At 39.4% G+C, this 137,098-nt stretch overlaps 3 protein-coding genes across 10 annotated transcripts in view; 2 read left to right on the top strand and 1 right to left on the bottom strand.

Annotated features, from left to right (window-relative positions):
* The window catches only part of SYNCRIP (synaptotagmin binding cytoplasmic RNA interacting protein), a 25,237-nt gene extending 23,678 nt beyond the window's left edge, over positions 1–1,559 (top strand). For all 4 annotated transcript variants that reach the window (XM_058834783.1, XM_058834782.1, XM_058834781.1 and 1 more), the window contains exon 12: positions 1–1,559. This exon is cut by the window's left edge. The gene's annotated coding sequence lies outside the window, so the exon portion shown is untranslated.
* A 15,918-nt stretch (positions 1,560–17,477) lies between these two features.
* On the top strand, positions 17,478–62,645 carry SNX14 (sorting nexin 14). 5 transcript variants are annotated; one of them, XM_058834453.1, is made up of 29 exons: positions 17,483–17,665; positions 17,765–17,885; positions 18,710–18,783; positions 18,896–18,974; positions 25,542–25,585; positions 30,064–30,151; positions 33,755–33,839; positions 36,107–36,263; positions 36,540–36,615; positions 37,463–37,507; positions 37,592–37,672; positions 37,817–37,931; positions 38,323–38,478; positions 38,760–38,884; positions 39,946–40,004; positions 43,541–43,567; positions 47,204–47,336; positions 47,911–48,112; positions 49,068–49,151; positions 49,283–49,383; positions 49,675–49,786; positions 51,561–51,601; positions 51,765–51,884; positions 56,074–56,197; positions 56,717–56,881; positions 57,934–58,029; positions 58,750–58,841; positions 58,997–59,053; positions 62,448–62,645. In XM_058834453.1, exons 1-29 carry the CDS (start codon positions 17,526–17,528, stop codon positions 62,484–62,486), a joined length of 2,838 nt encoding a protein of 945 aa, XP_058690436.1. In that variant the 5' UTR covers positions 17,483–17,525; the 3' UTR covers positions 62,487–62,645. The 5 variants fall into 5 exon arrangements, with proteins under 5 accessions (XP_058690438.1, XP_058690436.1, XP_058690437.1 ...); XM_058834454.1 differs by having other exon boundaries at positions 18,707–18,783; positions 43,544–43,567; XM_058834452.1 differs by having other exon boundaries at positions 18,707–18,783.
* A 142-nt stretch (positions 62,646–62,787) lies between these two features.
* Positions 62,788–89,883, bottom strand: NT5E (5'-nucleotidase ecto). The gene is made up of 9 exons (XM_058834458.1): positions 89,176–89,883; positions 84,508–84,730; positions 78,771–78,959; positions 74,363–74,560; positions 72,775–72,926; positions 69,470–69,578; positions 68,475–68,624; positions 66,759–66,959; positions 62,788–65,210 (listed from the first exon to the last, which is right to left on the bottom strand). The coding sequence occupies exons 1-9, from the start codon at positions 89,491–89,493 to the stop codon at positions 65,053–65,055; spliced, it is 1,698 nt and encodes a 565-aa protein (XP_058690441.1). The 5' UTR covers positions 89,494–89,883; the 3' UTR covers positions 62,788–65,052.
* Positions 89,884–137,098: the final 47,215 nt, after the last annotated feature.

Here is a 137,098-nt window from a genome sequence, read left to right as displayed (position 1 = left end):
AAAAATCTGCTTTAAGTAGATTTTTCCCCCAAGTTTTCTTAGTTAAGGATTCCAAAAGTGGTATTCACAAATTCTTGCATTTTAATTTTTATTGCAGTGCTATAGATGAATACCATCATTGGTATCCTTAAATTTTATTTCTGCTCATGAAGGTTAATCATGATTGTCTATTTAGTAATCACTTACGAATTGTGTTCAGATACAGCAGTTTCAGGTGTAATCATCAGAGCTGGTTAGTCAGGCATTCCAGATAGTGGTTCTTTTCAGAACCTTTTTTAAAGGGTTGGTTAACTACCTCAGTAGCAGAGGATTGAACTATACCCTGTCTGTACTGTACATAGAAAATCTTTGTAGATAAAAGCAAGGCTTGTTTAATATGATATGAGGGTAAGATTATAATATACCAAATGTAACATTCTTAGTTGCCTTTAGTTCCAGAGGCTTTGTAAGACTTCCTCATGACCATCATAACAGGCCTTGCTTTTGTCGTATTTTGTGGCTGAAAAAGCAGCCTTGCTTCTTCAGATATTGTAGTTATTTGGATGTATAATAGTTTAGCAAGATGTTACTTTTGTAAGACATCAGATGTTCAAAAAAAGTGCATCAGCAACTTGTACTAAATACTGCAGTGTCCCTTTATAAAAGGTCAGACTAAAACTGACAACTGTACAGTGAAGCCTGACATTTGGATATTTTGAAGTTTTTCATAAATCATAGAATAGTATATGGCTGTAGTTTAGCTTTTTAGGTAAAAGGTATGTTTTCATTAGTGCATTTCTTATTGCTGATCACTGTAAAAACATGTGGATCAGCTTTCCATTTCTCTTATGCAGATCATGATAACCTGTAGAGTAGAGTACAATCATTTGTGCTATGTTTTTAATTTTCTAAAGCACCTTGATGACAGTGAGTGTTCAGTGGTGAAGCATCCTCTATTGAACCACCCTTAAAAAAAGACAAAATAAAAACAGAACCGTGCCAAGTCCAGTTTCATATAGGTAAAAGATAGATAGATAAAATTATTACTTACTTTGGACTTGGCATAAAGAGTTCCCTTAACCCCCTTCACAAAGGGATACTGCAGTTATACTACATACCCATAGGCACCACAATGAAAATTGAAGCTTATACCTAATTAAGGTTTTATACACACCAGTTCCCCCAGTAAATGCAAATTTTAACAAAATTAGACATGTCATATGTTGAAAATGCTCATGGCAAACAATCATTTTGCATTCCTGCAAATAAAATTGTTTTATACTGTAAGCTGGAGGCGAGTGTAACTTATTTTTGTAATAAAGTTTTTATTTTTTTTATGTGTCATTAATATAAATGTGTGTTAGTACAGAGATCTTCTGGTTAAAAAACTTAGAATCGCACACATTTCAGTATGTTTACTTGTATTTACATAATTTTTAGAATAGTGGTTGCCAATAGCCTGTATGTTTTCACATTAATTGATTTTTTTTTTTTTTTGTTATCTTAATAAACCATTTTAGTATGTTGTATGTCAATTACTGGGATAGCTGGGACATAAAGTGTAATTAAAAATTGTCAAGTATTCATTGGAATATGTAAATGTGCCTTGCCAGTTTTGAACTTTAAGACAAAGTAAGTGAACGATGGTGAAATGAGTAGTCAATGCCTAAGAGACATTTGCTACCAGAGTTTCGTATACTGCCCTTGCTAAAGAAATTTCTTATTTCTTCCTCAAATTTGAGCGTAAAACTTAACATTGCATTAGCTTCTGAATTTTCAAATCTACTTAGAGAAATTAGGCTTATGGAAAGTGGGTTTTCTAATTGTAGCCTTAAGTATAACTTTGAATTTCAATGTAATCCTTGGTGCTGGCATTCCCAGTGCCAAGGAGTTTAAATGCTCCCTTCAAAGAGGTTGCCATGCCTACTGGCACTTTTACTGTCATACGGTTTTATAAGGAACACTGTCAAGATGTGGAAACCAATTTTGAATTTGCTATGAAATGAAACACTGGGGGCTGTAGGAGAGGGGAAGTCCTCAGATTTCTTAATCTTGAAATCTCCATTGCTGAAAACCTTAAAACACTTGTTGGATCACAAGTGCTAGTGACTAGTTCTTAGTCTGGAAACGTATTGCAGGGGATAATACGTTTATGGAATTGTAACAGTAGATGGAAGTGCATGAAAACATTGCAACTAAGGCACTGTGTGTGTTGAAATTGTGGATTAAATCCCTAATTTCGACTCTGATAAAAGCATGGGGGATGACTATTTTAAGAGAAAAAAAAAAAGAGCAAAATTGACAGGAAAGTCTTTAATGCAATGCAAGCAATGGTGAGTGAGCAAAATACCAATATCCTGACAGTGTTCCCTCTAATTATGAACTCAAGCCATTATAACTTTTACAATTAAATATGATTTGCACTGTTCTGATATTGGTGCAGTTTTTTAGAAAAATTACCAGAAAACTAAATTGCATGTGGTGATTAATATTGTGAAAAAAAAAAAAAAAAAGAAAAACCTAAAATCAAAAAATTGTTATTTTTCAAAGCTTTAAATTTGATTGTTTAAAGGAAAAACCATTAAGTGGAAATACTGGTGAGAATGGGCAAGTGCATATATACAACATCAGTTTGGTTGCACTTGGGTGTTGGTAAACTTGAAATGTTCTACAGCAATAATGCATCTCTTAGAGGGTGCTTTGGTGATAAATGAACATATGATGCAGTTCTTTATGGCATGTTGAAGGCAAGTTTTGACTTAATATAATGTGCTGCCTCTGTTTATTCTCATAGGAGGCTTTCTTTACTGAAACACCTGGAAAGGTGTGTAAGTAGTATAGCTCCACATTGGTTTATAATGTGTTTCTAAATTCCAAGTCTAGTTGAATTTAATAAGAATCCGGAAACTGCTGCTGCTTAACACTTCTGGTTTATAAACACTCCAATACACAGCTTTTAAAATTATACTCTTGTTTTAATACTCATTTTTGTTTGAAAGGTTTCATATAGGACATGCAACTGTACTTTTTTTTTTTCTTTCCAGTTTTTAAAGAGGAGATTTGTTATGATCCAGAACTTAAGTTTGTGTTTTTACTGTTGGAGGAAGGCTGTTACTACAATAAGATACTAAGACCAGTTTCTGAATTTCCGTGTTGTACAACTCTTATGTAAATACTGTCTTTAAAATCTAAAATAAGGAATACTAATTCTGTTCCTGTTGGGGGTGAGGGGTATGACCTAGTCTAAAATAAATGTAGTGTCCTCTAAAGGCAGGATTCCCAACTTCCGGATAGAAATATTATATATGGCTGCAACTTTTTATTCCCTGTGCCTTTGATTATTCTTCAGAGGCTTAACTTTCCTGTTCAGCCTAGCAATTATTTTAGTGCTTCCATACGCCAGTGAGGGGAGGCTTTTTCTTTTTTGAGAAATAAAACTGAAAGGCAACATCTGAAAAACAACATGGACATAAATAAACACACAGCATTTTCACAAAAGAGTGTGTTTAAATTGATACACTGCACAACATTAAGACTGTTATTCTCTCATGTTAGTGAGATATTAGTGGAAAATATTAATTGTTTAAGATGGAGTAGCAAGTTTTGAAGTAGGCAACAAGGCAGTGAAATTATCAATACAGTTTTCAGTAATGAAAATGGGTAAAGTGCAAGCTTGAGTCTGTGTTCATGCCCTGAAGCTTGATTCCTGGCTTTATGACTGTATGGACTTAATCGTCTGTCTTTATGGAGTGTGTTGCTGAATTAACTCCAGCACAAGCACATAACATCTCTTGTCTGGGGCTAAGTAGTTGAATTAGTTGTGAATAGGAAACACCAGTTTGTACTTTGCCATTTGCACTGTCAGATGAAAATGGGATGTGGTAACAGGAGAGTTGAGCTGAAGATTCCTTGATAATTAATACAGGTAGTGGGGGAAGAAGGAATAAGTTACTGTCACTTTACAGCCATCTAGTACAAATAAACAATGCTTCCTAGAAGCTCTGATGTTAAAATCTTTCCAGGAGCCTGATTTTCACAGTTATCTGATCACAGTTTGCAAGTGTGTTTTTTAACTTACGTTAAAAATCAATGGAATGAAAGAGTGACTGCTTTGATGCCCCTTTGTCTTGATTGTTACAAAAGGTATTTGTTGAAAGTGCCACTAGGACTAACTTGTTAGTTTACTGGAAATTTGGAGAGGGGTGATTGTCTCATGTAATTATACCTTTTTCTTGCCAATATATAACTGGTTACTAGTTTTTCCACAGAATACATATTTTTAAATGGCTGGCCAACTCCTGAGCAGATGCTGCACAGCTGAGCTCATCTGGATACACTGAGTTATGTGATTTATTTAAACCTATCTTCGTGAAAGTTTCTTTAGATGGTCAGACTTCCAGGTACCTGGTAGAAGCTTTTTTTAAAAAACAAAACTGTAGAAAAATGATCTGTGGAGTCTAGAAAACACAGTCATAACACTTAGGTAATGTAGTACTTAGATGCAGATCGAATATTTAAAGTTTGAATTGCAAAATACCTTTCAGTTCAGATAATTGTTCATGCAGTTTTTGGTGTCCACTCTAAAGCCAACACTTCAAATAGTCATTTAGGTAAAACTTAAGAGTGTCAAAAATCTAATTCCCCATAGTCTGAGAATGATTCATTTGGCTGATTATTGGTGACAGTTCCCTATGCCCAGTTAGTGTGACAGTGTACTTCCTTTGTTCACTAATGTGTAGAAAAGACATGGAATCTTAACTCCTCATTTTCTTTGCACTAAGGAAGTTAGGAAATGCACTCTTAGTTCTGCTGCACAGCCAGTAGAATAGTCTATGTCATTTGATTGCACAGAAGATAATGGTAAGTAAAAACAGACTTTCTTGTACTTAGATGACTTGCAGTACCTGAAATCCAACTTCAGTTGACTGATTCCTTATCTGCAGTGATTAAACCAGGTTGTGCATTTTAACTCTTAGTTTCAGTGTGTCCACTTCAATGCCAAGTGAATGTTGAGTGTAATCTGACACTGTTTAGTGTTAAATACTTCAGATCTAAAAATGTCGTAAATGCTTCATAGATAATTCAGTATCTATTTTTACACTAAAGGGTTAGTAATCATAGTAGTTTAAGGGATTTTACATGAACACAAGTCATTAACTGAAAGCCAGGAATGGAATGTATCAGATCTTGAGTTCTCGGTTCCAAGTGTGCTTTCAGTATTGTTCTGCCGTCTAAAGTAACAGGTTTCAGATTTTTTTTTTTTCTCTTTAGTGGGATGAGGAATGTACCTAATTCTGTCACTCATAATGGTTATTTAAAAATAACTAACTACTATTATTAAGTGAAATGAATTTGGGATTAAAAAACTTCCTCCTTGGGAATTCGACTAAGATACATTTATAGATGTCCCATCAGTAAATCAGTGCGTTTCTTAAGAAATAATGTCAGCATACTTTAGAAGAAAGCTGTGTTACAAAGCACTGGTGAGAGCTAGCATAAAAGAAATTATAAGTAATCTTTTCATTATGCAGATCTTTATTACAATTCAGAGGTGATTTTAACATTACAGTATTTGAGATGGCAGATGAAAATACCTAGTCCCTGCATCTGGAAAGCTGAAGTGGCTATTAAAGGACTGCTCCTGTTTCAGATTGTGGTCAAAGGCTTCCTGTGGATATTGCAATTAAATGTTTTTTCTTTTAGTACGAGTAGTTGTTTTGACAAGCTGACCAGTTTCCAATCCACAGTTTTCAACAGAATTTGAGTTTTGTACATGTGTTTTTAAGCAGTTGATACAGCAGAAGAAAAACATTCAGTGACAATCACTTGTGTCTTTCACCAGGAAATTACCAGTGCATAACTGCCTTAAACTAGTCTAGTGAAACTGTCCTGTATTTATGTTATCTACAGTTATAGAAGTGCGGTTATTTACATTTGCGTTTGAGTTAGTGAGGTGCTTAAAAGCGACTTTGAAGAAAACCTGCATATATGCTGTTAATATCTGTCAGAATTTGCAGATGACGAAATAATGATGTGAGTTTCATGCTAACAGAAGACTAGGCCTGAATATAAAGGGACAGTTGGTCGTAACTTGTCTCATTGGAAGACTTCATGGTATAACAAGGCTTCAAGCATTAGCAGTGCCTTGCTCCACTATTTTCTCGTAATATTAACACAGACTCTGATGGAAAAAACCCAACTCATAATGGTATTAACTCCAGAGAGATCGATCTTCAAGTTTAGAAGGATCTGTAAGGTCTTAAATCCATTGGATTTAGTATGGTGTTGGCAGCTTGGATTTGCATAGAAGTGACCTTACAATGGGAATGGTGTAATAAATGGCACTTCACATTTTTGCTTAATGTTAAACTAATCTGAAGTTTGGTTTGCTTTTGTTTTAAGCCATTCATATCTAAGAAAATGATCTTAATGTTCGTGTGTCCTGAGCTGATCAGTAGGTCTTGGACCCTAATAGTTAATTTGAGCTAGTTGATCTTTTCTTAGGTTAAGTGCTAAAATCAGTTCAGCTTTCTACTAGCAAGTAGAGTTTTGTTTTCTTAATGGCAGTATATAAACATTCACAGTTTATTGCCTCAAGTGCAACATTTCTAAATAGCACTACTTTCATTGAATAATGAGTGGAGTATACAGATGAATAGTGAAAAAACATAGCTAAGCTTTTTGGCAAATGAAGCCTGCCAGTCTGTAATGCAGCTGGAGGTGCACGAAGGTGTACCCGCCATGTGGGTACAGATGGCATTGAGATATAACAGGTAGTGGTCACATCTCAACAAGGTGTGCACAAACTACTTTCTGTGATGGCCTGTGCTAAAATGCTTCTGAAGTTTTACTGTGGTGCTAGTAAAGAACAGCTATGATAATTAGTACAGCTTCAGGTAGCTGATGAGCAACTCCAATTTTTGTAGTCTCTGGAAGAGACAGTCATGAATAGTGTGTATTGCAGATTTCTAAATCCTTGTGAAGCAACCTTTTTCTTCTTTAATAAGTGAAGATTAAAACATGTAAGATTCAAATGCTTCATGCAGTTAAAGATAGAATAATTTAGCAATTCTGGTTTTAAGTTCAGATGGCTGGGTGTAGTTGAGCCCAGTAAACGAGGCATGTATTTTAGAATCAAGATAATTTTTTGACTCTGTTGAGAAAGACTGAACCCATTTAACAGCAGGGCCAATCTTAGAATACTTGTAGTTAGCAAAAATGAGTATACGGGGGGGAGAGACACAACCAAACCGCAACCAAAACACAAACACTCCCCCCAGTGCCTCTATCCTCTGACCCTGAAGGATGTTTAGGAAGAGGACAATAAGTGATACAATATCACTTTCTAAGGGCAATGCAATCTAAATAGGTCACAGGTGCTGGAATTCTTAGATATGGGGCAGGTGAGATTAATGTGATAATCTTGGAACTTCAGCTTTCCCACCACATGGTAAAAATAATGCAGAGATCTCAGGTTTCACAATTTTAATTAAAATGAATTAAAATTGTGGTTAATGTTCACATTAAGAAAGAACAGACGTGTCTTAACTCAGACGTCTGGGGGAAAAAAAAAAAGTGTCTGAAGAGAAAAACTTGTAGGGTCTTTTTTAAATACCTCTGTTCTTTCTCAAGCAATGTTGACAACTGGGGAGTTCCTCCTCAGAGGAATACAGAGGGGTTTGTCTTGTATTTAACAGGTTGGTCTAGGACTGATCACATCACAAATACTCCCCATGTTGGAAAGCTCTTAACAAAGCATATTATTTGCTCCCTGAGAAAAGGAAAATAAATGAAACAGTTTGAAAAAGAAGTCATCTCCCTGTAGGCAAAAGACAGCCACCAAATCTGTCGGAAGTACACTACTGGCAAGTTTCTAATCTAGAATTAAAGAAAAAATAATGAAATAACCTGGCAAACCACAACATACAACTTCATTTAGCTACGTTACAGCTTTGTAGAATCTTCCCTGCCTCTAACTTGTCTGTCCTTTTCCTGTGAAAGGTAGGTACACTCTCTAGCCAGGCACCATCTAGTAGCCACAGCATGAGAGGGGGATGTCAGGTGGTGGATCTTGGCCAAATGGAAACACCAGGTCCAAAGCAGACAGGGCCCTTGGATTATATGTCAGAAGGTAAGAATATCCTGTCCTGGCTGTTAGAATCATCAGGGCCATTTCATCTTAATACATATTTCAGAAGAAAATTGTATCTCTGTAAAGGAGGAGGTTTTAAACACAGCAAAATACAAAATTTGTGGAAAAAAAGCCCCCCTGTTACTTTCCCGAGTGCTGCTATTTCAAATATCCTGTTCAGAGAAGTGATTGATGTCCTAGAGCTGGTATTTGTAAAATCACTGGATGTGATGAACTAACAGCCTTGTCTAGAGGCGGGATGTAAGAGACAGCCTTCAATATCTGATACACATACTCCAAAAGGCAGACCTTTCCCCATGTAGGTAAGGGGTTCTTCCATCTCCTTTTAGTGGTATAACATATTACATATTTACCACTCACTGGTCTTAATAATCCCTTAGAGGGTGGATAAAAGTAGGGTAGTTGAGAAAAACTTTTTAGTAAGGCCTGGTGATGCATCATAATTTAGTGATGCTTGAAGAAATGCCAAGTTCCTAGCAAAGTTCGAATTTAAAGTCTTGATTTGGATGTCTCAGTGCAGGGCACAAAGTGAGAATAGGTGTTATACTTGTAAGGCTAGGTGAATCAATGCCAGTTCAGCAGCTTCTGCAGTGTTCTAGTTCAGGATGGCCCAAAGAGCTCCCAGTATGCCAGTTTCTTGTACAGAGTCACATTTGTTCTTTAAAAGGTCAGTACAAGCTCAGCATCCTGCAAGGGAGATGTGGCTGATCATTTCTTGGGACTATGCCAGGACTTATTAATTCATTAAAGACCTGGTAGAGCAAGGAACCCAGATAGGTGTATTTTACATTGAAGGTGGTTGCTGCTCAGAAATCAAAGTGATGACAATTAACAGTATGTGCTTGGAAGCATATCTCTGGGACCTCAAGAGATGAAGATGTGAGAACCAGTACGGAGGTTGCTGAACTTCGTTTGAAGATGCTCTGTTTCCTTGAGTCTAGGCCACATGTCTTAGTTCAAGAAATTACACTTCCTTAATGAACAAAAAGAACTTTTTTCTAAAGCTAAGACCTGTATCAGATCAGAAGGTAGGCGGAGGCCAAAGAAGGAATGTTGTAATGTAGAATACACTTGGAAGCTGTTTGCCAGCACAGTCTCTACTTCCTGAGTTAAAGGAGGGTAACTCTTTGTATGATGTTCATTAGTGCTGAGAATATACAGGATTTGTTTTCATAGACAGCTTTTGGTCAGGAAAAGTCACTTTCTTTGCAGGCATGAGCATGGTGAGCAGCATCGCTGAAGACTGGGAAAAGGGAATGTACCTGAAGGTAGAAGTAATGTGAAATGAGAAACATAGGGAGATAGGTGCATGGTCTGAGTTCTTGGTGAAACTCAGTCTTGAACTCAGTCTTTTAACTAAGACACCTTGGACTAGATGTACTAAATTCATGTCTTCTCACTATCAAGGTTGCCCCTCCAGATAATACATTATTTGAGTTTGGTCCTTTCTCTGTTCTTTTTGCCCTTGGGCTTTGGGGAAGGAGTCATTACTGCATAGGTAGCTTGACTTCTCCAGACCTCAGAGCGGAAAGGGAAAATGGAGAGGGGAATACACAGCTGGGCAGTGGCCCAGGAACACACTAGATACATGGGCTTTTCAGAATTTGAGACTGGTTGATACTCAAAAGTTTCTTGGCCATAATCTATCCCAGAAGCACACTGGGTGTAGACAAAACACCACTCTACGGTTACAGCTTAGTACTTAAAATCTACAGTTTACCACATCTAAGCTGAATGGTGATAAGTGGAGAATTTTTACTCATCTTCAATATGTGGTCTGCTAGGAACCTGGATGATGTTAGAGACTCCTTTTTCTGTTTTGATTATCTTCTGAAGCAAAATCTACTTGCTTCAGGGAAAAAAGATCTTCCCTCTTGCATCTGAACTGCAGTGACCCCAACTTGAGGTCTATCTACAGCATCCAAGTTCTTTATGTTGCGTTAGGAGCTATGTTTAAGCATCTGTTGAAATCCCAAAGACCGGAGTCTTCACCTGCAATTTCTGGGGTTGTGGTGGTGAAAGTACTACAAACTCGACTTACAGAGAACATACAAATTTGAGACTGGACTGGAAGATTCACAGTGTCTTAAGGGGAAGAAAGTGTTCGTCCTTGAAGTTTGATAGAAAGGATAGTAAACTGATTTTCATATTAAAATGTCCCTTTATTAATATATACTTTAAAAGATGTGTCTGTGAAAGAAGAAAAACTTGCTTCCTGGTGTTTTAAGCAGTTTCTTTTGTGATTCTTTTGTACAAAGATAAGGCAAGTAGCTTATATAGTAGCCAGTAATTCAGTCACTAATTAATTTACTGAGTTTCAGAAAAATACTGAGTGGTGATAATAATTCTCTACATGGTATTGGACCATACTAGCTCCAATCCTTTCCTAGCGAGAATGCAAGTTACTTCAATAAAACAGAAAATAAAAAGCAAAGCAAAAGTTCAGTGGAGTTTTGCAGTACACACTTCCAAATGGGCCTTGCTTCTTGATTTCAGTTTGTGCCTTTTCCTTCTATGCTGGTAGGCCCATAGAGGGACCGTCTGCTTCTGCAGAAGCACTATTAATGCTAGTGCTAGAGGGGAAGTGCTACATAATAATACATTTATTTTTTTTTCTGTTAGGTATACCAGCAATTTGGATTGCAAAAAAAGTTTGGGATACCTCCAGGAACTTGGGCACCTGTTTGATAGGTAGCATTGATCGTCTGTGAGCTGTAAGGATTGATCAGTTTTGAGTGTAAGGAAACCTGGCCTTGCAGAGAGCATGGTACTGAGATCCACTTCTCAAACTCATTGAAACAATCTTACTCCTCTTTGAGTGGATGTCTGCCATCCATGTAGCTATATGCTCCAGTTAGACCACAAAATATGTAGGACATGGGCAAGCTGCCCATGTGCTCCAAAAAGCTGTTTTCAAAAAGCCTTAAGACTCATGCTTACATATGAGGAGGAACAGCCCTCTCTCCAGGTGCTCTCGTAGTATCACCTTGTGCATTCTGCCTGTTTGCACAGAATCAGACTTTTTTTGCTTTTGCTGTATATCCAATATTCTTGCTAGGGAAGTGTAACATTTATGTTCTCTTTAACCATTCTGTAAATACTTATGTTTTTAAAAGGAAGAAAACATCCTACTGATTCCATACATCCTCAGCCAACAAATTGTAAACAAAACAATATCCTGCTTATACAGTTGGTTCTATAACAGTTCCTATGAAGTGTCTGATGAAAGAAGTTAGCACAAATGATTCTGTAAGGTGACAATGTTGTTTAACTTCTTAACCTATGCTGCTTTTACATACTTCATGTCAGAGAAACTGGTTGCTTGAACTAAAAATATCCCTGTGGAATTCTGACCTGACAAAAACACTCCAGGCATTTACTGCTGTGTCCACAGAAGCTAAAAGCTATGGGTTCCAGGATACTAACTCACTAGTCATCAAAAAAAGCCTGATCTCGCAGATCTCATCATTAGGTCTGGGTTTACATGGTCTTGTTAAGTATCCACAGAAAGCTTTCTTCGATACAAGCTGCCTTACAACAGTAACCTGTAGTTACAGTTACTCTTTTTTTCCGCTTTTAATGACTTCTGCCTGTTCATTAGAATTTCCTGAGTACAGGAAGGCTTTAGGTTGGGAATTTTTTTCACTGTTTTTCTTTTAAGGTGGAAAAAATTAATCCATCAGAAATGAGACTTGTATCCAAATGAGAAAAATGGATCATAAATTTTCATTGGCAAAAATGTTAAAATATTCTTGAGGCAGGGCAAAAAAACCTGAACTAATTAAGAAGGCACTATATCTAATAAAAATAATTTTGAATGCTATTTTGTTAACAGTTTTGTTCCCCATGTTGCAGCCTGTCCATACTCACTGCTATACAACAGGAGATAATAAAATTTGAAAAAGAAAGGGAGAACAACAATGATGATAAAAGGTACAAATGTGCTCTTATGTGAAGGACAAGTCACTGGAACAGGAATCTGAATTTTGGAAAAGGTTGTTTTCTCAGGTGACCAAAGTATTTTGATAAAATGATAAGCAGCAATCATGCTGAGTACGGAACAATTTTTCACCATCTCTAGTGAACACAAACTCTAGTTCAGAGATGCTGTATCTTCACTCACACAAGTGCAAGTGGTGGAACTCCTTGCATGATTTTTATGAATGTTTCTTGTTCTTCAAAAGCAACTTGAAACTTAGGAAATAAATTCTTTCTCAGGATATCCCCAAAATTATGAGTCAGAGTAAAAGCATGTTCCAGGAACTTATTATTGTATTCTTGCCATGCTTTTACAACTTTTTCCTAGGTATGTATCCCCCTGATGGCCATCATCAACAGGATGCTCACCCAGCTGAACTTTTGCTGATCCAACACAGTTGTTCCATAAGTCCAGTGTGTATCTATGATGAAAAAACCTAACTAGCTTTAAATTCTTCAGGTCTCACCATAGTTCTGAGGTATAGATACTGCAACAGTTTGCAAAGATTTAACATAAACATGTCATCTAACAGGATTATCTTGACACTTTTTTAATTCAGCTGAGAACAAGGGATCTGGCTCAAGTTCATCCTTGAACTCCCGGCTTGAAAATTTTCCCCACTGATCAAGGCTGGTCAGCAGGAATTCCCTTCAGGACCCGACATTGTATTTTCACAGTTTTTATCCAGGGCAAGGCTTTCTTTATCCCACAGCAAGTCAACAGATTAATTTTCATTTCAACTGAGTTCTTACATATGTGCTCTGGCATTGTATAAACTGTTTGTGTGAGTACAGGTCCTTAGTGCTTTCACAAACTTTTTCTTACAAATTCTTAACATCCATCTTGATATTCCCTCATTGCCCCCTGATCAGCCTATGTTTATCAAAGGAATTAGGTTTTCCTGATCTTTCCTTTGCAAATAAAACAAATTAACCACCAGTCTCACTTAGTACTTAAGATGCATATCTAAAAACCTTGGTTTTTGCTCATGTGAATCAAGATAAAATTTGTGGAGTACAGCTTTGCCAAATGTTGCCACAAATCATAATACTAATTTATTGTAACATTTTTCCAGTGTCTCCTGTATACATTTGGTTCTCCTCTTTTTTGCACATATTCCTGCAGACCTTTATTTCTTACTGTGTGGCAGTCAACTTCTACACCTTGCAACTTACTGCTCTATTTTCTTTTTTTAAATATCCCATAAATGATAATTTATGACCAAACAATTTTTTCATCTCTAATATCTAAATTCTGTCCAGTGTCTTGCCTGTGAAAGAATTTCTTCAGAAATTTCCTTTTCATGTTAACAAGTTGAAGAAAAGCTCTATACACCAGTTTGTCTGTGAATCTTTTTACTTTCTCCTTGAGAGTTAAAAGTTTCTGAAGGCAAAACTGTCTCTAGTACATTGCCTGTTCTTTTTTCTTTTCTTTTTTCTTTTCTCTTTTCTTTTCTTTTCTTTTCTTTTCTTTTCTTTTCTTTTCTTTTCTTTTCTTTTCTTTTCTTTTCTTTTCTTTTCTTTTCTTTTCTTTTCTTTTCTTTTCTTTTCTTTTCTTTTCTTTTCTTTTCTTTTCTTTTCTTTTCTTTTCTTTTCTTTTCTCAAGCAGACCTTGTCCCAGTGAAATTGTAACACGTACTATGCTCCTTAGCACCCCTCCGGTTTGCAGAGCATTGTTCCTGTTGGGAACACTAAACTCACCCTCAGAAAACTCCACTTGAAGTGGGTCCTTTTACTTGAATTTCTGTCTTGGAACAGTCTCCTTGTCTTTATTTTTTTTGCCCTGCAGCCTGTTATTTTTAGTCTTAAACACAGCCTAGTAGGTATTTTCAGATTTTCTAACAGAACTGTATTTTACAGCCTCTTTAAAAAAAAAAAGGAAAGATGACTTGTGTGTTACAATTGAAACTTCCTAGCCTTTTCCTTTAATTTCAGTTGCTTACTAAATCTGCTTCTAAACAAATAGCACAGCTTGAAAGTCTGTCATTCCCTGCAAGTGTGGAGACCAATGATCTTTCACGAAGTGTTTCACATATCTTTCCTTAAACCATTTCTCCCTCCCACCTGCCATTTTGCTCCCTACTGCAGCAGCTGAATTCCCCCATTCTTCCAGAAGAAAACTTTTGAGGGATTTTATCCAGGAACCCAAAGCCCCTGTTGATGTATTGAGCAGGTCTTCTGGGCCCAGGTTTTCACTTTCTCATCCAGTTTGCTTTAATCTGGTCATACTGAGGGTCAGCATGTGATCCAGGAAGCAAATACAAGTCCCTACAACTACAGGCAGCACACGTTTCCATACAGCTGGCAAGCATGGGTTGGTGTGGGTGGCACAGGAATATGGCTCCCAAATGCAATTAAACCTAGACTATGAACAGTGTATTAACTCATTAACAGACAAATTAATAACTGTATTTATAACAGTAATGCTAATTTTTCTTATCAAAGTGCTAATAATTATTCTACCCAAACCAAAAATGTGCAGCAAATGGTCAGCTGTCACTCCCCTGGAGTTTCAGTGTTCCTTTAAAGGCGAAAAAGTACTACTAAAGGGCAGTTTTCACCTTACATTTGTTGCATACACCTGGATCACCCCAGGTGGAAACCAGTAACTGTTGGTGGATGCCCTTTAAGATTTGAATTTGAAAAAGTCAAATGCAAAGAGCCTACTAATGCTTGCCTTTCTTGGGATCTGACTGGCCAACTTCAGTTTCACTTCTTTACTTAAGCTTAGCTATTTTCTGAATATTGAGTGTTTTCTAGAGTTTTCTGCTAAATGGCTTTAGTTAAAGGTTAATATGAAGCCTTCTATTCAAGCTTATTGGAAAGGGCCCACAAAATGAACTTGTGAGGAATAATTATAAAGGAAAATTAATTCCTTGTCGAGTAAATATGAAGGATTAGTTATTGTAAATTAACCTTGACAACTGCATCCTTGAGAGAACTATGGAAGGCCTTGAAAAGAGCAAAAGCAGACTTGCAGAGTAAATTAAATGCAATTAATTGCACCAGATTCTCTGGTGAGAATCTGTTTATTGTAGTTCACTGTCTGGTTTATTTAAAAAAGACATTTTTTAAGGTTAAAAAAAAAAAACCATGTTGGTAAATACAATCTTGGTCTAATAACTGATGTTACTTAGCCAAGAACTGTAGTTTTATATTTCAAGTTGTTGAAAATCTGGTCTAATATACTTCTTAGATGCTAGAATAGGCAAGCTTCTCCTGCCATCAAAGAAAACATACCCTAAACCCCAAACCAGGGAGAACTGCCTGACTCCACAAGATGATTTGTATGCTCACTGAAAGACATTTTAAATACTAAAATAAAATCTGTCTTTCCAGAATAACCCAGTCCTGGCTATATTACTTCAGAGCCTATCTCCAGATGCATGCCCCTGTTACTTCTCCCTCCAGCACAGAATCTTCCTCCTCCCTGACCACAGAATCTTCCTAAGAATTTATGTAAAGGGAGAAAAACTTGCTGATTCCAGGGAATGGGTAAAGTTCTTGTGTCTCAAAGAATTTTGAAAAGCTTGACCTTGTCAGCAGTTCCCTTTTGCTCTTCTATAGTTTTATTTTCTTGAAAAACAGTTTGCTGAGTCTTTCAGTGTACCAGAACAATCTAGGGGTCATAGTGACAGAGGGTGATGGGCAATGCCAACATTGCTGTCTCCAGCAGAGCAGGATGGGGTAAAGCAGTTTGTTGTGTCTGCCCAGTAGATGTAACTTCAGTCTGTGAACTGAAGGAAATTGCACAGTTTCTAAGATAATGAGGTACAATTAGTGCCAGATGTGAATGTGGCAATTTTACAGTAAATAAACACAACTCTGAACAATGAGGCTATAAATTAAAGAAACTTTACCTGAAATAGAGAAAGCAAATGGAAACAGAAGTTTGGCTTAAGCTTCTGCTGGTTTGCTGTGCAAATCAGTTCCTGTGTTACAGATATGTGATCTTCATTAAATACTCATATCTTCATGAAATATTGTAAGAATTTCAGGTTTTTAGAAGTTATTGCTTATTAAATACATTGCAAGATAAGTGACCAAAAATCACCAACAGTAAAGCTGAGGATAAAGTAAGCTGATAACAAAAAAAAACCAAAACCAAACAAAAAATCCACCCCAAAACCAAAACCAACCAACCAAAGCATCTTAGGAAAACTGATTTCCTCTGAATAGGCTGTATGGAGATTTGCTGTGCGAATGTACCTTGTTTTTTTCTACAAGAAAACGTAGACTGACATGAAATAATCCTGTGCAGAGACTCTTGAAGAAATTCAAGCTGACCCTGGGCTTTTGCCAAGTGCTCTGAGAAAGGTCAACTTACTGAAGTCGAACTGCAGCGTTTCACTTACTTGAGAGGTCAAGGGAAGTGTTGCATAAACTGACAAAGCATCTGAGTAAAGATTCTGAATGCTGTTTTTGGATTTTGATTTCTAGATGCTGACTCACACTCTCAGTACCAGTATTTTCTTAACAGCATATTTGCGGGGGATCTCAGTGAAGATTTGTAAGCATGGCTCATCTGAACAGATGTATTTCAGTATTTCATGTGCCCTCACTCATTCAGTGTGCCCAATGTGCCTGCGTGGGGCTGGTGCAAATGAACATACAAGGCAACAGCAACTTCTCAAAACAACTATAAGCATGCATCTCTCCCTGAGGGGATCTCCTTCATACTTGCCAGTTAGAAGCCCCTTTACAGGTACGAACTCTCAGAAGTTGTTTAATTTTGCCTATTGAACTGATACGCCCACAACCAGCAGTGTCTTATTAACTGAGCCTTGAGTTTTGTGAGACTGACTAACTACAGAGCTGCTGAAAGCACTCCTGTGGTTTGAAAGCTTGTGGCTTACAGTGTAACTGAAGGTGTTATTCCTGTGAAGTTGGCTTTAAATTCTTCTCGCTAGCAATAAACTACATTCTAGAATTCCTCTCTTCTCAATGTCTTACTCTTGTATACTTACTGATGTTAAGGTGGGGTCTTATTACTTTTCCTACCCTCTTCCTTTTCTTTACAGCCAATTACGAAGCTTTGAGTGGTGTTTATAGGGTTTTAAGTGTCCCGGTCACTGAATGATTTAGTTCAGTCATCATCCAAATATAGAGCATTTAATCAGACGTAGCCCTTTCTGGCCGCTTGGCGCTGGGAACCCCTTGTTGTCCAGAACCCAAGTACTTATAACTAGGTAAGCCTGCTGTCACCAGAGACCTTCTATTTCCAGCGCTTAGCACACTAGGTGACGGGGCACAGCTGCCCGTGCCGCGGCGGGCCCTCAGGCCCCCGCCCGCTCCCGCCGCCCGTCCCCGCCCGCGGCCCGTGACGCGCGCCCGGCGCGGCAGCGCCGCCGCCATCAGCGGGCGCCGGCAGCGGAAGCGGCCCCGCCTCCGGCCCGGCCGGCGCGGAGCGGCCGCCATGGGGGGGGTGCGGGCGGCCGGGCGGCGGCTGCTGCGGCGGCTGCGGGGCGCCGAGGGGCTGCGGGAGACCTGCCGGCAGTACCCGCTCTCCTGCTGCCTCCTCCTGGGGCTGGGCACCGCCACCCTCCTCCTCAACCGGTAACCGAGCGGGCGGGCGGGCGGGCGGGCGGGGGAGCCGGGCGCGGGCGGCGCGGCGCCTTCTCACGCAGCGGCTTTTCCTTCCCCTCTGTCTGTAAGGTATCTTCATGTTTTGATGATCTTCTGGTCGTTCGTGGCTGGGGTCGTCACCTTCTACTGCTCATTGGGACCGGATTCCCTCCTGCCCAATATTCTGTTCACAATAAAATATAAGCCCAAGGTAAATATGTCTGTGAAGAGTCTTGTGCTTCCTTGAAATATGATAAGAATTTATACGGAGTAGCAATTCTTTTCTAATCCTAGCTGCTTTCAGAAACACTGTGCATCTGTACCGCTCGTACACTCCTGCTGACAGGTGTGGCAAATAAATGATGATTAAGAGTTTGAATTCTTACCGTGTTTCTGCATAGTCCCATCAGATCCACGTATGGCTGCAAGGCCGCTTGTTGGAGTGTCCATGGATGAATGATTCCTGCTTCCCTCATTGTACATTTTGAGCATTTGAGTAGCAGGCAGTGAAGAAACTATGCTGTTGTCTGCTTTAATGGGGCTTTTTATTTTCTAAAGATGCCCTCCTGACCAATGGTGAGTCTTCTGTGCTCACTGTAATCAAAATTCTCTAAGCAGTACTGCACTTGAAAGAGAAAACTGTTCCCAAAGTAAATTGCTCTTTTCTAACTTAAAACAGTTTAATGTAGAATTTCATAGGGCTAAAAAGGTATAGTTACAGTAGTTCAAGGCTGTGTGTAAGGGAGAGAAACCATCTGGTTGATTACTAGACTAGAATAATGTACAAGGAGATGAGTGGAGATGTGAGAGGATATATGTGTCCTCTCACTTTGTTTTAGCAGAAGCGATTTTTCTTTTTGGTCCAGCTGTTTTTCATACCATGCCTTGTTACCTTGTTTTCCTGTTGGAAGAACAAGTTTGTCTTTATTCAGATCTGTGTAATAGTATGCTCTAAAAGGAAATTTCACAAATGTGTTGGTATATTAATAGAGTCATCATTTTGGAGAATGTAAACTTGCCTAAATCTCTTAGCAGTTGGAATTGCCGGAGCTGTTTCCCCATGGTCACAGTTGTGCTGTATGTGGCAAGGTGAAATGCAAGAGGCACAGGTAATTTACATATGTGGCACTGGTAAGCTTAGTACTGTTGCCATTTTGCACATCACAGTAGGAAACTGTCAGTTGCACATTTTTACATAAACTTCTCCATGCTCTCCTCCAGACCTACTTTGCTTCTGGAAAACTATCAGCCATGGCTGGATCTGAAAGTGCCTTCCAAGGTTGATGCGTCGCTTTCGGAGGTAATTGGTGCATTGTGTCTTTAGTACATTAAAATTCTGTGGGTTTCTATTACGTGTCTTTGAAGCTTTTTGCTTCTGGTTCAGAGGTGGTTCAGATGTACCTCACAGGTATTTTAACTTTTTCAAGTGGAAATCAAATCAAAAGAAGGTTTGCTGGGAGCAGGGAGCCAAGGTGGCCTACTTTTAAAGACGGACTGCTTGTGTAGCAGTGCACCTAGAACATAGAAGAAATGTCTGTGTAAACTGGGAAAAATAGTGGAAAGAACAGTTACAATTGAATGTGTCTGAGTCTTTAAAAAAAAGTTGAAGATTTCAGCCTGCTTAGCTTCTTGGGGTTGAGGGTAAAAGATGATTTGCTCCAACTTCTGTTCTGTGATGAAGATGGTAATTTGGTGGTAGGGAGCCTACAAGAAAGGTGGAAAGAAGCTATTACAAGACCATGGGAGAAGACAAGGAGAAATGGATTCAAACTGATAGATTAGATATTAAGAAGAAATTCTTTACTATGAGAGTGGTGAGGCACTGGAACACGTTGCCCTATCCCTGCAAGTGTTTAAGGCCAGGTGGGATGAATCAGCCTGGCCAAGTGGAAGGTGTCCCTGCCCATGGCAGAGGGTTGGAACTAGATCATCTTTGAAGTCCCTTCTAACCCAAACCATTCTATGAATCTATTTAAAATCATGAGACAAAGCTGTAACAAAATCTGTCTAAAAAAAGAAATTGCTGAATTTACTCAGAGAAGAATAATATAGATATCTTTTTTAGTAAGACTGTAAAACAGGAATTTTGTTTTGTTATAATCTCTTTAAAAAGGAGCTGTTGGAAGAGCAATTTTTCTTTGGGCTTTTTTTTTTTATTTCCTTGATTAGTAATTGATGAAATATATTAGGAGCTAAACAGATAAACTTTGTGTTTTTTGAAGCTAGGAAAATACACAAGCACATACATAGATTGATACCCATTTATTTAGAATTCCAGCTTTGGAGTTCTATGGTAGGAGGTTGAACAACTGGTGTAGCAGAAGTGAGGGGATTTTTGTGTGTCAGTTCTTGTAATTAACAGCATAGGGCATGAAGTCAAAGCCATGTGTGTCTGTGGTATAAGCTAACACTTTAGTTCAGCTCTGTGAGATGTCCCAGGCATGGCCCACTGCAGGAGTGGGAGGAGATTGAAAACCTTAAGGAAGGCATGGACAGTTGAGTGTTTTTTAGAAAGAACAGATAATAACTTGTTGACTTCCTCTTGTTGAATAAAGTGACTTCTGTGATTTCAGAAGTAAACAGTTATTCTTTGAAAGTTACTTAATGTATTTTTAAAATAAGTTTAAGTGTATTTAAATGACAGTATTGCTGATTAGAATTTCTATAGACCCTTGCTTTAATAATAGAATGTAAAATAAATGTTTCTATGGATTTAATATTTTTAGGATTTAGGGTACCGAATAGCTGAGGCAGTCTACCAAAGGATGTTGTAAATGCCGAAGAATTGGAAATTTTTTTGTTTGGCTTAAATGGGAATTTGATGCTGTAAAGGTTCTTTGTAGTATCTTTTTGTAAGAGATATGAGTAGATACCGTAGTTATCTTCTTGGCATTTTGTATGTGATTGCTGTAGTTCTGCTTTTACCAAAATAGTGGCCTTTTCTTTGCTGTTACTTTTCACTTCAGTGGCATGTCCCAGGCCCTGCTTTGTTTAGCACTGCAGATGTGGGTTTTGTGTATCCATGCCCATGCTTCTCATTCCTTTACCTCCTTTGTGTGCTTAACTGCAGCAAGCTGGGGTCACCCTCCTCAACCCAACCTCCTCTGGGTTTGATGGACCCAAGCAACTAGTCTGAGCCACCTTTTTTACCTGTGTTGAACAGACACTGTTTGGGATGAGAAATCTCACTGCATGGTTCCTCATTGCAACTCTTCTCTACTGGTTAAAAGGGTAGCAGGGGGTTCTGCCCATACCATATTCCTCTTGACCATCTGCTTTGAGGATGCAGCATGTAATGCTGGCCTGGAATTGGATAGCCTGCTTCAGGTTGGAAGGAGAGACTGCTCTTACTTTCTTTTGTGGGTTAGTCATACATTAGAGAGAAGCTGATACCGTGTGAACTGAATTAAGGTTAATTAGATTCTAAAGGAGTGCAGAATGCAGTCTGCTTCTAAAAAGCAGTTTCTTCAAATACTTGGAAAAATTTGGGATTTTTTTTTATTATGTTTTAATTTTTCTAGTTCTTTCTTTGCAGCTTGAAGAATTTTGGCAACATTCTGATTTCCAAATGTTTCTAATTTGAACCAGGTGTATAGCCTTTAAGCTTGTGTTTTCAAGTGCTTTCAGAATAATTTAATACACAGTCAAATCAGAAATCCAAGTTTTCCTCACAAGTATGGATTTTTCTTTCTTGGATTGCAATGATAGTTTGTCTCACTTTGCAAATTCTTAGTCTTTTGCAGTCTTGTTTTAGTCTGTTCAGCTGCTGTGCGTGGTTTAGAAGAATAACAAAACCTGTGCCTGGACATTCCTCCCTGCATTTATGTTTGTTGATATAGTTGAATGCTAAACTGTCTCAACCATGCATCCATCAATATTTTAGAATTTGGGCTGTATCCTGCACAAAAGTAATGCAGTGACCTAAGTATAATTTTGTTTCCAGTTTCTAATCCATTTTGCATTATGTTTGTTTCTTCAGTATTTTCTTTCTTTTTGAATTAGGGCATGATATCAGTTGGTCTGTTTCACGTTGTGTATAATCCAGGTGCTACAGATTTTATGAGGGAGATTTTAATCCTGTTGTTCTGTTAATGAACTTATCTTTTTCTCTACAATCTCATTTTTGCTATGTGAGGGGTGATTGCAAGTCGAATCTGCGGAAAGCTGCTCAGCTACTCTTGATCAGCATTGTGAAAAAAATGTCCCACTGGATCAAGGTGCAGCTGTCTTTTGATCTCACTTTTTTTTTTTAATTCTTCTCAGATTCTTGGCTTGATTATGAGACAAGTTTTTTTTTATTGTTTTCTAAAAGCAAGAAATAGACAAATACATGACAAGAAATCAGTTATTGCCCGAATGTGCTCTTAGCAAGTCCTGAACTCTTGCAGTAACACAGTGGACTGTATACTTTCTTATTGGAATAGCTTGTTTTACCCCCAGGAAGTGGCCTCAGCTGTCAGGTGTTTTAAGGGTTTATAATTTTTGTTGTAGTTTATGTATCAAATCCTTGCTCCTTTCTGTTCTAATTGGACCCAGTAGTTCTGACTTGCTACTGACTCAGTCATCACTCATCTCTACAGTTCCTCCTCCTGAAAATTGGGGTCAGTTGTGTGGCAGTCCCCGAAAAGCTTGTCTCAGCAGCAAACACTGACTAGCTTACAGTGCTGCAGTGCATGCTAGAAAATTATTTCTCTCTCTTTTTTTTATTATTTTTTTTTTATTGCTACCTGCTGCATTTGGTTTTACACTTGTAATCTCTTTCCAATTCAAAGCTGCCCACGCATAGTAAAACCAGTCATTTTGTAAAATGCTTGAAAAAATAGGTAGGCTTTAAATGAAGTGACTCATCATTTGTATTTAAAACTGGTGAATAATACTTTACAGACAAGGAAATGGCTTATCATTAGCTGTCATTCTTTGAGGTGTCCCATCCAGTTTATTGGCGTGTGTGAAGTGTGAGCAGTTGTGCATGAATAATATTTTTGTTGTTGCTAGAATGGAAGTGGGTACACAGGTCCTGCTTCCCTAGTGCTTTATGAAAGTGCAGTGGATGATGTGGCAGATTTTTTTTCTGTCCAGCAGAATTGCACTGAGAGTCTGGAATACTGATAGGGTTCAAGGGAAAACAGTATGAACTGCATGCCTTGAAATCCAGTTAGTGGCAGTCAATGGCTTATTACTTCTTGAATGCTGCTGTTTTTGCAGTAGTGGTGATTTCACACAGTAGCTCTGCTTTAACTTCTGTAAAGCACCTTGGTGGAAGGGAGCATCATACTTAACTGCCTCTGCCGTGCCACGAGTTTAATTTGCAAGTAGGGGTTGCCTTCTGTGTCCACGCTTTTTTTAATTAGGGCCATAGAGATAACCTGAGTCCTAGCAGAACATGTCTTGCCCTCTGATATCTTGACCAGTGATAAGTGGACTCCTGTGAAAAGTGCATTTTGAGTTAGTTGTCTGTCCCTGTGCTTGCTGTTTCTGTGTCATTGTCTAGTAGGATTATCTGCAGTGTTCTGTGGAAGCATAAAGCTTGCTCTTACAGTATGGCTGTGGAAGAGAAACACTGTCAAGTCTGTAAAATAATGGTTCAGCTGGCACTCACTTACTACAATGTGGGATGAACCTGGAGGAGACTTTGTCTTCCACTTTTGAGTGGGAAGGATCACCAGGTCTTGTACTTTTCTTTTACTTTTCGCTTATTTAATAACCATGGGAAGATGAATCTCAGAACCACGTGTGCTTTGCTTAGGCAGCAGTAAGGATCAGATCGCTCACTGTTGGAAACAATTCTTCTAGTGCCCTCAGAGGCCTCTATATAGGACTAGAGAGGAGGAGAGGGCCAATAAGTTAAGATCTGTTGAACTGAATTTCTAGTGACACATTCGTGGAAAGCTTGATAGACAGTCTCTCAGTTCAAAGGTAGTAATCATAAATGAAGAAAGCTGTTTCAAGAGGAGTTCATTGTATTCCCTTTGAATACGTTGTCCTGTGCTTGAAGGCTGTGCAAGTACACTTTCCACTCAGAGCAGAAGATGCTCTGCTGCTGTTGCTCCTGATGGAGAGGCACAGGCCAGAAGTGGAGGAAGAAGGAAAAGGGCTCCTTTAATAGACGGGGTTTTTTTTGCAAGGCACTTTTGCAAGTGCTTTCTGTAAGGCACTTCTTCTGAAGAGTGCACTTTGAGCCTTGAAAGGTTTATTGTGTTAGGAACTCAGCATGAACAAAAATAATGTCACAATACCTGTGAGACTGAGGTTTCTTTGGAGTAAATTGGTGGCTCATGTAGTGGAAGTTTTATGGAAGGCATCAGGGAAGTTGGTTTAAGTAGTCTAATAGACTGCTCTTAAGGTGAATGGCCTGTGATTGCTGACTGGAGCTGGATGTGATTTCTTTTCTATTGTCTGAAGATTAACTTCCATAGAAGGTTCTCTGGGACTTCTTAATCTCTTCTAGATTGGGAATTGAAGCATCTGTTGTCATTTCCCTCACCCTTCCACCCTGCTTATAAATGGAAATATGAGATTGGGGGGTGGGGATGACACAGGACAACATGATACAACATTTAGCTTACCCATCCATTGTTAACACATGATGATGTTACAATTTCAAGGTCTATTACTGCTGTAGCACATAAGGATAGGAGAAAAGACATTGATGACTTTGTGTGGTCTATAACACAGACATCTAAAGTTACCCCAAGCTGCAAATATCTCTTCAGAGAGAGGGGAAGAAAATCACTGAAGTGGAACAAGAGAAAATATCTTATCAAATCTGAGTAGGTGATAGTCCTACTAGTGAAGACAGAAAAGGAGTATTCATGAGCTGTTCAGGTCTGAAGAGTTGAGAAGAATTAAAAAGGCCATGTGTGTTTTTTATTGAGTGTGCTTTTATAATCATGAGAGGAGCAGAGGCATGTAGAGCCCTAAAGATAGTATAAATTTAGTAAGTCTTGAATTCTTGCAGTGCATACCGTGTGAATGAGCGCAGCAGCAGATCTTGTATGAAGAGTAGCACTTATTCTCATGAATGACACTTGTATATCAGCTATTACATTCAGCTTTCCTTTCAAACAAACTGCACATTTTTCTTTGTTCACAGGGGCTTTGAAAAACCTTTCCTTCTATAGAAAATGGCAGAGCAGCCTCACATAGCAATGCATGTATTCTCTCATACTCCCCTCATCAGCATTGATGCTGTTGTGGACAAACAGATCGCTAAAACACTGATTCAAATTAAGGGACAGGTTGCAGTGGGAGAAGGTAGTGTGGGTGATATCTTGGGGCTCCAGTGAAGGAGGAGGAATCTTAAGAAAACTTCATCCTTCAGTCATCTTCCTTGTTACGTGTGGCTTTCATAGGAACTGCTTTTTATGACTCTTGCTCACTTCAAGAGTGGTGAGTGTACAGGATTGACTGTCCCACCTTGAAGGTGGAGGTTTGGGTGAAAAAGGATGGAGGTGTGTGTAAGTGTAGTATGTAAGTGTGCCTGTGGGACTGTCCATGCTATGTCAGAGAAGAACAGAGACTGATCTGAAAAATTAGGCAAGGGCTGTTTAAGTTAAGATTACATTTTTTAAAGCATTTGCCTGACAGTGGCCACGGCACTGTGCTTCACATTACAGATAGTACTTGTGGCAGATGTTTCTTGTTGGTACCTGATGAGACCATCACTTTGCTGTCACTTGCTCCAAGTACTGATTACGATGCAAAATGGTTAATCTACCAACACAATCACAGCTTACACATTTTTATGTTTTATGATGTATGAATTATGTCCTGTGAGTTTTGGAAGGTGTTTGTGATGTTAACTCTTCTAACAGAGATTTATAGTAAACTGTTTATTTTGTAACATAGTTGTCTTTGTTCTGCACAGGTGCTTGAGTTGGTGCTGGAAAACTTTATTTATCCATGGTACAGGTACGAGCTTTACCTAAAAGTTACTATTTTTAATATCACAAATATTTGTCAACCTGTTTAAGAAGTTGTCACATGAAAATAAACATTTCTGTTTCCTTTGTGAAAGATAAAGCATACTTTCGAATACTACGAATCATTGTTTTATTGTCTCTTAGCAGAGTAGAACAGATCTTTTAATAGTTTAGTTGTAGTAGGAGGTAATTCTGAAATTAGGATTTAATTCTAAAAACACTTTTAGATCGTCTGTTTTTATATGTTCATTTTGTGATACCTATTACTTGGAAGTAAATACAGACTGATGAAAATTCGTGTAAAAATTCAATCCATCATTACCTCTGAAATTTACATCCAGATTAGAAGCATATTGATCTATCACATTGCTTTAAAAAAATAAATAACTTTGCAAGGTTTTAAAGAAAAGGTATTTCAAATACATATGGCAGACTTCTTGGAGATCATCTCATAATTTTCTGAGTTTTAAGACTGTTGGTGATTATGTTGCACTGAATAGAGTAGTACTGTGTGAACAACTTTAAAATAGTGAATAAAGAAAACACTATGGCTGATTATTTTTTCTGGGTTTTTTCTGTGTTTTTTTTTCTTTTTTGTTTTGTTTTTTTTCTTTTTTGTAGTGCTTTGCAGTACTAAATATTTCTAACAATGCTGGCATTAACGTGTTAAAACAATATCTTGCCTTAGTTCTGAATTTGGCTTTTTCATTGGATGGAAATGTTCAATTTGTCCTAAAAAAAAGTATGATTTCTTTTATTTTTACTCTGTGTCATTTGGACTTTTTTCTGTCTCTGGGATCTGAAATTTGCTGTTCACACTTTGCCTCTTGGGATTTTGATTGTGGTCAGTACCTTCATATGTCACCTCTGACTTTGTGTGTTGAATATGCTGAAGTGTAAAACTTCGCTGCTGATGCAAACAGCAGGGGGAGCCTTAGCACCACGTGTTGTGAATGCAAGGAACCTCAAGGTTTTAAACTTCCAGACACAGAAAACTAGAGCATGTTCTGTTGAGTTGTTGATAAAGTAACAAATGTAAGGCAACCATCTCCTGTATTGCATGTTTGGAAAGGACTTTTTTTCTTGGCTGGTGGATGATGTCTTCAATGTGTTTGTTATGGACCGACAAGGAAACTTGGCTTCCACCAATTGCCTACCTCTCTGACACCCAAGGCAGTGAAAGTCTGGACTATATCATCTGGTGGAGATAATAATTCACTATATGTATAATATACAGTTAGAAATGCAGAGTAAAATATACTTGGTATGAAGCCAACCAGCCTACATTCTGCTCCATCTTGCCCTCTGGTGAGCAGTGTTCCTGCCCTAAGTTCTGCATGGCTGCACCTCCAGATTTTGAACTAGTTCCGTAAATTCACACCATGCCGATCAAATCTAACAAGCTTTCAGTGAACCTGAAGTACTGGGAGTTCAGTGACTTACGGTGCATGCAGTGATGCCCAGGTAATTCTACAGGAAACAATTTGGTCCTGAAAGGCTTATTGGTTTCAGTTTAGCAGTAGTAATGTCAGATCTGATCCTATTTGGTCTAGACATTCAGATGTTTCCAGCAGGGGTCGTGCAGGGAACTGTGTCATAGTTTGAGAGCTGCCTTTTAGAGCTTGTCAATTCTGACTTTTCCTGCTCTAGGTGTACCTGCACTGTTGGAAAAGCTCATATCACCTGGGAAAGAGGAATCTTGCATTCAGGACATGTTTGTTTTCTGAGCAAATAAACCTCACTCAGGTTAATTCTTCCCAGAGCCTTTGCATCCACGCTGTCCTTATTTAGCAGCGTGGCAGGGTAAGCACTAGCAGGCAATTCATACTTGACAGATAGGCTGGTAAAACATTTGGCTACATTCCTTTGCAAAAAAAAGTTTGGGCATAATTCCTTATGCTAGCTGCTCCACCTTTCACATGAAGGGATTCTGTGCAGAAGCAGCCTCTTTTTAATTTTTTTTTAATTTTTATTTGTTTTTATTTTTGTTTCATGTGCTGTGCCAACTGATGCAGTCTTGGATATTAGTGTTACCAGGATGTATCTCAGTCAGAAACCAGGGAAGTGTAATATTTCCAGGGTGTGTTGCAAGATAAAATCATGCAAAATTAATCAAAAATTGATTGCTTAGGAATAAAAGTGTTATGAGCAGATAAAAGCTGGTTTATGCTTGTTTCATTAATAAACTGTAAGAATTTCTAATATTTTATTTATTAGCAGGTTAAAACTTAAGCAGGTCGTAAATTTGGACCACTTTAGGGGAATGAGGATTAGTGCTTCAAATCCAGTGAACTCTACTGAAATAGGTCATTATACCTGTGTACATTTTTGGTTTTTATTTTTCAAAGTATTTATGCTGGTTATATTAAGATCGTTTTTTTCAACTGAATGAGAAGAATAGAGCATAGTTGTAAGTAATCCCAAGTTTGTAAGGTTACAAAACACAGGTCTGAGTCTATTGCTTATGCTGTACATCAAAACTATATAATACCTTGCTTATACAAACATCATTTTAAGTAGAGTTTGAAGTTTGAATGGGTGACTGTGCTTACTAAATATTTTTGGTCATTGATGGTACTGCAACTCCAGTTCTTTCAGATGATGACAGAATTCAGTAATTACCACATTTTTGTAATGCATTGCTATGAAAACATTTTTCTTTGATGGTGACTAAACACAACGTTTTCACATATGGAGCTGCTTCTATTTTAAATGCAAGTAATGCAAGAAAAATCCAGAATTTTTGTTGAGTTACAAACCATAGCTTTACATTTTTATTAGCTTGCGACTTATTTTCTACATCTTTTTGAAAGGAGTTAGCCAAGTTTTGTAAGAATAATTGACACACAGAGGAAAAATATTACTTTGTTATTTGTATATTATTTTCATTTATTGGTGGATCCCGTAAGGCTTTGCGTGCGATAGCAATTGGGTGTATCTCTCTTGAGACATTAGACTCTGTAACTGTTTGCAATTAATATTCCTAAAGTTCTGGGAAAACACAGCCAGCTTTTAAAATGTTTCCAAGAGGGATTTTTGGACTTTCCCCTGTGTCACTAGAGATTTGACATTTTACAGGTTCATGATGTTTTTTTCACCAGTCTTCAGTCTGTTGGTGATTAAAAGAATGTCTTTGCAATCTATTGTGAGAATATGTGGCATAAAGTCATGTCCAAGTAGAGCTAGCAAAGATACTGGTTATCCAAGTGTCAATAAAATAACAACTTCTTGGTCCAAATTACTTCATGTATCTTGTTGTTTGTCAAATGCTAGTAATACTGTAATACAGTTTGTTTGCTAATCCCTTGGCAATGCTAATCCCTTTGACAGTGTGGGTATTTTCTAACTATATTGCTTATAAAATGTCAGCTGCTGATCTTAAACCAAACTTTCCCCTACAATGTTCTTATCTGCATGTGATTAGCTGTTGGAGGATGGCTGTACTTCTTGTGCCAAGCTGCTTTCTTTGAGGTGTTTTTTTCAGGCAGTTAGTTGCATACTTTGACTCTCAGGTCACTGGTATCTCTAGTGTCTGTACCTGATTGTTCATCATCAACATGCCTTTGAATGTTCTATAACCCAGGCTAAAATCTCTTTAAAAGTTGGATGCTGAATACTGTAAAATGTTTTATGCATAATTTTTTAAAATTATTTTTAAATGTCCTGTTCTTGTTTGTAATGTTGTTTTATAACACAAGTAATATTTCTACTTACTACAGTCATTTATCACGAAAAAAGTGTGGTGGCTCTTGCATATGATCATTAGGTAAAAAAAGTTCATATTAATAACTGGTAGACTTTTGTTTTTTGCTTGCATTTTGTGGAATGCTGACATGATGATCTCTTTTTCCACTCAGTTTAGTTGCAGTTTCTTCATCTAAGGCTTTGTGTATTTCCTGTTTTCATTCGGTTTTCCGAAAAAGTCATGGAGTTACGTACTTTTCTTCTTGAATCACGTTTAATTATTTTTACCATGAATTTTCACTGAACACATTTTATTGCAGCAGATGGAAACTGGCAAGCCACATTAAAAGTTTGGACGATATTTTGACATAGCAATTTGGAAATCTATTTAAATTCTTTGTTTCCAAGCAGAAGCGACTTTAAATGATTTCAGTTTCCTTTATACCATGGAGTTAGGATTTGTTTCCATATGTAGAAACTAGGTTAGATTTTACTCAGTCAAAATCATGCAGATAGTATATAAGAGCAGGAATTGGTGTATCATTACAATTTTCTGATGTTTTTCTTAAGCATTGTGTGCACAGACATTGTGGGAATGCTGTGTAATTTCCTCAGAAGACTGCTAACTCTCTGATAGCTTTTGTTTCAGTTCATTCCAGCTGAAGTATCACTGTTGAATATTCTTATTCTTATGCTTTTAACAGTGCCAAATGTATTGTGGTTGGATTAATAGAAACTTACTTTATTCTGTTTCCTCATATGCCATGCTTTGAAACACCACAGAAATATTACTGATGATGAGTCCTCAGTGGATGAACTGAGAGGGACACTACGGTTTTTTGCATCTGTCTTAGTTCGGAGAATTCACAAGGTAAGGCGACTTAAAGGTATTAGTGTAGGTTTTCCATCAGAGGTAATTGAAATCCATCTCTAGTGAGTTCTTGATTTTATTTTTTTTTTTTTAAATTGTGATTCCAAAGTCAGCCTTACAGTGTAGGTTGTTTCTAACTATCTAAGTTACTTCTTTGTGGTATCTAGCCCATCTTTTTGGAGCTTATCCCCTTCCTAGTTGTAAGCCATCTTGGAAGATTCATCATTGGAAGTGTTCAGCATTGTGTTGGATATGGCTTTGAGCAGCCCGTTCTAGAGAAAGATGTCCCTGCCATGGCAGGGAATTAGAATAAGTGATCTGTGAAGGTCCCTTGGTCAAACCTTTCCCCACTTGCTGCAAATGGGTCTATTTTTTACACCAGTGAAAGGCATTATGAAAACCTTGTGATCTTTTAGCTGTCTTTTGGTGACAAGTGGAAAGCATTTTGAGAATTACTGAAAAAGACCTATTAGAGAATGGTGAGATGTGCTATAGCTTCTGCTTGCTTGTCTTCTGAAAATGCAAACGAGGCCCTTACATTGTTTGTAAAGAATAGGCTGACATTAGGTGACCATGTTACTGTAAGAATTAAAACAGATGTGGTTCTTATATTAATGCAATTCTTCAGGAGCATTTTGAGTGCTAAAGATTAAAAGCTTTCATTTGCTGTGTTTAATACATTAGCACATACTTTTTTTGTATGTGCTTTCTTTTTAGCAGCACAGCTCTTTCCTGGTAAAGTGCTTTGAGCCTGTTTCACAAGAACTGCTTCTAACTTTCTGGCAGTTCTAAGCAGAAAGGGTTGCTAACTCAATTTCCAGAATTAGTCAGTGCTGGCCTCTCTGTTGGAGCCACTACCATAAACATATGTCTTTTCCCCCCCTCCTTAGTAACAGCAGTATTTTTCTGAGCTACAAGTTTTTACCCTGTCATGACTTATTAACAGCTTGATTAGCTCCTTCTTACATATCAAATCCAAATGACTGTTTTGTTTACTCTAAATCAGGCATGTTGCTTTTTCAAGTGAACATGGGGGAAGATTAGGAAGTGTCCATGTAGCACAGACATTTTTTGGAAGTGTGAAAGCGGAGTAAAGCTTCAAAGTGAAAATCTAGACCAAGGTCTTAAAATTTAATTTGGGGTAGTAATATATGCTGGTGTTAGTTGTATTGTTCATGGATCCATTGTTGACTCAGAATATGACCATGTCTCCTGTATTGATCATGTAATAAGGCATTAACTGGGATATCTCAAGTGAGTTACAGCATCTTGAAGTAGAGTGTTACTTTACTGTCTCTGCCTTTGACAGTGAGGATTTCAATGCAGCATCTTCAGTTCTCTGTGTAGGCAGTATGTGCAACAAACACTCGAGACGTGCCAGTATTAAGCACTGTCAGGGGACCTACAAAATAAAGTTCATCACAGAAATGGGTATGTTGAGGAGAAATTAATCATCATCAGTTGAAAAATAAAATAGTTGTATACCTTTGCCAAGCAGCTGTACTCTGTTTTGGATTTATTATTAAATGCTTGAAAGCAATAGTTCTAGCTAATAGAGATAAAATGTTTAAATCAAGGAAGAATTGTGCAAGAAAACACAGGCTAATTTTTTTTCATTTTTTTGAGATTATATTTTTATTTTTTTTTTGCCAAAGAATATTCTATTTTTGAATTGAGACTAAAAATTACAAATTGCTTTAATGAAAAGAATGCTTTTGTTTTCTGTTTAAAGCTTGAAGCATGGTTGTTGAATGAAGTTACAGACACTTTAGGCCAATCAGCTCTTAAATGTATGCTGAAATACTTCAAATCTGGATTTTGCTTGCTGTGGCCATTTCTGGACTGGTTATGGGTTTTGGAGGGAAAGAGAAGGGCTACACCACACTTTTGTATGGCGTGGGAGAGATACCCTGCATGTGATTGAAGTTTTTGAAAAAAGTTCACAATATCTACTGCAGTGTTGATAATAATTTCCTTGGCTGTGCTCTTTGAGTTACCTCTGCAGGAAGAAACACTACCCTATACTTGTATGCCATAGGAAACTCTTAATTTCTAGAAATTACTGTTGGAATGTGAGGCACAAAAGATAGGGTTTTCCATTGATAAGCAGAAGCTTGTCCTTTTGTGCTTGTAAATAGAAGCTGACCTTATTTTTAGGCAGCTCCAAGCAATTGTACTGGCTTATTGGGGCTGGCCAGGTTAGGTCATAGCTGTGCACCTCAAATATTACAGGGGAGTGTGCAGGAATGTGCAATATTCTCCTTGTATAATTGAATAAAAAGCACCAACTTTTCTCTCAGCTCTGGTGGCCTTTGCAGTTGCATTGTCTCTTTCCTTGTCTGTCAGGATGCTGTATCGAGGAGGGATTCCTCATTAGCGAAGAAACTTGTTCAGAATTCTTAGATTTTGAACATTTACAGGTGTATGTTTTTGCATCTCTGAGGTATCTCTTGTTTAAAGTAAAGTGTGTGCAAAGTATAAATTACTTTCTAGATGAGTTTCTGTGAAAACTGTTCCAGTTGATAAAGAATCCCTTGAAACTGTACAGGCTGGGGACTGACTGGCTTCAGGGAGAAGCTCTGCTCGCTGCAAAGAACCTGGCCCCATAGTAGGCTGTGACCTGAATATGAGCTGTCAGTGGCAGCTTAAAACACCAACAGCATCCTGGGCTGCTGTGACAGAAGCAGAGAAAATCAAGAAAAGTGACTATCTGCCTTCACTGCATGCTCTTTGGATGGCATCTAGGATACTAATCCAGTTTTGGGCTCCTCTGTACAAGAAGGTGGAGCAAATTCAACTGAAGGGCCACCAAGATGACTGGGGCTGGAGTGACTGTGTTCAAGTCAGAGGTTTTCAGCACCAGCTTAGATACAGCCTTGAGCACTGTGATCAGAGCCTGCTTGGAGCAGGGCTAAGACATCCCAAGGTCATTTATGCCTGAATTGTTCTCCTTCCGTTTTTGTAGCCACCTAAGAAAATAGAAATGCAGGACCCTAATACAATCCTTGATTAAATCATACATGTTTTTTGTTTGGCTTATGATCACATGGTTCTGGTTTTGGCACTAATGGTCTCTTGACTCTCTAACTCAAATTCTGTTTTGGCTCTGCCATCACCTTAGGGGTGATATTTTTTTTCCCTATGTGTAGGAAGGTTTGTCTTTGGTTTTAGTCCTTGTAGGCATGACTGCAGAGTGTTGAGGCACACAGATACTAGAAGCAGAGCATAGTTATCTTGAGCTTTTTGTTGGTGGTCAAATCTTCCCATAGAACTGGGCTTCATATACTGTTACTCAGAGGTCACACTGCCTTGCTATATTTATGGCAATGAAAAAATCATAATGGGAATGAGTTGACAATAAATATGTTAACAGTGTTGTTTGTGGCATTTAGTTCTACTTGTTTTCATATACCGTGGCAGGAGGATGAGGACACTGTCAGCTCACCTAGAGAATTTTGTATTGTTTCTTAATGGTTAATTTTATGGTTCAAACTGGAACGTATAAGCAAATTACTATGTTTGATGGTTGTCTATAATAAATTTTAGGGGGGTGGAAATAGAACAGTTTTGGTTTTATTTTGAAATTATTAAATTATTCTTTAGGTGGACATTCCAACGGTTATAACGAAGAAGATGCTCAAGGCAGCAATGAAACACGTTGAAGTAATAGCCAAGGCCAGGCAAAAAGGTAATGTCAAGACTTAATATGTTGTCAGTTTCAAAGGCCAAGTATGAATATTCTTTTATACGTGTTTTGAGATTATATTGCCTTATCTTTTTATCCTTATGGCCTCTTTTATTAAAAAATGAGGTCCTTTTGCATTTTTCTTCTCGTGGTTGCAATGGCAAATAGGGAAAAAGTTACAGAATTTATTTGTATTCTCTATTTTGATTTTTATTGCCCCACAATCAAAATACTAGGTTTCTGTTTCTGTACAGAGGTGAACAGGAATATGGGTTTTGTCTATTCAGAGCAATCAAGATCATTTAGGAAGGCTTCTTGAAGTTTTTCCTTTATATTCCTGATGAGCAGTTATAGATGAAAGGATTTGTACATCTGTGCCCTGTACCTCGTAGCTCTTATAGATAGAATGATTTCAAATCTGCATTAGTGAAGTTGTGATATGTTGAAAAGTTAGGTTCATGTTTGTAAGCCATGGAGAGACTTTGAGCAGAAGCATATTTATTATCCAAGGTAACAGTATCTTCACAAGCCCAATGTAAAAATTATATTTAAACTGCATATTGAAGAAATATTTGGAAACACTTGCTCTTGTTATTGTTATTTTTTTCATTGGCTGTGTTCCACAGTACTCTATCTACTAAATGTGGTTTCATTCAACTTTTAAGTGTAGATGTTTACTTTAACTGGAGTCATGAACTTTCCTTCTTTCCCTCCAAACGTCTGCTTGATATCCATAAATACATGCCATTGGTCCTATGAGTAGTGTTAATGATTAAGATGAATAATGAGACATAGTGTAATCACGTTGGATGTCTTTCATGGCACAACAGCAATCTCAAGATAGCAGATAATCTTGCAGTGCTGTTTACGCCAAATTTCATGTTTCCTTTGATTTCTACCAAGGAAACTACACTTTTCTTTAGCAGCAAAGAACTGCTAAATGTAAAATGTATAGCATTGGAAATATAGCCATTTTTTCTCAGTGTTTTAAAGGAAAAGATGTGTTTCCTAAGGGCAGATATGTGAAGTAGCAGCTGAAAATTACTTTTAGTAGCACTTTCTAGTAAACATTGCTAAAGCAGCCACCACGATACATGGTTCAGAGACAGCTTTCAGACGTTGCTTTGTTTGCTAGTTGAGCCTAGCCTTTTCTCCTTATTTTCTAAGCCCTTTCAAGTGATTGTTTTTAGGGAGCATTTCCTTCTCTCCTACTCTTGTTACCCTTACCTCTCTTAGTAATTCCTATTTACAGAGACACCTCCATGATTCATTACCTGTCCTTGCTAGAGGGTCAGTTCCTTCTCTCTGCTTTTAGTGACACTAGCTAGGCAGATTTATCAGGTGATACATTTTCCTGCATCCCCTCTGTCAGCTGATACCACTCGTGGGTTTTGCTTGTGAAGGCCAAAGCCAGCAGGCTTCTCTCATAGGCTGGGAATAAGCTTTAACCTTGGAGGTAACTGAGGAATGTATGCCTCACTATGCCTGGTGGTGGTGTTGGCATGAAGCTGTGTCACGTTGCTAATTCAGCTACGTGTGATTTATAACAGCTCACTTCTTGCCTTTGAAGTGAAGAAATATAATATCTGAAGAAATATAACATTGTTGATTCTAATGAATATCTGTAGTTTTTAATCTGATAAAGAAGTATTCCTTCAATTCTGCTGTAATTTAAGAGGCAGTACTCTTGCAGATCCTCCTGCAGGTTTTGGCTTGATTTACCCTGTGTTTACAATGTATGTTCCTTCACGTTTGTTTTTAAGTGTTCTAAGCAGGAAACAGATACTACAGGATTGAGTAAAAGTTTACATTGATTTCAAATTGTGTTGTAGGCCAAAAAAATTGGAGCTCATGAAGAAGGTCAGGAAAAAGGCAGTTAGAAGCAGACTTTGCATGATGCAGTTTTTTTGAGAATCCAGATGCTGAGTTTCTATATTTAATTTATATATATATATATACTTTATAAATACGTTTATATTATTTTATATATATTTATATATAATGATAAATGAGAAGGCATTCTGGATACCATGAAAACTGCAATTGTTTGGTGAAGGAATTATTATTTCAGTATGAGGTTTTATTTTTACATAGCTAGGCTTCAAAGTCTAAGCCAAGGTTCTTTTGTAAAGTTTCAATGTTTTATCCCTTTGGCAGTTGTATATGTACTAAAAGCATTAACTTTTTAGCTCATATGAAAACCAATTGCCTTTTGTTTACTAGTAAGAAAAAGCTGAAGCAACTCTTGTAATGATGTTTCTTACTTTCAGTAAAAAATGCAGAATTTTTGCAGCAAGCTGCTTTAGAAGAGTATGGACCAGAACTGCATGTTGCTTTGAGAAACAGAAGAGATGAACTTCACTACTTAAGAAAACTTACTGAACTTCTTTTTCCTTATATTTTGCCCCCAAAGTCAACAGAGTGCAGGTATATAAATTATTTAGATTTGTTTTTTTTAAAAATGTCTGCGTACTATGTAGTACAATAGTTTTGGAAAGTGAAAGAATGAATGTCAAAGTCATCTTCCTTCATACACCTTTTTTATTATTTTTTTTTTATTTGTAAAAATGGCAAGCTTATGGTATTATTAATTCCTAAAACATTTCCCAATAGTATATGACAGCATTGGAAACCTCACTTAGAAATTTATGTAATCTAATATTGCTTCAGATTTTAATTTTCTTTCCTTTATTTTCTTTTCAGATCCCTGGCCCTTCTCATAAGAGAGATTCTCCCTGGTTCTGTTTTCCTTCCCTCAATGGATTTCTTAGCTGACCCTGTAAGACTTTGGAGCATAAGAATAATCTTAATTTATTCAAAAATTCTGTTTACCTACTAAGTATGTTGTGGTAAAGCAAATGATGTGCAATGACTTACTTTCTGTGCATTTTGACTAGATAAAAGAAAAAGAAGTCTTGTGGCCAATTGTTTTGTTTGTTCATACTAATTAGCTCACTGAACTGACTAAAATAACAGTATTGGTGTGATCTCTTAAGAATATATTTTTCAATGAAGGAAAATGTGTTTTTCAGTGAAGGAAAATGAAGCTCCTGTCAAATGCGAGAATGCTGTGCTAGTGTAAACATCTTCAAGTTACTATTGCTACGTTTACAAAGGGCTCAATGACTTGAACTGTTAACTCTGTGGATCTTCATAGCAGTCTAAATAAACCAGCCTCTTTTTCAGCTGTTTTGAAATAATTTTTTTTTCCTTCAGTTCTTCAAATTAGGGGGCATTTACTTCTGAAACTGCAATGCTACCATCCTTGTTTTTAGATATGCGTGTATTTTAATGGGCAAAATTGCAGTGCAAATAGAAAGTGCTGTAGTCTGGAAGTATTAGTAGTTCATTAGATCTGCACTTAGAGTAAAAGTACTTTGGAGGGCTTTCTTCCACTGGGTAAAGAATGTTTCTTTCTGTGCAGGTCTCTTCAGAAGTTCCCTGACTTGTAAAAACTTGAGGAGACCGTTGAAGGTCAATTCTCAAATGTACATTCCCTGGCTTTTCTTTTTAAGAAGTATTAATATACTCAGGTTTAAATTTGGTTATAATATAGTACTGAAATTATTCTATTTTGTTGAATTTCTTTCATATTAATTTTATTTGTTGTGTTGTGTTTCTTGTAGGATACTGTCAACCATTTACTGCTGATCTTCATTGATGATAGTCCAGTGAGTACTGACAAAGTTAAAGCAGTGGCATTTTGGTCACCCATGAAAGAAGCTTTCTTACCCAGTTGTAATTTTTTTCTGCAGCCTGAGGTAGCAACTGAGCCTACTTCTTCATTGGTTCCATTCCTTCAGAAATTTGCTGAGCCAAGAAATAAAAAACCATCTGTAAGCAAAGGCAACATTTACTTCCTTTCCTGTTTTGAATAAGTGTTTTACTTTACCTGCTGATTTTGTTCTACAACTCTTTGTATTATTTATGTACTCACTGAAAGTTTGAAAGTTGGCTGACTGCATTTTTAACCTACTCAGGTACTGAAACTGGAGCTGAAAGAGATCAGAGATCAGCAAGACCTTTTATTTCGGTTTATGAACTTCCTGAAACAGGAGGGGGCTGTCCATGTACTGCAGTTCTGCCTGACTGTGGGTAAGATACAAACATGTGCTGATGTTACTTGATGATATGGCAATCATTCTGATGGAAAACTAAAACTTGCATTTGGGTAATTCAGGAATTAAAAATCATTCATATGCCAAGAACAACCTCATGGATTTATCCTTACTGTGTTAAGGAATTATTTATTTTAGTTGCGGTGTAGTTTTATTTTTAGTAATAACTTTATGAACAAATCTGAATTGTAGTTAATAAGAGGGCAGCTACCTTATTACCTAGGATTTTGAGATGTCTTATGTTTCTTTTAATTTTGAAGTTTTGCAAATGACCTACTGGAAAATGAGATGATGTTCTAGGGTGCTTCAAGATGTTATTTGTCTGCCTAGTTGATCAAGGAATGCTTTTTCTTTCCTTTACTTCTCAGAGGAATTCAATGACAGAATTTTGAGACCAGAACTATCAGATAGTGAAAAGATGTCTCTTCATGATGAAGTACAGAAAATTTACAAAACTTACTGTTTGGATGAAAGCATTGACAAGATTAGATTTGACCCTTTCATCGTGGAAGAGATTCAAAGAAGTAAGTTGGTATTTGAAAGGAATAATGTACATAGGAATTTAAACAGGACTTAATGAAGTGAAAACAAATTTTGCTGAATATCATCAAACTATTTTGTCAGTTTTAAAAATTATTACTGTGCTATATTGTGCTTAATCCTTGTTTCGTCAATTTATTTCTATTTTTTATTTGCAGAACTTAGAGTAGCTTGCAAAATAATCACAAGCTCTAACCAGAAAACAACATGAACTTGATATACCTGTATGTATATCTCTCTATTCATACTTAATTTTTTTTAATAGTTGCTGAAGGTCCATATATGGATGTTGTGAAACTTCAAACTATGCGCTGTCTTTTTGAAGCTTATGAGCATGTCCTTTCTCTGCTTGAGAATGTTTTTACTCCTATGTTCTGTCACAGTGATGAGGTAAGTGTGAAAGATATGAGGAGTAGTCTTAAAAATGAGTTTATATTTTTTTAGGATATGCTATTTACAACAGTCATGTATATGTGGAACTGAAAAATATGGCTTCATTTTCTACTTCAGTTGACATTCTAGAGCTGGACCATTCTCAGTAGGAAAATAAAATTCATTGTAGTCCAACACATCATCACAGAATAAAAGAAAAACTCCATTTTTTGGATGTAACAATTTGTGTATATCACAGCTATTACAAAATCCTCTCCACCCCTTCTTTTGTGATTGCAAATATGGTGCAAAAGTAATCTGCCATGTAGATGTAGAACACAATCTCTTTATTTACTTTTAAAAATATAATGATATTTAAAGATACAAAAATATAGGTTTTTTCAGCATTATGCATTCCAGCACCTAAAAGTCTGGTGTTTGTTTTCAAGAAGATAGCTCAAAGCAATTTACAAGGTATTTAAGATTGTTGTGTGATTGGGGTCTAAATGCCACCTTAAGAATTCCCTGAACTGGGTTGACTTTATCTGTCTAAGGCCTTCTAGTAGGACACTCTTTATTCACAGGGGTGAGTCCGAATTCATGTTTCCTTTCAGAAGTTTATGTGTGTAAGTCAGGTTGTGTGTTGAGATTCTTGAATTTATTTGAGGCAGAATATATTGTTTTGTCCTGCGAGTGGGTACTTGCCTTACTTGGCGTTAATAAAAAGAACATTTCTCAAAAATGCTTTTGATGGTCCTCTCTCCCATGACTGCTATGATGCTTCAAATGCTTGATTTTTTAACAAGGAGGAGACATGGATTTTGCTGCTTAATTTTTTTTTTATTTCTGCTTTGTGGCTTTAATCTCATGATTATGTAGGGTTAAGTAAGTAGTCCTAGTCTCATGTATTGATTATTGTGTGGTCTGTCCTTTTCCAGAGTAAAATTCTAACTGATAGAAATTACGGCCAGTTTGGCTTTTCCTTCAGTTCTTGTTTCCTGAATTTTGCAATTCAGTGTTGCACAGTAGCCTTTACCTCAGTTAATCCAGTGTTTTCTTTGATACTTTGTCTGCTACAGTATTTCAGACACCTTTTACGGGGAGCAGAGTCACCAACCCGCAACTCGAAGTTTAACAGGTAGGTATGGTAGAACTTTTAAGTGGTTTTCTTTGATTTTTAATTAAAAGCATCAAAATATTAAACTGTAAGAATTTTGTTATTGTCTGCTATTAATTTGTCTAATTTGACTAAATTTTTAGCTCTACTTTTTTGTTTTTAAATGAACAAATTGCATACTAAAGATGCAAGCAATATTTTGTAAAACATCTCTTTAAGTATTTCACATTAAAGAATTTAAAACGTGATTTAGACCTCAACATTTGAAAAGAGGGAAGGGAAAAAAAATATGCAGTGAGAATAAGATTATATGAAAATAAAGTGGTGATTTAATTGACTGTGTATATGTAATACCATTTTAGTAGTGCCAAGCTCTGTCTTCTTGGATTTGAGATGTTACAGGGATAGGTACAGTGCACCCTATGTCAAACCAACCTGGTTATTTGATGGGGAATCTCCTCTTACTGTGGCAGGGAGGATTTGCCACTTCTCCTAGATCAAATGTGTTTTCTGTCCCCCAACTCCATTGCAGAAATGTAGCATCAGAAGCCATGTTTCTGGGCTTGGGCCTGTGGAGGAGAAGAGCCTCTCCTGTGGTGGGGATGGGTGATTTTCCGCTGTTGGCTTGGGCTGTGTTGATAAACCTTGAGGTCTCATAAAATCTTGTGTTTCACTTTGTCTTGGAAGGCTTTGACAGTTGTGGACTAGCCCAACTGAATTTCTCTTATGGTCTAGGCAAAAGAAGGAAAACTTCAGTGAGACAGTCTTTAATTTGGATAGGCTTTCTTTCTTGGTATAAAATAAGATGCATGGCACTGTGGAAAATGCTAATGCTTGTCCTCTTCTAGAGGAGTAACAGTGATTAATTTAACATTTTCTGCTTTCGTTAGAGTTACACCTGACAGCAAACTCCTGTGTAACAGCCTACTCTAAGACTTGTATTACTGGCACATACCTTTCTTCCCTGCTCCTGTTCTTCAAAAATGGCACGATTTTTCTCTTTATTATGTCTCCATTGGTGACATCTTTCATGTGGTCTTTATAGTTTGTGTAGGCCTGGCTCTGGAGCTTTGCTGAAGTGCTGTCTCACAGTGGTGCTGGCAAGCTTCTGTTTCTTAACAAAGAGACATGAAATGAAGGCAGCTAGCCCAAACTGCATTCCTTTCCCACACAGTGCTCCATGTAGGGTGACCTTAAACACACGTCAGCTTCTGTTGAAGATGGCTATGGGGTTTCACCTAGACTTTTAAATCTGGTTTATTCCCCAAAATTATTCATATCAGGGGTTGGCAGTACTCTGTCATGCACTTCTTAAATCTAGTTAAAATATGAAAACGTGTAGGTCACCTCTTTGGTGCTTTGCTTTTAAAAACAGAAAGGAGGAAGTTACAGGCCATTTCTGCCTGGAGTTTTTAAAATGCACCTCTGGCTACAAAATAAACAAATTTTGTTTGGGGGCTGTTGCAGCATATTCTTAAATAGCATCTGTAGCATTACTGACAATGTATCTGATTTACATTTTAGAACAATTTGAATGCCCTCAGTATACATGCTCGTTTACAGTACAAGATACTGTAGGTACCTCAGTGATTATTTCCATGAAACAGAGGTCCTATCTTGCAAGTAGTTTGCCTGTTGCTTTGGATTTTCCCTCTGCAGAATTGTATGCAGTCACTGCCAAGGGGATGGGGAAAAATCAAGGTTTCTCACAGAATTATTTCAGATGTTATTCCATATATTTTGTTCTGCCTTCTCTTTCTTTTTCTAGCATTAGTTCCACTTGAAAGTAATTACATGCAAAGAGATGAGTTTTGTTTCTCATATTTTTGATGTACTTTGCTATGGGTACTGTGTGTGTACTGCATAGGTACTGCTGGTTAAAAGATCAGATCAAAAAGTAGGTATGAAATCCCAGTGGAAGGTGCATATGGGTAATGTGTGGAAACATTTTCCTTATTGCAAGACAAGAAAATTACAGCTTCTAGAAAATATAGGTGGAAAGGTAGGAAGAAGTGACATCTGTGTAATTTTTGGTTTGAATCACTTCTTTGAACTGTACAGAACAATCATAGCTTTTTGCAGACAGATAGGACAAATACTGTGCTATGAAAACTATTAAGGCAATAGGTGGGCAGTGTCAAGGGTTTCTGGAGTGTAAAGAAGTCACACTGAGAGCATTCTGACAACTTGATAACCAATTGTGTTTGTCATCAGTTTTAACTCTGTAACTGATGTTTATTACCGAATGTTTAATGTGTGTGGCCAATGACAACTGATGTTTCAAGTTCCAGTTCTGTCAACTTAATTTGGATAGCATGGAAGAGACAACAAGAATACCCTCTCCCTCTCTCACATTTATGTATTTATAATACATTACTACATTACTTAAATGTAGTCTGTGTTGGAAGTCTAACAAAGAAAGAAAAGCAGTTATGTAGTATAAATTCTCAGATTTCTGGATTACTGTATATATATATCTTGATTTTTTACATACCATAACCACAAACAGAAATAGACACATCCTGGTTTCTCATATTTGAATAGCAGTGAAATTAATGAATTTTTCAAGTTAAGGGGCCATGGAGAAAACATACTAACAATTTCAGGGAGTGGTTAGGAGTAAAACCCATGAAATTAAGTCTGTGAAAAGTTCTATGCAATGTAATAGTCACCATCATTTCTAACCTGGTAGGTTATATTTACACTTTCACAGTTAACACAGCCAAAGACAGTGTAGGGTGTCTTACAAACAGACCCTTCTGTAAAACAGAATCTAAAATTTTAATATTTTTATCCCCTATCAGTTTGTCCAGAATTCTTCAGAAGCTGCAATGAATTAAACTCCTGTGTGTGGTGACAGTGTTTCTAGTTAATTCATTTAAACATCTCAATTGGAATTACTGGGTTGATGTACCATTGGTTCTATGTACCAGGTTATATGTAGAATGTCAAAAATACATGACAGTTCTTAAAATTTGTGAAATAAAAATTTTAAAAAAGATACTTTAATTTTAAATAGTGGCTCTTACCATAACTTATACAGATACTATACTGTATTATACTGTGTTATATATGTATATACTACAGTAATACAGAGGGAGAGAGGGCGTGTATTATTGCATGAAGTAAGTCCACAGCCTTTTCATTATATTGGCCAAATGAGCTGGATTCCTACATGACATCTGAACATAGGTAATAGGAAAAGTTATCTGGCTATTTGGCATTACAGATAACTCTAAGAATGAAAGTTGTTCTCCATTAATTGGTGGTTGCTTGTGCTGAAGCTCCTGAATGTTTCAGTAACTGATGTTACTGGGCTTGTGATGATGAGATGTGCAGATACTGTTCACATTTTACTTTCTTAGGATTCTAGGTCAGGAACTCCTAACTGTACCACTTATCTCTTTTCTTAACCCATGGTGATGATCAAAGCTATTCAGTTTTGTTGGGATAGGTCTGTCAAATTTGCTTTGGTTTGGATTCTTTTGGTGTTTTGGTTTTGTTTTATTTTTATTTCCTGATGGGCTCTGAGGTAATTTATTTGCCTGTTGTTGCAGAAGTAGCCTGAGTTTGGATGACTTGCGGTAAGTCTAACACTCAATAAATGTTGTGTGTTAGTTATGCTGCATCTCCCATGACTTCATCAGTCTTTATAATCGTAATTAACTGTTCATTTTATTTTTAAAAGACATGACTGTCTTCTCTGGACTGAGGTGCATTTCTCCTCACAAAAAGCTTTACTCCCCATGTCTTCTTAACAAGTGTTTAGAAATTGCTTAATTACTAATTTCGTGTGTTTGCTGTACATTAACACTGTTGTGAACGGTCTGTCTGTTGTCATTTGTTTTGAAATATATTTGCAGAGCTTGAAACATTTTTTTTTTACTTGTGACTGCTAGCTGCTCCAAAATTCCCTTTTCTCCATGTCATATTGTTATCCACTTATGTGCTTGTTTTATCTTGCAAGCTGTATCTGGAGTGATCATTGTCTACCATCGCATGCAAATATAACCATTTTATGATTTTTAAGCACTCAAATCCAACAGTTGCCGAAATTAGTTCTCTCTGCAGCTTCTCTTGCTACAGGTTGGATGACAACATATGCTATTTTTTTATAATTTGCTGTAGGTAGTATGTGACTACTCACTAATGCCTTAGTAGCTGTCCAGTGGTTGCTTTCTCATTATTCATGCGTCTTTAAATACATGATATCCAAACTCAGAAAATAATATTTTCCTTATGGACTTTTTCTTAGAATTTATCAGAGCATCAGTATGACATAGATTTCTCGTACTAGTCATGAGGGGAAATTTTTCAACTTAATTTTTCAGTTTAAAAATCAAGGAAATTAGATGCTTTTATATTTTCTGTGCCAGTTCAGCGTGTTGAGCTATAACTTGCTTGATTGTTGAGCAATAAGGAGTTCTTGAGTTATAAATGCAGCTCACTGATTTTCAAGTGCAGCAATATGTGCTCGGCATTTCTCCTAACTGTGTGTTGGGATTTTAGTCAGCCAAAGGAAATGTTACTATGACTCCACATGCATGTTGATATCTGGCTTGTCTGATATATACAACTGCTCTGGTCCTTCTTGACCCAGAGAGGTTCACAGCATCGTTCTGCATAACCCTGGCTCATCACCTGCCAAGATCTGTTCAGTGCACTGAGTGAGGCGGGCATCCTGTGGGAAAATGATTTTGCAACCATCCATGATTAAAGAATGCCACAGTGCACAGTGGACTGCTGCAGTCTTCAGTCTGCAATTCCCTGTTATAGAGTAAACAATAATTGTTTTAATGTTAGATATGTGTTACTTTTGGAATGTTTAAAAAAAAAAAAAGAGCTGTTCCAAACTCTTGTTGTCACATCCATTCTTCAGGAATGTTGGAGCCTGTAGACTGCACAGAGACTCCTCCTGAGAAGGCAACTATAGAATGATGGTCTAATAATGCTATTATATGGATTAGCAGTAGAGGGAGTGGGATGTTTTTCCAGCAGGTTTTTGATGTGTATATATATATATTGGTTGACTGGTCTTAAAAAAAAAATCTGGTCTCTGTTCTAAACTGGCTACCTCCTGTCATCTTTGGTCCTTCATATCTTGAACCTGCCCCTATCCTAGTCCCATCTCTTTCCCTCTACCTAGTCTCAGGGTCTTTCTTCTATTTCTGTTTAGCCAGTGAATCCATTAGATTTTCATTGTGATACCTTTTGTATATATATATTTTTATTGCTTCATTTCTTTGAAATGTCAAGTCATCCGGTTGTCTGTCAATCCACAGATTTCTTTTCCACGCTCATCTAATGTGATCTGTGATGAAGGATTTTTGCCAAACCAATCCTGTGTTCTCTCCAGATATTGTGGAGAGTGTCTGTATACCCTCTCATTCACCAGTGTTTGTTCTGAATTTGTCTCTTCCTGTGAAGAGAGTCCTATTCTAGTTTGTCACTTTATACTTGTCCAGTTCAGTGATTGGTTTTTATTCACGTGGTGTGATCTTTGGGCTCTGCATTGGGGCTGGAGGGGTTGGTTCCTAGCTGTCAGGTTGAGCTGTGGCTCCATACAGCTATCTACAGGCACAGGTGAATGCTGCCTTCACCTGGAGCATGGTCAGTGTGGGAAAGAACTGCTTTGAGACTGGAGTCCTCCGATTATCAAATCGCTGACCTTGTGCAAATCAATGCTTTTGCTCAAACTCTTGAAAACTGCACTAGTTTTCAGAGGAGTGATGAAAACTCCCTTCAAGGTTAAGCCAGAGGTCTGAAATATTAGCCTTCCAGAAAAGCTAGTTTTGTCTGATCAAGGTCTGTGTATTTTAGCCCAGCATTAAAAGCACTTGAATGTGATTCAGGTAAGGTCTGTTATGTGAAACAGCTCAGTTCAGCGCAGTAACGTGTAGCGGAAGTTGCTCAAGAATGGAGTAAAATTGTTCAAATATGGATTTGGACTGCAAGCAGCCTAGCAGCCTTGTCTGCATAGAGGAGATAATTAAAATAGATGGTGCCAGTATGCTTTGGAGCTGATGATTATATGAGATAGAAGAAGCAAAAGATTTGGAAAAACAGTGGGTTATTTACGCAACTTAAGTCAGGTACGCAGTCTGTGTAAAATTATAAACAGGAAGGTTATTAGTAACATGCACATGCATGTTTGGAGTCAGCAGTTGATGTTGTCTGCATGGTTTTATGAATGATGAAAATGCTTTACCTGCTTGCTGCTGTTCTCTTTGTACTCCCAGCAGGCAGTAGTTTCTTGTTCTAGGGGAAAAAGATGCAGGATTTTTCTGTCCTGTGAAATACTAACTGTACATCTAATATCAGCCTATAAATTTGTTTTGGATGTTTGATTCTGCAGTTCACTGTATTGTTTTTTAACTTGTCTCTCAACTGTGTATATTGCATCACCTTAACTAACTTCAGGCTGATTTCCACTGAAACATTTTTCATCCCAGAATTATTAGCATTTCTATGCAATAAGTATTTGTCAGTGTCAGGACTTGTGTAAGTGTGTAAGAATAACAAAAATCTGTTACCTCAGTAAGGAGTGTGCTTGCTGCCCAAGTATTTTTTTTTTTGTACCTGGTTTGTTGGTTTTTGGACACTTTGTCGTAAGTGGCAAGACTTTAAAAACTCTCCGTCTTTAAGTCAGACTGGCTCTTCCAGCCAGGATTCTTCAGTTGCATCTGTTATCGCTCATGCTCAGTCTTGCTCCTTGCACATGCCTTTCGTCTGTCTCTGCTGCTTAAAAACTGAGATCTATCTTGAATGATATGTGCTTGTAAAATTCCATTTAAAAAATGCATCTACATTTGGCAAAAGGATAAATATTTAAATACAAGTAGGTGGAAAAGGATGAAGTTAATGACCTACTTGATGTACATGCCTGTAGCAATACCACAGTTTCTTCTGTCAAAACAAAGTTGTTTTACCTAGCTAATTGTTTATTCTGTGTCATGAATTACTGGGATACTATTGTAAGAGTTTACTTGTGGTTAAGCACATGAGAATCCCATGTCTCTTAAAAGTGTAATCAAGAAATTTTGCTGATTGATCGGAGAACAGTTTTACCATAAACGTATTTTAATTAATATATTGGCTAGCTGTTTATAGAGTTGTTTCTGTTATCTGCAAAGGGTGTGCAACAGCCTAATGAGCAGCTGTGTGATAATACGCCATGTGTGAACTGTGAACTTTATGAACTGTGGCTTCTGTAATCCTAGGACCACACAGAAGAGAGGAGAATCATTTGGAATCAGCAAAATAGGGAACAAAATAAAGGGTGTATTCAAGAGTTCTGCAATGGAAGGAGCTATGTTGCCTAACTATAACTTAAATGAAGGAGAAGATGACTTTGTGAGTAAAACCATTACTGCTGTTGTCAATTTTCATGTGCTGGCTTCTGATTAAGTTGCCTTGTCTTCCCTGTATTCATTCACAAGCCAAGGTCACACCCCCAGTTTCTGTGCTTCTGAGCTTATTGTTTTAATATGGAGAAGTACCAAAAGTAGTAGTGTCAGATATTTTTGTAAGCAATGACTTTTTCTCCAATTCCGGGTAGTAAGGCTTGCACAAGGCTTCGTGCAGGGCTCTTCATCTGCAGCCTGTCACAAGAAATTTAAACCATAAATAACATAGTGGGGAAATTGCTGTCAAGTTGGTCTGTGATGCAGCATTTTCTCTATAGATCAGGAGCCTGTTGTCCTTTCTTATTTGCCTTGGATGTCTCAGTCAGTGTTTTTCTTCCATGCTAAACAGCCATGAATAGAGCCAATGGTAAAATTCACTGCACGAGATATCATTACCTGAACCACAGCTGGGGGATGAATGGAAAATTTGAAAAAGGGAAGAGGAAGGAATTGGTTAGAAACAGAGGTAGACTGTACCAATTAAAATAGAGCTGGAGATCTCTGTGCTTGAATCCTGACAGATTGAAGAAGGTGTTATGGTGATGGAAGATGATTCTCCTGAGGAGGCTGTTACCACCCCAAATACACCCCGCAACCTGGCTGCATGGAAGATCAGCATCCCATATGTTGATTTTTTTGATGATCCCTCCTTGGAAAGAAAAGACAGAAAAGAGAGAATTCCTGTATTCTGCATTGATGTAGAGAGAAATGATAGGAGGGCAGGTATGCAATGTGGCAGAAAAATAAAGTGGCATTTGAAAGTGAACTCAGAGTATTCTAGTGTGCCGTATTCTGATGGCTTTTGCAGCGTGTTTTGTGTATGTATTTTTCTGATTTCAAAATAATGGCTTGAAAGTTCCAAGAAAATGAGTTAGAGAGATAAATGATCACATTTAGTGTTTGCAGGCTGAGAACTGACTCCTCAGCATGAATCAGTTCTATTTAGACTTCATGCTAAAGTTTGAGATGTTCTCTTTCCAAAAATACTTACCTTAAAATTGATATTAATAAACACCTGGAACGTTTTTTTTCATCCACTCTGAACTTTGGAATAATGAACAACAAGTAAGTTTTTATATACCCTTAAAATCAGTTCTTAGGAAATGAAAATGTTTTGCTTGTTACGATCTGTTGTGGCTTGCAGTTAGTTTAACTGTATCTAGATAGCAATATGTCCATGTGGAGTGGGGAAAAACAGCAACATCCTAAGGCTGCTGGGATTTGTGTTAGTGAGACTAATACTTCCACAATAAGCAGTATTTAAGAGGCATTTAGTGATATCTTCAGTGATAGCATTAAGAATGATCAGCATTCAAGCTAGTGGTGCAGAGGAATGTATTCAACAAGTGCTATTTCTGTAATTCATTTGGATAGAAGTTTGAAAATAGATCTAATATAGTCAGCCATCTTAAATGTTAAAGTTATGCAGCACTCCATTGTTTAAATTGCTGGGATCCCATAAATGTGGTGATAATTTCCTTGCTAGTACCATATCTGTCTACCAGTTATGCATTTTACTGTAACACTAAAAGTACCTTAAAGTTTGTTACTACAATAGGGTGGGGGGCTAATGTAATTCAGGTTTTTCTTATCATAATCCAGCATATGTTTGCTGTTGCTAATTTTGTCTCTCAGGTGCCATAAAACATGGTTTGTTTTTAACTTTTTTTTTCTCCAGTTGGACATGAACCTGAACACTGGTCTGTCTACAGGAGATATCTTGAATTTTACGTGCTTGAATCAAAGCTTACGGAATTTCATGGTATGTTCTCCATCATTTGAAAAGCCATTTTCCCCCTGCTGTGATTACCATTCATTACTTAGCTGAAATTTAAAATACTCAGTGCTTACTGCATTGCAAGTATAATTTAATCTCCTTGATATCTTTATTAGGTACATTTCCTGATGCTCAGCTTCCATCAAAGAGAATCATTGGCCCCAAGAACTACGAGTTCTTAAAATCCAAGAGAGAAGAGTTTCAGGAATATCTTCAGGTATCAAACAGACATTTGGAGGAAAGAATATTCTAAAACTAATTATATGAAACTAAAAAAAAAGAATATCTGGGGTTTTTGGTTCATTTATTTCCAAGTAACTTTATAGTTAGAGAAAGGATTCAAGTGGGCAATGTTAAAGTTTCACATGACTAAAAACAGAAATCTCTTGCAAATGGCAATATATGTGGCAGTATAATGCTTCTTGAATGTCTTTTTGCTATGCAGAGACAGATTTTTAAAGATTAATTTAAAAGTGCTTATATTTCTTTTGTTCCTTCTGTCTCAAAGAAACTTCTTCAGCATCCAGAACTAAGCAACAGCCAGCTTTTAGCTGACTTCCTGTCCCCTAATGGAGGAGAGACTCAGTTTCTTGATAAAATGTTGCCTGATGTGAATCTTGGTATGTAATATGCTACTTCTTTATGCTGACAAATAGTAATGCCATGGATGCTGTGATTGAATTCTGTGGTTCTGTGAATGCCAGTAGTAATGAATACATAACTCTTGGTAATGTAGGAAATAAGAACTCTGCTCCTTCACAGCCCTTAAAATTATAGCTCAGCAAGCAGGATACTTCTTCCTTGAAGAAAAAAAAAGACATTTTGAAATTTTGGTAAAAAGTGTTTTAAGTGGTTGCTTTTGAATTTTTGTGTCAGCAAGCAAGATGATAAGGTTTCTCTTAAAAATTTCATTGTTCAAGAAAATTTCTGGTATTGTCACAAGTCAAATCTGCGTGTGTCTGTCATTGTTTGCAGATGAGATGGCATAAACACTTACAAGACTACCTTTGGATTTTAATTTATTAACATCCTCTTATTTTATTCTGAAAACTACAATATTTTATATTTCTAGTATTGGTTGGTGTTAAGATCTTTTCCAACATGAGCTAATTAATAGAATTCGAGGCAGCAGTGTGTGTGATACAGGCAGGTCAAATGGAAATGGAGAAATTCTAATGTCTAATGACAGTAGTTCATAATAAATAGAAAAAGTCAACTGTAGTGTGACTTGGCAGCAATGTAGCTGTCTCAGAATAGTGGCCCTGAGCTGGTCAGGTCAACCTCATGGTCATTCTGTCTTCATGTTTTGTGCCACTTGTGTCAGTGTGGTCCCAGAGAGCCATGTCTGAGCTGCGCCGCTGCATTTCTGCAGCTCCCGGTCGCAGTGTTGTCCTGCTGGGGCAGCCCTTCTCTTAATCTGCCTCATCAGTTGTTGAGTGGGATTTCTTTTCTCAGTCTCCAGTCAAAAGGATTGGTTTTGGTTTCAGGTCTTCCTTCTAGATCCAGCCATACATCCTTATAAAAGCTTATAATTGTGGTGTTTACACCAGTGCACTTCTTACCTGAGACTGTGCTTCAGTTCCATAAAGGGCATTATAACAAGTCTTGGCATTTCAGCAGGGCTTTTTGTGAGGATGAGAGTTTTTATTGTTACCATTTGATCATTGTACATATCTTCTGATGTAAATTCCAAATTTAATTACATGTAGATAAGAAAAATATTACTGTAACTGTAGTACTTAAAATAAAGCCAGTCCTAGACACTTCCATTTTGCAGCATTCAAAGTCACTGTGCCGTATCCTCATAGCCTTATCAGGACACAAGAGCTGATTGTTAAGGCCACATCTGTAACCTGTCCAATTTAGAAAATTTTACTCAGCAGGGGTTTTGGGCTGGCTTCACCCAGAATCTCTCCACATTTGCTGATTTTTCCACAGAAAGAACAGAATCTGAGTTACCTTGATTTCTTCTGTGGTAAATGTTTATGATTCTATACAGGGAATTTTGCCTGTGCTGGTGTTGTAGCAGTACTGCTGTTACAATGCTAGAGCTATATATGTTTAAACTCTTCTAGAGTTAAAAGGCAGACCTACAGTATTTTGTTGGGGAGTTTTTTTAAAGGTATCCAGATTAATAATCTGTATGTTTTAATGTCTTTTAATGGTTTTTAACTATCCTTTCTTGAAGAGTCCTAATCACTACTACAGGCTGGTTATGTACAAGACTATTTTCATAGGATTTTGTGCCAAATAAAAAAAAAAACAAGCAGATTTTTAAAAATTGTTGTATTTTTAAATAACTACTAGACAATAAGTACATAAAATCTAGCAGAGCAAAATGTCTTTCAAATCAGACAGTCATGACAGAAAGTGTTTGTTTGTTTCTAATTATAGGTAAAATCATAAAATCTGTTCCAGGAAAGCTAATGAAAGAGGTAAGTCTTTCAGGTTGCCAATATCTTAACTTCATTAGTTAATTTTACAAGATTACCAAATTACAGGCTAATCAAAACTTTGTTTGAAAATTCTTTTTTTGTTGTTTTTGTTTCTACTTTCCTATAATTAAGCAAGTGACAGGTCACTCATATCTTTTTTCAGAAAGGTCAGCATTTAGAGCCATTCATCATGAATTTTATCAACTCCTGTGAATCTCCCAAGCCTAAACCAAGCAGGCCTGAACTTACCATTTTGAGTCCCACTTCTGAAAATAACAAGAAGGTACAGTAAGTCATGTTCCTTTCCCATTTTAGAGAAGTGGGGAAAACTGACCATACATTTTCTCTCATACTAGCAAGCTAGAACTCATTAACTAAAATTATTTCAGATGAAGCCAAGCTGGGAAATTCTGTCTAGGAATGCAGACACTGAGGGTGTTCAGTCCAAAGGCCAGACCAAAGGTAGACTGGAGTAACACTTTCCTACTCCCCTGATATGTGTGGCATGGACTTAAGTTGTTCAGTTCTGTGCTTCCACTTCTGTTGTGAGACATGACATCTTTGTGCAGATGTGCAGCCTTCCAGTCCCTGAGGGGAGCCTACAAGAAAGATTGAGCGGAACTTTTACAAGAGCATTTAGTGACAGGACAAGGGGAAATGGAACTGAGAGTAGGTTTAGATTAGATATTAGGAAAAAGTGTGTAAGTGTGAGGTTGGTGAGGTGCTGGAACAGGTTGCTCAGAGAGGTTGTGGATTCCTCATTCCTGGAAGTATGCCAGGTTGGATGGAGCTCTGAGCAGCCTGGTCTAGTGAAAGGTGTCCCTGCCCATGGCAGGGGCCTGGGACTAGGTGATCTTTGACATCCCTTCCATTCTGTGATTCTGTGTGGTAACTGCTGTGCAGTAGTGAGGCACCTCACTTCTGGTGAAGGAGGTGAATGCCAAATGTCTGTACCAGGACTGTGTGAGCTGCCTGTATGGAGTTTGTGTGGAGATCTGGCAGGCAGTCAAAGAGACAAAAGGTTAGCACTTCCTGGGTGTGCATCTGTGAGAAGGACATGCAATTCAATTTTTTGGTAAGTGGCAGTCTATTTCCAGCTAATGCTTGTATTGCCACCATGTGTTTTTTCTGACACAGATCTGTTTATTTCAGTTTTAACATGTTGAACTGGGGTCAGATTACAATGGACGTTCCCCTGTGCTTGTGCTGCCACGAGTGGGGTACATGCAGGCTCCCTCCTCCTCAGCAGCCTGCATAAGAAATCCCTGAAGGTCTGTCTGGGCAGGCCCAGTCAGAAATGTGCCTAGTGCTCTGACAGATCTTCGTGCTCCTTCCTTTTGAATATTCCTGGGGCATGTGTATGTTTGTCTGTTTTAGATACTGGTGGAAGGGCTTCTAGTTAAAAATGCACAATGAATGTGGGTAGTCAACCCCAGTATAATGAGGAGCAATTGGTTTTAATTCGGTCTCAGATACACTAGAACAAGAGTTACCAACCTGCTTGGTTAAAAAAAAAACAGTAGATTTTAACCTGGTTAAAAAAAAACCAAGTGAACAAAATGCTCTTCTTCCCCCTCCTAGGGGCACTAGCAGGATTTCTGGCCATATTTCTGTTCTGGAGGTCTGTAAGCAGCTTGATTGTCTTCTGAACATACTTTTGTCAGACTTGCTATAATAGGTCAGGACTTCTCAGCTGATGCAGACTTTGCAAAATATGCCAATAAAGGCATTGTTCTGCTGGCTTGTGATGGCCTGCCAAAAGCAATAAAAGCTGTTTTTGGAGCACCAACACTATAATACATGTTTTGGAGTAGCTGCTTGGAGGAAGACGTGGTCACTTACACTGACTGATAGGATTCAGACACTGCATACAATCTTTCTTCTTACCATTTTGATATAATCCTCTGTACTTTTTAAATGAGCAGGAAGAGCAGGACAGAGGTTTATACTTCTGGCAGTAGATATTGTTGATAGTCATGGTATTGTTTTTGTACAGTTCACCCCTGTGCTGGAGTGTATGGGTATATGTTTGCATATGCACTCATCATTGAGTAACTTTTTTTTCTGTGAGGCACTTTATATGAGCATTCATGCTTCCTTTGTTTGCTTTTCCCAATAAGGTATGATAGCCTATTGTACTATAAATAAATACTAAGGGATTACTTTGGTTTTTTCTAAATACAGGCCTTTTGTCTTTCGCTGACTTCAAGGGCTTGACTCCCATTATTAATCAATACTAATTCATGTAATTTCCTCATTGTAAACCTTTTAAAAATATTTTGTGGTTATAATTGTAATTACTGTTTAATCTTTAAAGATTACCTAATGATAGCATTGAGGTTTGTGGTGTTAGTCTCAAATATTAACATGCACAAAAACATCTAAAGCAAAATCCCGTGCTTATCTGAATTGTGAGTATAATCTCAACTTCTGTACTAGATAACCAATTGTGTGTTTTTCACTAGAATTTCTCCTGAGCCAAGATACTGGAAAGTGTAAAACATGGAAGTAGAGGTCTAATGCCACTTAGTATTATGGCTGCTGCAGATTGCATTCTGAAATGCTTTCAAAGTGTGCCTCTGATCAAAGAATCATTACTGCTTAAGGTGCAACACAGATTATCCATGTATGGAGGTACAGTCAGCATTCAGAAGACACTGCTTCTGGTTTGATGTGAAAGTGGAAATCACACTTGAAAGTCAAAAAGCTTTGCCTTAAGCTGCCCTTCATGTTTGATTTTTTTATAGGTTACCTACCAGATTGCTATTAATGATTTAGTTTGGCCTCCAGACACTGCTCTGAATCTATATCTACATTGCACAGTGGGCTGCTTTGAGTTGGCTCAGTATGCATCACCTCTGTCAGGTCATGGGGTGTATCTAAAAAATAAAGGAGGCTCTTGTTTAAGTTACAATACTACAGCTAAGGTTTTTCTGCTGTTCTGGTTTCAGTATTTAGGAGGATGTAGACTTCAGTTCATACGGAGTGTGTTAACCTACCAGGGATGCTTCCATAAAATAGGTGCGAATAGTTACATGTTCTTTTTAGGTTTGTTACATTCCTGGATACCAGTCATCCACCAGTGCATTAGCCGTATTTGTCGTTTTATGTAATTTATGTAATAAGTTGGTGTTGTTTAGTTTGAGTGAATCTTGTGCAGGTAATAGCAGCAGCTCAGCACTTAACAAAAGAGAGGGCCTAAAGAATACACGTCAAAAACGTGAGTCTTGCCAGATGTCCTGATGTAATTTTTCCTAAGAGTGCAAAGCATTCTCTTTAGAGACTTGCGTGGTTCAGAGATTGTTTTGATTTGCATGTTTTGGGCTTTATTTATTTTGGGGAGAATTGCAGTACAGAAAGTGAAACACATACAAGCAAATTCCTGTTCCTTGGAACTAATGTTATTTTGGGAGTGGTTAAAAAAAAACAACCTCTGTGAGCGGCAATCACCTTAGCCTAGGTGATTCTATGATTATGTTGCATTTGCTTCTAGGTCTAATATTTTTTTTAGAGCCCTGGCATAATACAGAGTATTTTGTATAAATTCTATTTTATATCTAGACATAACTGTTTTTGGGATAAGTTAATTTAAAATAAATTGCTAGTAAGGATTGCTAGGTATTGAACACAGAAAGCATCAGGATTTAGAGACTTTTTCCTTTCCTTCTGTTGGGATTCACAGACTTGGGGGCAGGAGAGGCAAGGGCTGCTACCTAAGGTGGCTTGGGTCCCCTTTTAGTGTGCCGAGAAGAGGCTCTTGGAGTTTTGCAAGAATTAGAGCATCTTTTCAGAAGGAACCAAAGGCAAGGAAATAGAGAGATCAGGGAGGAAGGTGATGATGTAGAGTAGAAGTCTAAAGGAATTTAATTGAGAAATAAGAAAAATGTAAAGAAGCCCAAGTATTAGTTCATAAAGATTTTACTATAAATAATTAAGCTGGCAGGGGAAGAAGATATTTCTCTATCTAAAAAACTTGTATATTTTGTCTAGAAGCCATTGTATTTCTTTCAAAGTGGAAACTTACAGGAAGTTTTAGGAATACTTTGATGTTATAGGCTTCCCTTGTGGTTTAAGGCAGAAAACTCTGTATCCTCTTAGCCCCTCATTTTCAGAACAGGGTGTATCAAGGAAATCATAGCCTGTGATAAAAGTCTAGATGCATACAATAACACAATTGTTTAGATTGGAAGAAGGCAGTGGGAACAGAAAGGCTCACAGATTACTATCTCAGTGCTGACTTGTTCTGAACCCAGGTATTTTGGTTCTTGTGTATCATGGCAACATGTGATGTGCTCTTTATTGGAAAGTGAAAGATATGAAAAACAAAACCTGAAACAAATTAACACCCCATATTGGTTCTTTGAAAGGTCTGGAAAGAAGCTACTTCTATAAAAAGAAATCAACCCAAAGAACTGGTGGCTATCCTTTTGCCTTTGAATGCAGTGATTTCAGTCTTATGTTTCTGTTTTTAGCTTTTTAATGATTTATTCAAGAATAATGCAAACCGGTCTGAGAATACAGAAAGACGACAAAATCAGAACTACTTCATGGAAATGATGACTGTAGAAGGAGTCTATGACTACTTAATGTATGTTGGTAAGAAGTGATTTCTCTTAATTATTCATATACTTCATGCCAAATACAAAGTTCACAGTCTCTGGTAAGAAATGAAGTTCTATTGTACCAGTCATATATAACTCAACATGTTCGAGCTAATATGTAATTTAGTAACATGGTCGTTCCTTAGAAGACTTTATTGTGGTGCTAAAATGTAATTTATCATTCATCATTTCTTAGTTGCTTTGTTATGTCTCCGTCTTTCTGCATCTCAGTAGCATGAGTTTATGAGAGTAGGTCTCATCCCTTTTCTCAGGTCTAGGCTGCTGGTAGACTCTGGGAACTGGAATTGTTAAATTAATAGAGATAGCTAAAGGAAGTATTTGATAAGCACTGTGAAGAATACCGATATTTTCAGTGCTGCACTAACAAAACTGAAGTATTCTTGCTTGCAGACTTTTTTTTTTTCTTTTATTTTGAATAAATTATGATTTTATCATGAATATTAGGAGACCCTCACATATGTTACTACTCATAGATGTTGCTGTGACTTTCCAGGTAGGGTAGTTTTCCGCATTCCTGACTGGCTGCATCATCTCTTGATGGGAGGAAGAATTCTCTTCAAAAATACATTGGAACTTTACACAGACTATTACTTGCATAGCAAGTTAGAACAGCTATTTGAGGAGCACCGGTTGGTTTCTCTGATAACACTGCTGAGAGGTCAGTAATAGTTACATCCTTGATAAAAAAATACTGCTTTAGTCTGGTGTTTGAAATCTCTTCAGTGAAGTTGCTGAGTGCTATACTTTGCAATGCTGACTAATGCTGGTGGAGTATTAAAAATCAAGTGAGCCTGGACTAACTTGAAAGCTTGTGGAAAGATGTTGAGTCACATATGTTGTCTGTCAGTGATGATTACAGAAGAAAAGCATTATGAATAGTCATTGCTCAGGTGTGCAAGGAACAAGAAAAACTGAATAAAGGTGGTTCAGTGTATCAGCACAAATGTTTCATGAAGTCATCAAGTTACTTCACTTGTATACTACATCAGTGTTCCATTGTTAATTTTTCTGTTCCCTTTGTTGTGGTTGGCTCTTGAGTGGGCTAGAGTGTTCCTCACTTTCAAGTAAGGGAAGGGGAGAGTGACTAAAAAAAGTTTTTAAATTACCTTGCAACTGTAGCGTATTACCTGACTGCAGTCTGATCCAAGCTATGTATCTGGCCAAAACTCTGGAGTCAAGACAGCTGTGTTCTTATCAAATCAAAAATGAAGCTTGTGAAAGGCAAAAAAGGAGTGCAGTAAGACTTTCAGAGCCTAAGACCAAAACTGAGCACCTGTTATGTCAGATGAATAGTAATTCTTGCTCTCTCATTCATAGGTAAATTTGAAGTTTTTGACAGTTCCAGACAGTGCTTTAGCACAACGTGTAATCACTGCTTATAGTTTTGAAAGCAGAAGGGAAATTGTGAGTAGGGAGATCATAACTAACCTAAAGTAGAATTGATCCAAACCTAGGAGAGAATGCTTTAAACTTTGAAATGAATGGAAACAAATTGTGAAAAGATGATTGTCCTTCAAACTGGGGTGGTATTCTGGATTTGATGGGGCTAGTGTGAGAAAAAAGTGTGATCTGACAAGACTAGAATTCCCTTTATATCAACACAATACAGAGAAGAGGTTCAGTTTTGAAGCCACAATCTGAAACACATTTTGTGTCAGTGATGTGTAGCAGCCTAAAGATATATTTTTTTTCAATGTGTCTTCGCTGCAGATGCCGTGTTCTGTGAGAACACTGAGCCTCGCTCTCCCCAGGATAAACAGAAACGAGCAAAGCAGACTTTTGAAGAAATGATGAAATATATTCCAGGTTCTGTATTCCATGACTGCCTCTATGAGTGTGGTTAATTGTTCAAGCAGATATTTAACCCAAATACAGTCATACTATCTTTCCAAATCAAATAACACTTGGGCTGCTGAGATTTGAGTTGACTGGAATACCAGGTATAAAAATCCAGCAGCTCAGTTTTTTCATTTAAGTGTTGCTGACTAAGGTTGTAACATAGTGATTATTAAAGACATGGTGATGGAAATAGAGCTTTACACATCTGCTTAATACCATAATTTTTCATCTTTTGAATGTTCCTACAGTTTGTATTTTATCCAGATGAAAAATGTATTAAAAAAGGCACATGATTAAGCTGGAAGGTACATTTGAGCTCTCCTTGCACTGTATAAACTAGGAAAGAGGGGACCATTTAATTGAGAGTAATTCTAAAAAATCAGCTTGGGGTTTATTAAATATTGCATTAGAATAAATTTATGCATTTATATTATAAAAACATTTATATTATAAAAAGTGTAGTAATTACTTAGGTGTGGAGCCCTGAAGGAAAGGGAGTAGAAAAGGATGAACCCAAAAGTGGGGTTTGGTTTTTTTTTCCCATTTGAGAAGAAAAAATATTGAACTCTTTCTTTAATTTAAGCAGTTTTTTTTCTTGTTGATTATTGGAGTTCTATAACTGCATCATAAAGCTGCTTTGCAGTGCTTCCTCATGACTTGTGTATTTGTTTTTGGAATTTGGTCTAGATTTAATAGGCAAGTGCATTGGGGAAGAGGCTAAATATGAAGGCATCAGGCTTCTGTTTGATGGACTGCAACAACCAGTGCTCAACAAACAGGTAACTTATAACATGTGTCAAATTTGCCTTCTGGCACAGGATTTCCTGAAGCGATTGTTTGATATAGCAGAGGAGTGGGCTGTTACTCAGAATTAAGAATAAAAAACCCTTGGTTTTGCCTTGGAGTCTACTTAATTTTCTGTATTTTCTTTTAGTTAACTTATGTTCTGCTGGACATTGGGATTCAAGAGCTCTTTCCAGAGCTGAGTAAGGTATGTGCTAACTCCTTTCAAGAGCTGTAGAATTCTTCAGGCTGCTACTGAGTCTGGTCACTGGTGCATTTTTGCTCTTGTTCTCAATTACTAATATTAATTCTGAATTTTGGAGAAAAGAGGTGTTTTTCCAGTATGTCGAAATAATTGAAATCTGGATTACTTACATTTTGGATAATTAGCTCTTTCCGAGTCAGCTCGGGCCCATTTGTTTAGCATGCAGCAAGTCTGAGCTGCCTTTCAGTAGACTTGGACAGATAACAGCAGTTGGGATCTCTGTGCCTTTCTCTTTGACTGATTTGTCTCCACTCTATTTTATGCATTTCCCAATTTAGGAAGGGAATTCTGCATGCAAAACTCAGGTCAAGCTGCAGCATTTTTCTGGAGAATATCTGGCAGGAGGATTTCTTACCTCTGGTTTGGTCGCTGCAATGTTAATTTCAGCTATCCGAATAAAGGAGAAAGGATTTGCACAGCAGAAATTGCTGTGTAAATGCATGTCATTAGGTTTGGGATCTGTCTTATATTTGTACTTATGTATATCAAACCTTCACAGATTTTTACGTAGTAATTTTAGTTTAGTCTTCATGGCAAGCAGTAAGATACCTGCTAGTTAGCTAGTAAAAAACAAAACCCTAAACAAGTTAGGAGAACCCCCTCACTAGCAATAAATGTTTGTTGCATGAACCCTGTGCCTGAGAACTGTGGAGTGCCAGCAGCAATTTGTTTTGCATGACAAACAGAAACAAGTGCAAGACAGTGGAACAAGCCAGGACACTTCCACTGTTTTCAGTGAAATTAAGCTGGCTCAGCAAGTCTGACCTACTTTGTGCTTCAGCTCTGTAGCTGCCCTCCTCAAGCCAGTGTTCAGACAGCTAAAAACAGGTGGAAGAGGACCCAGCTGACTGAGGAAGTAGCCTGGGAACTTGAGTGCAGAAAAAAAGACTTGACAGCCCTGCTGTTTTACTCTGCTGAACTGGTTTTGTATCTCAGCAGCTAATTATATATAGGTATTGGAACATAATCTTCAGTTGATTATGGAAAAAAATGAGTGGCATTTGGATAGTCTTTAAAGTATCAGTCAGGCCCAGAGAGTGGTGATCAGTGGAATGAAGTCTAATTGGAAGCAGGCCACTAGCAAGGGAATTATCCAAGGGGTCACTGGTGGCTCCAGTCCTGTTTAATATATTCATTAATGATCTGGATGATGGGACAGTGTGCAAAGGCTGATGATGACACAAAACTGGGAGGAGTGGCTGATGCACCAGAGGGCCATGCTACCTTCCAAAGGGACCTAGCAGGCTGGAGAAATAGACCGGCAGGAACCCCATGAACTTAACAAAGGGAAGTGCAAAGTCCTGTTCCTGGGGAAGAACAACCCCAGGTGCCAGGATGGGCTGGGGGCCAGCCAGCTGGACAGACGCAAAGTTGGACAAAAGGCTGATGGTATCCTGGGCTGCAATAGGAGCAGTGTTGCCAGCAGGTCGACGGAGGTGGTGCTGCCCCTCTGCTCAGCACTGGTGGGGCCACACCTGGGGTACTGTGTCCAGGTCTGGGCTCCCCAGTACAAGGTAGGTGTGGATATACTGGAATGAATCTCGTGGAGAGCCGTGAGGATGATGAAGAAACTGGAGCATATCTCCTATGAGAAGGGGCTAGAGAGCAGGGACTCTTCAGGCTGGATAAGAGAAAGCTCAGAGGGTCTTAATGATGTCTATAAATACCTGAGGGGATGGTACAAAGAGGACAGAACAAGTGGCGCCCACTAACAGGACCAGTGGCAACAGGCACAACCTGAAACACCAGAGGTTCCCTGTCAACCTCAACACTTCTTCACCGTGAGGGTGACCAAACACTGTCACAGGTTGCTCAGGGATGCTGTGGGATGCTCATCCTTGGAGATACTTAAAAGCTGTCTGGACATGGTCCTGAGCATCTCCAGATGGCCCTGCAGGAGGTCTAGACCAGGTGACCTCCAGAGGCACCATCCAACCCCAGCCATGCTGTGATTTCATAGCTGTGTATATTTAATGGGGAAAATATTTTCTCTTCAAAAACAAATCAAGAGAAAGATTATTCAAGGTAAATCAGGAAAATATTTTTCTACTTCTTAATCTGTTTTTTTTCCTGTGTAACTGACACTGTTCAGTGCTGCTGTGCAGTGTTTCATAACCACCTGCTGAGGAGGGACCTCTAATGCCACCTTTGCTCCTGGTGTAGTGGCATAGGTGAGGGGTGGGCTCCTCTGTCCTCTGTCCCTTCTGTCTGAAGCTGGTGAGGACAGAGCAAGGGCAGCCCAGATTTAAGTACAGGAAGGAAGAAAAATACTTCAGCTATTTCCTTATTTCAGATAATACAGAACAAAATGCTGCATCTGTGATGTTTGGAAGTGGGACCTGATTTTCAGTGTACCAGGATTGAGAGGGGAAATGCAAGGTGGAGAGAGTATGGATGGAGGGATGGCAGTGGTTTTCATCCAGAGCTGTAAAAACATTTTGACAAAATCACTGCAGACACTTGGCACTGTGCAGCCACTTGGAAAGAGAATTGTTTCTTCCCAGCAACTGCAGTGGGGAAGTTTAAAAGTAATGACTGGTTCTTACTTATCTATCCATTGTATTGGGGGGAATCAGTCCAATGCCTGATCTCTCTGACCAGCATAGAGTGGTCCTTTTTGAGTTGCTTCGTACCAAAATGTTTTTGTAGTTGCAGTGAAGAATGGAAAAACATTTCAGTCAGTCAGCTTTTAAAGGGGAAACTGAACATCCCAGAAGTTGTGTTTTGAGCACTGCTCCTTTGGCAGGGAAAAGAGTGATGGGAGAAATGAGAAGATCTTCCTTAGTGAGGATGTCAGTCTACTTCCCACTCTTGAGATTGGTATCTTGAAGGTATTTCCTGCTGCACGTTCCAGTGCGGATATATGCTGGATCACTTGATGTGCGCTGTGTTTGATGGCAGCATGTGTAAGTGAGCAAGCTCCAAGAGCTGAAAAACTCCTCTGAGATGGTGTACAGCCTGTCCCTTGGGAGTCTGTCAGACAGGATACAAGGAAAAGGGATAGCTGAAAGGGAAAAGAAGTATTCTGAGCAGATTAAGGAAAGAAATCCAGTTGAAAAAGTATCTCTCCAGTACAATTTGCAGAGCAGAAAATTGCTGTGTTAAGAAAACTGTATATAGCAGTTAGGAATGGGGGAGGTGAGAACTTGTAGAGAAAGAAGAAAACATCTATTTTGAGAAATAGTACTAAAACCCAGTAGCCTTCCATCTTCTTAACTCTGGTTTTAAGTGGATGTTTTCAGATACCATTAATCATTGCAGCTCATTTCAGTCATTTCCATGTAAATACACATTTTCAAACTTAGTAAGTATATTTCCCCCCTTTCCTGTTTAACAGGGTCCAAAGGAAGCAAGCTCTGTGTCAAGCTGGATGTGAGTGGACACCCAGTTGGATCTGCTGTGCACTGTGTAATGGACATGTGACATTTTAACATTGCCTTGTATATTTTGTTGTAAATAATTTAAATTTTAAGTTAAAAAATACCTTTATGCAATAAAGACATTAAAATTTAATACCAATTGTAAGTAAATAAAATGTCTGTACTTTTTATTTAAATTTATTTTATCTGTTACCAGCAAAAGTCAAATTAATTTCACAAAAATCTCTCAGTGTATGAAATTACAGGATGACATCAAAAAAGACAGCTGGGCAATCAGCCAACTTACATTTTGCTAAAAGAACAATTACTGGGTGTCTTCCTGAAAGGATACGTAGAAAATTTGTAGAATACTCCCATTATTTTAAAATGTCTTAACAAATCCTTTTTTTTTTTTACAACAGAAGCATATGATTGAATCTATTGAATACAAGTAATTAATCTCAGAACTGTCTTCAGCCTTCATCTTACTGTGACCATGGAAAATCACATTTGTAATTTAGTCTTTTTAATACCTGATCTTCAAATCTAAAGCGCTCTTAAAATAATAACAGATGTGAGAAGTGGTTTTGACTTTTAACTTTGCCTTTATTTTTCTGCAGTTTCTTATCTGGTTTTGTGGGTTTTTTTCTGACATCCTCTTTACAGGCTTAGAAAAGAGGATGTTAGCCTGTTCACAGCATTTTATAAAAATTCATTCATATAAAAATGTGTGGAAGATTTTTCTCTGTAAATCTTAATTTGCTGGTCCAGCCTTTATAAAAGATTTTGAAAAAGCCTTTTATGAGTGGATTTTTAACAAGTTTTACTCACAGAACAATACATAAATACATACTAAAGTAATGCCTGCCTTAATAGCTTTCCTCAGTTTTTTGTTTCAAACACCCATTTTCTCTTTTTTACAAACCAATCTAATGCAGCATGGGTGTTCTTTGGCAGTATAATTTGTCTGTATTACTATGGCAAATCTTTCCCTTCTGTTTGCCAAAGGAAGGTGAAAGTGCTACTTCCCTCCTTTCTGGCTCTGCCAAAGCAGTGGTTGCAGCTCTGAAAATTGGAGTTCAGGTACAACTCCGTCCATCAGTGCCTTCCCTGTTACTGGTTTGATGTTGATATGTGATGACCATTCTTTTAATTAACAATTTAGGGAGTGACAAATCATCAGTGCCAGGGCATGACTCGTAGTGTGTCAAGGGCAGTCATCGTTTGTCTCCCTGTTCTTAGCACCCCTTACCTAATGCAGCAGTGTAGTCCAGAGCCCTTCAGGCTTAAATCCTTGAATGGATATAGAAATTAATAGAGTCTTTAAATTTCAACATACTGAATGTTTATCTTAATGCACTTTCTCCTTGAAATCTACAGGTGCAGGGAATGAAAGAGCTTCAGTGTTGAAAAAGAGTGTAGTGAGCTTTCCAGGAAAACAGATCAGGTTTATTCAAAACACTTACAATCAGTTTAAAACAGATTAAACAATCCAAACATGTTGATGTCAAAATTCCCAGTAATCTTAGAAAAATATTTTTTCCCTTATTTTCTTGATAAAGCATCAGCAATGTACATTTAGCTTTTAATCTGATTTCATACCCATTAGCCTGTCTCTTACAACTATTTTTTTAAACACAGCCTTCCCATAGAAGAGGTATAATCACAGTTATCATAAAACCAGGTCATGCTGTAAAAAGCCCCATTACCTGACTATTTCCAAAGGATGCCAAAAGTGCTGCAGGATCAATGCCTGTATCTATTTTCATGGAATGTTGCTAATACAGAGTGACGGGCAGCAGTCCTGTGCATTGTTCTTTGGAAGAGGTATAAAATTGACATGTTTATATGAAATACAGTCACAGATTCTGTTCTCACTCTAGATACAATCCCCCAAACTGGTAAAGAATATTCAAGAGTGAAAAATACTCAATTTATTAAAATTGATCAAAATCAAGTCAAGCTTTCATTGCATCCTTTATTATTGGAAAATATAAGTATAAGTGATATTTCTTTTTCAAAAGTAAAACAAAAACTTTAAAATTGCATATCAAATAGACCTCATGATTTTAATGGCTCTGAGTTTAATCCAGCTCTTTCAGGCATTCATGTAGGTATGATAAATGACTGGAAGCAAAGTAGAGATATTAGACTGAATACCTTAACCCTGAGTGGAGATAAAAGAAGGGAATATACATCTATAAAAAATCCATTTCTAGAAGCTTATTAACATCTGGAATCAGGTTCACTGTCTATCGCAGGTAAAAGAATTTGACAATTTATAATACCTCATTTCAGTCTGTCATTGTTTTATGATTGAGCAGTAAGTATTCACTGGAACTTTGCTTTTGAGACCTGTTTCAGGTACCTGCTGATTCTGACCAAGAGAAGCCATGGATTCTGTCCCCTTGCCCTGCAGACAGTGCTCCAGTGGCACCACAAGGTCAAAGACAATGCCGGGGGCTGCTCACTGCTGACATGCAGCAACCTCACTGCTCATTCATTGTAAGGTGTAACAGAAGACAACAGCTCTCACAGCTTCATCAGTATCATCTTGCTTCCTGTTTTCCCCCAAACAAAAAATCAAGTGTGCAAGAATGTTACAGTGAACAATACAGAGATCAGGGAGAGACTTGCTTCGATAAGACTTCCAGAAGAAAATTTTATTCGACCTTCAACTGCTGGGTAAACTCTCTTCATTCTCTGGAGGTAGCGGGAAACAACTTCGATGTCAGGTTCACCTAAAGAAACAAACAAAAAAGTATTCTATTTGCCAAGCTCTCAACCAAAATGTAAGGACTTGCCTAAATTCCAGTTTTAGCTCAAGAATCAAATTGTTTTCTGTGGCTTACCGTTCTGAATTAGCGCACATCACCTGTGGTGGTTTGTAGCCAGAATTTTTGGTAGTAACTTGTATTTTACAAACAAACAAATTCTTTTTATTTTGTGTGGCTTGTTTTGTTTTGAATTTGTTACAATGGTATTTTCCAGTCAGGTAGATTGAGATAGTCTCCCACCTCTTTGGGGCTGTAGACCTGGCAATTATATTTGCTTTATACTTTCCCAAATTTGCTTTTTTAAGAAGTTTCTAGTCTGGGCACTGCTTGTGTGCACACAAGGTGTTACATGGGTTTTCTACAGTGGGAGACCCTTTTCAGTCACTGCAACACACCCCTTCTAATCCAAACTCTTACAGTCCTAAACTATAACCCTCCATCTTAACAATAATTACAGTTTTACCCTTCTGTTGTACTGAAAGACTTCACCAGAGCCTTACAGGTTGTTCCCTTTCACTATTCCTAATGATTTTTCTCAGTCTCACAGATAGAGCTGATGTTTTAATGCAAGTTTCACAGAACTTTATTTAAAACACCAGTCCTAAAGTGAGAATCAAATTTAAACACCTGTATAAACAAAGAATTAGCCTGTAACAGAAGTCCAAAAGGAAAATTTTTGAGGTAAAAGCATGCTTTCACCATGCACAAGCAGAACATACAAAATTAAAGTCCTGCAAAAACGTAGATGGGCTCCTAACAAGATGATTTTTTTTTTTATTTTTTAAATATAGCACTACACCCCTTTTTCATTTTCAGGAATAATGTATTTTAATCTCAAAATTTTTTTCAAGATTCCCTTCATCCTAAAAGATGGACAATGTCTATTGTACAAACACAGACTTTCTAACACTTTGCATGTAGCTTTAGAGGACCTTAAGCCTGTGTTATAAAACACCTTTCTTCCACCTCTGTGGTGTGGTGTCTGTGGCACCCTGCCTTCTCCTGCCTTCACAACTCCTCGGGGTCTCTGGTTTTGGCTGGGCAGGATAATTCCCTTAGAGCAGGTGAATCTTTGACCTGTTCACTTGAGCTTCATGTTGTTTAATAGTGGAGGTGATGATTCTGTCTTTCCAAATACTTCAGTACAGTGTAAATTTAATGTCTGTAGAAAATAGCATCTTTCTTTTTGTTGCATTGTTCAGTAATGAGTACAAGTGCAAGTGTACTTTGCTGCTTTTCTGGTTTACCACAATCTCAGAACTGCTCTCTGAGCACTGATGAATTGATAAAGATGTTTCTCTTTGAAACTTTCGTGGTTTTAACTGAAAAAGAATGAAGTTGCTGCCTACAACCAAATCTAGCAATCCAGAGCTGTCAGAGTAGAAGCAATTTAATCATTGAGTAAAGGCAAAAGTCTGAGGTTTGTACTGTAGAAAGATCTTTTAATTTTTGGGAATTGTTTCTCTGCTACCCTGCTAGTGCCCATACTTACCTGGACTGCATACCCCTTACCTTTACTGTATCCCAAATTCTTGTCTTTCAGCATACTGTAGCCATCTCCTCCAAATAACATATAGGATGGCAGAGTCACGTTGTATATTTCATCCATCTGGAGTGGGACATAGGCTGGGACTCGGCAGGCTGTGCAAAGCACTTCTAAACTAACAACTCTGCTTCCTGGGGCTCTGGAGAGGTCATAGACCACGTGGATGCCTACAAAAATACACATTGGAATGCCGCTTAATGCAGTGTATGTCGAACACACAGGGCCAGAAGCAGCATTCTCCCTCATCTTCAGCTGGTTCTTTGCATTACTTTGTGACTGAGAGTTGTATCGTTCTGAATTACACCAGCTAATGCCCTGTGGTTTTTTGCACACTTACTCAACTTCTATGCAAGAACATGCAAGAGAAATAAGGACTGCAGAAGCACTGTCCCGCCTCATTTACTTATGTGATGTGTGTTCTCATCACTACTCCACAAAAGGAAATTACTAGTCATGGGACTGGAATACTGCAAGATAAAAATACCTTCCCTTATTTCTGTAGTCACATGCTTTCTCATTTCCCTGGCCTGTTGGCTGAAATGACTCTTTTTAAGGCCGGCCAGCCAGCCAGCCTAACTTGGTAGCTATTCTGGATAATAGACACTGTCCTGAAAAAGGAAAGCCAGACCAGGGCTGTACTCTGCAGTGTCTCCTCAATGTAGGAGAAGCAACATTTCTCATTGTGAGCCCTCCTTGATGAAGGCCAGGGGAGAGCCAGGCCCCAGAACAGCACTGCCAAGAATCTGCAGATGAGGAAGCCACTAAAGGTCGTTCAAAGCACTGAAGCTCTTCCAACCCTGGCGCTCTTCCTGCTCTGGATCTTCCATCCTGAACCCTTTCCAGAGCTACTGGTTTTCTTCTTTTTCTGTAAAGAGGCAGCAAGCAGAGCTCGTTCCTGTTTTACCTTAGAGGTACCTAAGAACATGGGAACTTACCGGTGAAAGTGTGAGAAACGGGTTGTGAGGGATCACATCATCAGGGTATATGGCATGAGAGGCATGGAGGGAGGGAATGCATCAGCCCCTGCCCTTGAAGTTTAGCTTTCTGCTAACTACACAATAAAATCTGCACTGAATCACACAGAGACCAGGAATAAAGATGACTGTAACCTAATACACATCTGGATAAACATATAGGCAGATGCAATTAAAGATATGAGTAGATTTTTGATATTAACTGTTCATCCATATAACACTTAGAAATTCATTGGAGCAATTCCATAGCCCAGTTGGACAAACTCTAAAACTGTCATCAGTCATTAGAGAATTGCACAAAATTATTTTGATAAACTGAAATTCAGCACAGCTATCGAGTTTGGCGTTTCAGGTAGGCTGCCAGTTAAGAACTAAAAACTGGAGCTTGTAGCTATTTCTGTGTTACAGCTATACTAAATTATATTTTCCTCTGGTTAATTGCAGTGTTAAACTGATGCCATTAGGGGTTCAGGGAGCTTGAGAACACTGTCTCTGCTGAAGGGAACAGAGATGGCCTGTGAGCTGCAGTGGGTCAATTAAACATACATGGGATAAACAGCATCTACTGGCTGGCATATGCGAGGCACAGGGCGAGGATGTATGGCTAGCTTGACATTCCAGTCTTAAAAAAAGGCTTCCATATGTAATAAGGCCAACAGGAGGGATGGCTGTTTTGGAAAACTGAGAAGAGGAAAGAAGAAAATATACCTCCAACCTGCAGCAGCTCTCCACTTCCTTTTCCGTATCTCCTCACACTGTGCTCAAAAGCTTCTTTCAGTGTGGAGCCTTTTAATGTCACCATATCAAAACGACCTCCAAATGGCAAAACAGACAGCAAATCTTCCACAGTAATGCTACCTGGGGGCAAGAGACTTTGTTCACTTCTTGGTTTAGGTTTGTTGTTGTTGCTGGGGTTTTTTTGTTTCTTTTTGCTGTTGTTTATAGAATTATTTTAAGATTGTTTCAAAACAAGTTTTTGAAATGGAACATGGCAAATACATGAAGTTTAAGTACATACTAATACATAGAGTTTAAGAAAATGAGGGCTCGTAGGGGTGAGAATCACATATATTGTCCCCAAGAACCTGCATCTTTTATCATTCAGCAGGTATCAAGACCAGTAAATCAGAGTTTGATGTAACTGCATGTATTGGTATTAGAACAGAGCTACTAAAAGACATGAAAAACCAGCAACATAAGATGAAGAAACACAACTATTCATACTGTCAGGCACTTTTTCCAGTTGATTAAGATTTACTCACATATTGCTACAGAAAGACTTAATGAAACTGAGAAAGCTGTTTTCAAGTTGCATTTATGTGGTATCAGGAAAATAAAAACTAAAACCTTAGTATTCAGAAAAACCCAGAGTTTACTTACTCTACAGCAGACTACAGAAGGCTCACAGCGACCATACCAGAGGACCCTGTACAGCAGGAGACCTTTCTTTGTTCCAAGGCAGCAAGGAGAGAGGGAAATAATAAAAAGCATTGTGTAGAAACAATGCTAGTGACTTCTGTCAGTGTCAGCCTGAGTGCAGTTGTGCTCAAATGATGGACAACCTTTTGAGAAAGTTTGAAATCACTTCTAAACACTATGCAAACCCCATCAAAACAAGCCCATACCTAACACTGTGCTCAGGCTGGCAAAACTTGATTCCTTCCTTCTGATAAAGTTGTCATTCAGCTGGTAATTTTACATACCATTAGTGCTCTGCTCATCAATGGGTGAACGTATCCCACCTCCATTCAGGATGCACATTGAAACATGGTTCCATGTCTTTTTATCCGGACTCCCAACATTCTCATAGAGCTACCAAAGGAAAATGTTTAAACAGATTTTATAATATATTATTTATTATTACTTTATCACATATTATAGGCTCTGGAAACTTACACCAAATACAATCTGAAACTGAAAAGAGACAGAAAGGTTTTATGTATTTTTTTTTTCTTTTTTTTTACAAAATCTTCAGCCCCATTGTAAAATATTTAATTATTTAAAAAACCCAAACAAGTATTTTGCTTTTTAAAATTCTTAAAATGAAAAATATTTGCCTTTTAAAGTAATGAACTCTCAGGCTCTGCTCTAGTCTGTGTGTCTATGGCATGGCCAAGACAGGCCAGATGAACGAAGGAAAAGTGATTTTTTTTATTTCAATGACTGTGATAAAGACAAATTATTTAAGCATATTTGGGGAACTGAGAAGTGAAGAGGACCTTAAATACTGCTGTTCATGAAAATCTCTTTGGGAAAGCATAAATTAATTATTTTGCAGGGAATTAAGTTTTTTCAGCTTCTCTGTGGATGGTTTTTAGTATTTGGAATGGACTTGCGTAACTAAAAAGTTGTAGAACAGCGGAAGAACAGGAAACAGGCGTACTAGATCAGAAAGTCTCCTCTACACAGCAATGTGTCCAAGGCTTTGACAACATACAAGGACAGGATAATATTGGCTTGTGACATCGTTGGTAGTACAGAAAATGGAGGCCAGATATTTACTCAGTTGCACAAGGATGATAAGCCCCCAGTGTTAATCCTCAGAAATAACTGGGTGGAATGGGAAAAGTCTGAAATTACCTAGGATAATAGAAAGAATGGACTAGTTTCTATACAGGAATGACTATGGCCTTAACTCCCCAGTCTCACAGAGAGAAGCACATAACAGAAGCCTATAAAATGAAGAAGGGCATGTGGAGGCTGGGTAGGAATTTGTGTCTTTTCTCATTTCAAGAATGATAAAAAATCTGAAAGATTTGGAGAGCGATGATGAGGATGATCAAAGACACAGAAAACTTCTGAATGTGGAATGATGATATAGACTGTCTGACCTGATAAAGAGATAATGGGAGGAAATATTTGAGAATGCTATAAAAGCATGAGTGGTGTGATGGTGGATGGGGAGCAAGTGCTCCAGAGCAAGGACCACTTGACCTCCAGCAGTTGTGCAGGCAGTAGGCAGCAGCAGGCTACACACTGACAAGAGCAAGGTCCCTGCAGGATGTGCAGGTCTCTGGTGGAATGCCCTACCACTAGCTGCTGGGGAGGCTGGAGGCAGGCAAAGGGTGGTGGAGCCACTCTGCAGAAGCTAATCCTGCTGTCTGCCTCCCCTTCTCACTGCTGTTGTTTCTTGCCCTCCCTGCATGTTCCAGTTGAGCCAGTAAATGTCCAGAGACCACTTCTGCCTTGGGAATGCCAGAGCAGCAAGCTGGTGGGAGACACCTGCAGATCTGAGCACAGCAACTCCACAGGCTTGTCCAGGACTATGTTCATCCCCTACCATCCCCATTCTGTCATTCTTGGAGACAAAACTTTGGGATGAATGATCCTGTCATCTGTTCCAGGTGGGTCACTGCTGCACCCCTCTGTGAAGTGTTTGTGACCTCTGACTTGCAGCTGTGTAAATGCTTTGTGTCTGCAGCTTAGTCATCAAAGTTATGCCCTTAGGCTAGATCCATGCTTAGGTTTGTAACTCATAATCAAAGGATTGCAGCTTCTCAGCCCTGAGCTGAGGCAGCTTAAAGGAGAAGCTCACACAGTGCTGTATCGATTTCACAGTCTTTTCACATCTGAGTCCCTTTAAAGTCCTTTGTAAAATGCCATCTAAGCCTGTCAACCTTTTATTCTGAGATTTTGGGCTACTGGTTAAGAAGCATCACCGAACTAAATGGACCTCTGTTTCGACCCCGCACAAACATTCAGTCTTCTGCAATTCTCAATCTCTCAATTTCTCAGGACAACTCTAAATATTAAAACCTGTGGAACAGGCAGGTCTATTTTTTACCTTTATATCTGACCACATGGCAGCAGACAGGAAAGCAAGTATAGGACTGGCAAGGCAATGTGAAGAGAAATCTATGTCTCTATTGATGACTGAAGGTGATTGCCTAGAGACATTGAACTAAAATGGAATTTGACCTCCCTAAGAAAAAATGTATAGCAACAAAATCTACAGCCTTCTGAAAGATTAGAGGGTTACTTTCTTTAAGCTTGAAAAGTGCCAAAGCATTTGTTCACATTTTTGCAAATAAAGATACTAAAAAGTCTAGCAGAAAAAAAACAAAAAACAAGATGCTGCAGTTCTAGGAGAACCGTATGCAGAATTCCCAAACATTAATCTGATTTGAAAATTAGCCCATGAACTAGAGAATTATTTTAGGGACTACAATAAGAGCACTAAAGACTAGATAAATATCTCTGGGAACGTATCTAAGTGAAAACTCATGATTATTAATTGTCCCTTAACTTTCCCTTTATGGGAAAGATAACTTTCTGAGAACAGTCACATTAGTCAATGTTTTTCCCTGAAACACTTAAATGAAACTGTGCTGCTGCAGGGCAGTAAAACAGTCAAACTCAGGAAGTTTAAAAACTGAAAGTGACTTCTTGTAAAAAGACTTTTCTGGAGTTATGTGACTGTTGAAGCCCAGTAGTGCCTGTCAGAACACAGCAGGGGCTGGTGGCTCCTTCTGGGCTGGGGTGTTCTGTGCCCAGCTGGGTGTATGGCCTTTCCCACCCCTCCTTGCTTCAGCTGGCACTTTTTATGCTCTTCAGGGGGATGATTCTTGTCAGTAACTTGACAGAAAATTACCCAGATTTGTTTTCTGTGCCAGCGCACTGAAGTGACAGCAAAGCCCAGTGAGTAATGAGAGGACAGAAAGTGAGTGCTGTGAGCAGGGGCCAGTAGCAGGAGAGGGGCAGGGGAGCTGAGCTCTCCTCCTTGCTGGGCTCTTAAATGAGACTGCCATGTTCCTCAAAAGTGTAGCCTCAAAGCCATCTGTGAAAAAGCTGTTCTCCCTATGAGGCTGTGCACAAAGAATAAACTGTTGCTTACTCTCTACAGAAACATTCCTTATAGCTTCGCTTCTGCCAAGTCTTTCTAGGGACACACTGGATATTGCACTGTTGAAAAGCAGGCACAGAGCCCATGTGTTAATAATTTGGATCTGCATAGCTCTCAAGTAACCCTTAGATGTAATTGCCACCTGTAGTGGTGAAAACATCTTACCATAGCATCACAAAGCAAGTTTCCCATGTTACATTCTTGGAAACGGCATGCTTGGCTTGTACCATTCAGGTAAACACTAGTTTTTCCAATCTCTTTAGAAAAATTCCCCAGGTTTTCTCTCCATTTTTCCACTTCTTCCTTAATGTGCTCATCTGTAAAGTAGTATAAAAGTGTAAAATAAGCATCATATGTATCTCATATTAATGATGCTTCAGTGAATACAGCCCTTAGGAAAAGAAAAAGGTGTTCATGATTCTAAAAAGTTACACTGTTCCTAAAAGCTCCTCAAGCAACTTGGCAACTCTGTTCATCTCAATAAAAGCCTGTAAGCAGAGAAGGTAGGACAGGACAGTCAAGGGAATAAGCCAGTCCTGTGTCACAGCAAAGTTACCCCCTCTGTACTTTTGCCCAGTCCTGTTCTAACATCAGACTGATGTGATTTCTAGTACCTTGTCAGGTGAAAGAATTTTTAAAATACAAGTGAGATTGGTCTTTGAAGTAATTTTCTTTTTTTTTGTTGTTGTTGTTTGTAATTTTCTCCCTTTAATATTGTGCTAAAAGGAAAAATAGCTCAAATATCAATGTCAAGGAATAAACCCTTTATAGAAATTAATTCTCTATGCACATCTGTCTCTTGAGTGAAAATTTAATAATTTCAGAAAAAAAACCCAAAGATACTTGTATATACAGACAGATGTTACAACTATTTCATACCAGCTACTAGTTTTAATCTATTTGCTCACACCTGTCACCAAGAAAAACATTTATAAAATTATACCACCAATGCTTATGAATTTTAAGTTTTACTGACTTCAGAGGGAGAATGTAAAGTTTCTTTACATCACCTCGCTACATTAATAGGTCACTGAGAATAACACAGTAAATATCTATGAACAAATAATTTTTAAAGGATTTGTTTTACAAATACTCAGGCAGAACCTAGAAAATCTGATAAATGCTAAGAACTTCATACAGCAAACACTGGAGAAGAAACAGATTAGAAGACCAGCCCAGGGTAATTACAGAACTGACAAAAAAAAAAGAGTTAACACAGCTCAGAAGGAGTTACAAACAAAAAGTGAGAGACTGTCCTCCCACTTCTTTAAATGTTTCAGAGTTAAAACCTTGAACACAATTAGCACTGCATACAAAAACTCATGGGTTTGTACATTATATTTGCACGTTGGCAGAGTAGTTGGCAGGGTACTACAAGCTTTTTCTGGAACATTTCCACTTTCCTATATTGCTCTAAACTCTGTTCTGAAGAATCCAGCCTCTGGCAAAACTGTAAATTAGTCATCATAATCTTTTAAATCACAATTACAGAACTAGCTAAAACAGGTTCTACAAAGTGGTGAGGCATTGTATCACCTGAATTCTTATAAAAGGACTTTCAGGGATTTTAAATAAATAAAAACACACTCTGAATGCATGCATATTCAACTGTAACACAGGCTGAATGATACACAGAAGAGAACAGCAAGCTCAGAAAGAAAGCTGAGTTCCTATTCAGACATTGTATTTAACACAACAAGACTTGAATCGTAGCAGAGTGCTGCAGGCAAACTCAAATGCTTGGTCCACATACCTTCAGGAATGCTGCTGTCCAGCAGAATGGGGTTTCCAACTGCTTCAACTACATTTCCTTTCTTGTCAAATGTAACATTTAAGTAACCAAGATATTTTCCATAAGCATAAGCTTGTACAACTGGCACCTTCCTCCCATCATCTGATTCAACCATGAATGGATATGGGCCAGCTGGCACTTCAGTAGAGGGTGGGGTGCCTGCACAGAACAAGCATGAAAAGTGGGTCTTCAGCTCATGTGACCTTCAAGGAGTTACTACAGTGACATTTGAAATGTTTCTCAGCCTTACAGAACCCAGATAGGATAGAAACAGCCATGACTGTATTGGACTACAAGCACACATTTGATTGTTCAGTTATCTCATAGGAGACAATGTTGTGTTCAGGACATGAACTCAAATAATTACCACAGTGTTTTTTAGCTTGTGACAGCACACTCTGCCATGACATCCCATCACAACAGCAACAATGCAACTTTTCATTCCAATTATTGCAATCTAAACCCCTCAGTAATGCAAAAATACCAGCTACTGGGTGAAAAGTTTATTGTTGAGATTTCATACTACATTATTCTCCATCAGATAGAAAATAAGAATCTTAGTAAAATATACATCAGACTCCTTGATCTGCAAAAGTCTAACACATTTTTACTGTTAATAATCAGATAGAATACCTACTAACAGTTCTGTGAATTTGTACATACAGCCAGCTCTTTTTTTTTCACTATACCAAACAGCCTCTAAAATTTCAGACAGACTGCAAACCCTCTGCAAAAACGAACTTCATTAGCATTAAAGTTGTGTGGTCATGGATGTAAAACTCCTATCAACCTGCAAAGTCTGAAAGGTGACTAGAGGCAAGACTTGGAAATGGATTAAAGCAAGCCACTGTCAGAAAAAAAGAGACAGGTCAATTGGCATAGGCTACCACAGGATTTAGAAACCACACAGGGGCAGAAAGTGGCAAAGAAAATTGGAACTGCACAGTACATCTCTTGCTTCAAGGGTGCCAGCCTTCTCCGTGTCTCCTCAATGTTATCTGAATAGTGACAACATTATCTGAGTAGTATCTTTCCCTGCTGTTACTCCTGTCATTATTTCTGCCCCACTGTCAGATTAAGGCTGGGTAGCTCCAAGAGCCATCAGCTCCACAGCCATCTGTGACAGAGCTCCCTCAGAGCCTGCTCCTTACTCCTGTCTCAAAGGCAGCAGCATTTCCCATCCATGTACTGGTGAGCACTGGCCTGCTGGCAAGGCAGGGGCACACGGGAGCAGGTGCAGAGGACGTGGTTCCTGAGGAAAGCAGCCTCTTAACTTCCACAGCTCACAGAACAACTTGTTTCCTTCCATTTGCAGTTGTTTACATAATATTAAATCCTAGAATAAGCAGCATGATAAATATTTCTTCTAGAACTCCAATACCATTCATATTCCTCTCTAATCCCTCCTATTTCTCCAGGGAGAAGAGCTGCAACAAACTGCAGAGTGAACTAAACTTACCACAGAACTAGCTTTTCTACTTTCAGTCAGACCAACAGAGTTGGTTTCTTGGAATGCCACTTAACTATCCATTTATTTGGGGAAGAATTTAAGAAATCCTGTTGCTAATGAGGACTATCCAGGATTTATGCATGCAAAAGTGGCTTTGGGATTTTCTGAATTGAAAAAGGAATGAGTTTTGATTTCTTGTCCTCATTTAGTCCTCAAATGAACACAGCATTAGAAAGATAAAGTTGTTATTTCTAGGCATTGTTTTAGTTTATATCAGCTATGTGTAGTTAAGTGCTTGTCCAGAGTCTTACTCATTTCTTGCTTTCTAACAAAATACTTTCTGATACTTGCTTGCAGGATTAATTAGCACTGTGACATCTTTCCCTTGTAAGATAGATATGTTCCTTCTGAAATGCAAAGACTATTCAGTGCATCTTACCCCAAAGAACACAGCACTAGAATTCATGCTCAGTCAAGGCCTGAGATGCTGTTTCATTACAAATGCACAAACTCATACTGGGTGACTGAAGAACATGTAACACTTCCCTATTTCTTACCCTGTTTTAGCCAACACACTACACTTTCAGAACATCAGTTCTGATGAAAACTAGGAAGTAAACTGCTCTAACCCAAAACTATCACTGCTGCTTGAATCAGGTCTACAAACCAAATGCACACCTGAACATGTCAGGACAATATTTGCCTTATAACCTGCGGATAAACTGGAGATTGGCAAATATCTTAGAGACAGGTTGGACTAGTCCAAGACAAAACCCTTACACTAAGATTTCTCTGTGGACATGTCTTCATGGACAGCATGTCTTTAAATCTCCATGACAAAGCAGGCTGAACAGCTCATACATCTCCACTTAGACTGAGCTGAAACATTCTTCCAGATTCTGCTGACAGTTATTGATTAAATCTCTTGATTTAAATGACAGCCTACAAGCTTAGTATATGCATCAAGATGTGCAGAAAAGACATTTCAAATCAGATGTTTTACATTGCAGTGAAATCGCCTCCACAGATGTGGCTGTTCCTCTGGGAATTTTGGCTGATGGCTTTGACTCAGCAGGGCATGGTGCACAAATGCACTCATGATTAGCTGAGATTTTTAACCTGAAGGCTGCAGAGTCTCCTGCAGTGAATCTTGGACACCTTCAAATGGGGAGGGGTGAAACAACTCGACATAGTCTAGTCTGACAGCAGGGTACTCTAGTCAGGGGTGACTAGAGGTGTGTTTGCAAACTCCCACAGATCTAAACAGGATGTGGACTCAGATGCCTCAGCTCCTGCAGCACTTCACATCAAGATTTTAAATTGTGACAAGTGGATCATACTCAAAAAGGTATTTTGATTACTGTGGCTACCACTAAGAGGCACAAACTTTCTACAGACATTGGCCAACAAGACTGTGCAAGAGAATATGGATTCCACTGTGTAATCCACAATGAATGCACACTTCGAATATGGAATCCATCCTTGTTTTTCCCATCTCAAAAAGAATTCAGTAAAACTGCAGGCTGCACCCCAAGACAAGACCAAGCTTCCTGTGGGTTGTGCAGGTCAGTGTTGGAATGCCCTGCTATAGGCTGTTGTGCAAGCTGAAGGTAGTCAAGAGGAGATGGAGACAGTAAATATCAAGACACCTCTTCTGGCTTGGGGAGTCCCTGAGCTGCAAGATGCAGGGAAACATGGGCAGAGCTGAGTAAAGTGTCCCCACAGGTTCATCCAGTCCCCTCAACCCTCCCCCTTGGTCACTCTTAGACACATGGTATTGGGATGGTCCATCCTGTTGTTCCAGTTTGGTTACTTCTCTGCTGCACCCCTTCATAATGTGTTTGTAAACTCTGACTCAGTTGAGTCTTTGTGCCTCCAGATTAGTCATCAAAGTTATCCCCTAAGGCCAAATTCAAGAGATATTCTGATCTACCCAATGTGTAACTGTGGCATGCAATTGTTTCTTTTTAACAAGTGAGATAACAAAAGGTGTGAGTCCTGGTAAGATAAAAAGGGCATGAGAAACAGAGAGGAGATGAATAGGGAGAGGAGAGAATGATGGAAAATGCAAACCTTTTAAGTGGTCAAGTTCCTAGGATACTGTACATAATGTTATCCTTTTGAATAGGGCAAATGGGAAACTTTTCTAAAAATTACAGAAAGCTCCCACTATAGTCTCAACCAGTTATTAAAGTTTCTGCTAAATTTAAAGAACTTAAAAAATTCAGTCAAACAGAACAACAAAACAGCCTCTCTTTTACTTGGGTCCTTACACTCTGGGGAAGGTAACAGCATTGGGGAAGCTGCTGATGGTAGGTGGTGCCTAAAGTAGCATTACTGCAGGAGAAAACAGATCAACAATGTTTGTCTCTAGAATGACGTCTGCCTCTAAAGAAAAGAAGAATAAAGTCAGAGATTAAAAGAGGGATTGAAATAAACATATGAAACTTGGGGAAAGTATTTTAATGGCAAGCTAAATTGAGACCTATGAATATGGAATCAGATTACAGAGAAAAATCAACACCAGTAGCAGTTTTGAAGTCCTTTATGACTGATTTTTTTGGTTACGTCACACACACGTTTAAAAGTAGACAACTAATTTACTGTTTTGAGGTGTGAGCTTGAAAGAAGTACAGTAGCAGTAATTTACTGGTATTGCTACCTTTGTTCCTCTTCCCCACATTGTGTAGGTCACCTTGAACATCCACAGCATTACGGAACCTCTCAGTGAGCTGTGGTACTTGGTGTGCACAGGCTGTTTTGAATCGTTTTCTTCCATGGACGTTATGGACATGTACGAGCTATGAACCTGGCTGAGTGCAGCCAGCAGTAAACTATACTGGTGAAAGTTCTCGGAGTTTAAAGATGAACAGTTTCAACTCAGCTTTAGAAGCAACATTTTAGTAAGAAGTAAAATACCTGTATAGAGAAATGTGTTTGTATGTCCTCCAATCACAACATCCACTCCTTTCACTTTTTGGGCAATATTTTGGTCCACGGTAAAACCAGAATGTCCTAGTGCAATTATTTTGTTCACTCCCATAGCAGTAAGTTTATTCACTTGCAGTTGCAGTGCTTCAATTTCATCTTCAAAGGTTACATCATCCCCTCAAAAAAACAAAAAAATATTAAAAAAATTTACTTACAAAGTACTTTAATTGCTAGTTAAAAATAAAGAAGTTGACATCAGATATTAGTTTGTATAATTAAAAGGACTTTGAATGGCAGTGCCTTTCAAATATCTGGTTCAAGCTCTTGATCTGAGCTGATGTTTTTCAGTCTCTCAGGAGCACCTCTGTGCTTAGACTAATACAACATTTCTGCAACAAGCTGTATGTACTTCCCCAGATGAAAAAAAGTCATAACTTCATAAAAAAAATAATTCACATCAATAGTAGGATCAAAAATTGAACGGCTTTTATTATGTAACTAGAGAAAGGAAAGTAAATGTGTCAGTGCTTGCATATAAACACTTGTTTATATTCTATTAAATTCTATTACAAAGAGTTTTTTAATTCCCCAGCTGTATTTCTTTGAGATCATCTATATTCTCCCAAGTTAAATCTCCCTTTTTACTGCACACTCATCTTGTTCTTTCCTTTATCTCCCCCTCCCCAATGTTTTAAACAGCAGCTTCTTCAAAGTCCTCCCTGAAACTCTGAATTGCCCTTTTATACAAATTAACTGATAATGTGAACCACTCTCAGTAATACCAATACTGCAGCACAGCACACATCTGAGATACTATTCTGAAACAACAACATAAGGAATGGAAATTCTGGAGAGGAGAAACCTTTTCTGGACAAGGATGTTGGGAAACTGACAATCTTTCTGCAAGCTTTCTGTGCCTGCTGAAATTACTCTAACAGTTACACGAACGCTGGAATAACAGGCGTTTTTATCCGGGGCACAGTGGTTGGGGTTGCACAAAAGGACTTCCTATGTAATAGGATACTGACAAAGTTTTAAGAACAGAGTTTAAGGACAAATTCAACCAACTGTAAACTTAGACTTTCTGGTGAAGACAACCAAGTGACTTTTCTACCAGTTCCTCCTCTACCTAATTCCTTCCTGCAGAGTTCTGTGATCAGATCATTTTGAAGAATGCCTTTAAAGTAAAAAGATTTACGTTATTTCATAACAAAGGGAGGAGTGAAACGAATTCACAATCCACTGCAAAATGTTTCAGGAAATGAGGAGGAAGCTGCTACAATGGAAGAGATAAAAGAGGGTTACATAAATTGGTTCAGCACCACACCCATTCAATAGTTCTGTTAGTGCCAGAGGGAATCTCTGTAGTGCACATTGCAGAGTGAATTGTGCAGTGCCTACCCACATTTTCTTCCTGTGGACCTCTTCTCAGAATCAAAGAGCCAGAAGTTAATTGAGTTTGGAAGAGACCTCCAGGAGCCATGTAATCCAAAACCCACTCAAAGCAGGAACTGAAAGCCAAATGAGGATGCTCAGGGTCTAGTCTAAGCTGGCTGAAATTCCAGTCTCTCTGGACAACCTGTTTAATGACTTACCATGACAAATTTTTTCCTTAAGCCCCCATAATTTCCTTTGTTACTGCTTGAGCCCATTGTTTCTCTTTCACCTCTGGGAAGTGTCTGTCCCTGTCTTCTCTATAAATTCCCTTACACCACTGGAAGACTGCACTTGGTTCCCCTCTTAGCCTTCTTCTCCAGGCTGAAGGAAGCCACTGGCTTCAGCCCCTCCTTGCACATCCTTGCATTTGACAGCAGCTGGCCTGATGCAGAGCTGCTGGCAGAAAGGGAAGTGCAAGAATTGATCCCTGAGTGCAGGCTCTTCTCATACTCCTCTCACCACCATGGACCAGCTGCACCCCAATGGTGTGGGGAGCAGTTCTGCAAAGAGAGCTGAGCTCTTGAAACAAAGATCAGGAACAAGCCACTGACGAGCTGTGCCAGCATGCAGGTGCCTGCGGGCTAACTTCTCCATGGCCAGTAGCCAGGTGGTCCATGACAACCAAACTCCCCCCATCAGCACCAGCTCTGTAATCCCTCCACGCCACTGCAGCCTACAAATGTGCTGTACATTGAAGACACATTATTATTAGTCTTTAACCCACAGAATCATAGAATCTTTTAGGCTGGAAAATGCCTCTAAGATCAATGAGTCCAACCATTAACCAACACTGCCAAGTCCACCACTAAACTGTGTCCCCAAGTACCACATCTACACCTCAAGGGATGGTGACTCCAGCACTTCCTTGGGTAAGTTCCAGCACTGTTCCAGTGTTTGACAACCTTTTCCAAGAAGAATTTTTTCCAAAAATCCAATGTAAACCTCCCCATGCAAAACTTTGAGGGCACTTCTTGACCTGTCACTTGTCATTTAGGAGGACACAGTTCCCCACCTTGCTACACCCTTCTTTCAGGTAGGTAACTGTAGAGAAAAGGTATCAAAACAAACCAACCCACTTCCATAATGAGGGAAAAAACAAGGTCTATCCCATGCAGGTAAGCCCATCCCTCTCCCAGGACTGCTAGGTCAGGACAGGCAGACACCAGAGCTCAGGTGGGTCGTCTCACTGCCAATCCACCCATCCGCTTGTCTGATCTCGTCTTGTGTGCTTTGCCCTCAGAAAGGGAATTCTGCTTGGGACTGCAGGGGTTTCTTTCACCCCTTCTCTATGGCCTAGCCATTGCACTGCACACAGCTTGGCATCCTCGTCATCTGAGTATTTGGTGTAGGTGGAATGAAAGGTTTGAAAAGTTACACAGGCTACAGCCAGCAGGTTTGAAAGTTATACAGTGGGGGACTGTAAGAGCAGTTACACCGTGTTCAATTCTCTAGGAAACCAGGCAATAAGCAATATATGCTTAGCACTCATCTGGGCATTGTTCAAAACAATCTGAATCAAAATGACTAACTTGTTGCTCATGTCAATATTTCACTTCTCTTTCAAGGTATTAAGCTGATGTGGCACCTTCTCTTTTTAGATGAGACGGAGTTTCAGAAAAAACAGCCATACTGCTACAACCGAACAAGGAAAAGAACTGTCTGCCTGTTAAAAATATTACTCAAGATAGCCAGAATAAAGTGGAAAAAATGCAATTTAAAATTCCATTTCAGAAAACTCTTCCAAGTTGATAATTTTAGTAAATATTTTGCTGCCTGAAGGGTTACAAAGTCAGTTTGGGTTTACACCTTACACAAAAAATACAGTGGACCAAACATTACAGAACTAAAGCAAGTGGGCTGGAACCATCAAATAGTAGAAAGATGGCCTTGTGATTATCAGTTCAAAGTAAATACACAGACAACTGTCTGTGCACCAAGTTATAAGCAACTCTTGCAAGGAAAAACCTGCTGATCACTCAGCTGAGATAGCTGTACATAGCAAAACAGAGAACTCCAGAAAAACTGCCAATTGGCTGTAAACTATAAATGTGTTCCCTATCCCTATGGTTTCCAAACAGTGACATTAAGAGTACCTTCAGCAGAGATTAGTTGGTCCCTGCCAATGGAAACACTGAGATTTAAGGACTTCATACTCTGCTTAAAAAAGGTCATCAAAAGACTTGAACAGAGTATGAAAAGCACAAGTTGTAATTTCATAGCTGGGTGGAAGTTATTGAGATGTAACAATAGAAGAAATCACACTCACAAAACATTTCCACAGAAGTCAGTAATGTAGGAATTCATGTTTCAGCATTCTGAAGCTTCCTGTTTGCCTTGAGAATGCCCTAAGAGTATAAAGCATGCCAAAGCACACAGAGGCAGAGAAAACGGAATCATCTGGAAGAAATGTGTAGAGATAAGCAAGGTGCTGAATTTAACATTTGCAAGGTCCCTTATTAATAGAATATAAGGAACTAGGGCAATAATTATTTAGCCACTGACACGTCTGCCATGATTTTACCAGTCTGAAGGACTGCTAGTTCATGGGCAATATATAGTCACTGAGTTATATTAGCGTGCCCTGAGTTCACATCTTGAAAGCTTCTAAATATTCCTCCACACACTGAGAAGGCAAAGCAGTAAACTATAAAAACTCTGATCGCTATAAATGCTGCTGATAGAATTTGCTCTGCTTTTTGCTCCGTTACACTGTGGGATATACTTCCTTAGGGATGCTTCGGCTCCATCTATGGAGCTAACAAGACTTCCCTTTTAACACTGCTTTTTTATCTAGCTGTGGTCTCTTACAATGTCTCAGCATACTGAGGGCATTGGATATGATGTCTAAATGTTATTGGAAATGTACTTGAATGCTTCATACAATCATTCCAGCACTATCTGGAATTTCTGGATTTTCACCTAGTGTATTTATTTGCAAGGAAGTTACTTTGATGACCTCACTGCCCCAACACAGGAGTTTGGAAGAAGAGCGGCCGCAGATTTCATTAATCCCTAACAAAGGACAATATTGATTGTCATTATTCAAACTTAGCATGACATCTGATGATATCTACCTTCACGCCCTCAGGCACAGGTAAAATTCTACTACCAACACAAAACACAGATCAATTTTCTTTTTTGTTGGGGGAAAAAAAGACAGGAATCCAAAACCATAACACTGCAAAACAGAAGTGAGATCAATAAGTCTATTCAGACCTCAGATGTCCATTCTTGACAGATTAAACATACAACACTGGAATTAAAAAACACAGAAGGAATAGTTCTATGTTCTAATACTTCCTCAAAGTATTGAATATTCCTTTTGTCAGGAAAACAATGCACTACTTCTGTATTACTAAGCAATAGAAAGAGAAATATAATACGAAATCCACTTTCAATGTGAAAGTGTTTTAAACGAGTTCTCGGAACATCCCTAACTGCAAAACCAAGGGAAGAAACTCTGTTTTTGTTACATGTAGACTGAACTCTGAGCAGGCAGTGACTCATATCTCCTACAGCTGATTTAAATGTGTTTCTCATTCCAGCAAAACATTTTATTTTACTAAAAAAACCAAACCCAAACAAAACCCTCATCAAACCAAACCCCCTGAAATGCTGGAAAAAATAGGCAGAAATTGAGAAGCTTTTTTCCTCATAAATTCTAATTTTACTCATGAATGAAGCAATTGTGGTAAAAGCTGAACGGGTGTTCCTTCTGTAGTCTAATTTCTGCAAATATTTTGAGAGGCTAAAAACATCTTGGGCAACTTTTGCTTCAAAAACAAGTATGAACCTCTCCTTGTTTTTGGGCATGGAGGCATACAAGAACAAAATTTCAACACACAGAGAAATATCATACTTCACGATAGAGATAAGTTCTATTCATGTTTTAACTTTTTTTAAATGGATAAATAAAAGAAAATTGAATATAAATGAAATATAATGAAAATCATAAATCATGAAATATTGTAAATAAAATATCATGGACTATAACTTTAAAAACCCAAGCAAGAATGAAAATCCCAGCAGCCTCTGAGCTCTCCTGCAATCTCACTGAATTTCTGATATTCTTAGATATGGTCCAGGTCAGTATGAACGAGGGTTTTAATGTTAGCAAGCCTATTTAAGGATAAAAATCAGGCAAAGTTGAGTAATACAAGTAAATACTGATAAAAGAAGAGACTTCCCACTTTCCAGCTGAAAACATTCATCTTTGGATTTAAAAAAGGCAGGCAAATAACAAAAGTAGTAACAAAGGACATAAACTTGCATACTGAAGAAAACATACCTGGCTGTGAAAGAAAAGACGTTTCCTTTGTAGTGTAGCCCACAATTCCAACTGATTCTGAGTCAAAATGAACTATTTTAAAAGGATGAACATATTTCATCATTTCGTTTGCTAATGGAGTTTTCCCTTTAATATTTGCACTCAGGACTGTAAAATTCGCATTTTTAAGAAGAGGATCCAATAATCCACTCACACCTTCGTCAAACTCATGGTTACCCAAAGCCTGCAAAAAGCAAGAAGAAAATATGAGACCCTACCTCAAATATTCAGTGTAAATAGTCTCATATACATGTGTTTGAGAAAACAAAGTCTACATTCTATGAAAGAAAACCCTAACTTGCCTAAACCAACACATTCCTGTTTCTCATGAACACAGAAATGGTTGGGTTATTTTTCTTTTCAGATGTAGGTTCTTGTTTTTCAGACTCTTACATGATGAAACAGAAAATCAAAATCCAAAACCTATCCATACCAGATCAAAACCCATTCATTTTACATTCTCTAGCTCTAAAAAAGAGGATTAACAATAACAACAAAGGAAAACATATATTATGTGTATGGAAAATACGTTGTTTAAATACTGAAGAAAACAAATATTTTCATTGATATTTAGCATTTTCTTCAAATAAAAAGTACATTTTAAGAGCTTTGTGCTTGGACTACAGTTCTTGAAACATTCTTATGCTGCACTTAGTAAAGATTCTTCTGTGCTTTAACATCCAACAAGAAAATATCATTTTCTATCCGCCATCAATATAATTTCTTGCCTATGGAAGATTTAGTGTTTATCAGTGAGGGAGAATCCCCAGAGCCAATCCCCAGAGGGCGTGTGCGCTCACAGGTGGGTGTGCACTTAACCCGGTGAAGTGTCAAGACTGCTACACAAAACGAGCAGTACAATTTATTATCAAGGTAATTCCAGCCAGATAAGAATGTTTGGTTTTCCCAGGCTGGTTAAGCAGATGAAAAGGGACTTACCTCGAGGGAAATTTCTCCTACCTGCCCTTTTTTCATGCTCAGCCTAAATTGCCACATGCCTGTGCCTGCAAGTTTGGTGATAAGCCAGCAAAACCTCCATAGATGGCATTTTGCAGAAGCACAACATACGCAAGGACTTTGTAGCATATTTAAGTATTAGGCAAGGAAAAGATGTATCCACAGAAACACAATAATTGTGCAACCCAGTACATAATAAATTTATGCAAGGTTTCAGGTTGCAGCTGGAGCAAAGCACATAAGAGGTATCAAAGCCAATGGGCCAACTCTTCCAAGCAAAATCGTGCTCTTAATTTCATTCTGAGATTAAGTAGGGAAAGCTGCATTCACCATCTCAGAAGGTTTATGTACCCTTCTGTTCTACTTAAACCACCCACACACCCAGCTGTGCTTGCCCCAATGTTTATTCTTCAAATGGATGTACTAACCCTGATCACGTTCCAAACCAAGCAGAACCTTGAGGCCACCACAGGTTTGGGAGCTCAGTATTTCAATCAATTAATTGGCAGTGTCTTTCTTTTGGGACAAAGATTCCTGACTCCCTTTATCCCCCCAGGCACGCAGTCGATGGCTCTGTGGAAATTTCAGGATATCAGCAGTAACTTGCATTGGAAATCAGCTGCTCCTGCTGACACTGGTGAGAACACTACTCACACTCCGGGGAAGGAGCCAAATTGTTTGTGTGCAGCACTTTTCCAAAAGAACCAAGAACTATCTTTGAAAAAATCCTGACTTGGGAAGACACAATGCACTCCTAACTTCTAACTGTATTCTAATTGCAATCTAATTTGCTGTAAAAAAATACCAATAAAGATTTAAAAAAATTTAAGACATTCATCTTGATGCTGTCTGGATGTTCTGAAGAGATATCTATGGACTGGTAGAGTATATCGGAATGGTAAAAAGCTCTGTCCTTTTGGCTAGCACACATGCCTTCTGTTCCTCCTAAATATGCAATTAAACCTCAACAAAAGAGGTTTCAAATGAATTAAGAAATTGAATTGGATATAACTGCCACCAGCTTGTTGGGGGGAAAAAACCCAAAACCCTAACCCAACCAACCAGTTAGGAAAGATTGTTTCTCTTGGCTTTGTGTCTTGCATTTGGATTATTTGATGTCCATTAGGACACTAGCTTTAATCAAAACTTTTCCCATGGTGTGGGTGGTTACAAAGTTGTTAATGAGAAATCATTGGTGGCTAATAATAGTTTTATTTTTGATGCTACTCCTCTTCTGAGGAGGAAGATGTGGACCATTTTGGGTTCCTATACTCTACCTAACTGCCCTTACACCCAGAGCTCCTGGGACTTCCCACCTGTGCAAAATCCCTTCACCAAATCTGAATCTGTTGGCCAGTGTAAGTCACAAGAGGGAATAAACAGAAATATTCAGGCACACAGCATGTGATTATATAATCCTCTTTTTCACAAAGAGCGAGTCTAAAAGTATTTCAAAAATCAGGATACAAATTAACAGGAGGATGTGACTTAAAGGTAAAGCTAGAAGACTTCCATCACCTCTCCAATTATTGCCTTTGAGATATTTAAATTGGATTTTAATCTCAATTACACCAGAAAAAAAGGTTGGTGCCATAAAATTTTTTCGAAGGCAATGAAACAGGAGAAAACAGACTGGGGGTGATAACAGGTATAAATGAGAGAAAGGTAAACTTAAAAAAAAACAAACCTTCTCCTATTTGTGGAGAAAACCTCTAATGCTTCCAGACTGTCCTAAATCCTCCTATGGCTCCTGCCCGCATCCTGTAACAACTTCAATGACTCATGCTCTCTCCTTCATCCTGTTTGTAATCCTAGCGCTGTAGCTCACTTCTAGACATTTCAGTAACCCCCACCCCTTCTGTCAGGGATGCGACTTCCCAAATTTTGCTTAAAGAAACACTAGCTCACCCTTCTCAGTCCGGCTCTTACCTTGCTCTCTGTGCCCCCACCCAGCCACCATCCCCACTGCATGCCCCCCCCTCCCCCCGCCAAGGTCCACAGACAGAAGAATAGAAACAGACTCTGCATCTGCTCCTCAAGCTCTTTGGTAGCAGAGAAAGACTGAGAATCTACAGAACGTTTAGCACCTACCCTGTCACCTTCTATTCAAATTATAAAAAGCAGCACCTCCACAGAGAGCAAGTGGCTGACTACTTCGCCTAAGGCATTCACATCTGGTAAAAGCCTCTGGATATCTGGTATGAGGTGGGTTTATTTTAAAAGCTTATTCTGATGGAAAAGCACATGGTATCTCCGAAACCAGGTGCTTCCTACATAACTTGTTTCTAAAACTGAACAGTACTTCAGCACTGCCAGAAAAAATTTCTTGTGATATAATCAGGAACTGTACAGGCTCGCAAGCTGCCCATGAACTAGTTATACCAGCAAGCACAAGACTGAAAAATGACAGACAGCAGAAAGCTTTGTGAAAAAGCTAGGAAAAAAACACCTCAAGCTATTTCTGCACTGCAGAATCCCAAGGCACTTCCCAGCTCTTAGTAAGGATGAGTCCTGAATGCACACACTCCTCTCCACCACAATTGAGAGGAAACACCCTGTTAATGTTAGTTTCGCAACTAGAAAACCGTTCACTAGGGCATGTGGACAGGGAGAAGTATCCCTCAGATCTGTCTGGTGCTTAGCCTAAAAAAGTGCACTGGTCCACAGCTGTCCTGAGGCAGAGGGAATACACAGGTGAAGGCACTTTTACCTGGAAAGGAAAGCACAGTCCTTTCCAGACAAAGCAAAAAAGATGAAGATAGAGAATGTGATTCGCCCAGAAGATTTTCCCCTCAAGCTGACCGTTGGGATGAAATAAATATCCAATCGCTGTCACAACAGCAGTCATGCTCAAACACGACTTTAATCTCTCTCCTTTCCGGGGTTGTACACAAGCAAAATAAGCCACTGCCTTGAGACAAAAGATTTAAGGACACGGAGTGACATCCCCCAGTCTCAGCCACAAATTCTACCTTTCTCTCAGCACTTGCACGACCAAAAGGGGCAGAGTAAAGGTGCACGATTAGCACAATCTCGGAGACCTTTCTCACTACACAGCCTCTTATATACTCTGTCATGACCACAGCTCTGAGGGGACTGGACACAACCAGGGTGGTATTGATGAAAACTAAAAACCTCCACCCTTTGAAAATAGCACTGCCAACCTGTGCCATCTGTTCCCTGCAAGAACGAAGCAGGACAGGCTGCGAGCCTCAGGCAGACAGCTCCTCTGTCGCAGACCACACTCTTTGTCCGGCTTTTGCTGGGGTCCCTTCCATGGCCTGCCAACTCCTCTCCAACAGAGTCGGTCCAGCCTCCTGCCAGCCCCCAGCCCCTGCATCTGCCAAGGAGAGTTCCATCGCATCACTCTGTGGAGCCTTGCCACCATCTCCCGGTTTCTGGCTGTCCGTGGGGCTGCCAGCTCACGACTTAATTCGGCCGGGGAGCCCACCACCCAGCAATCACACCCCTTCTCCTCGCCTGCCTCCCCTCTTTGGCCACGATTTTAGCGTTACCTACAGCCTTTTCTGATGCAACTTTACGCACCGAAGGAGGCGGCAATGCGAAAAGCCGGCATCGGACGAGGAAAGGCAGGAATAGACCCAGCACCCAAGGGGAGAGAGTGAGGGCAAGACCCCAGCGCGCCTCTCGCCGTCCCCCGCTCCGCTTTACCATGGCATCGTAGCGCAGGAGGTTCATGAAGTGGACCGCCTCCCGGCCCTTGAAGCGGGAGAACCACACGGTGCCCTGGTACTGGTCCCCGGCGTCCAGCAGCAGCACATTGCGGTGCGCGGCCCGCTCCGCCGCCACCCGCGCCGCTCTCCGCGCCACGCCGCCGAAGCATCCCGGTGCTGCCGCCTCGCAGCGCCGCGGGCCCTCGCCCTGCGCCTCCACCCGCCCGTGCACGTCGTTGGTGTGCAGCAGGGTCAGCCGCAGCTCCGCCGCCGCCGCCGCGCTCAGCCACAGCCACAGGCACAGCCCCGCCGCCATCCCGCGGGAGCTGCGGCCGCTCCGCCGCACCGGGAGGAGCTGGGCAGCGGAGGACACTCCGGGGACACGGCGCAGCCGGCGCGCCGCCCCGGGGAGCTAAGGCTGTGACCCGCCCGCAGCCGCAGGTGCTCCGCGACTGCTGGGAGAGTGCGAGGGGGGCTCGCCGGGCTGGCGGCTGCGGCCTCCTCCCGCCTCGCTGCCCGCCCGTCCTCGGGGCTCTCCGAGCTCCAGGCAATGTCCTGCCCCCGTGCACGTCCCAGTCCCCGCTGTCCCACCGATGTCCTTCACCCGAAGGCAGCTGCTGACGGGTTGGAGAAGGGCTTTCAGCCGGCTGCTGGAGGTCAAACGGAATGAAAATCCAGCCAGCAGGGAAAGGACAAACTCCAATGCTCACAGGAAGCCTTGGTGAATGTTTAGTACGCTGAAAGGAGTTTCCAAGCCTTCACACGGAAATGTTTGCCTCTCTCCTCCTCTTTCTCCAACGATGCTTAAAATAAAGACTGCTATTTCATCCATAAAAAGAGTTACACTACTTTAAGAGTTGATTTAATTATAGCTCTAGAGGTTTTGGTGTAGATTCATGAATGGCTTTCAAGATTTTCCTTCCGTGGCTAAATGCAAAGCTCTCAGTTGTGGTTTGGCAAATGTGCAGTGAGGGGAAAATCTGCCAATGCCTTAAACAAACAGCTTGTTAGGGGTACAGCATGGGTGACCATCTCTTGGGTAAATCAGACTGACTGGGAGTCCCACCTGCTCCTTTAGTTCATGCACTCACAGTGCATGTCCACATCTTCCACTATTCAACCACAAAATTATCTGGGGAAAGACATTTTTCCAAGTCGAAGTGCTGTCACTTCTGTACACTTCTTTGAAACTTCTGGACAATCACACATTGTAAGTGGTGACTGACAGGTCAGTTTTTCCCTTAAAAACACGAGCTCCCCCGCTGTGCAGAGAAGTGGTGCTTTCTTATAGCATTACAGAAGCTGAACAAGCTGCTGTCTCCTTTCTGCTGGACAATGTCATGCCCCAGTTTCCTGGATACCTGAAGTCCACAGAATGGAATCTGGACTCATTTGGTTGGTTTGTTTCCTCAGATGGCTGGAAAGCAAATAATCTTGTATTTTCTTCCATGATGGCTACGCTCCGCTGTCCCCGTGTCCCTATATGTGACTTGAATTAAAACAGCTGTGTGGTTATCTTGTTATTGCCCTGGTGACTGCACTGTGCACTGCCCACCCCACCACAGAGCAATCCTTAATAGCATGAGCTGCATGCTAGGAAAACCTGGAGCTGTGCTTCCTCCCCTCCTTTTCACCTCCTTTTTGGCTATGCTTTCTTCCTCAGCTGGCCTCTGCTGGCAGCCTAGCTGGGATTCAGTTCAAAGGCAGGACACATTCAGTGGTCCACAAGGAGGTGACTACATGTGCTCTAGTTCACTTAAACTTTCGCTGTGGCCAGTGGAATCTGGTTGGGACAGTCATGGGCAGTCAGAGAGGGATCTGGTCACACTAAAGTAGACACACCTGATGAGGATTCATCACTCAAACAAAAGTGCTGGATTTGCTTGGTGCTCTCCAGGTTTCCCTCTAGTAAGGAGGATCTTGTGTAGGCTTTGTGCCACTCCTGCCAGCCTCATATGGCAGATGTCTGGGTGTCTGGCTGGCTCTTTTTGGGCAACTGAGTGTCTCACACCATGGTAGGCCTGATGGATTGCTCTTTGAGGTGCATTCCCTGTAGTGACTAGATCTCTGCTGACCTGGTAAGTTTGAATGGCTCACAATATGTTGAAAGTAAACACTGGTCCTGAGTTTAGTCACATCCACTTCATCCTGATCCAGTGGCTCTGCTCTAATCTGCTAGACAAATAGCAACACCATCATTACCAAGTGTCTCAAATCTGCTAGGAAGTCAGTTGTGTGACAAAAAAAAGATAACTCTGGCCAGTCGCTCTGCTTCTGGATGTTTGTGTGCACCAATACCACTTATCTCGTTGGGCATCTGCCTGGCCTTGCTTCCTCTCCTCATCAATCCCTGTCTACAGCCACACCATTTCTAAACAGATGCTGGTTCTGCCCACCACAGTTGTGTGCAAACAGACACAGCAAAACCCCAAAGAAAGCAAAAAAGACTTGTATAAACAATGTTGTCTTTGGCTTGTACAGCACAGCCCTACCCCAAATGCCACAGAGCTCTCCATGCCTGGAACATGCATGCTTTAGTCTGGTTGGGCAGAGTGCAGCAGAAACAGCCTGGGCTGTCCTGAACTGACCCTGCACCCCTGGAACAGGGTGGACAATGAAGCACTTGAGGGGGGTCACCTGCCTTGGCCTTCATGGCTCTCTTAGGAAGTTCCTTCTGATGCTGTGAAGGTCTCATCTCACGTGACATCCATTTACAAGGTGATCAGATGCATAAATAGGCATCCTTTTGCTGTGGGAAGGGCTCGTTGATGATGATGTTTTTATCCTGGAAAATAGCTTATTGGATATTAATTCAGGCAATAAGAGGAAAGTATGTGGGACTAGCTTTGTGCTAAAATGGCATATTCCAGAATCATGTTGGAAAGCCCTAAACAAGGGTATCTGCAACTGACAGAACAAGAGGACACAGTCTTAAGCTGTGCCAGGGGAAATATAGGTTGGATATTAGGAAAAAGTCTTTTACAGAAAGAGTAATAAAGTACTGGAATGGTCTCCCTGGGGAGGTGGTGGAGTCACCATCCCTAGATATGTTTAAAAACAGACTGGATGTGGCACTTGATGCCGTGGCTTAGTTGAGGTGTTAGGGCTGGCTTGGAGTCGATGATGTCTTCCAACCTGGTGATTCTCTAATTCTGTGATCCTGTGGTCTGAGCCAAGGGATGTGCTACTAAAACAAGATGTCACTGGATGCCTAATCCACCTGCTCCTATCACTGCCTCACCAGGCTATCACTGACACTTTAGGGAAAGAGTAACATGAAAATGTACAGAAATAAACCTGAGACTGCTGGAACTGAAGTGAGAGAAGACAGACCATCAGAGAGTGCCTGTCTAGCAAGCCTATGAGAAAGAGGGAGAGCTAAAGAGAGAAAAAAGGGCTTAATGTGTGACGTAGCTGACGCCTTTCTTTCTTCCCTTCTGCTCCTCTGAAAGAAGTGATTAAGACTTGCTCCAGGATGTCAGTGACACATTACGTGACAGTGGAGATCAGTCTTCATATTCAGCACTGTCATAAATCTCAGAAAAGCTCTTCTGAAGTTTCTTTAACCATCTCCAAACCTCTCACATCGGACTAGTTCTTACATGGGGAAGAGTTGCAAACTTGGTTGGTTGACTCCAGGGCCAGCCAGCGGTACCTTGACAGACAGCAGTAGCTCTCCTTTGATGTTTCCCTCTATGAAGTAGGTTGATCTGTATTGTTCTTCTAGGTCACTCAGCAGAACTGGATGGGAAACAAATTCTTGCTCTTACTCTGCAGGCCAATGTGGAACAAAGGCTAATTTATATATCCTGACTTTAAATGACTTCAGATGTTGCTAGAAGAAATTTCTGGAGTGTCTGCACAGGGCTTCCCAGTAAAAGGCTTGTTTTGTCACTGTATTCCTTCCTGGAATCTTTGTTGCAATGCCTAGCAGCTCACATCAGATATTACAAAATACTTGGTTTCTAAATGTTCTAGAATGGGCCAAGACAGAGCCACTCAGCAGCACTGGATGAGCAACTCAGAGCAGAGAGGCCAAGAGAGTCCAATCTTCAGGGACTGCCTCCAAGATGACTGAGAGATGTCACAGACCTTGCCAGCCAGCTGCATAAACGTCCCACATAGGTGGAATTTCTCATGTTCTACCACAAAGATTCCAGGGTGGTCTGGCTCAGCAATCTACTTAGCTGCAAGGAATGGTGATTCACAGCATTTCTTTCCTTAGAGGTATTACAGGAATAACCAGACTTCACTCTTCAGCCTTGACATAAGCTATACTTCTAGCTGTGTGGTAGAGAGAGTCTGAACTGAGTGAGAACCCAGAACAATGGACTGTCTCAGCAGACTTCAGAAGGCTGTCAGGGACATAAAAAATGTCCTTGGCTTCTCATAAAGCTCATCACCTCCATGCATGGCTTCATTTTGCCCTGTGTTACATAACCTCTGAGACATGCTGTCATTGCTTTGTCAGGGCTGAACAAGAGTGTGCTCTCCTTGGGCACACTCTCATGCCTTTGGTTATGGGCATGTCTTATAAGACAAAACAATCCCCCACACTGTTCTTTCCCTCAGTAAATCTTTTGGACACCATTCTCATTTCCATCCTGGTGCAGTGGGGATCCTCATCTACCGTCTCTCCCTTCTGTGTCTTAGAAGCATGAATTTTCATTGCAATGTTTAGTCCAAACAGACTCAGTCCCTTTTGATGCAGCTGTATTTTTTAATTTTCTTGATATCACAGAATCACAGAATGGGGCAGGTTGGAAGGAACCACAGTGGTGGTCCAACCTCCCTGCTCAAGCACAGGATTGTGTCCAGATGGTTCTCGAATATCTCCAGTGAGGGAGATTCCACACCTTCTCTGGGCAACCTGTTCCAGTGCTCAGTCACCTGCACAATAAAGAAGTTTTTCCTCATATTCATGTGGAATTTCCTGTGCAGCAGTTTCTGTTGATATCACTAATTGCTGTTAGCCTTGTGGCATTAACTGATGTAAAATCTACTGCTTTATGTCTGGTAGAGTGATTTTAATTTAGTAAAAGGAGAAGGTACTTTACTTTCCTTGAGAGTAATTCACTACTCTGTGCATATAACCGGGGAGATATAGAGAGTGTCCATCACCCCCAGTTTTTTTTTGGGAGCTCTATAATGAAATTTCTCAGGCAGTGTGGCTAGTCAGAAATGTGCAAAAAAACTCTAGAAAAGTGCCCCTTCCTTTCCACAGTAGAGTAGAGCTGAATGGGAAGGTGACAGTGACTCATTGCATCCCTTCCAGCTGCTACAGAATAGTCACTACTTCTTCCTTGAGAATGGAACAGCAACCACGTGTGGTTGGTTGAACCCTGTGCTGCTACTGAAAGCAGATTTAACTTCCTCAGTCTCTGTTTCCATTCCTGTGGCACCTGCATGTAATGGTTCGCTGTAGAAATTTCACCAGTACTCTTCACATTTCCTGGATGCAGTGTGAGATTCAGCCATGGATCTCTGACATATACTGATTCACTTCTACTTGACTGAAACCATTATGATACTGGAATTATGAGTATTTATTACCTGTTCTATGGAAGTGCTTAGTTTCAAACCCAGGAGGTGTCTCAGATGTTAGGTGTTACACAGACAGCACATAAAAAAGAGCCCCCAGGCCAGAGCTTACAGTCCAGATTAAGAGTACATGGAGCAGGCTGTTAAACAAAGAACTGTCTAGGGAAAAGTATCAGGTAGGAGAAAAAGGGTCTGGAAAAGATAATGTAGGTATCTAAATTAAAACAAGTTTTGAGATCAAAGTTGGCTTTTGCTTATACCTTTATTGTTTGGCCAGAAAATAAAGTTTGGAAATCAAATTCACCAGATAGCTGTGTCTCTTCTTGACTGAGCTGGTATAGTTGTGTATTTTGCATGTGCCATTAATAAAACACATTGATTTCCACAAACAATGTGATATATAGTAATTTTAAAACCATGAAGCAAAATACCTAGTTCTTAAATAGATTTTCTCTGAGAAAGCAGCTAGCAAGTAGACATAGAGAGCCTGCCACAGATGCCTACTTTGGAATAAAATCCCTACCAATTGGTGCAAGTCTGGATGACTAAAACTAGGTCAGATGAATCCCATGCTGGCCACAAAATATTAATTTCACTTTGCTCTGTATGTGTTATGATCGGGTTTTAATTAGAAGATCATAAAATATGCTTTTCAATTGCACTTTTGATTCACGTGCAAGGTGGACTATGGAATCCCTCATTGGTGTACCCTCAGTGTTACCAAAATGTTATTTAATTTCTAGATTGCTTCTCTGGAGTAATGCAGTTACATTGTCATCACAATTTTATAAATGAGGAATTTATGCTACACAGAAATTAAGTCTGGAATTGTCGCCTTCCCCAGCTTCAGTCTCCTAATACCTGGCTTTCAGGTAAAAAGCCACATTTTTTCAGGTGGCTGTAGTCCTTGTCTCAAGCATGGTACTGCTTCAGCCTTTGGTAGTCCTACACACTGCACACCTACCATTGATCCTCAAGTCAAGCACCCTGTGACATGATCACCACTTAGAAAACAAAAGTGAGCAAAAAAAGCAGAAACAACTAGCAAAGTTCCACTGAGTGAATTCACAGATATCATGGCAAAGCTAGGAAGGTGCTAAAGCACTGAATTAAAGTGCTGTTATTCAGGGTTTGTCCAGTGACTCCAACCATGTCATCGTCCTTCTCCACATGTCTTATGTCCTTTGTATTTTTGCAACAAATGAGGTATAACGGGAGGGAAGTCACCCTCCTTCACTGTACAAATCTGATCACCCCCAAAACAAGCTTTTTCCATACAGAAAATGAAACAGAATTTCAGTGGAAGAAGACCCAGGTGGTTATGTACTTCAAGGACCCATCGCAATGATTTTCACAGAGGATTGGGTAAAATCCCCTGACTTTCTCATTGCCTCACTTTCCCAGATTTGACTCTGCAAACTTAAGGTTTTAAAAAATAATTTTGTCTGCAATGTCCTAATTTTTTAAAAAAGAAAATGAGAACAAAATATCTTAAGTTCTATCATGTGGCAGCATCTTATTATCTTCATGATAGTGCAGTTGGCTTGGGACGTCTAAACCCACAGTATTGACCTCTTCCATGCGATTTTTTTCAAAAGGAGAAACAGCAAGAGCGTATTTTCATCCTTGATAGGACAATATATTATGTCTGACATGGGGTTTCACAGAGACTCGCAGGAAGCAGAATGGTGATACATATGCATCCCAAGGCCTCTGTGGGGAGAAGGTCTTTATTGGTTAACAGAATATCCTTTTGGCTTATTCCTTCTCTCTTTGATCCCACCTGTCTCCTCTCTTCCAGTATGTTTTTCTATTTCCCATCTCTCTGGGTCCAGGTACTAATCCTGTGATTTTTTTTTTTTTTTGTACTTCCTCTCATTTCATTACTTTCTCTGTCAGTCCCATGAGTTCATTTATTTCCAATGTCCTGCCCTATCACCAGGTTACCAGTCAACTCATTATTTCTTTGGCTGACCCTCCACTCGTCCCCATGCGTCTGGCCTGGATCTTCCTGGCTCCCACTTCCAATTCCAGTCCCAGATTCTTTCTCCTACTTTCCATCCCCAACACATTTATCGTACACAGTCAATCGTTTAAAAGCATCTAAGTATTATTCAAAAGTCAAAAATTGAAAGGTGTGATTATTTTTCTGAGAGATTTATTTGCAACAGACACTTACTATTTAATCTTTTATCGGTAGGCAAGTGGTTCTCAGCCTTCATGCTCATGCGCAGCTGGTCCAGGGTGATGCTGCACTCTGCTGGAAGTGTCTTGTTCTGCTACTTGCACTTCTTAGTCTGCTCTCCCCTATTTTCCTGCAATTAGTTTGCACTTTTCAGTACATTTCTACTTTGCAGCATTGATTTTCATGAAAGCTGACTGACATCCCTCTTTCTGATTTGACTTCCATTATTCTCAAATTCTAAGTCATAAGAAAATCAGAGGAAGATAAAAAGACATCTGACCATCCAGGTGTTTCCTTTGTGTTTGCCAGTCCCCAGTTCTACAAGTGCCATCTCCTGTGAGAATTCTCCGTAGTCCAAGCATCAAACATCCCAACTGTGATAGGCTCCAGGCATCTTTCTGTAGTTCCTCTTCTTTAGAAGCACCGCTAAGGAAAAGTCTGCATGAAATTTGCAAACAATCAAGGACTCAACTGGTCTAATTAAAACAGAATGTACTAAGAATGTATAGGAAAACCAGAGTGGACTGAAAGGACTTTCTGAGTGAGCAACTAACTCAGTTTACTCAGTAAATGTCAGGCAACAGAGGTACATCTTGGATTCATTACAAAGGAAGCAATATCTTACTTGTCCTCCGCTCCTATCCTTGGGCAGCTGTCAGCAAGACAATCTCTTCCTTCCTCTCCTTTCTGATCCTCTTGACTACAGTGTTTCAGAGACAGCCTCCAGTGTCCGACATTTTTTGCCCCTACTGCTCCCACAAACACCGTTCCTTTATAGCCTGTGACCACTTTTGATGTTCCAATTGTGACAGATTTCATTACCTTATAACATGGGCTGGTCACAGTTGTATTTCAACAATGAAATGTCTGCACCATCTGGGATAAGAGTCTCTCTTCTCCCTACAGTGGTTAACACCTTCTAACATGACCCTCATCCCTGCCCCCTCCAGCTAACTCTGGAGTTATATTTCCCAATTTCCTTTCTCAGAACTTGGCATTTCAAAAGCCTCTTTGATCTTGCCATCACCTCGGCATGCCTGAAGGGTAAAGATGTATAGACCATGGTTTGCATGTCAGTCTCCCCTCATTCAAGGTGTTGGACTGGCTAGGTCGATTTGTCCATAAAACAAGACTGGTATTTTCATATCATTTTATTAGTGATACTCCTCCATAACACTGATGAATTATTGACAAATTAAAGTCCACCCATCCCAGTGACTAAGGAATTCACTGCCTTTTGGTCCATAGAGTTCTGTTTATGGACTGCTTTAAATTCTGCATTTCTCATATCTATTTGATTCATGATTCCCCTGAATTGTGAGTAAATCAAAAGAAGATTTCAGATCAGGGGAATGACAAGCAAAATGAAAAGTACAACACTGCACTTCTGACTCCTTATTTATGGCAGAGACAGGTATGCAGGATCTGAAAGGCCTCACCTATAAAGAGTAAGTCCAGTCAAACTTTGGAGAATAAATTTAAACCATGTGTTCACACAGGAATGGTGTCATGCTACTTAACTGATAATACCCCAATCACTTAAGAGTACAAATGGCAGTAATTTTGCTTCTTTGGTGCTATGCAACAACAAAAGGCAGTATTTTATTCTACAGAAACCTAGGACAACTTCAAACAATAAAGTTTTCACTGCAGGACAACCTCAAAAATCTCTTTCCTTGGCTCCAGCTCAAGTACTTTCCTTCTGACAGTTCCTGATATAAGCACTTCACCAAGGGCCATGAACACAGGAAGCACCCAGTAGGCATCTTCTTTTACCATATTTTTTTGCATACTCATAAGCCAGCTTCTGTTTCTGAGCTATTCCAATACAGTTTAGTTCCTCTCAGAAAATAACAATAGCCCAATTTTTTTACCACTCATGTCACATTTTGAAAACATTTTATTTTTTAGATGTTACTGTCATAACTAAACAGTAACAGCAAATATTGCCCACTGCTATGTCTAAATACCAGAGACACTGGGATTTCAGAAGAGAACTGGGGTTGCTTGGTATTTATGATGCCAAATAGTGTTGTAGATATTATAATGATGATTATTATGATGATTATTATCCCACTAGACAATGCTTACATTTGGAACAAAATGTCAAGCTAAATAAAAGGGTCAGTTCCTATTAATCTTAATGGAAAAACGTTTTGAAGAAATGCTAAGATTATAAGCTGTTTCACCTTTTAAATTGAAACTTTTTTTTCTTTCTTTTTTTTTTTTTAATTTAGAAGGGCACATCATTTTGAATTTTAGCTAATTTATTCTTAAGTTGGTGGGAAAGCGTTAAGGTCAAAATAAAACTATTTTTCCATTTTTTAGTGGATCTGTTTTATTTTCTATTCAGATTATTTGTTCATGAAAATATCTAAAGCGGTGCCCTTTGGGTAGTTTTAGAGCAAGACTTCCAGTTTTCTGCTATAAATCTTAATGCCATTTTCCCGGGGTGTGTATATGCAAGTCACCCACCAAGCTCACAGTTCACAGCAAGCCTGTGGGTGACAGCAACAGAATCACAGAATCAGTTACCGTGGAAAAGACCTTTGAGATCATCAAGTCCAACCTGTGACTGAACACCACCTCATCAACTACACTGTGGCACCGAGTGCCACATCTGGTCTTTCCTTTACCACCCCCAGAGATGGTGACTCCACCACCTCACTGGACAGCCCATTCCAATGTCTGATCACCTTTTCTGTGAGGAATTCCTCCTAAAGTCCAACCTAAACCTCCTCTGGTGTAGTTTGATACTGTGTCCTCCTGTCCTGCAGCTGGTTGCCGACCCCCCACCTGGCTGTAGCCTCCTCTTAGGGAGGTGTGGAGAGTGATAACGCATCTGAGCTTCCTCTTCTCCAGGCTAAACACCCTCAGCTCCCTCAGCCACCCCTCATAAGACTTGTGCTCCAGATCCTTCCCCAGCCCGTCATGGGAAAATGCAAGAAAGTACAAAATAAACGTGGAGGGACACTTAGGGAAGAAGGCCGGATCTGGGCTTGGCTCAAGCTCCGTGAGGTGCCGAGGATGCAGCACGCGGACCGGACTGGATTTATCCCGCAGTACGGAATGGAGTCAGTCGCTAACTCCACGGCACCTCAGCGTCTTCAAAAGGGCGGTGTGGGCGGCAGTGGTAATGTGGGGGAAAGGTTTATAGCACGGAAATGAGACTCTTGCTCTGAAACCAGCCAAAAGGCACCGCGTTAGACACTTTCATGAACCAGTAATCTGAACAGAAAATAAAACGGGCCCACTGAAAAGTAGAAAGGATGTTTCATTACACCTCAACACTCTTCCACCAATTCAGCATAAGTTAGTTAAAATTCCAATTGATTTCCCAGGCCGCTCTTCTGCCTTTTCTGAGGCGGCTCCGAGCGCTCCAGCACCCTCCGGGCAGCCGCTGTCCGGCGTTCCCGAGGCACACTCCTCGGCAGCGCCACCATGGCTCCGCTGCCTCCCGCCCTGTGCCGCCCTCGCGGCGGGGGATGCTGGGAGCGGCGGCCCGGGAGCCTCCGCCTGGGAAAGGCGATGGCTCTGCCGGCTCCGAGCTGCAGGAGCTCGCTATTCCCCCGCCTGCCTCCTTCTCGCAGCCCGGAGGAGGAGGCTGAAGCCTTGGGACGGGATGGCCGTCGGGAGGGACTGCGTTGAACTTCGTTAGACGGCACGTGGCTAATTGGGGGCCGCGGGCAGCCGAGGGGACACAGCAGAAGGTTTCCCTGTCCCCGTCGCTAGCGGGGGAATTACAGCACCATCCCTGAGGGGCCGGTGCCGGGGCAGAGCCGCTCTCCCGCCTCGGGTCTCGCACGGCCCGAGCAAGGCACATGCCTCGTCCCGCTCTCTCCCCAGAGCATCTCCTCCGAGGCATAGGAACCCCTCAAGGACAAGGGCTTGAGCAGTTCTTCCTCAGTCCGAGGCAGAAGGAGCAGTAGGAACCTCCTTTGCCTGTGGCCTGGAGGTGCTCCCGGCAGCGTGCCTGCTCCTCCGGGGCTGGCCGGGCTCTCCCCAAACGGGTGCGCTGAGGGGATGCCTCATACTCCATCCAGGGCAGTGTCTGGATAATCCCAGTCTGGGTTTCAGCTGGCTGCAATTCCATGTGGAAGGGGACGCTGCCATCGTAGTATCCAAGTACTGACTATCTCAGAATATTTAGGGTTCTATGGTATAGGTAAAAATCGAGTAAAATCTGTCACAGAAAAGCTTTCTGCTGGTCTTTCATTCGAGAGAGAAAGATTCTGCTGGTCTCTTTCATATCTCCCCCGGCTTTCCTCATCAGAGAGAAAATTTAAATACGACATTTTGTTTTGGTCTTAAAAAGAGCAATAAAATAAAGGAGCAGTGAGAGAGCAGAGCTTGCGTATCTCTGCCAACAGGGTGCAACAGACCTGGGGCAGAATGGCTGCTGGCTTTGTACATCAGCAGCAGTGCTGGAGATGTGGGGAAAATGCACTCGGCTCCCTGTTCCCCAGCCACATTCTGTGATGCCACCCATCATCCTGTGCACGTCTGAGGAAATGGGTTTTGCTCTGAAACTTGTGGGTGTCTGCATTTGTAACTTATTAAACAATGTGCAGTTCTTAGTATTTTGCTTTTTTCTAAGGGTCTTCAGGTGGTCAGAATTAGTATTAATTGCTGTTAACCCTAAGGTGCAGTTTCTGGGTATCATAAAGGCTTGCTTTTTTTTTTTTCTTTTTTTTTTTTTTTTAAGAGGGAAAGTGTGTATTTGAGACCAGTTTGAAGGGATTTTGTTTCACCAAAGCTGTTAACTTCAGTCCTGCTACTCCAGTGAAAGGGAGGGGTGTTAACAGATACTGGGCACCGTCATCTTCACAAAAAATTCCAAGTCTGTGACTCTTCTCCATCTCCTAAATTAGTTTGAAAAGGGCAGTTGATATCAGAGGTGATAAAATTTAAAATTAGAAGCAGTCTGAAGACACTCAATACCTGACTGGTAAAGTAACAGATGAGGGAGAAAAAAAAAATTTCCTGTTTCCTCACAATTCTGTTGAGATTGTTTAAGGATGTAAATGAAGCAAAGTTTGCAGAGAGAGTTAACAAGTTTTATTAGGTTAGCTTATAGAGCTAGAGAAATACATACAAGCTCTTGGACTCTCACATACACATAAGCACTTCTTAAGAGAGTTTACCTGTTTCCCCAGTTACAATTTTTTTTATATTCAGCTGAATATTTGAATTTTCAGGTGTCTGAATTTGTCAGAGCCTTTCAAGGCCTTTCTCAGAGCTTGTTATGCAAATTTTGTAGTTTATGTCTTAAATTTCTTTCAGTTTATTTATTTTACAATTAGAGTATGCATTGTGCCCTGATTGCATCCCTAGTACTAATATAAATTATGGAAATGGAAAGAGAAATATGCAAAAAGAATATTTTCCAAGAAGAAAAAAAAGTTGGTTATTATAATAGTTAAGCATACAGAAGACTGTAAATGCATAGTGAAGGAAGAGAGAATATCTTGTATTGCCTAGAAGATTTAGGATGTGCCACTTTCCAGTCCACTCTTGCTTCCCAGTAATAGCTGCTATCCATCAGAGGGCACTCCTGATCCTACAAAGAAATAATGTGGTTCACTAGAACAATAGTGAACAGCCAGACTTTCCTAATCTGGAAACATGCTTTACATGATTTATATCCCATTGGCATCTGGATTATGAGTCAACAGATGATAAAGTCAGATATTTATGACACCTCCATTTACCACTCTTTATAGCACAGTGCTAAATATCGTATAACCGATGCACTTGATTTAAAAGTCACTTGCAGCATAGTAGTTCTAGTGATTTCTTCACAATTTAATATGGTGCTTAGCTCAGGCTGTGAGGGAAGTTTGCTAAAAGCAACGATTAACAATAGGGCCTATGTTTCCTTAGCAATGTCCTTAGTGTCCATGTAAGAGTGTTAGTCTGGGTCAAGATGCCAGGCCTGCTGTAGTGCAGGCTGTTCTTACTGACATTCACCTAGGAGCAGCTTGTCTGGTTGTGTGTGAGGGGAGTCAGAGTAGGTGTGTGATTAGCAGAGAAGTTTGGTGAGCTTTAATATTTCCTTTATTATGGTCTTATACCCCTGTGAATTTTGCCTTATATGTCCTTTTCTATGAGTGTTCTTTTTTTTCCTGTGAGAAACATTCCTAAAGTATGCATTTCTCTTTTTTTTTTTTTTTTTTTGTCTATCCTCTCTTTGAAGGGGAGCACTTTTTTCTCCTTGCAAAGCAAAAACTTGGGAACAGTTTCTGTTTCTTGAAAACAATTTCAAGACTTTGGAACAAAATGTTCACAAAAACAGCAAATCAACTACCAGAACTTTTCTTTTTCCATTTCCTTTGAGAAAGGGGTTACCCGATGACACCTCTGACCCTAAGACATACATAAAAATAGGGGGCAACCTGTTAAACTTTTTTTTTTTTTTTTTTTTTTTTACCTCCAGCCTCATCCCCAGAGGGTATTTGAAGGTTTATTCCTTGAGAATATGCATCTTCATGCAATTGGTTTTACACAGTACCCTTTGTACCCATGTCCATACTGCACAGAGGGATACTGCAGTGGGAACAGCAGGCATTACTCACATGGCTGAGCCACTGGTTTCAGCAGTGTTGAGTTTGCTTCATGCTGCCATGATGGTACAAATTGAACTGATATCTAGCTAGGCTCAAAATCCCAAATGCAATCCCAGATCAGTGTGTCTCCAGAAGAATTCTGGAGAGAATTTGATGGCCTTTGCCACTGCTGTTCTGTGTCAGTTGATGGCTGGAAAGCAAGTGTATGTAGGCATCTTCAGAGGTGGTTTTCAAGTTTTCTGGAGTGCAAAAGGGAAAGATGTGGCCTTCATATTATCATAATAGGCTTATTACTTCTCTAGAACTAATTTCATGCTAGGGCATTGGGAAAATAACATGACAGAGGTCTGATTACTTATTACTGTGCCTCATATAGATGACAGGAACACCCAACATGAGAGTAGAGTTTGCTTTTTATGACTAAAACAATCTTGTTTTCTGTATGTAACTTGCTGTTGAGTTTTGGGGTTTCAGGAAGTGTTGCTGTTGAATCAGCTCTGTTTCTGTTTACGGTGTAGAGTCAGAAATACTTTTAACGGAGCAAATTCATCCAGAGCTTTTTTGTGGCTTATTAAAATGACTTTACTGATAGCAAAGAATATGAAAACATAGTGTGGGTTGGGAGTACATGCCAAAAGTATATTTCTCTTCAACCGGTCAAATATTTCCAAGCTGGGAACAAGAAACATATTTAATAGCCTGGCACACTCACAGGGAACCGCCTGAGGAGTATACACTGCACTCCCAAAGGATGACTGGAAGCTTGTAGGAGTGGATGGCCCCTGGACTGGGTGGGATTTGGCCTGGATCAAGCATGCACAATGGCTAAGGTGAGGAGAGCCAAGCAATTGTCACCTCCTGGTGGGATACTTGGACTCTTTGCTTCAGGCCATGGTCAGATAACCCAAAACCCACCTCATCCCCTCTTCCTAGCCTGTGGGGAGAGCCAGGCAGCTTTGATGGCTTCTGGAAAGCAGCCCTGAGACCATAAACAAGGCACTGAGCAGGGAGACAGCTAAAGGAACAGGGAAGTGGAGTTAGCTTTGCTCTGTAGGAAACATGGACAGAATCTCCTGACATGCTGAACACTGAGATTTGGGTGGAATCACAGCTATCACAATGATGTTCTTCTGTTCAGCAGTTGTTTCTCCCGCCTTAAGGAGAAAAGCATGCAGCTGAACTGCTGAAGAGGAGCCCAAAGTCAGTCACGCTGCTCATGAGAGGGGTAGTATCCACCATAATCCATGCAGTCACGGTCCGAGAACTGATGTAGACCGTAAATTCTGTGAGATTAGAAAAACACAGATCTCTTATTTTGACATAAATTCTAACTTTCCCTTAGAAGGACAGTACAACAGATTTTCTGTGGTTCAGATTTGCAGATTACTACCTATTAGTTTTTTTTTTTTTTTTTCTTCATGGAAATTATGACAGAGAACTTTTGTAATTACTTGGCTATAAAATTACTTTGGACTGTCTGTTGTTGCTGTCTATTTTGAAAGTATTTCTCTTATCAGTGTCTCCTTTTTCCCCATATTTTCCTCACACTTTCGTAAGATTTATTAAATGCTTGTCTGCTGGAAAGAGTTGTGCAGGGGATTTCTGCTCCTCTTAAATCAAGGGCAGATCATAAGACTTAGACTGCATCTGATCATAGAAGTGTTTTATATATTTCCTTGAAATGACCCATTCATGGAGAAAAATGATCCAGGAATAATTACATTGTTTGAAATTCAGAGGTAAAGTTCTCCTGGAAATGACCTCCAAGGGAATGGTGATAGCAACCATGGCAGGTCTCACAATCTGCTGCTGTGTGCTGTCTCCAGCGCAGTTAACAGAAGAGGGCTGTTGGGGAACAACATTTTCTGCCATCTCTGAGCTAGGAGTGGTCACCTCTGGAGTTGAGAAGAGGCACGGTCTGGGGCACCGGTGTCTTAGGCTGTCTCAGCTGGGCCTTTCAAAGGCTGTACCATAAATCTCAAGCAGAATAAAGGGGTTATTCAATGACAATCTTCCAAGCAACCCTGATGAAGCTGAGCTCATCCTATTTGTCATAAATACAGAAGCGATGTGTGAGGTTGGCTGAAACACTGGAGAGGGATGAGTGGAGGGATACCAAGGTGGCCAGAAGCCTGAAGAATGTGCCCTTTACAGAAAGGCGAGGGATGAAAATGCTTGTAGAGCCTGATAGGAAGCAGCAATGAGCAGTCTTGCTCATTGAACTGCTTGAAGGCAAGTCGTGGAGATGATGAAGCTAAACCCTTCTTCATAGCTTCAAGTGACCAAAGAGGGGTCACAACATCAAATTGTGACCGTAGAAGTTAGAATGGAAACCTAAAATAATATTTTTGCTTTGGAGAATTGGAGCAGGGTACCCAGAGAAGAGGCATAATTTCTATCCCTAAAGGTTTTTGGGACTTGACTAAGGAAAACCATGGGCAGCTTGGTCTGGTGCTGGTGGTAGTCCTGCAGACAGGCACCTGAACTAGATGACCCCCTACAACATCAGCCTTTTGGTGATTGTGTGAACAATGTGAATTTTTTCACAAAATCACAGAATCAGTTAGGTTGGAAAAGACCTCTGAGGTCACTGAGTCCAATATTTGGCCAAACACCCCCATGCCAACTAGACCATGGAACTCAGTGCCACATCCAGTTTTTTCTTAGACACTTCCAGGGATGGAGACTCCACCACCTGCCTGGGTATCCTCTTCCAATGCTTGACAGAACTTTCTGTGAAGAAATTCCTCCTAATGTCTGTCCTGTCCAACCTTTTTGCCCAAGACTGACTTTAAAAAAACATATTTGCAAATTGCAACATATTGCAACTCCAAAGAGGTGATTTTTTAAATAAAATTGATGCCCAGAAGTGTTCACAGAAAACTTACAGTGCTGCTTCTCAGTGTTTTAAACAATGCCAGTGTAGCTGTAGACTTTGATTAAAATTATCTTCATTTTGAATAATCCTAAAAAATTAAGTTCTGTCACTTAATTCACACAAAATAAAGAACTTTACTTTTCTTTCATAGCACTGAATAAGCACTGTAGTTGATTAGGTATTTCTCCCAATCCAGTACGCATGAATAGCTGCTGCACATGCATGTGTGTGCATATATAGGGTATCTCTAGAAAGGATAAATGCAAACATTTTTTCACTCAGCAGACTGCTAGCTCTCAGTTGTCACCTCATAACTATAAATAATAGCTTTGGAGTTAGGTATATTTCAGACAGAGGCACAGAAAGAGCAAGCAAATAGACCTATTTTTTTTTTCTCTGTCATTGGCACACCATTGTTCCGCTGTGGTCAGTGGTAGGATGTACAAACAGTATTTCAGATTCCATAGGAACCTGTTTTCTATTTATACTAGGCTCGCATCATGTGTTAGTTGACCGACTGGAGGGATGGGAATGATAACCAGCAGCTTTCTTGGGCAAGAAGGAAGAGGTGCTCTTCCCTAGTTAATAAAGAAGCAGAAACTTGTAAAAAAATTGGACTAAGATATATATATATATGCTTTTAGAACTTGAATTTGCCTACATCAGCTAAGTTTTGTCATAGCAGAAGTGCACAGAGGAATGTGGGAATGCTTTCACCAGGTTGTCTTCATCTGGAAAAGCAAAGCAAGAAAGTAATCAAATGTTAACCAGAAATTGAACATTAGCCACTTCTGTGAGTCTTTAAACGTTAACATCTATGGAAGGAATACTATATTGCTGTGGCTTTTCCTCAGTGCATTTACAGGAAATGCCAAACTGTAATGCTCTCCAGTTAAAGACACGAGTCCTCCGACAGAAGGAAAACACACATGTAAATAATAGATTTTCTTCATAAATTTTATTGAAGTTATCTTTGTTTGTTTATTGTTTGCTGCTATAATAGTTTCTGTGGCATCACTGGAGAAAACCAATGCAGTGCTTGCACACAGCAGTACTCTGGCAGTGTCCCACTACTCAAATGCATCCCAGTTTGCTCCTGTTGCATTAAGGCCCATTTAAAATGGGCCATCATTTACAGAATCCATCTAAAGTTGTTCTCAACTGGCCCTGCAATGCATCTTTATTACCATTTCCTCTGCTGCATATTTGTCCTTGGAGAGTTACAAAATGCGAAGACCAAGTGGTTGTTCAAGTTCACTGAAATGCACAGGAAGGATTTTCACTGATAATTTCAAATTCTTTACTAACTTAATGGGAAAAATATTTAATATCATTAGTAGCCTGACCATATAATTCCCCATCCTGCTTTATGGTATATTTTCATGCAGTTTTAAAGAAGGACAAGCCATACTTGAGACCAGCATAACTTACCGAAAAAATTTTGGAGATTTTTTTCATAACCTGCCATCTGAGATTCAGAGAATAATTGCTGTGGATTTCTAAATTTGTATCATGGCAAATTAGTGCTTTGCAGTTTGCCTACATGAAGTGGAATTGCCAAAGTGACTATTCTGTTGTTACAGTGATGTCCAGTCAGCTCTGTGGTTGATAAGTGGACTAATGAGGCACAGAAGGTCATAAGGAAATACAGAACCATTGGTTGCACCAAAAAAATAAGAGCACCATGTGCTCTTTCAAAATAAACTACTCAAAGTCAGTTTGCAGTTAAGATTTCCTTTTATCTTTAAATAAAGATTCCTGTGGAAGTCTTCTTACATCAGTATTGGAAAGACTAAATGACCTGCACATAAGTTGCATTTCTGCTTATTTTATGCTTTCACTATTATCATTAAGAGAATTCTTTGGACACATTGCAGTAGAAATTGCTGGTGGTTTATAAATGTATCTGTGCTTTCCTATTTTTTTCGGTACCAAAGAGCCAATGGCAGTTATGTACAGTAATGCAAGTTCTTAACGCTTAAGTCTGGTCCTGTGTGTATAATAAATGAGATCTACTCCGAAGAATTTGGAAAGCCAGGAGGTTGCAGGGTTAGCCTGCTATGGAATACCAGGGGACTGAGGCCCTGATCCCCAGTCCATTCTTATTTGTAAAAGCACTTCAGCACATATGTATCTCTAGGCATGTGTTTAAGACCCATTGACATCAATGAGACTTTAGCTGATGCTTAACCCCTGAGCGTATGCTTAAGTTTCCTGCCGAATAAGGAGGGCCTTGAGCATATGCTTAAAAATACCCTGCTGAATTGCTGATCTCTCTCAGGCCTCTAGCCTGCCCAAATACAAACTTTTACTTGCTCCACTAGGTCACTTGTTTTGGCTTGGACTTCAGATTTTTTCTTTTTTAGCATTTCCTTTTCATTCAGCTGGCCAGATCTATTTTCTACAACCCCCATTATCACACACACATGGTGTTCATTATCACTCCACATTACAAAGTAGAGTACCCAGTTGGTTAATTTAATGCTTTCAGTGAAAGTGCTATCTATTTATAGTTTTCTGCAAATTTAAAATTGTGTGTGGAAAAAGCTGTTGTCAGTTAAACAAACATGTTGTTTATATTCAGGTGCTGCTGGGATACAAACCTGCACTATAATCTTTTCACTCTCACTGTGCAACATTATTACTGCATTAGGTGGGATATTTAAAAGGTTCCAAAAATCCATTGTAGCTCTCTCAGGCTTTTGGATAAATTGTAATTACTCTTGGCCACAGTATTTAGTGCAGAAGACTTTCTTACCAAAAATACTGTTTTGTTAATGCTGGCTTTTTATGGTGTTACTTTATTTCCACTGGAAATTTTCAATTTCCCGCAGAAAATACATCCAAAAGTTGTTTTTCTTTTTTTTTTTTTTTCTTTTTTTTTCATACTAAGTCATGTTTCATAAAGAAATATTTCTGAATCATTTAATTTATACTATTGGGGCTTTTTGGCAAAAACCCTTGATATTTTGAAGCAAGGTAAAACTGAAACACTCCTTTAAAATTCTCAAAAATTTCCCATGATGAAAACCTGCAACTTCAAAGGAAAAGGTTCTAATAAAGATTTCTTTTTTTCACCTCTCATGTGAAATAAAATGTGACACATTCCTTTTACTTATAGTTTACAATGCAAAATTTACCTAGTGTCTTTTATTACTACCAAGAGAAGCTTATGAAAGAATAAGCTAAATATGGGCTGACTATTTGAATTTTTATGCAGTAGTCATTTTGTTAGAGGACCAACTGTGCTGATCCAAGCCATGGAAGTGAAACCCCACAAAATTCATGGGTCTCAACGTAAGTGTTTCTTAGGTCTAATAAAGGCTCTGAATGTACCTGCAACCCATGGTTTCCTTTTAGAACATAGAAAATCTTAGCACACTTGGTGCACCTTGGTGCATGTGAAAAGATAAAACATAACCCAATTCTAACAGTTGTCTTTGGAAATGAAAATGGTTATTTACTTGACTGTTGTTTTCATTATCTGATGTCCACTTGCAGATGTTTGCCATTGAAAATTCATGACTACAATGGTTTTCACTGCACATACTGTTTGAATACATTTCTTGGACAAATCCACAAAACCACCAATCAACGAACTGAAACTTGAGCTCCTACTCTACTTGTCAAGAGATTCTGGATCCTCACGTTACATCAAAAAATAACAAACTGCTAAGACCATTTCATGCTTTGTTGGATTCAAATAAACCAGAAGTACCCTGAAAAAGGTTTCCTCCAACTTTCATCTGCATCTAAATTTGCCAAAATTCGGATGTTTGGCACACTTTTCTCCTGGCTTCAGTCACTGCAACTTACTAGTAGGACAGTGGATTTTGTTTTCCTTGCAAGTAGGGAGGACACTTTTTTTTTTCACTGAAGCAGTGTGTTTCAGGCATAAGGGGACATTTGTATCTTGCTCCCCACACAGGCCCACACTGTTAGCTTGCAAGGTGCTGTCCCTGGCTGATGGAGTCCATAGCCTCCATGCAGTGAGGGAATTTGCAGTACCACTGCAGGCACACGGGTCCCGTGTGAGTGCCAGGAACTGTCATGATCAGAGTGGGTATCTTCCAGGACAGATGGAGTCCAACACATATTTTATAAGATTTGAGGACAGATTGGATTCTTAAATCAATGAAAAATTCCTTCTGTGCCTCTTTTTTTTTTTTTTTTCTTCTGACTCAGCATATTGTTTGCAGCTGGACTGGAGTGGGAATGCCTGTGTAGAAGAGTTATATGACTTTCTGGAAAAACTAACTAGTATGGAACTAATTGCAGCCCACCCAAACCTAGCAGGAGGCCGGGTTTTCCTTTCAATTAAAAGCATTCTGCTAGAAGGCAGCACACCAGAACTGATGTGTGTGTTCTGATGAATGCTTAATAAGAGTTTTCATGGGCTTTGAAAAAGAAAAAAAAAAAAAAAGTCTTCAGCAATGAAGGCAAATAGGCCATGGAAATTAAAGAAAAGTATTAACTGGGGGGTCCAATTCCAATCCAGAAGCTAGGAATATCTTTCTTGAAAAGAATTTCTACTAAATAGAACTGAAAGGAAAATTTAAAAGGCCATTATTAATTGGACTGTTCTCATTTATTAGAACTTCTGTAGCAAGCTGGCATTGCTGATCTTAATCCCTCGTTTGCCAAATTTCTGGTTCCTGCAACTCTCTTGCTTATTTGGGGTCAGGTAAAATACACTGACTCCATTCTGATTGTAAGACAGATGGAGCTGGGAGAGCAATTATCTCTTAAAACACAGGGAGCTGTGATTTAGGACGGGAATTTTACTGAGGAAAGCTCAGGAACAGCTTGGCTTAGTTAGCAATTGTGTTTGTGCTCTTATTACTCAAATTACTGACAAAACCAACTCATCCCCAAAAGGCTGAAGGATTTGGATTAAATATGGTGGAGGGGAACTCTTCAAAGCATGCTGTCTTGTCTTCCAGATGGTTAAAAATGAGGTTTGAAGCTGCCTGCTGTACAAAAGAAATTGTGAGCAGGGAAGAGAGGAATGGAAATGAAACTGTGGAACAGCAGGGGGAGGTGATCTGATCTCTAGTAAAAGATAGGCTAGAAATGGTGATGACTGAATGATTTACACTCATCAAGTGAGACAGGGATCTTTTGCAAGGGGCTGGTAGACAGTGAAAGGTAAGAAAGCCTGAGAGAGTCTGTGGAGAGCTGGTTTGTGATGGGAAAGGGCCTGAGGAATGGCCATGGTGCTGTGAGGCACTGGTGAGGAAGAGCACGAGGTGCATGTGAAAGGTTCTGGGAAGTCTGAAAACTGATGTACTGAAAACTGATGTACGAGAAGCCCCCATGTCAGGGGGCTATAGGACACTGCATACAGGGAAGGCACAGCTGGAGCTTGGTGGGTTAGAGGTGAGGACCACTGCACTATTGCTGCTCTGGCACAGCTGTGGGCAGGGGGAACCAGGAGACCTACTGGAATTTTGGTGATCCCACTGAAAGCTGGGCTACCATCTCTACCATCATACACAGCCATTCTCACCCTCCTATGTTGCTCATTGTTTGGGGTATTGTACGGAGAACCTTTCCTCCTCCTCTTTTAGAAATGTAACCAGTATTTTAAAAATGCTTTTTCATGTTTTTTAAGTGAAAGGGCTCTGCTATCTGCCGAGAACCTCTGGCTGTCTTTGAAGAGTAGTGTTTGAATAAGGATTATTTTCCATCCAGTAATAACGGAGAAAGATGTAATCTTAGTATTGTGGTGAAGTTGCAAAAATAATTTCTGCTTGCTCGGTAACTTCATCCTTTGAAGTATCCAGATTCTCTCAGGGGTGTATGTGACCTCACCTTCTAGTTACCAAACTTTTCCAAATGTCGGATTACACTCAACACCAGATTAGGAATGTGCTTGACATTTCTTTATAAGGTGCAGGAAAATATCTGGGTGGAGATGAAAGCAGATACAAGTGTAACTGGGATACTGGAATAAATTATATATTGCTACTATTACGCTTCTCTTCCTGTGTTTCAGCCTACCTTTGTGCTGGATCTTTGGCTAACATTCAGTTGTCTGCATACTTGCTGAGGACTCATAAGAAATTTGTTCATTATAAATCTGAATCACCTGAGAAAAGGGACTGCAACACTTCAGTCTTTAGCATTCATATTCAGGGAAGCTGACAGTCTATTTTTACACCCTTGACTATTTAGATATACATCTCCAGTTACAGGTGGTGTTGCTGGTGCTGTACAGCTGCCACTTTGATGACCATGGACTACTGGAAATGCCAGCAGAATGTTTGAATCTGCTGCTATTTGTATCCAAAATTTATATGTGGAAAGCTGTAAACATCTGAAAATGCTTCAAAGAAATTTTGTTTTAAAATCATAAATATGATGAATATTTTTCAGAAGAGTCAATGACTGATCACACATCTCGCCAAGACCTATCTGTCTTTCACTGATAAACCTTATAAAACCTCAAGAAAAAACTTCACCATTTGGAATAGAAAAGAAACAGGAGTTTGCTGGAAGCTATGTGGGGCTACTCTATAGGAGTGCTGAGCTCTGGTTATAACATGAATAATAGAGGCATCATCAAGATAATAATCTCCAGGCATTCAATATTTCTTATTCATTCTTATTCAATAGCATTCCTATGGTGCATTCAGTATACGGTTGGCATGGTTTATGTTAATGCATTGTTGCTTTTCTTAGGCAGAATGGATCTTAATATTTATCATAAACTTGTTTGAGTTCAATTCAATGAGCTGCAAAATAAACCAAGTGTGTCTGTTGAATGATATTTGCTGGTTTGTTTACTTTTCTTAGGAAGATTGGTACCTGTTTACTGCTTGCTCATTTTTCCTGAACAGTCTCCCTTTTCTAGCTGGGAGTATGGCTAAAGGGACTATTTAATTTATCTCTTGCATCTTGACCTCTTCCTTATTTGAGCCTTAGCTCTGGCACTTACAGAAATGGCCACTGCCTGTACCTTCTCACTAAGTGCTGCTCTGGTTTTCTCCCTTAGGAAGTTCCTTCTCTCTGGTCACAGTCTGGTTAACTTTGAGCAAACTATCACTTGTGTCTCTCATTCTGGTTTTTACAGAGAGCAATGCATGTACTCTCTCTGCCATTTTCAGGCTTTTTTCCCCTTATGATCTAGTAGGTTTGTCTGATTGTGAACAGATAATGTGGTTTTACCTTTTCATGGTATCTAATTCAGATTCAATAGACTTGTGTGAATGAGTTTGTAGCTGCTCATTCACTCTACTCCCTTCACAGTTCTTGAATAGCTGATTTCCTCTGCCAAGCCTCAAGTCTTTCCTGCCAACAACAATTCAGCCTAGTGGTCTGCTTTGGCTTTGTACTCCTTAGTATCTCCCAAGGAAAAAGCTGTGACCTATGGACCTTTTTGACAGTGTAAACATAATTTTTGCTTCTTTCCAAACTGTTAAGTTGGACATCATGATGAGTTTCTTCACAGAAAATGTCATGCCCAATGCATTGGCTGCCCAGGGAATTGGTGGAGTCACCATGCCTGGAAGTGCTCAAGAAACAAATGAACGTGGCGTTTGGTGCTGTGATTTAGTTGACAAGGTGGTGTTCAGCCAAAGGTTAGACTTGATGATCTAGGAGCTCTTTTCCTTCCAGCCCTAATGATTCTGTGGTTCTATTGTTACAGCCCCCAGTAGTTATCCACAGCCCTTCTTATCTTGCAGCTGACTAGTGGGAGTGTCAGGGTGAATTAGGTGAGTTCAGTGCTGAGGCTATGCTGCCTGTGTTGATACTGGGATGTGGCCTTCTCTTACCACATTATCTGCTGTCACTCACCCAGGGACTCCCAGTATGGTAGCTTAAAAGACAGAAGGAAGTGATAGAGAGGATCGGCTGCTGAATAACACTGTTATTCAGCATAATGTTAAAGGCTAAGCAGTACTTGAGATTTAAGTGTTTACTCTTCTAATAATTTTGAAACCTGCAGGTGTCTGGATTACCTTGTACTATGCTTTATCTCCTGAGGCTTTAGATATAGTCTTGATTTCTGAACTGAGGGTTGCTTGAACTAGTGGTCCCCAAGTGTTTCCTGAGAAGCGAAAGAAATTCATAAAATGACCAGGTGGCCACAATGTGGGGTTTTTTGGTTTTTTTTTTGGGTTTTTTTTGCCTTGTTCCTGGAAGAAGCACATGGGGGCTTGCATGTGTGCGTCTGAGATTCAGCAGTGCCTGTGGTCTCACCCTAAATGATCAGTGTGACTTGTCAGTCCTGCTCATGCAATGCAGACTGAAGCATCTGCAAAGGACAGGATGGGTGAAGCACTCTGCAGCTGGCCTGTCCTGAGGAAAGTGGATGGCTCGGGGCAAGTTCTGTGGTCACTGAACCTGCACATAACCTGTAGAGTGGAAGTGGAACCCTATCCCTGGCAGTAACCTGAGAATGACTATGATCCTGTTGTTGCTGTTGACCTCTGTCTGTCAGGGATTATGTTTTTGTTTTGTTTTCACTATTAGGCAATGTGCCCTACTAAACTGTAGTTAATTTCAAAGGCACTGAGAGGTTTTTTGGAAGGCAAAGAGGCCGCTTGTTTTCTCATGCAAGTATTTAAGAATGATTGCAGACTTTTGACTACTTTTCAAACCTGAGGAAATATTCCAGAGAGCACCAATATCTGCTGATTAGTTAGTGTTAATTAAAAAAAATTGGAGACAAAGGATGCTTGTAATTGCACTTCCTGAAAAACAGACCTGACTGTAACTCAGACCGAGACATTCCTCATACACAACCCTGTCAGTCTGATTTGCTTTGTAATTCTTGATAAATTATGCTTCTATAAAACTGAGAAATAAAGAACAAGGATAACAGTGAGAAGGAATGGGAACCTTTTTGGGTTTCACAGGCTGAGATCTGGTATTTGAAAAGATCAGGAAGAGAAGATTGTAAGAGGATTGAAAGGACCACAAAAATATTTGTGGCAGTAGTGGAGGGAGGGGACCAGGGTGGGTGTACGTAGCTTTGGGGAAATACTCAGGCTATTTATGTTAAGCCAGTGGGGAGAGTTCTGTTCTGTATCTGCATCTGAAGGAACTGTTCTCGACTAACTATGGAGGGAGCCAAGAAGAATTAGCATCTCTAGGCTAAAATTAACCTTAGTGGAGTCTGCTTTAGGAAATGACTGAGCTCATCTACTCCACTGCTTACTCCAAGGCAATTATCTACATTTATTGCAGGCACTGAAGAAAGTTGTTTGTAAAACCCTGTTAATAGATTGGGACTGTTGAATTTCCATCTCACCACCTCACTAGTCTTGCTAAAGAAAGAAGTCTCTAATGTCAACCTAAATGTCTTTTGCTGTAAGTTCAGAGCATATTTTACCAATTCAAAATCAGACATGATTCATGCTAACTGGTTAATACTCTTCATGTTGCACCACTTTATCTTTAAAGTATTATCACCATTTTGTAAACCAGTCTGTTTGGTTTTTTTTTCTAGACTTAAATATTCTGAGTTTCTTCAGCAATTTATAATTTTCCTCATATTTCTAGACATCTTCTTCAGATTCCCCACAAAGGCTGGCATCTTTTGTGAAGTGCTGTGCCACCATCTGACAACGAGACATGGATTGGAAAAATTACTACTTTTTGACAATACCCTCATTGCTGCTTCTTTAAAGAACTGGATGTTTTTTCTTTCTAATCTGTTAAAATGTCATTTCTTGATAGCTCTTTTCCTAAATTCTGTTGTTATTTTTGCTCTTTGCCACTTTGTCTTCTAAAAATCCACTGTCACAAACCCACTTCCACCTTCTTTACCCCATTTCTCCGTATTCCTTAGAGCAGAGTCCAGGCAAGTGCTGTTCTTTTTGCACCAGGACAGATACATTTCAAGAATTTACTGGGAAGGAGTCAGGTCATGTATCCTACACATCTAGATATTGGGTATCTAGACTAGATGTCCAGGCTGTCTCTCCAGTCAGTGGATAGGAACGCTCCCAAGAGCATTTGACTCCATTTAGAATATCACCCTAGGATTAATAGCTCTTGTCAAATATTTATCTCTGTTCACAGACTATAAAAGTGTTTGCATATTTGGACAGCTTGAACAGGCCTTGTAATATTCCTTTTTTCCAGCAAAATGTTGGGAAATTCAAAACACCAAATTATACACTTGAGGTCATTTTTGTTGCAACCGTCACAAGCTTTGCTGTGTGAATTTCCCAACGTGATTTTATGCTGTGCTAGAATCCAAGACAGTCCCAATAGTCTTCTAGCCCTTTTAATATTGTCCAAAGATCTTAAAGCAGCAAGTCTCTCTCTGTTTGGACTTCAGAGAAAGTGTGTGCATGCTTAGTATGTCAGATTTTCCCTTTCCGCTGAACAAATTGTAACCTTCTCTAAATATGCCAGTTCTATCTATCATCCAAGGCTAATGAAATGTTTCGATAAGACCTTGGGCTCAACGCTCTTTTCCCCTTAATTGGTTCACGGAAAAGAGATGGCTCATTTCCCACCATCATCCTTTAGCCTCTATAATTTTAGTGCATATTTACCTTTATTTATTTTAAGACCCTCCTGTGGCTGCCCTCATTTAACCATTCCCTGAGAACTTAAAATTCAAGTGTCCAGCAGTTCTGGTTTAAAACTATGCTCATAATGTTAGCAAGCCAGTGTGCAAATATATTGTTCTTAACAGGAGGCTTAGGATCTGAGGGGAGATGGTGGAATGGTGGGTCACAGAGGAAAAACTTGCAGAAGTGGTTAAAATACAAGCCTAAATCCATTTGACTTTGAAAGTATCAGCAGAAAATTGAAAAACAAAATTAAAAGCCAAGTTTCTATCCAAATTTTTTCAGTTCTGGCAAACCTCTTCACTAAAGTAAGATGCTAGTTTTTTAATGCTCGTTAGTCATCTCACACAAAAAGAGAAATCAGGTTTATTTTAGCAAGACGTGTTTTCTTGTGGTGTGTTACCAGTCTGTTTCACACTGTACTGATGCTAACAGAAATTGACAGCTTAGTGGATAAGGACTTGAAAGTGTATGTAAAATATAAAAGAAGAGAGTAAAAGTGTGTCACTGGAACTTTTGTACTGCAGGGTAGTTTGAAGCAGTTTTTAGTGTGAGTCTGAGAGATCTTATAAGAACAAACCTGCTTGCCTGGCAGAGATCTATGTGATTTCCATCCTGCTCCAGTTGAAATGTTGCATTCTAAGCAGGCAATGAAATTCTCCAATGCTCTAACTTTTTCCGTTGGCCTTAGGAAAATGTCAAACCTGGTTGTGATTGTACTTCATTAAATAAAATAGCTGTTAAACAGCGTTTCATAGAATCACAGAAAGGCTTGGACTGGAAGAGACCATAGTTTCAATGAGTTTCAGTTCATATCCAGTTACTAGAGAGCTCGCCCCACCTAATGCATCCCATCAGACTTAAACAGCTTAACAGTTTTAACATTCTGCATTGATTTCAGAATTTCAGATGGTTGTTCGAACACCAGATTTGCAAGAAAGATATGGGATTATGTTGGCCCCTCCTTGTCAAGAGGCAAAGGTGTTTGCAATTTCAGCCCATGTGTCACATCAAGCTCTCTGGAACTTTTTCTGTTGCACCCAAATCTGGTCTAAGCTCATTTGTGACTCATGTGCTCAAGACTCCTGACGGATTCATGGCTGCACTCTTTTGATGGCAGAGGAGTCTGTCGTGTCCACTTTCTTTTGTACTGCTGGTGGCCCTGGGAATTAAATTGCTTGAAAAATTGCTGGATAAATGTTGTAAGTGATTTAGTAGACTGCCAAAATGACACGTGTCTGTACGTTATTGATGGCAGTAATGCAAGTGATGGAGTCACTTAACAAATGAGCTGATAAGAACTTAAATACAGGTATGCAAATAACTGTTTCAGAAAGTATTGTAAAAGTTCACACACTGATTTACTTGCTTTAGGTGTTAATATTTCTGCTTTGTAATCTTTGGATATCAGATTTATCTGAAACTTAATTGTAGATCCGGGAAAGAATTCTTTTATAGGATATCTCCTACAGAATTTGGTCCTTAATTTTGAGAAATGAGAAATTTAAGTATTTAGACACTTATAAATACAGATAGTAAGTAAGTCTATTCCCTAATCAGAAGATACAAAAAAATTGAGCATTTTTGTGACTTGTGTGACTTGAGAAAGGTTCAACTTATGAAGAACAAACTTTTATTTATAAATAGGACTCAGAATAAAGCTCATTATAGCACTTTACTGTCAGACCACAAAGACCAGACCCTCAGTAAATTTGAACCCTTGGTAAATTACCATGGCTTCACTGAATTCAGAGAAGCTGCATCCATTTATACCAGTTGAGGATGACAAACTTCTAAGGCCTGGAAGTGGGTGGAGGCATGAAATTACTTCAGTATTATTACTTCAGCAAGGCCTTCTACACATGTTCCTACCATGGGACCACCACGGAGCATTTGTCTGAGGAGCAGTTTTGTCACATCAAACTAAATGAGTTTCTGTTGCGGCTCTCAGCACTCAGACCCATCAAGGCCCTTCACATGGCTGCTCCAGCACACAAGAATGCATTCAGGAAGGAGCTGTGATCAAAGCTCTGCTGAAACTGTGAGTCTGGACAGAGGACCGGCGCAGTTCCACAGAGCAGCACACCCGGGGTGTGTGCTCATGGGGGAAGGAGGAGGTGAGCTGGCTGCAGCTGGTGGGCGTGGATTTCAATTCTGCTCCAAGTTACATGTCTTCACTTATGTTTTCTTCAATGTGAAATTATGTTTATATGTATTTAATTCACTTTAACAATTTGCTCTAATTTGTCTGTCTTTATTTGCCTTCATAGAAAAAAATCCAAACTGTATCAAAGAAAAAGCCAAGTCAACTGAACAAACTTGCCTGATGTAGGTTTTTCAAGAGTCAGTGATTCACACTAGCTGTAGCCTTACTTAGTTTTTCAGATTTTGCTGAGGGTAGGGATAGATCTGGGGTAGTTTCCTGCTTGCAAGTTGTAGCAGATGACTTAGAGCTCCTCTCTCCCCAGAAATGAACCTTCTGAACATGAACTGGCAATTGAGCAACCAGTTTTATGAGCCAAAAGTGCTGTCAAAGTGGTCTCATTCACACTTCCTGTTTGCGTGTGCAACCACTCACCTAGGGCTGGCTGTGGGACTGAGACCCTCTGGGAGCTGATTCAACTCACTGTAGTAGCAGAAAACAAGCCCAGCAAAGAAGTGGATGATTTTCTGCAGTGTAGTGAGTTAAATTGCCATAGCAAGGGTCCCGTGAGCATCACAATTAGCACAATAGAAAGCGATGGTTTGGTGTGGCTGGGAGTAAGAGTGGGAACAGGAGTGAGATACCCTCTCTAACTACTTTTGGGAATATGCTCAGTTGGTCTTGCTGAGCATGGAGTTGTGAATTAGTTGCCTGTAGAGGTTTTGGGCAGAGGAGGAAAGTGCCTGAGTTATTTGAGTGCCTAAAAGGTTAGACAGCCCTCAAAAGAAGGCAGAATGGATCACTCTTGGTTTACGTGGATTTTAGAGGCTGAAGTTTCATCTTTGGCAGGATTTGAGCAAGTCGGATCCCACCCTGGATGATCTGCTTATAAAACAAACAAACAAAAGAGTTGTTCTGTGTTTTTCACTGGAACGCCACTAACTGTGTTAATGACAATGGGGACCACCAATAGTGTGAACTCCCTGTTCTAATGCAATACTTCCAGGCTTCTTTATAAGAGGCATCAAAGGCAAAAAAATTCTGCATTAGCTCTATGGGAGCTGTGTGCATACATCAGAGGGCAAATTTGGCCCCCAGTGTTCTCCCTGCAGTGAATTTGAGTCTCTGATAGCATCAGTGCAAGAAGAATAGAGCAGTAGCTTAGGAGGCATGTGGCATTTCCTGGCTGGGTGCAATGGATTCCCCAGCTGAAACCAATAAAAATCAGTTCAGGAAGAATTTTTCAGAAAATCGGTGGTGAAAATGACAGTCTTGAAATGCTCACACAATTCTTGCAGCTGTGGAGTCCTTAAAGTCAATGAGTTCCAGGAAAAATGACAATAGTTCTGGAAACTTTCCCATGACTGCCTCTGGGCAGGCATTCAGAATAGCTCGTTTACTTCAATGATGCTAATTCATTAATCATTAGAATACTTTTGTTCAGTTCCCTTTGAAGCTGGCCACAACTTTTCTTTTCTCCTAAGATGAAATGTGGTCAATTATATCCATACATGGATATAACACGGGGCAGGTTCTTCTCTTTGACAAATTATTTACTTGCTCTGTCAACCCAGACTTCTCGCTCTCTGATGTTTCTCAATTGTATATACTAACCAGAAAATGGTGCGTGTGATCCAGTTTTGCTGTGTTAGATCGGCTTTTATTTCAGCTCAGTCCTTCATGTCCTCAGTCGCTGTGGTAAACTTTGTTGTGATTGGTCCTTAATTTTCTTATTAGAGGATACATCATTTTGTGTGCTCACAGCCAACTGTAGCACTACCCTTTCAAAGGCATGACTAGTCCAGCAGTACCCCTGCTCCAGGGACTCCCTTGCCCTTCCTGCCTTTCCTTACATTTTGGAGCTGGTGGATGATCAAACTTCAAGACAAAGGGTGTCACAACTCTCCTCTGAGAAGACTTAGTCTTACCTAGCCCCTATTTTCTAACAGCTTGGGCACTCCAGCACTGCAGCTGGACTAGAAAGGTCTCACTCTATCTCTCCCAGTCCTCTTCAGAGTACCTGGCGTCTCCATCAGGAGATGTCTTTATCCTCTCCTGCATGTGAGGCTTCATGAGGCAGCTGATTCAGCCCACAAACTTGCTGCTGGTGAAGGGGGCAGGCCTGTTCCTGGACACATGCTCCATTTGTCTCCCTTCTGTCATCTCTAGGATGTGTCTGATCCATTAGCTCACTAAAGTGGTGAAAAGTATTCACTTTTTCTTGATTTGTTTTGTTTTGTTGGGTTAGATTTCTGCCAGTTTAGTGAGCTAAATTCACTTTCCAAGGGGTCAAATGAATGCAAGAGCTGGTGAAAGGGAAGGGTAGGTCTCCACAGCTGGCAGCAAGAGAGGGAGCAAATCCAGTGTTGGTTAAACTGAGCTGTTTTGCAAAAGTATGGCAGCTGCTGCTGCCTTTTGCATGTTTCTGCAAGCACTTGCTAGATTGAGTATCTCAGGAGAGATTGACAGAGAGCTCCTGGTTGATGGATCTGAAGTAAATTCATGCCTCAGGTAGACGTTGAGCTGCTCAGGCAGTTCATCCTGTGGTGTTTCGCAGTGGCTGTCCAGAAATGAATTTTAAAAGGATTCAGGGGAGATGTAATTTGGGGGCATCAAGAAGCAAAACATTCTGCAGCTTTGGAGACTAGTGCCTAAATTACATCAAATGTCCCATTTGTTTGTGGGTATTTTTTCCTTCTGTTCAGACAAGAAAGTTATGGTAGTGAGGATGACTGTTATAGTGGGAAATTATACTAGTGCTCATAAACTCCATTTGGACTTGCAGTTTTAGCATGCAGTTCTGAAAATGATCTGCAAGAGAGGCTCAACAAATTCTGCAGTAGGCAAGGAACCTCTCCAATACCTCTTCTGAGATATGACAGAGCAGAAGAACAAACTTCCATTTCACTATAATGTTAGAGACCTCACTGTTTTGGGCACAGCAGGATTGACACTAAGAAATAACTGTGACCCGGAAGGAAATCTGCTGCTGCCTGGAATCCTAAGCCCTGAAGGTGTTTACATCTTATTTTGAAGTTGTTCTGGATTTCTGCATCTCAACTAGTCACCCAAAATCAAGACAAGTAGAGAACTAATAATTCCCTATTTTAGTTGTTCATCCTACAAGATCTGTGTTTCTAAACTGGAGAAACATGATTTTATGGATGAACCACACGGTTGATAAGGAACTGGCTGGATGGTCATGCTCAAAGAGTGATTAGAAGCATCCCTCAGTGGTCAGTGTTGGGACTGGTGCTGTTTAACACCTTTCTCAGTGACATGGACAGTGGCACTGAGCACACCCTCAGCAGATTTGCTGATGACACCAAGCTACAAGGAGCAGTCAACACACTGGAGGGAAGGGACATTATCCAGAGGGACCTGGACAGGCTTGAGATGTGGGCCTGAGTGAACATCATGAAGTTCATCAAGAATGAGTGCAAGGTCCTGCCCCTGGGTTGGGGCAATCCCAAGCACAAACACAGACTGGGTGGAAGTTGGAAAGAGAGCAGCCCTGAGGAGAAGGATTTGAGAGTGATGGTTGATAAGACACTCAACACGACCCACAATGTGCCCTCACAGCCCAGAGAGCCAACCATGTCCTGGGCTGAATCAAAGTGAGTGTGACCAGCAGATCAAGGGAGGTGATTCTGCCTCTCTACTCTGCTCTTGTGAGATCCCACCCAGAGTACTGCATCCACCTCTGGGACCCCAGCGTCAGAAGGATGTGCACCTGCTGGAGCAAGTCCAGAAGAGGAGCACAAAGATGATCAGAGGGCTGAAGATCCTCTCCTATGAAAAACAGGCTGGGAGAATTGAGGTTCAGCTTGGAGAAGAGAAGCTCCGGGGAGACCTTCTAGCACCTTCTGGTACTTAAAAGGGAGTGACAAGAAAGCTGGAGAGGGACTTTATATAAGGGCTTGTAGTGACAAGGGGCAATGGCTTTAAGCTGAAAGAGGGTAGGTTTAGATTAGATTTTAGGAAGAAATTCCTTTACTGTGAGAGTGGTGAGGCACTGGAAGCGATTGCCAAGAGATGTTGTGGATGCCCCATCCCTGCCAGTGTGCAAGGCCAAGCTGGATGGAGATTTGAGCAACCTGTCTAGGGGAAGGTGTTTCTGCACAAAGCAGCAACTAGATGATTTTTATAATCCCCTCTTATGCAAACTATTATATGATTTGATCATCACCATCAGGGGCAGTATTGCCATCAGCTTCTGTGATTCATTCTGGAGGTGAAAAAGAGAAGTTCACCAACACTGTTATTTTATATATAGGAGCTATTTGTGTTCCTGGCGAACATGTTTAGCTATTTCTGGGTGAACTTGTGGCTGTAGGAAGGTTCTATATGTCTTTGCTTGAGTGGAAGGGCTGAGTCTGGGCAGATCTACTGGCAACTGAATCCATGCCAGAAATGGGACACTTTCCTGGGGGTCTGAAATTCCCATTGGAGATACGAAAAACAAAAACCAAGACCAGAAAAACAAAACAACAAAAAAAAAAACCAAACCCAAACAACAACAGCAACAACAACAAACCCACAAAAAACCCCCACCAAAACCAAACAAACCCTAAAACACAAAAAACAAAAACCCCAAACAACAAAAATAGTGACATATCCTAGTTTCAATAATCTTCTCCAGAAAAATTCAGATAAATTAATTTATGTTAAATGCTTTTGCTGAGTGGTTGAAATGCTGAACCTTAGTCTCCTAAACTTACACCTTCAGGATGGAAGAGTTAATTCTGACTGATTTTTCTTGTGATGTGTTGAGGCCAAATAATTTTTACAGGGCATTAACATACATGGGAATTAGCTATACAAAAAGAGAAATACAGTAGGTCCCTAGATCTATTTCTCTCTTGATTGAGTTTTGCCAATTAAACTGAGTTCCTGGCTTGCACCTGTGGAATATTTGACATTTCTTATATACTTTCATCAGGTACACTTCTCTGTTTGCATACATTTTACCATATGGGAGGAAGTGAGATTAATTCCCATTATAAACTGAGGTGAATTGATTATCCACTAAGTGGACTTGCATTCCCTTGTCTCTCTGGTGTCCTAGGCTGTTCTTTTCCAGCACATGGAAGTTTTTCTTTGCTCCTCTTTTTTTTTTTCTCAGTATCTTAATATAGCAAGGACTGCTGAATAAACTGAATTGGTGACTGATTTGTCTTCTGAACATACGATTATTAATTATCAGAATACATGGGTCTCTCAGAATTACATACATACAAAAATAATGGTTTTAAATATTTCCCCCTCCTTCATATAGTACAGACACCTAACACCATCTCATTTGTCCCAGTGTTAAATGATCTCTGTCAAAATATTGGCTAAATACAGTATGGGTAAATGTAGATTTACTGAATATCTCTCATGTTTTTGGTATGGCACATCAGATAGGTTAAGCTTGTCTTGAAAAGAGAAGCAGCCCTGTTGGACATTTTGACATGAAAAGTGGCATACACATTTGCTGGAGGGTAGAGAGGAAGAAGAAATAAGCAAGAAGTATCACTTGAAGAGTGAAAGAGAAAGCAAACCACCCATTTATCTAATTTGGTGTTGTGGGATACTTTGGCCTCTCAGGAGCCGTATTCATGCACCTGATGCAGTCAGCCACTCCTATTAATGACTACAAGCCTGAGAGTTACACCCATCTACATTAGGGAATGGAAATATTCCTGAAAGAATACTTAACTCTTTGGGACTTTGACCTTTAAGCTATTCTACTATATCATTTGTTTTCTGACCAATCCCATTGCTGTGATTTAATTCCAACTGCTGCAAAACTTGGCTTATAGTGTACTGAACCAGCAGGCAAAGCAGAGTTAATTTTGTGAATCCAATTATTCAAGGAAACAACTATTTTAGTTACAAAACAGAGCTGGTTTTGCTCCAAATCTTAATCCTAATCCTTCTCTGTAATTGTTTTTACTAGACTAACTGATAAAATAACACAGACAAGATTTCAGGCATACAAGCCCTCTTTCAGATATGAAGCAGAAACAGCAAATGTCAAGGGTGTAATTCATTGCATGTGTCCATGCCCCATTCCATGAACACTCATTCTTCATGCCAGTCTTTGTCTGCTGACTCCTGTGTTATGCTGACAGAACCATTTGCAACAGCTCCTACTGAATTTAATCAGAAAACTGATGCAGGTGAGGAATGGCTGTGTTTATCTTCTCATCCAGGTGAGCTCTTTGGTGCACTGCTGCCTGAGTGTTTGTGCTTGCACAAGAGAGAAAAGAACTGAGTGTAAGGCAAAACAGGTTGACACCAAGCCAATGGCAAGGTTTGGGCATATCATCTCTAGCAGTACCTGTGTTCAACACAAAGGTAGGATTTAGCAGTATGATGTAGTACTTGCACCTAGGAATATTGATCTCAGCTTATATTGCAAAGAAATCTATCCTTTGAAAGTATTCTTTATCTCACCTTTCTTTTCAGCTCAATTTACTTGTCCTGGCAAATTCAGTTTTCTGTTCTGACCTATCCCATGTTTTCCTGCTGTCTGTTCCCTGCCTGTCTAGTCTGCCATGCAAGTTTTTATGTGATATATATATATATATATATATATGCTGAGAACTAGGAAATGCAGGTATGTCACCATTCTTTTCTTTCTTTTGCTCTTGAACATTTCTTGTTTCTTTTGCACATTATCCCCTTTTCAACTTGCACCTCTTTTCCATTCTCTGCACAGGTTTCTCCTTGAGTTATTCTTCTGCATAATCTTCAGATTTGTTTTGTAATATCTACCTGTGTCTCTCATTGATTCCAGGAGGATCTGAGGTTATTCTGAAAATGCCATGACATTGTGCTTGCAAATATATCTTATGAACATGCAGAAAAGCACACTGGAACTAATTTAGTGTCCAGCTCATCCTAAATGGTCCAGCAGGGAACAGTGGTCACCCTCTCCCCTTTGACATCTTGTCACAAACACTATTGCATTGTCATTCTGTTGCATAAAGAATGAGAGCTGTGCTGCAATGGATTTTATCTGTTTGCAGTATTTCTCTTTTTAATTGTGTCCCTACTTCTGAAACTAGGGACAGTACATTCCTGGGAATTATGTTTCTGAGAAACAACGGCAGCACAAAATGGCATGCTGCACTGCTGGGAGTGACCCTTTGAAATAAAATGAATGTTCTCTGACATTCTTTCTCTCTTCATTGTAGCTTAACTGGCATCAATACAAAGGTTTACATCTGTATTAAAGATGTTGGTGATTGCTGAATGCATGATACATGAATGGCCATTATCATCTGCAGAGAGTTAGTGTACTATGCATATAATCAATCAGTTTCTGTTCATGTCAGGAACTGGCCAGCTCATTACAGCCCGTATCATATTAACCCTTGCAGCAGAGTGATAAAAGGCAGAAATATTCTGGAACAGGCCAAGTGGTCATCCAATCTACCTACTTTTTTTGCATGACAACCCCATAGGAAAGCAGATTTATTAGACACCAACCCAGACAGCCAGAATACTTTCATTTAGTCGCTCATATCTAGTCTTGAATCTATTTCTCACTCATTCAAGAGAGGAGTTTGTTTCCCACTTAACACTGTCCTGATATTCAAGTTCTAGGCACTTTGGTACCTTATCTGGTCAGGGAGGCAACTTTCCTCATCTGACATGCTGCCATCTGCCTCTTGCATGATGGGCTAGTGCTAAAAACACTCGGTTGAGAAGTAGGAGGTGGAGAGCAGGAGGCAGAAGGGAGCCTGACTAGTCCTCTACTCTGCTTGGGCCAAGGGCAGAATTGGGATTTCAGATCATGGCCCCAGGGTTCTGATATTTTATCCAGTGACAAATCATTGATGGAAAGTAAGAACAAAATTGAGAGCATGGCCTGGAAGGCCAGCTTCCTAATGTGCACACACTCCAGCAATCAGCAAAATGAGCCAGTAAAATAATAGAGGAAATTCTGCACTTTCTGGAAAAGTTAAACAGCACTGATAAAGCTCCTTCAGCTGTGAGATGTATAGATTTGAGGAATTTTATTTATTATGAAGGATAATCTACCTGGTATCATAATCTATGAAAGGCCTTGATCCCTGGGTTTGCTGATCTACTAATGCTTCACAGCCACAATGCTGGCTTAACTGGCCATGGGAGGAGACACAGCTTCATCAACAGCTGGAGAAAGATTACCTGATCTTTAAATCTGTCATTTTGCCATGACCTTTTCAAGAAATATGAAAAAACAAGGAACCTCATGTTTCAACCAGAGTTAGTTTAGCATGATTGTGGCTTTCTGTGCTCAACTTGTTGCTAATTTCCATGATGACACTCAGATATCTCAGGATACTGAATGTTCACTGAGGGAAAGTCCAATACACATCCAAGAAGGCCAGAGATGTCCTCAGATGTGAGCTCCCACCTCTTGAGTTGACTGTGCTGAGAGCTGAATCCCTATAAACAGCTGAGGAACCTCTTAAAATAGCCTAAATTTTTACAGCAAGATGATGACATCTTTGAAACTGTAGTCAGGCTTTGAAGCTGACAGTAGCAAAGCTGAAGCTTCTGGAACTGCAGTCCCGGACCAGCACAGATGCCTGTTCTTCGGCCTGCATTTGGTTTATAATTGTTGGCATAATTTTTGAGTTATTAGAATTTCAATAATAAGAAATTCTTCTAATCTAAACAAGTAAAATAGCACTATAAATAACATTTAATCTTCATTGTGACTAAATTAAGTGGAGCAAGACATTATTAAACACATTTCAATTCACTGCCATAGCTTCTCTTAAATTTTATGTGAAGCAGGAAGCTGCAGTTGAAAGCAGGGAAAGACAAAAGTTTCTGACTGAGCCAAGGATGTGGCACAGCTGGGAAAAAAAGTAAATATAAATCTCAGGCAGAATATTGCTAGCAGAAGCATTAAACAAAAGAGGAATTTTTCTGTGTGGAAGCAATATGACCTTAGCTGAATTTGCATACAATTTTATCTGCTTATGTTAAAAAATACAAAAACTATTCAAAGTGGAACAGGTGCAAAGGAGGGTGGAAGAGGAAGCCTGCTTCAGGAGGGCAGACTAAAAATAATTGATATTTAGTCTGATGGATGAAGGCTGACAAGGGATGTAAACAGTTCACAGATGTATTTTTTGGGTTAGGACAATAGAGGATTAACACAGCTGGGAACTAACTACTCAGTCTTACCTAACTCTGGAAGGAAGGCACAGGGCTACAAAGCGGTACAAATACATTTAGATTGTAAGTTAGGAGAGCATCTGTAACCACTACATTGTGGTTATTTTGTCCTTTTCATTTCACGACTAATTATTTGTCGTTCTAATTAGGAACGGTGGGAAAGAACGACACGGACTCTCAAGGGAGTCAGAGCAGGAGAGAATCTCTAGTTTATTGCTTCAGCCATGTTATATAGACTAGTTCATGGAAAGTACAGAAAAGAAACTCTTATTGGTTAGTAAAGTGCTACATTACCATCATTGGCAGTGGGGTTCACCACCCCCTGACTTTCTCCTGCAAGGAAAACAAGAGGACAGACAAACAGCACCTGGCAGTTGTTTTCTCTCTCTGAGGATTGTTTTGAAATCCTCCTATGAATTTCCCAGGCTAGCTTCTCAGGCAGGCCTGGCAGGCCATGGGGCCTGCAGCTTGCTCCAAAGCTAGCATCCATAATTATTCAGTCCTAATCAAGTCTTTACCAATTGAGAAGGGGGCAAAGAAGCAAGAAACTGCTTAAGCCAGGAGGAGAGCTGATGAAAGCTGAAATTACACGGCATAAAGGCTGGGAAAGGGATTGCTGAAAGATGGGGCGGGGGACACTGAGTGTCCAGGGAAATGGTGGGAGCTTCCTGGTATGCTGGGTTCTATTCAAAAAGGGGGGTGAAAGAGGGAATTCACATCACTTCCACCCTGAATTTACTATGAGCCTTGCTGTCATTTATCCTCCTCCTGTAGACCTGGGGTGCCTGCTTGGTCAGGGCCCGGAGGTGACTGTGGAGGAGACTTGATGAAATTGCCTTCCAGTGGGGCTCTCAAAGGAAAAAAAAAATATTACATTTAAATTGGGTCTTCTCTGCACAGGGAAAACCTGTATGTTTTAGTTCCATGTACAGCAAGGTGAAGCCATTCCATAGGAACAGTCAATATACTCTTACTGGTTTAAAAAAATCGCCTCAAAACCTAACTCTTCCCGAGTCCCACTATAACTGATGTCTGAAGATTTGTTTTGTCCCAGAAGAAATTGATTAATAATTCATAAGGCTTATTAGAAACCTGCTAAGTAGAATCACTTTGCATTTACAGCTTTGGGAAACATAAGTCAAGTTTTTGGCTGTTCTGTCTTTTTTCATTTCTTTTCTTGAGAGGTATGGCAAAAGGCTTCAGGTTTTCAAGCTCTGATCACAGCAAAAAAATCTGGACAGAGCTAGTTGTAATGACAACTGCCTGTGTGATATTGACATACAGCAGGGTTTTATTGTGAGGTTCCTTTAACCTAGAAGTGCAAAAATGCTTCTTGGATTAATATCTTTATATGACAGTATTTCATTCACTGCATGGAAATGGGTGAAAGACTAGAGAGCCTTGACAATGTTATGTGCTGGAAACTGTCTTGTGAAGACATCTTTCAAGCACTTGGCATTGTTATGTTTTCAATGTATCTAAGAATAGATAAGAATGGAGAGAAAACTCATGGCATTGCAGCTAGAGCTAAATGCAAATTTCTGGATCTATTTTGATACGAGTGGCAAAGAAAAAAATTGCCACTTGTCTGGAGAAAACCTCTTTAGAGTTCATGCCAGACTCAAACTGGAAGCATAATTCCATCAATGTTGCTCACAGATTCTTTTAAATTACCCTTTTATCTTTCCAGCTCTACAGCTAGTTCTAGTCCCCATGAATTTGTTGGAAGAATGGATGCCACCAGAGCCTCACTGGCTTACATGTCCTGAGACTCTCTTGTTTCTTTGCCAAAATCTCTTTAGATTCCTTTTTTTATGAAATAGGTTCTTGCTGTGATATGACAAGATGCATATATAATACATAACATATCATTGCTGTTGTTGGATGACCTTCTGGAATCAGTCTGAGACACCAGAGAGATTCTGGTTTATCCCTATATTATTTTATACCTGAACTCATTTCACAAAGCTTAACTGTTAAACAACCTTAGAAAGGTTGTTTAACAAGGTTGTATCCCTAGGAAAATATGGATTCACATATAATAGCCCTAAGTGGAAGTAATAATTTTTATTGGACGTTTTTACGTTAAACAAAGCAAAAACATCCCCTCAAAACTCTCCAAACCAACCCCCTGTTTAAACAGGGCTATAATATAAATTTATATATATTTATAAATTTAAAAAATCCAGAAACCATATAGTTTAAGATGCTTCAAATTTCTTTCTACCAAGTAAGAATGACCAAGCATTACACATAAAAGAAGTAGAGACCTAGAAGTATTTTGCTATCTAACAAACTTATTGACCTTGGTTAATTTTTACATTCTTTGCCTGGTATCATTAAGAATTCCCATATTTGGCTGCCAGTTTTCTCACCTGAATTTAGGTGTTCAACCTGCTAACTCAACTAAGAGTTTCATCTAGACTGTCTGTACACTGACACAGGTTACTTTAATCAGCTGGTCTGAGGTGGGATGTCCCACCCTCAGAAGCATTTCCCTCCCCCTCTTCAAAATACCTAGAATTGAAGATGAGCCTTGAATAAGCACATAACCTTTGAATGATCACCTTGGGATAGTTTGCAATGAACCCACGCTGATTAGCTAAGTGTGATTGTGACTCCAAGGTATTCAAACCTTTTACCATGGTGTATTTAGTGTTAATTATGGCTAGGCCTATTTTAAGTAATCAGGTCTACTAATGATACTCTCTGCAATTAGTATTTTACTTATGGAGTTTATTTATTATGAAGTCTGGTACTACTGACATCATAATTTGGTAATGAGAAGGTAGTGTTTTTTTCATCTAGCTCAACAGTTTGTGTGAAAGTAAAAAATATATTTTCTAACTTGTGTTAGTTATGTTATCCTTTGGACAGCATATACTTGAGATAAATAAGAAGGGGGGAGTTTGTGCAGATTAAAAACATGTGATTTGAAGCAAACATTCATTTAAGAAAAGGAAACATTTGGAACTTGTTAGCTTTGTGAGTACTTCTTGCGAATAGATGTAATTCTAATGGTCTTAAGGATCTATGCAAGGAAGAGAAGGACTTTATCTTTGTTGACCTCTGAAGCAGAATGATTGGCAAGTATTGGGACTTAATTTGTTGGAAAACAAGTGATCTCATGGTTTAAGTGGCTTTGTCTGTGAGTGCAGTAAGAATTATGAAGATGCAAATCACAGGGAATGAAAGAAATTTGGTTCTGCATCGCTTTATTGTCATGAATGTTTTCAGTAATGTGTTTACTCTAGTATTCTCTACGCTGATGCACAGAAACATCTGTTAGTCAGAGAAGTCCAAGTTTTGATAATTGTCTTGTCAAGGCACAAAAAGATCAAGTAGCTTGCTCAAGGTCACACAGAGAGTGAGATTTAGCTTGTGTTTGCAGAGAAGTATTGCTGGATCCCAGCCTTTTATTTAGCGGGGGGAGATCATATTCTCCTTAATATTTAGAGCTTGTTCCATATAGCACATGATTAAAGTGCTTGAGGCTACAGCTTCAAAACCAACTGTTATTTAAGTTGGAACCTAAAGCACTTCTATTCAGACTGCAAATTAAAGGTATTAGATAGAAAAGAAAACAGACCACGATTTTGTAATATGTAGCTCTAATCATTTGGAAAAGCTAAGCTTGCAGAGGATAGTACAGCTGCTAGCTGCATAATAAGTAATGTGGAGTATTTTAATCCTGCTGTTTAGAAACATTTTTGACGTTACTTCTAGACAACTGGGAACAGAAAAAGATCTATTCTTGGATTATGTATTTGCTATTTAACACACCAAGCTGTTAGGTTTTAAAACACATTGTAGTCCTAATTTCCTTAAAATTTGTTATTTACTTAAAGACAATCCTTCACTCTGAAGGATTTTTTTTGTTTAAAAGATCTCTAAAAGGAATATTTTGGAAATAAAATTCTTTCTTTTTAAAGATTAAATCTATGACTATTGGAATAACTATTTTAATAAAAATTTAGGTGTGTGTAATGTAAAATTTGTTGCATATTCATTCCAGTTAGAAGTAATTTGGAAAAATCATTGCAGTGGATTTCTCAGTAGTCCAACAGGTTGATACAAATGCATAATATCTGTCATAAAGCAATGAGTCATAAATAATAAATAATGTAATAAATAAATAAATAATAAGTCATAAAGCAATGAGATTTTTCTTAGCAGATCAGAGCAAGGACTCCCTTACCACTGTCCTGGCTGTAAGCATATATTAAAAATGAGCAGGAGCAAGACAAGGATGTGTTAGTACTGTCATAACACCTGCTGTAGTCTCCCAGTTCTAACTATTCTGTCAGTTCAGATTTCCTGGATTTGTAGCTTTTGTATTTTGTAATCTTCTGTGGATCTGATCATTAAGTGTGAGGGTATCCTACCCTCCCTGGTGATGATTTTAGATTTCTTCAGTGATTCCCAGATCTCCTCAGGTTGTATTTAAAAATATATTTTACAGACTTGCCCAAGAGGCCTTTTCATGCTTTTGTGTTCGCACTACTTTCAATATTTCACAACCCAGCTCCCAGCTTTCCTGTCAGGTCTGTCTAGGGTCATTTTTATTTGAGTTTATTGCCTATGCAGTAATCTCCAGGCCATGATAGAAGGAAGACTAAATTTGAGTTATGTTTGATTAACTATTCTTGCTTCCTTGTTTTTAATGTCCATAATTTAAGCTTATTCTTAATTTCCTTAATTAAAAACTAGAATGCTATGAATATAAAATCTCAGGTTCACAAATATTACAATGACAGGACTGGAAAAAGAGTAGATATTTTTAGTGCATTAATATTACAAATTTTAAACAACCCTGGTACCTTGCTGAAGTACTGTGCACCATTTCAGGTCTTGTTCCATTTATTTTTTCAGACAGATGTATCTGAAAAAAATAAAGTACAGTGAAATTGCCAATTAAAAAAATCTATTTCGGTCATAAAGCTTATCCTGAATAAATAGCTTACTTTTCTCAGAATCATAAAATTTAATATTTCTTGCTTTTTTTAATTTTAAGGGTGAAGTTGGCAGCCTTCCACAATATTGTCCAAAATATTCAGCCTCATCAAATCTCGGGCTGTGTTGAGGTATTTAGCACAAGCACCAAACAGTCTGGAAGAAAGAAATCCTGACTGTCCTTGAGCATTCATTGCTGCTCTTGCAGCACTCAGTCTGCTGATTTGTCTCTGTGTATGAGCTGCAGAGATGCACGTGTAAATGTGACTGATATTGGAAAATATGTCTTTAAAATAAATGTTGCCTGCCACACTTTATCCTCTTCAGCAATTAGATGGTGAAGAAATGGATGTAAAAGGACTTGAACACTCGTAAGAGTCTTTTCCATCAGAAAGGAAGGTGAAGTGTGGTATTAAGCAACAGCTGGGCAAAGTGGCTTAAGTGGTGAGATACAGAGTGACTCTAGTCCAGAACTGTCCTGAGGTATTCAGTTGGCCAAAAAGAAAATTTGCTCTACTTTTGGGAACAAGTATCACTGCCAGTCTCAGGCATTTGAAAATTATGAATTGGAGCTCAAAAATTACAAGATTAAGAAGAAGAACTTTAAGAAACTGTACACATTTGAATATATTTGTACCCTGTTTTTTCAGTATTTCATGTGCATAAAACATGCTTTCCAAGTAATCTTCCACACCCTCGAGGGTTAACAGGTACTCTTAAAAGTGGAGGTTTTCATGAGGTAACATGACTTGAAGAGATTGGGTTTTGTGAAAACCATTGCCTATCAGAAACTTGGATAATACATTCAAAAGGGTTAGCAATAAAGAGTAAAGGAATGGGGAAATGAAGTACAAAGGCTTCAGAAAGCTTAAACTGCCTCTCTGAGTGAGCTGACAGCACTGTTACTGAAATTAAAGTGAAGCTGGCCAGATGAGAAGAGACTGTAAAGATTTTATCGATTAACCTTGTGCAGGGAACACACATCTCATTTTTCCTGGTAAAACAGAACAGGCTCCAAAGAGTAAAATGTGGTGATTTAGAAAACTGCTCAAAGGAGAAGCAATGACAGGATTTATGGCATTCCTAAAAACACAGAAAATAACTAAAATGTGGGAATGTTGTCTCTGTCACTTATACAATTCTTGCATTTTGATAGGCTTATATAAAGATCCTATAGGGCAGAAGCACAAAACCCCTCAAGATATGTTGTTTTCTGTTTCTAGAATTATCAAACTCAGCAATAATTTTTTACAGGCAGCTGGGAAGAACAATGAAGAGCTGTATAAGAGCAAAATTATCTATTCCGATGACAATTACTACCCTGAAGTTCAGAAAATTTGGAGATGTTTTGGAACTAAGCAAAACCATCTTAAGAAAAGGAATAAGGACCTTCATTGCATAATCATCACAACTAAGATGAATATTATTATATAAGAACAAAAGATCCTAGAGAACCATTGCCAATGCTTGACAGTTCAGGCATTGTGATTCTTTAGAGCGAAGCAGCAGAAGGATTGAACATCCAGTCTGCAGTAATTAAATCAACATCTAACTTTATAGCAAATTCACCTAGATTTTTAGACATAAGGCCTGACATACATTGGCATTCCAGAAAGGGAAGCAGAGAGAAAAGAGTGAAATATGAAGTCCGGATGCTCTATTATGTCCAAAGAGCAAAAAAGGGCACCCAAGGGAGGAAGTATAAAGCTGCCTTTTTCTGAGTTGCAGTGTTCCTGCATCCAGACCCTTCAGGAACTTCCAGCAAACTTAAGGCTGTTTGGGGTTATGTATTATCTGGCAATGGACTCGAGGGTCCAATAAAGCAGCTGGGGATCAGCTTAGAGAAATACTATCTCCTGTGGAGGCAGCAAGAAGAAGGGGAAGTTCTGAACCTAAATTTCTCATTTTCTAGTAAGCATAAGAACATCTCTCCAGCTGTATGAATCCCTTGCAGAATGGATATGTCAGGCTTAAAAGCAAAATCTTGGGGCTGTGGAGCCACACTATCAAAATAAGCAACAAGTTTTATAAACTCCATGTTTTACATTGTGCTATAATGGTAGGTTTAATAACCAGATGTCAAAGATGGATATTACGGATACCAGGAAGGGAAATAAACAATGGGATAAAGGTATTAAAAAGAAAAGGCAGTATGGTGGATAAAACGTGGAGAAATACTGATAGAAAAAGGGGTAAATAAGCAGAGGAACATACAGACAGCCTAAGTCAACTCCATTTATTTCAGACTTGCCTTGTTCCTTGTCTTATTCTGAAAAGTAGAAGAGCAAAAATTAGCAAAAAAAAGGGTAAAATATGTTGCAGCTTTCTGAGCTGTTTCTCTTTCCTTCATATTCTTTTAATAGGAAGCAAAAGTTTTCTGGGGAACCTTATGAGAAGGCAATTCTTTGTCTACTTTGGCTGTTAAAAATAGCAGTCATAGCTCTCAGCCTACTGATCCTTGAAGCTATACAGCTTTTCTGTCCAAATAAATTTGAGTTCAGGGATTACTAGTTTAGGTTATTTGCTGATTCTAACTGAGTGTTAGAACCTGTTTTCACCAGTCAATGACTTTATATCCAGAAAAAAATGTAATTTTAACTGCATTCTTTATTGCACTGTGCTGGGTACATTTGTATTGCTGTATGAGGAACCCAAACATAGAACAAAGGGTTGTTTTCTTTTTTTTTTTTGGGGGGGGGGTGGAGGAGGGTATTCTGCTTTTTTCTTTCTTTAGTGTCTTTGCTTTTAGAAGTAGGTGCATACCTACACATGAATGAATACCACAGCTCTTGTGTCTTTCATGTGGGACAACAGTGATGGTGTTTTTCTTCTTAGCATTTGTTTATTTTTCAGTAATATTAATGGGAATATATAAATTTTTGTACAAGTTTGTGGCTTGATTATGAAGCATAAATACCGAGAATTTAATAAGTGACATTCAATATTTTAATGTTATAGTGAAAGAAATTTTGGTTATTATTCACATAGAAAGAACCTTAAGAATTGAACATTACAGAACATCTACAGTGTTAATTACCAATGAACCTTTCTGAGTGTGGACTCCTAAAACTCAGATGCCACCAAGGGGAGAAGCACATGAAATTTAATCAGCAGGTTGTGGGCTAAAACTTCTGGATCTCCTCAGCTGTGCCGTAATTAGTTACAATGGAATAAACACCAAATTATCTATACTCTAAACTCAAGACACAGCCAACCAGCCATTGGGACTTTAGGGCTGAATAGACTCTGCTTTGTTCAAATATAGCTAATACAAGCAACACATCTGCTGGTGGTTAAAGAGACCTCAGTGTGGCTGGGAGACAATGTATTGTAAATTGTATGAGCAAATTATTGTTGGCTCTGTCTGTTACTATGACAGTAATAGTGTGTAAAATATGAAGCTGTAGCCAAGGTCAGGATGGACGGTATCTCAGTGAGTAAGATACTAAGGTATGGCTTTCAGTGTTATTCTGGCCAAATATAAATTTATGCTTACTGCGTTTTTTAATGTGGCACAGCTTAGGTCTCTGAAGACAGAACAGAAAACCATGCTGGCTTTAATTCTCAGTTGATTTATTTAAAGAAAATAATAGATACAAGTAACCTTGTATAGATAGCTTTTCATATGGAATATTTACCCCATCCTCTACGGTCTTGTCATAACAGTGCAAAATCTACAGAGGCATTCTGCTTATGTGAATTTAACAGATGACATAACTTATTGGTGCAAAGATTTGCTTGTATCTGAGCTGTCAGAAATATGAGATCATCCTTCTTTCTTGTTTAGGCTGACCTTTTCCTCTAGAAAATATTTTAACCATAATTTCCATTACAGACCTACTTCAGGCATTACATACATGAACAAAAAGGACAGAACATTTTAAAGAAACAAAACTTTTGTCCTCCTCTCCAAACTTGAAAAGAGTACCTGTCCTGACATTCCACATAAAATGAA

The sequence above is a fragment of the Poecile atricapillus genome, chromosome 3 (assembly GCF_030490865.1).
Source record: "Poecile atricapillus isolate bPoeAtr1 chromosome 3, bPoeAtr1.hap1, whole genome shotgun sequence".
In the NCBI taxonomy this organism is placed as follows: domain Eukaryota; kingdom Metazoa; phylum Chordata; class Aves; order Passeriformes; family Paridae; genus Poecile; species Poecile atricapillus.
The sequence above is the reverse complement of the archived record's forward strand: the minus strand, read 5'-3'. Positions and strand labels throughout refer to the sequence as shown.

Bases quoted from the DNA above. Each gene is read 5' to 3' on its own strand.
- NT5E (XM_058834458.1), bottom strand. From the start codon at position 89,493: ATGGCGGCGGGGCTGTGCCTGTGGCTGTGGCTGAGCGCGGCGGCGGCG. The intron at 84,731-89,175 runs GTAAAGCGGAGC...TGCTTTTTGCAG, and splicing joins TCCTGCGCTACGATGCCATG to GCTTTGGGTAACCATGAGTT. The intron at 65,211-66,758 runs GTAAGGGGTATG...TTGTTTCTTTAG, and splicing joins GAATTTGGGATACAGTAAAG to GTGAACCTGACATCGAAGTT.
- SNX14 (XM_058834452.1), top strand. From the start codon at position 17,526: ATGGGGGGGGTGCGGGCGGCCGGGCGGCGGCTGCTGCGGCGGCTGCGG. The intron at 49,152-49,282 runs GTATGTTCTCCA...TATCTTTATTAG, and splicing joins AAAGCTTACGGAATTTCATG to GTACATTTCCTGATGCTCAG. The intron at 49,384-49,674 runs GTATCAAACAGA...TCTGTCTCAAAG, and splicing joins AGTTTCAGGAATATCTTCAG to AAACTTCTTCAGCATCCAGA.